Genomic DNA, 144,179 nt, shown 5'->3' with positions numbered 1-144,179 from the left:
CGTGGTTTAAAGAATAATAGGCTTTACTTGACTACTTTGTTGGGTAGCTCACACTAAGGTTGATAATTTATGATGTCACTCAGTCCCATAAAGTTACGGCGACCATTGTTCTAAACCATTTCTCCAATCTAAGACATAGTTTTATGGAACCTTTCTAGTCTTACAAGTACGAAAGGAGTTGAGACAAGTGCTTATAGGTACCTTCAAGGACCCCAACTTCAGTAATTTGTGCTTCTACAAGAACATAATAGAAGAATTCCTGTCAAGGAAGAAAATTTAGGCTGTGGAAGGGGAGAGGGAATTTTCATCAAAACTCAGAAACAAGGAAGTTACATGAACATTATAGGAAATAATGTAGAATTTATGAATTTAACGTCGACGACATTTGATAATAATTGACTATACGATAATTATTGAAGTGACGAAAAGGCGAACTTTACGTCCAGGGAAACTCACCCATAGTCAAATCTATTATTTACAGTGTGTTCATAGCAACCTATTAACAGAAAACTTATTGAAATTCTTTTATCACAAAATATCAAATTCCTTTTTCAACAGCGAAAAACGACTTGGTCTAGAGGGTAACTTCTAAGTTCATGCCAACGTATTTTGAACTTGAAATACATTAAAAATTACTTGTACAGATTTCAAATATTTGAGAACGAATGGAATTGAATATATGATACTACTACATGTACTTTCATATGCATTTTATTTATGTATATCTAGATCATTACACGCCACTCAACCAACTTAAATCCATTTCTGAAAAACAAATCAAATACTTTTTGTTCGTTCAGCAATATTGGGGCAGCCAACATTTTGAGGTATTTATCCTTATTTTCGCAATTCATCTGGGTTTTGGAATTTAAATAACAATGTTAAGAGTCAGTCTGTTGCTGTAACACTAATCATTAAATTTGGCCAAGGTAGAACTAAATTTTTAGAACAACATTCAAGGAGTTGCTTTTTTGCTACTTTTGTCCAGTACTTATATTTTGCCGATATATAGTAAGTTATGTTCAATAACTGTATTTTACAGCACTAATTATAGACTAAAGCTTGTCACCATACGTAATCGGCAGTCCCAAAATAAAAGTCTGTAGGTTATTTAGTAGATTTGGTCACTCTCCCATTGATTTGATTGAATATTTGAGAGAAGAGGCTGAGTTTGATGGTAAATCAGAAGCATCGCTATAACATTCCTATATTAAAGTCCATAAGGCCTGTTTTATTATTTATTATTTTTCATCTCAGAGGCACATCCAATGTTTTCTTTTTCCTAGAGACAATTCATATGAAAGAGGTGGTCGTGTAAACTTCAGAGGAGGCTCATTCGATTGGAAACCAGAAGTTCGAGTGCCCTTTTTAAGATTTAAAAGTGATCAGAGGGCAACTAGCTCACCCTTGGCCTTTTTCTCCAAAGGCATGCGATAGAAATCTTGAGATAGCTATTTTTCCAACATATTCCAAAGATTATGTAACAATGCTTTCGGCGTTGACACAACCCCCCAGAGCGGGGGGGTAAGGATTGAAAGTTATAATCGGGGGCATATCAAGCTTCTATGGAAGGGTTGGTCGTATAAACTTAGGAGGAGGCTCATTTGATTGAAAATTGAAAGTTTTAGGAACCTTTTTAAGCTTAAAAAGCCATCAGAAAGCATCTATCCCCCCTCCCACGTTCTCTTTTCCCCAATGTATTCCACAAAAAATAAAAATACCAGGGACTATCATGCTCATTTGTTCATTAAATAAATTTTCATTATTAGTAGGCTGCCAGGTCCAATCCATAAGGAACATCATTTATCACAATAGCGCACGAAATCAAAACCTAAGAGGAATGATTAAAGAAGTCTTTGTGGGGATGGGACCTGGAACTTGGGAACTGTGTTTTCAACACAGTATGAATAGGAATGTCTCAAGATAACTACTGGCAATGTAGCAAGTCTTTATCGTTTGTTTTAATTGCACCCAGAATGTCAATATTTGAATACACGATACGAGACTAGAATATCATTAAAAACTAGAGAAAGAAATAATCCCTACCTTCTGATTTATCTGAGGTTAAATCTGTCCATACATACAAAATCTGCACTGTTGAACCTTTATATGTTGAGTCCATTATGAAGCAAACCGCAATATTTACATTAATGGACGTATTTAATTCACAATTTGCTACGTCTATATTTTAGTTTTGATTGATTGAATTTTCCTACTCTTTTAATTTTGCTTTTCGTGATTACCTTTCTCAAATTTCTCCCTTGCATCAACATAGATTTTCTCTTTGTAAAGTAGAGCTGCCTCAGCCAGAGTTTTATAGCCAGTTACACCACATGTTTCTATTGCTTCCTTAATAGCCTGAAAAAATCATAAATTAAACAAAACACCCGACAAATCAAGGATAATGTCGGTCTTCACAAAATCAGTGATACTATGGTACTAAATTTCTGTAAATTTTTCTATTTATCACTCAAAGAAGATATATTGGCTGTGGGGCCGGATAACTGCCGAATATATTGGACACTTACAGATTTTAGTCCATCTTCAATTTGAAAGTGGTGCCTGCCTGCTTGCCTGCTAGAACGGAGCTTTCCACTCGAAAGAAGAAACATGGTTTGATGAAACGAAAGCTTGGCTGCACAACTTCAGATACTCCTCTCTGACATAGGCTATATAACTCCACTTCACTTCGCACACCATGGGCTCTGGCTCGTGAACAAGCAAAAACCATCCTTTTTGGCCCCAGGCAAGAGTTCTGCAGAGCTTTCCAAAATGTAATGTCATATTCATCAGTCCGGCCTGAGGTCCACACTTTCCGTAGAAACTGCACAGGTTAAACCCTTACCAGTTTCCAGGAATAAGCTGAGAGCGGCGGCATAAGAAAAAAAAAGGGGACAAAACCAAAGTTTTGCTCTCGCAACACATTTAAACAGTCATAGCAAACAAACATACTACAGGTACAACTATAAATAAATAAACAAATCTTAAAACGAGTAAAGCTTAAATTGAATATGCAAATGTAGCTTAAAACAAACGAAAATTATGGCAAACAAGAGTTTGGCTACTGTCCCCTTCCTTAACTGTAGAAGTATAAAGCCTATCGCGTCGTTGGCGCTATAGTATCTGAAATCAACTTGATCACAGCCGAAGAAGCTGATGCTGATGTACAATCGTTAGAGAAAATGGAGGGTCCAGGACCATTCGCGCATAAGAGCATCAGAGAAAATGTAAACTGCACCATAATTAACAATAGTATTTGGCATAATAATTTGCATAATTGACAACAATTAATATATTACACTTACATCTACGGGAGATAGGATTAGAGATTGAGTCTACGAAAACAGAATTCCTAGTGGTAATAATAATAATCATTCAATTAGGGTGGGATCACTGAATATTTTTAATAAAGATTCCATTAATTACCTTGGATTGCCTGTTGGTCCGTCAATTAAAGCTACGCGGGAGTTGGTGTTATTGTCTGTATTGGGAAAAGTTATGGCCTGCTAGCCAGGGTGAAAGGTCGTTTTGACAAGCAAAAACTTGCTATAATTTATAATTCAATGTTTGCACCTCATGTATCTTTCATTATTCCATTTTTGAAGTTTTTAAGTAAAAGTGATAAAAAGTGTATCCGCGTGTGCTTTTTCCAGTTTTATAAATATTTTCTTGGAATTCCACTATGGTTCGAAAATAGGTATATTATACGAAAATTCGAAGTATTTGATATTACTGTTAAAATGGATCAACAATACAATCGATTTCTTAGACGATCTAGAGAAAATAGAATAAATTTTCCCCTTGTTTAATGGAAAAATAGTTTTGTCACCATAGCTTTAATATAACAGCTATTTATGTGTTATGTATTATGAGTGTTTATGCGTTATGTTTCATGAGGGTTTTTAGTGATATGTACTAATGAGCCATGATAAGCTATTAATTATATATTTATGAGTTATTATGAGCTATTTATTGTCGTCCTTTTCGTTAGAAGAGTAATTTCATATTTTTCAGTTTTCTTTTCATTAATTTCCTATACTCCTCTGTGTACGTCCATATATATATAGAGGGCATAAATAAATTATTATTATCATTATTATTAATATCGTTCTTTACTAGATTCCAATCAAGAAAAGGCCGACAGTTTTTTCCTTTGTAAAATTAAAAACATGGACCATCCAAGGAGAGGATCTTCACAAAGGCTTACGTACAACCTGATGACAAAAAATGAGCATCTCAATATAAGTTGGGATTAAGGTATATGGATATTCAAGGGGGTCTACATGGGAGGGGGGCAGAATGGCTTCTGCCCTATTGAAGATCGAAAATCCCATAGATTTTCAGTTCATATAATTAATAATCCTCTTCCTGTGCACCACAAATGCAAAAAGAGATATGGCATTGCAAATAATTTTCCTTAGTACAGAGCGACTTGACCTTGAATCTGTCTTCTCCCGGTAAGATTACCATATCTGTTATTCTGTATTAATTGACGATTAACAATATATTATTATATTTGCCATTATGATATATCAAACCGTTCGTGGTAATATTAACCGAAATTATAAAAAAAAAACGTATCAAGTGGAAGTCCACCAAAAGTAGCAAGTGGTCTCAATAAAAATCACAATATTAGATTCAGCATATACAGAAAAAAGTGTTGTAGAGGTTTCAAGCTCTTATCTACAAAAACCTAGAGTTTTGAAAAGAAAAAAAATACAGAAGAAAGATCATGGATGCTTTTTTTCGAAGGGCGATCATAGCGAAGTTACATATGGTTAGAGACAAGTTAAAAATAAAGAAGGACATGGCTTCTAAATAAAAAAAAATACATGTTTTAAATAAAGGGCAAAGGTTTCTTTAATCCCTTTTTTAATGATTTTTTTAATGATTAAATTCATTATTAATCATTTTTTTAATATCATTAATTCATTTTTAATCATTTTTTAGTAATCATTAAAAAATTAATGATTAAAAATCATTAAATTATAATGATTTATTTTTTTAATGATTAAAGGTTTCTTTTAATGGTTTTCATCTTTTTTTTGAAAGCAGTGACATTTAAACTGAACAGTAATAAAATGTGTTCCATATATGATTATCATGGAAAAAATAGACAAGTCTTACATTTGTGTTACAATCATACAATCATACAAGATGATAAAGGACACACGGATTCTAAGTATGAAAAACATGTAATTAAAGAAAAATCTAGAACTCGTAAAAAAAAAAATAGAAGCAGTAATGTTAATGAAACGAAAAGCTTAGCATAAAATTAAGAAGAATCGGGGAGGCACAAAAGCAAACAAAGATATGGCATTACAAATAATCACAATTACTACAGAGCGACTTGAGATCAAATCCGTCTTCTCCAGAGAGGAGTCCCGGATGCAGCGCACAGTAGTAACTAATGATAAAGGATGCCTTATTATGTTTGATGTAGCAATGTATCAAACAGATCGTGGTAACAAACTGTAACTAAGGAGCGACTCCGGTATAGTACCAAAACTCCAAAAAATAAATTTTGATAACAATAAATATATCAAAAGAATTGTGTTTTTATACTAATTCCGAATATATAGAATTCGTTAAGTTCAAATTCAAGCTACCAATCAAAACCTACAAACCTGATACAATTCCATGATTTGCAAAAAAGGAAAGAAAAAACCCCAAAAAGGCGATTAATCTTGATGAAGATCATACCTTTAAATTTCGAACATTGGAGAAACTTATTATAGAGCTATTATATATAAAAATGCGGAATACATTCATTCCAAGAGGAGAGATCACAGATGCTCGTTTATTTGTTTTTGCTGTTGTTTTTTTCCCATGGGTAATCGTATCGAATCATTAGTGCAATAAGAACAGAAGAGGGCTCATTGGAACGGAAATTATAAGCTCTAGCGCCTTTTTTAAGCAACCAAAAATGTACCACGGAAAAATGGTGTTTTCTGCCACTTTGTGGCTTTAAATTATGAATTTCTCCCAAAGAGGACCGAGTTTCTATCGACGGAAAATTCTGAGGTACTAAATCAATATAAAACTGTCAAATTCCAATTAAAATTTGCAAAAATTTTCTTAAATCTACATTACATATTCCCTCGGTTTATTAGTTTGTGGCTCTCTTTGATAATTAGAAATATTTCATAATTGTAAGAACGAAGAAACTGTATCTAGATCAACAGCGAAGTGGACAACAGCTGGTATAGCGTCACAAAATCAAAGAATGAAACTTAGAGAGAAAGAAAGATATGAAAGTCTAGCCATACAAGCACCTGACAAAAAAAACACTATGTGGAAAGCCAGAACGCTGTCAAATAGGGTGTAAAAAAAGACAGAAGCAAACAGCAGGATGAGAAGGCGGCACCGCCTAATAAATGTCAGGTTTTATATACTCATTCAAGAGCTGTAAGTAGTCGCCCCTTACTTACACCTAAGCTTTTTCTTGTGTGTGATATATTAATACTTTAGAAAGGGGCTTGGCCCACAGTGGTGGTAACGTGTTTTTTTTTTTTTTTTTTTTTTACTAAGGTTCTTTCTATTGCCACATACCATGGATAAATTAATAAAAAAGTGTATTTTTTCAAGCCATGACATGGATTTTCCTTGAACTTTACGTGGCTTTTTGGAGGAGACATAAATTTCTTCTATTTTTTTTTTTGTACAGACCTAATGCTTTTTCAATAAGAAGATGACGTAGTAGTGCCGAACTAAATACCTTTTCGTCTAATTGCAAACTAAGATTCCAAGCAGCGTCTTCGAGAAACAATCGACAAATATACATGTTCTTCCATGAAAAGTCTTCTGTGTCAATCAACAATAATTCGTGGAGTTCACACCACATATGATTCTTCTCAAGAATCTTACAATAAGACGAACGAATTGAAGGGTCAACTATGCACTCACCAGCCATGAAACTTTTATGTATCTAGAAAAAAAAAACTATATTGGCACTACTACAAAAACATATGATTCAACAAGTGTACAGTCAGTCCTTTAGTAACCAGATCCAGTAAATTTTGGCCTATAGTCGGGGCAAAATCTTGGATACCAATTGCTAATTTCGATGCTCAGGAATATCCATGAAGCAGTAAAAAACATAAAACATAGGTAGTAAAAGTAAAAAACATAGATGGAACTGTTGGAACAACATTATATTCAACCTGGCATTAAATCTTTATTAGTGCGCCATCCTCCTCCCCAAGAACCGAAAATCTTAATGCACAAGAATTAAAAATTTAATCGATAGTAGCTAATACTACTATCTGATAGTAGCTATTAACTACTCTACCTTATACACAAGAGGGTAGTATCTTGCCATCTATTTTGACAATGAGTTTTTCTAGACTACGGGCATTAGCAAGATACTAACACAACTTTAGATACCTTTGGGACCAAGAGCGTAACTTGTTATGGGACAGGGGGGAGGGCAACTGCCCGTTCCAGACCTCAGTTTGCCCTCCCTCCTTGACATAAATTTGAAACATGCAAAATGAGAAAAAAATCATACACTCACAATTTCTAAAATTTTTAGTTACGACCTATAGCAAAATAGGGTCAAACATGCAGTCCAAGAAACAATTGCCTTACCAGTTCTTTTTCTTTTTTCGAGTCTTTGTGTCCAAGCAACGATGTACATAGTAATCTATAAGTTTCTTTTAAGCTATCTTGATTCTCATTCTCTCCGAGCAGTTGTATCCTCTTCAACGCAGTTGGTATGGCATCAGTAAATTTCTCTAGTTTTACTAGAACCTTTAACAGTCTTCCAAGAAAATCTGCAGCCTTCGATTCGTCCCTTTGAAGAAACAAAAGTGTTAGCCAAATTGTGTATAAAGTTAATGTATATTTTAGATTAATTGTTCGAAGAATGGTCACCCATTTACTTAACACCTAAATAAATAAGACAACAAGCTTTTCTTTAGCAAATTACTGGTTTCCAAAAATAAAAAAAAAATGCGCTTTATAGATCCGCCCTTAGATTTTCATTGTCAATTGCGCCAAAAATAAAAATTGAAAAACGTAAGGATGTCCTAATTTGTGACCTTTTTAGGTAAGTTGTATGTTTTATAGTAGTTAGGCCTCAATGATTTTAAACCTGCCCATACTATTGGGTGTACTATCAGAGCTACTGACCTCTAAAGACGTTATTACGCACACCTGGATCTTATGCAACACTATAGTGCACTTGTTTGTTATGTAATGGTATAGTAAACCTGAGAATTACGCAATAGGGGATTGTTTGTTTACTTATGCAAATATTTTCTCCAAGATTTCTTTGGTTGTTATGTTTAAAACTCGCGACAGCCAGGAAAAAGCTTCAGAGCCCCTTAAATCATGATTTACTTGGTTGTTACATAATAGCGGCTTGTTTGTTTACTTATGGAAATGTTTTCTTAAAGATTTTTGGTTGTTACGTAATAGGAATTGTTAGAGTTCAGGATCCGCTAGTCAGGATTCAGGATCCGTTTTTCTGATGTTCCAATGTCAATTTTTGTCTTTCGTGTTTCTCTACTTTCTTGGTTTCTACTTATTTCTATTATTATAATTACTACCAGGTTGTTAATAGTATTAATAAAATGATTGATTGAATAAGGAATAATAATATCAATAGAATATTGAAGAAATAGTTCAGTTTTAGCGTCCGTGGTATTGATGTAAGATAATGCCAATTTCCATAATTGCCGAGTTCAATTGATATTTAATATATAAAGATAAAAATATATTCCTATTTTTAGGTTCCCAAATTGTAATATATGAAGTCACTTCACATATATGTCACATGTTATTACAAAAAAATACGGAATAACTTATCATAGACACAAGCCGAAACTTAAGCAAGCGCAGAAGCAATACTGAATTTGCACGTTGATTGGCCGAGAAAATGTTTAGTTCTTCTGACTAAGCATGTGTGCTGGTCGGTTCGGTTCTGTTCTTTTCTGTTTGTTTTTTTTTTTTTTTTTTTTTTTTTTAAGAAATAAAAAGCGAAATAGGGCTTGAATGAAGCAGAAACAGAACAGGTCAACAAAAATCAGAGACCTCCTTTTGTTTTCTTTTTTTGGTAAAAATAGAAAACTGCTGATTTTGTTAAGAAAAATAGCTGGTCCCATTGCACAGGGTAGCACCTTTTTTTAAAGCTGCTTTTTTTTAGAACTAGCATTTTTAAGAAAACATAGTACTAATACTGCCCTTTTCTCTCAAGAAAGAACAGTTTCTCTAATAAAGGGAAAAACACTTTTTATGCACACAAACAATGCCATCCTTTTTTCTCTTTGTAGCTATTATCTGCCATTTCCTTACCTCCCTCTCCCCCCCCCCCAGAAAATGTGAAATCACACTTATACGCGACTGTTGGAAATACACACCCTACTAGGTATTTGATGCATTTTGACAATGCATAATTTATGTCATCAATTTATACAGTCAGTTGAAAACAAATTATAAAGTATTTATAATAAATAGTATTTGTATACTATTTATAACAAATAGTATTTAAGCAGTGGCCTTAGTTGCATTGTGGGAATAGGGCTGCCCTTCTACCATACCAAGATTTTCCCCTTCCTCCCCCCTCCAGATGTTCTGACGCAATTTTAAGCAAAGACAAAGAGCTTTTCGGAACTCACGTTTGGTTGCCTTAACAATTGAAAAAATAACACCCGAGCGAGGACGATCACAGTCGGCCCAAATCCGAAATCAAAACTTATGACGGTGCTTGTTTCTTGCAATTCATCCATTTCTTTCCATCCATGTTTCTGTATCCCTACATTGACCCTCGTCGAAGGTACAGATACAGAAGAGGCGACCTGAAGAGCATGCGTCAACTCAGCTAGAGAGCAATCAAGGTCCAGTGAGTTCCCTTTCAGTGAAGTAGACAGAAGGTGGAAAGGGATTTTAATTTTCATCAGCGAAGAATCAAGCGTGGACTGAAAAGACGATATATCTGTGTGATCCCATGATACTTTGTGTAAACCAACAGGGTCTTGTTTTATTTTAGGAAGGGGACATGTAAATGTTGAACTAAAGGTGTAGATGGTCACTTGAAAGGATGTCATCTGAAACGGTAATAGAGGTAGATTGAAGTCCTGGGTGATCAGACAGGACAAAATCGAGTTGTGTGGCTGATCCAGAGTTATGAACATAAGAGAAAGGTTTAGGTTTAGGTGGGAAAGACATAGCAAGCGAAAGTGACGACTGAAACATTTGTGTGAGCGGTAGTGAATGGTCATTTAGATTCATGTTGAAATCACCAAAGATGATAAGCCACCTGTTGGTAGCTTGAATTTTATTGAAAATCTTTGATAGTGACGCACAAGCTAATGCAAACTTCTTATCAGAAGTATAGTTACGGTAATTATTCGGCATTTGTTTACACAACAGTACAAAACATCCTAGCTCAACAGCAATATAAATGTCACTTGAATCTAATAAAGAAGCGGCAAACTTTTTATTTATCGCAATAACAAGTGACAAACCTGAAATGAAACACCTTAGAACTCCTCATGGTAAAGCATTTGTGAATTATTTAACAGATAATTTTGAAAAATTAAATCTACTGAAAAAACCACTTCAAGGATCAAATAAAACTCTTGTGGATGCAAAGACCAAGATTTGTTATATTTATTGAGGCATGTCAAAAACAATTCCCTCAGAAAAACCTTGATCAGTTTATATGGCTAAGAAAATGTAAGGTGACTGATGCTGCTGTACTTGTCATTATGGATCATTTGAATATCATCACCTCTGATTTTAAGGAGAGATTCTCTGGTTAAAAAAAAATGATTTTCCATCATCGGATAACGCTGCCAATGCTAGTGAACTCTGGAAAATTCAAAATTTTGTTCAGGTCGATTAAAACTTTGTTCAATATAAGAAGAGTGATGGCATGGATGTGTGATGAAACAGAAACTAAACACCCATAATCAACCAAGTCTGCCAGAAAATTGTTGTTACCTTTCCCATCCTTATATTCGGCTAAATGTGGCTTTAGTGCTGTCAATGATTTGTTATCAAAGAAAAGAAATTAACTTGATATTACTAAACGAGGAGACTTGAGACTTAAGCTGACTAAATTGGAGCCGGATATAAAATCTCTCTGTCGCAGACATGGCGCATCAGGATATCACTGACAAAAATTTAAAGACAAGTCCATTTTTATTATTATTACTTGTTAAATAATGAAAACGATCAGAGTATTCAGAACAATTTTTCATTCAAATATTTGCGTATTTCAGTATTTCAGATCTCTATTATACATTTGGAAACTTTATTTTTTTTTAGCTTTTTTTCTACTTTTATGGATGAGTTATTTCTTGGAAGTTCTTTAGATCCCAATTTAATGACCTTTTAAGCTTTTATCAGGTGAATACACATAAAATTGTGAATACAAAAATTTGAACATCACAAGGAGGGCATCAGGATTTTAGAAATGTCAAAGTGGAGCCTGACTTCAAACTGGTTGGGAACCACTGCTTTAGACTTTGCATAAATAGCCCTGAAAGTATGATAAAATGGATTGAAACAAGAGACCCCTCTTTGTAGTCCCAGACTTGTAATAGCGAATCTTATACTTTCCTTTCCTTGTTTGAAATGACCTTCATTGAAACTTAAATTTTCAGTCCATCAAATCAAACGAATCCTTTTTAAGCAGATTACAAAATCTTCAAAGGAAAAACCAGTATGCAAAGAAGAACGCAGGAAGTACATCCGGAGTGTGTGCTTCCTACGCATTTGGGGATTGATCATACACATACAAACTCCGAGAACAGGCCTTCCTAAAATCTCCAGACTTGTGCAACTGTTACATATTTATGACAAGTCACATCTACAGAGTCATGTCGATCAAACTGGAGGTAGCAGGAAGTCGGCCGTAACTGGTAGAAAAGAGAATTCTGGAACTCTTGCTCTAGGACTAAGGAAAATAATTTTACAAACTATTCTGCAAATTTGCATCTTTGAGGGAGGAGTTTCCCTGCTCCCTTTTTTTATTTTTATTTACAATTGGGTTACAATTGGTTTACACTTAAAATCAGTTACCGTTGCTGAATGCATGAAAAAAATTGTAAAAAACTGATATAGTCAAGAGGCACAGCCCACTTCCGCACAAGAAACAATTAAATTTACCGAAAAAAATAGCAAAATGCAGCCCTTTTAGAGGAGTTAAAGTCCTTTATTTGTAGTCTTCCTAAGTATACCACTGATGAAAGCGAACTCAATCCAACTAGTCCATTAATTTTTTTTGCCATTAGCTTTCAAGCCTCTAATTCGAAAAAAGTAATTTTTGATACATCGTCACATCAAATATAACATCAAATGCAACTGCCACATCAGAAATACTTTTAATACAAAATTGATTAGGTAATATGACTATCTAAATCTTATATTTGTTATCGGTACTATAAAAAGCAAAGTATTCTTTGAATCTAGAATGGTATCAGAATCGAGACATCAAGGTGGAATCAGGACTAGAATTGGAATCGAGAATGATCCTAGCCTCGTCTTATCTTTAATATATGCGGTAGGCTATATAAAAAAAAATATATAAAAATTAAGCCTCTGAATGTTAAAGCTGAAACAGAGGACTTGAGCGCCTCTTGCAACATAATTACTAACTCTTTAAAAATGAAAGCTTTTAGTTGTATTTTTGACATTATTATGGTCTATGACTTTTCTTTAGCAGCTTAAATATCACCAGTTTATTTTCCCATGAGACAACAACGGTAGTAATTTGGTTTCGAATTAAGAATCACTCAAGTTGTGTTTTTTTTGTGAGCAACTATACGCATCTATATTATAGCCCCCCTAGAAACTACCTACACCACGCTTTTGGACAACTTTCAGAATTCTACTATCATATTCAACTATCTAGTGGAATTGTATTCTACAATTCTACTATCGTTTTTATACTATAGATGTTACCGTGAATATCTGAAATCTGGTTAATTTCAACATTCAACGGTGAATGTCTAAAATTCCTTTTTCTCTGCTTGGGTTCAATTAGCTATGCGAGTCAGCTTTGTCAGTCTTTTGCAAGATATGATGGTAAAATCTGAAGTTATGCCAGGTTAGACTGTATTAGTTTAGGTTAGATTAGATTAAATTTGGTTATAAGTATCAGAAACTGGTTGAAAACCTAAGCTAACCAAACCTAATCTAACCTAACCTGTCATCATCAAACCTTGTACTAAATTGAAAAAGTTGACTAGCAACGCTGACTAAATCCAAGGAGAAAAAAAAAGTATTTCGGAGATTCACCGGTGAATGTCAACATTCACGAATATCGAACATTGACGGTAGCATAGATCTAAATAATGACGAAGACCACACTGCCTTTCCATAATACAACAACAAAAGAGAGAATAATGAGGACCTTTTTTCCCAAGACAGTGAACCAACAAAACCTATTTGAATATTTCGGCCCTATATCTAAGGGCCGTCTTCAGCAAAGAAAAAATAAAAACAATAAAACACTTATTATTGTCTTGTACAATTATTATTATTGATAATACTTATAGTATTATCTTGTAAAATGTTAGCTTTTATCAGACAGTCTTAGCTGAACTTTTCGTTAAGAAGTAATGATGCCAAGGCTATTTTAAAAAAAATGGATTTTTAACTGAGAACTTTTCTTGTAAGTGTTTTATTGTTTTTATTTTTTCTTTGCTGAAGACGGCCCTTAGATATAGGGCAAAAATATTCAAATAGGTTTTGTTGGTTCACTGTCTTGGGAAAAAAGTCCTCATTATTCTCTCTTTTGTTGTTGTAGCATAGATCTAAATATGAAACAGTTATCCAGTTAAATTTCAGAACAATAAAACACATCAAAATCTGCATTTACATTTTGGTTTCACACAAGAACGGCAAAATCAAATCAACAACAAAATTTGGCTCTACTTCAAAGAATTAAAAATGATCATAGCTCGATCAAAAAAATAAATAGATTTTTTTAACTGAAATTCAGGAGGAACATAAAATCTTAAAACAAACAGAAATTATACCGCATAGGAGGGGGTTTGCTCACTCCTCAATCCATTGCTCTTCACACTTAAGTTTTCTAGTACTTTAAAAAAAAACTTCTTCTAATCAAACGGCCCTTGTGTTTTGGGAGTCTTACTTAAAGAATTGGGATAAAAAATCAAACTTTAGCGTAAAGAGCGAAGTATTGAGAAGAGGGCAACCCCCCATCCACCTCATATATGGAATAGTGCTTCTTCAATTGAAAGAAACTGTTTTTTTCTGATTGTTTTTCAGAGAATGCCGCGAAATCCATCTCTCCTCCCATGAATAATACCCTGCCTCCATGAAAAATTCTTTCCTTCATTGAAAGACCCCCATGTATATACTCTCCGGACAATTCCGTCCTCACAAAAATCCCCCCGGAGTCTTTTTCACTTGGAAAATAGATTAATTTCTGATCGTTTTTTTTTCAAATCGTGCAGCCCCCCTCCATGGACAAATTTTTCAAGAAAGTCCCCCCAGTGGAAAACAGTTCCAGTGAAAAATTTTCCCACGAATAATATCTCCCGCGAAAAATTTCCCTCACGAAAAATCCTCCAGAAAATTCTATATCCGCCAAAAGCTTCCCCCGGAAAATTCCCCAGAAACATCTCCACATATAAAATTGAGTCGGCAAAAGAAAGTAAGACATAAAAGGAATTTCGTACAGGAATTCTGGCAAATTTCCACAGGGCAAAATTTCTCCTGAAAAGTTCTCTCCGTGGAATATCCCCCTACCCCTTCCTAATAGCAAATACTATACGCAAACAATGGGTAAATTTCATTACTTACAGCCCTTTCTCAAGAGGACGACTTTGGGGAAAAGGGGGCTGGGAGAGGACTAGTTGCCCTCCAGTCTTTTTGTCAACTTAAAGAGGACACTAGAATTTTTAATATCCGTTCGAATAAGCCCTCTCCCGGTATTCTAGGACCCATGGTGTGATACGGTCACCTCTGAAAAAAAATCTCCTTTTTCGAAAATCAGACAAATTTTCTTAGGCTTGTAGCTTTTAATGGGTAACGTTAAATTTCATCTTATATATTTAGAATCAGCATAAAAAGTCAAATTTTGCATATACCTATTGATATAAAAGTTACGTTTTTTAGATTTTCGGCACAGGATAAGTTGTGGAATGCTGCTATTTTCACCCATTTCTTTAAAGGAGTATTCTTACTTTTTTTAATATATAGTTTACCTCAGATAAATGTATAGCCTTAAATTAAAATATTTTACAAAGTTACATTTACGTGTAATATCCAAGCCAGGATTTACGTTTAGGCCTAGTAGGCCTAGGGGCGTACAATGCCGGGGGCGCAAAAAAAAACACAGAGCGATTTTTTTTTTCTTAACAAAAGCTAGACTGACGTGATTTATCGTCAAAGTGCCGGGTGCACTTTGCTGCTGCACTGCCTATTTACAGAAAAGTGATTTTAAAACAACATAGGAATTCCGTAGAACCTTATGTCTTATATTAGATGTCCGTAGAATCTTATAAACTATCAGACGTCTTAACATCTGATATCAGATGTTATAAACTATCAGATGTCCCAAAAATGGCAGCTGAGAGCTTGGTATCACCTCTCTGTAGTATTACTTTTGGCTCATTACTCTTCAGTTGCCTTCTGTTCAGGGTGCTTTTTACTATCCCCAGATTTTCGGAGACCTCCCTATAAATCTCTGCCTCCCCGAAAAAAAATGCTTGAGCCAATAGGCGCTATAGATTTAAATCCGGCCCTGGTAATATCTGCTTTATGCTAATTGCAAACCCATTGCTAACGTTAGTTACGTTGGTAATTGCATCCAACATATCCATGGAAAAAAATTTTATACCCCACTAGTAAAGCAATTTCACCAATCATAAAACAGCTCACCAACTTACATCAATACTGCATAATATCATTAAATCGTTGGAAATGTGAACAGTAGGCATTCAACGATTTTAGCATAAACTCATATTCTTGGTTGTTAATTTTTTATGTTTTTACAGAGTTATGTATCTTGAAGCTCCACGATGGGCAATTGCATTGGCTGACGGTTATGCTAGGTTGACAATTGTACTTGTATCGATTTGACTGCTTGTATAACAATACAGGCTGATATTCACATTTACAAGACTAGCAAAGAGTTAAACAAGTCAACTTTGCAGATTATAATATAGGCCTACAAACACTTATATTTATCCATGTTTTTTTAAACAAACTTCTACTAGCTTATGCTAGTAGACGACTGGACCAAGTCTTGTGATAACCTTACACTTACAAAATGTTCACTTCCAATATTACAGAAATTACCAGGATCAAAAAAAATATAGGCTACTTACTCCTTAGAGCCTTTTAGAAGATTCGTGTAAATGTTTTCAAGCTTTTCTAAATTTGCGCGTTCTTCGCTACCTTGGAGAAGTGAAGCCAGGCCCTAAAAACGTATAGACAAGAAAATTAACCACGCAATCCTTACTAGCTTCGACGAAAAAAAACTGTCAAATTAGCGTTCATACTGCAGATCCTCAACTTCAACTTTATTAATATAAAATGATCAAAACATGCATCTCTTTTAACATCCCCACAAAAGGCTCCATGGCCAGTGAACGTAGGGAAAAACATTACAATCATATCTATCAAGATTCATAATACAAGATAAGGGAAATAAACACAAAGAGGAAAAAACTAACAAAAATAAAAACAAAAAATGCAAATGATTAGATCAAACCTTTTTTTATACTCAGTTGAACTGGACAATATCTATTACTATTATTATCACTAATATAAAAAAAGAGAAAAGAATAAGAAGAAAAATTAACCCAAAGGACTTTTCGTTAATCTTTTGAAGACCATTTTTTATTCCAGTAAAGTGGTTTCATAGTTACTTCACACACAGGAAAGACTTTGTTTTACAACAATCTATGCAGTAAAATTTGTCAAAAGCGTAGTTATAAAAGTCAGGTTCAAAAGTTGAAAAACTTCGCCCTTTTGCTCCTATTATTTCCCACGGCGCCTTTGACCACTCGGCCATCCTGGCGTTATACTCCTATTACAAGTAAAAAAAAACTTTAAACAAATTTTATTCTATATTCTCTCTATTCTTTATTCTTTTCTTTTATAAAAGAAACGGTCTTTCCTCTATTCTTTTCTTTAATATTTTCAAATATTCCGAAAATCTATGAAGCACTTTCAATTCAGGCTAATATCTAACATATTGCAATGTTTTAATAATTCAATAATATCCAATATTCTAATCATATCCAATAATTTCAACATTGGATATTAAAATATTCAATCCTTTTAATTGTCCAAACATGTAGATCATTAGACTATCTTAGTCTATAATAAATTTTCTGTTGGTTGTACACATATGTATGTAACATAAAGGATTCTTGAAACCAAAACATTAGGGAATAATATAAAAAGTAAAAATTTGACCCAAATTTTTTTATTCTGTGGTGTCAAAGTATATTTGGACTCCTATTCTCGCCTTTTCGTTCAATGCAATGATACTACGCAAATTCTATAAACATCAGATTAATTCAAATACTTAGAGAAGTTTTTAAATTAAAAATTAAACTTTTTAACTTGTCATTAAATAAAATACATCCCAAAAAACATCAAAATGAAAATATTAACCTAAAAAAAGATAAAGCCTCATATGAAATGTTTCACCTGCCAAGCAGTTTGATTTTCTGGCTGTAGTTTAACCACATGCTCCAGTTTAATAACAGCTTCTTCCGGTTTCTGAAGATTCTTCAGGGCACTGGCACATAGGATAAGTCCAGTAACATTATCGGGATTGATTTCCAAAATAGCCTAAAATAATACAGATTTCAATGCATGATCTCACTTTCTGACTATTATTTTCTGTAATAATTATCTTTCACAATAAAATCATCAATATCGCTGTATAAGAATACTGGCATTAAAGTGCACGTGTTATATAATCCACAAAGGTGTTCGTCACTCAAGTTTAGTAATAACCTTAAATAGACAAATTACCCCGGCATGCCTAAATTCCTGCTTTCGGCTTATTCTCAGACAACAAGTAAACCCTATGGATACTTCGTACTCGATCTGAATTTCGTTTCGTCAGTGCTGACTTTCTCGTATTGATTCGAGTGTTCAATATCAGCGTATAAAGTTTGTTACGTGAATTGTGGTATGAGTTCAGTTGCCTTTGTTTAGTCATTATATTATTTTTGATTTTTTGTGTACATGGCCTCTTTGGCTTTCAATACACTTTATCTTATAGACACCTATAACGATTAATTATTTTGTGTATTCTGTTTTCATAGCTCAATAAACTATGTACTTTATTCTTTGAATGGAAATTCCTTTGAATCCATTATTATGAGTTAAGATCATTTTGGTTAGTTTTGAAGAGTTTTATAGCCAAAGCAAGTTTGGGGAACTGAGAGGAGGTGCTAAACAAGCTTTGAAATATATATCCACATGAAAGAATCATTTATAAAAATCCCCTCTTATAGTTAGATATTACCGGCAAATGACAGTATACCAAGACCTGTTTCCAATTCTATTGATAATACAATGTTAACAAGATAAGTGTGACTCGGGTATTCAAAGATGCAATTTTTGTCGAAAATTTCATGAAATTACAAAAGACACTTGATATAGCAATTTCCTTTCAAATGGGCACTTAGACATCCCTCTACGAGATATTGCAGTGCCCAACTAAAACAGAACGGTGACAGATTTTCTTTGTTGCTCCAGATGAGGACTGAAATTTTCCCAAATCGGTTTTTTAGCTATCGTGATTCCAATGGTACAGTTTTCATATCAATTTATAACTATTTTGTGGGTTTTCAGGCATACTTTAAAAATTTCCACAAAAGTATTTCTGGAACAAACTTCTTTCGAAGCGGATTTTTAATGAATTTTCATGGAATGGAGTCGGAGTAAAAGGAATTATGTAAGACCCTCTGGAATCAGAGTTGTGAAAATACATAAAGGCTGGAGTCAAGCCGAAAACTCCTAATACTTACATACTACTACTAACACTATTAAATATTACTAAAAAGTGGCGACAACGAACAAAAGTAATATTATAGATATTTATTTTAGCCCACCAATAATGCAAAATATGGCGGAGAACAAAAAGAAAGAAAGAACAGCACAAAAAACCCTACTTCAAGAAACAACGATTAGACTATTGTAGCCAAATTATAGTGAATAGGATTTTTTGCACTATAATACTACAGTACTACAACAAAATCAATTTATTCCATTATTTTGTATCACTATTGAAAAATATACATATAACATTTGCAAACACATTACATATAAAATGCAGAAAAATAGACAAATGCTTTACAGGTTGACAGAGATACCTTTTAGCACTGTGCAGTAATTCTGGCAATGCAGAATATAAAATTTATAAGATAAATATTAGCTATTAACAGGGTCATTAAAATTATGTTTAGAAAAGAATTTGATAAAACTACATATTTTTGCGAATAGGAAGAAAAGAGGTCTTTACAAAAAAGGAAGTACTTGGAACTGAACTTGGAGCAATCATATTCAAAATTTGGCGATCGGAGTCAACGTTAGAGTCGGTATATTGAAAATGTCTGGAATCGGAGTCGGTATAACTTATAACCGACTCCTAAGGTCCTACATAGTATAAAATAATAGTATCCATTCGTGAAACAGCTTCAAATGGGGATTATTTATCACTTGAGTTTCCTTTTTTAACGCGTTTTTGAATGGGCTAGAGTTGATTCTTGAATAGCTTGCCTCTAAGGGGGCAACTATGACACCCTTGAATTGTGACGCTTAAAAAGACTGCTTTAATGGTAAAAAATGCCCTTTCACCACTATTGTTAACAAGTCTACAAGTTGATCAACTATTCGACTTCTAGGATTGATGTATTGTTTAGGTATCTTTTGAATGCAAAAACAAGTCGACGGTTACAATAAATATTAACAAACAGGAGAATATTTCATTAATCATTATTAATAAATAGTATCTTCATTCTTCTGGTTCTTGTAATTATCATTGACATAAAAGTATGTTCATATACTAAAGTAATATACTTTGGTTTCTAGTTTAGGCTCAATACCAGATTGGCATGTTTAAATACCAAAGATTTGTTTCTGGCCTCCTCTTCTTTTCAGTCCTCAAAGGACTGATGGCTCATTTGGAAGTATTCAAACTATTGCATCTATGAGACGCCTAAAAAATCAATATACAACCAAACCTGGAGCTCAGGCCAAGACATATTTTCTCAAACTTGTATGTCTAATCACCATCAAGTTTAATATATTTCTAGCAGACCAAAATTGCGTATACATGGATGCAGTAAAACCCTTTAGAGTGTTATATGGAGGGTCACCCCTCCCTCTTTAAGGAATATTTTCAGAAGAGACTCTATCTTCCCTTACACCCTACCTCATCTCCCCATACGTTAGTACCTATGGTCCAGGTTGAGACAAAGCAGGAAGTTCATTAGAGTTTGAACAGTTAAATGAAAAATGGGATATAAAATATTAGGAGGGCTGACCTATTTAGTGCATTCATCTTTATTTCTTTGTTGGGCCCTCAGATGACTTTTTCCTTTTGGCAGAAGCCACATTTCAAACTAAGAGGCGTTTTTTTCATCTGGGTCATATTCCTTACTCAGTCCTAGTGCACTCGACAATTATTTATGTGCACCTTTTTGGCCCTTTCAGTACCATGCAGAACAATTTTTGTCTAATTGCAATGAACTTACAGTTACCAAGAGAAGCTTCCAATCACCATGTGTTTAAGCGCTGAATTTTCATAAGAAACAAAGTATTGTCTACTCGGAGATATTGAGATAAGTTAAGCACTAGCATTTGTTGTGGCAAATTTTCAAAAGAAAAGAATGGTGTTTTCTTGAATAGCTGAAGGATGATAGTAGTACTGAGTAAATGTGAAAAAGATTATTGGCCCTTAGGAAGTGGGATCAGAGGATATTTCACTGGGAAAGGGTGAAAAAATTGCGCACATTAATAACGATCATATTTTGAAATTAACAGTATTTGAAAAATTAGATTAGAAATGTTAACTTCCAAATTACCAACTCAATGGCATCCAATTAGAGTATTTGTGTTCAGGTAAATCTAATTTCATTCAACGTGGAAAGTATTCCAGAGATTAAGATGGGCTTGTTTTTAAGATCAGGCCTAAAACTGAGTTTGCAAGAAAAGTGATGATTATATTCAGAAAGAACATGCAAATGGCATCTAGTGGTATGTTCAATTTATCTGTAGGTCAATAATATAAACTGAACAATATTTACCAAAGAGGGACCAGGGAATAAAGAATTTCAATTTTTCCTAGGATGGTTTGGCTGCTCAGCTTTAAGTCTCCTCTATGTTTCCATTTGTTTTATAGGAAATGTTAGCATTAACACATGCTTGTTAATTGTGTCTAAGAATTACTGAGATCTAGGGTTTGAAAAATGGAAAAGGTTAAACGCACCTTAGATTCAGCAAGCGCACTTTCAAAGTTATTGTTTTTCAAAGCTTCCTTTGCCAGTTTTACTTTCTTCTTTTCCTGAGTACTCGAGCTCATCTGAAACAACACTTTGAATTAACAAAAACAGTCAACTCTATAAATAGATTCGACAACATCTTTTATTTATCACATATGACCCATTTAGAAACCAAATTGTCTAAGTCAACAAAAATAGCAGCAAAAAAAAATACCAAAAGAGGACAAGTAATTGATTTTCCTTTTAATGTAGCAACAATTAGCTGGGGAAAATATCCAGTATATTTATTCATTCAGCCTAATAGTTAAACAGGGTTGCGTCCTATCCCTATTTATATGAATCACTTTGATCGACTTTGTCCTACAGAGCACAGTAAAGGCAATGGGAGAGCACAGAAACAATTGGAGAAGAAAAGCTCTCCTATACTTAGATTATGCTGATGATTCAAGCGTCCTAGATGACAATATTTGCAAAATCAATTAATTTTTAGAGGTTTTGCGAGTTCAGGGTGCAAGAAAGTGTTTGAAAATTAATGTTAAGAAGACTAAGTAACTAAGACTAGGAATAAGTGCAGGTGAAGAAGTGACGATGGGTAACGAGAAGATCAATCTAATCGACAGGTTCATTTACGTAGGAAGTATTATTAGTAAAAACGACAGGTGCAATGAAGACGTTAAAAGTAAAATAGCCAGGGCCCAGGATTTTTTCACAATTGAAAAAAGTTTGGAAGAATAGGAAGATATGTCTGCGAACCAAGATTAGAATACTGGAAGCTTCAGTGATGACAGTGGTGAAGCATGGTTCTGAAGCGTGGGCGCTCAGAAAAACAGATGAGGATTTGCTAGATGTTATCCAAAGATTTTGCCTATGGAATGACCTATTGAAAATTATATGTGCCTTAAACAGTTATTGGAAAGAACTAAGAAAAAAAACTGAATTTTTTATACATAATGATATTAATTTCTGAAAGCTCATCAGTTCAAGATTTAATTTTACCGTATTCAGTAAATAGGAATCTCTTTTCTGTAAAGTGCCAATGACGCAATAGGCTTAACAGTTTTACAGTGAATAAGGGGGCAGTAGCCAAACTCGAGTTTGTAGTGATTTTTGTTCGTTTTAAGTTTTATTTGGATATTCAATTTGAGTTTTAATCGTTTAAAGATGTATTTATTCATTTATAACTGTTGTGTATTTATTTATTTTACCCGTTGTTTGTATATTTGCTATAGTTGTTTGTTTAATTTCTGTTTGTTTTGAGTTTGATTTATTCTTTAATTGCAATATCTGATCGTTTGGAGTTTGTATTATTATAGGAATTTATTTCTGCTGGTCTTAAGTTTAATATGACTTTCTACTTTTCTTTGAAAAATATATTTGTCTGAAAATTTTTTAACTAATTCTTAGATGAAGCTGTAAGCAGAACACTAAGTTTTGTTTTTCAAACTAGTATTATAAAGAAGCTGTTGATGAAAAAAAGTTGTAAAAAAAATTGCAAACCAACAAAGTCAGCAAACTAAGTGTTTAGTGCATGGCTACGACCAGTCATTAGGGCATGGCCTGGTGTGGGAGGGGGAGGTATGCAGTTAAACTAGAATATACCCAAAAAGTCTAACAAATGGAAATGTTCTAAATATACTAAAGTAAGACTTTTATTTTCAAATGCGTTTAAGTCAGACTTAGCTAATCAGATGTATTAGATTAGATTCAGATTAGTTTAGATTCGATCACCAAAACTGAAATGATTTCCACACAGTAATCAAAGGCAACGCAAAAGCGCTGCCTAAGTAAAGAGTGATGTGGGCACAATGTCTTTCTTTTTTTTGTATAGACCTGAGTACTTCGTGTTGAAGGAGTCGTCATAGAAACTTCGAAAAGGGCTCAATCGATTGGAAATTGAAAGGGCTAGTGCCTTTTTAATAGTCGAAAGAGATTGGAGGGCAATTAACACCCCTCCCACACCCACCATTTCCCCAACCACATCCAATCAAAATTTTGATATAGCCATTTTGTTCAACGTATTTGAAAGGTCCAGAATTTTTGTCTTTGAGGATGACACTTCCCCCTTCCCGACAACCCCCAGGACAAGGGTTGTAAGTTATGCCATGGGGGCATATAAGGTTTATATAGAAAAATTGATTGCATAAACTTCGGAGGGGGTTCATTGGATTGGAAATCAGAGGTTCTAGTGCGTTTTATAAGATTTAGAGTAATCAGAAGGTGGGTACCCCCCCACCACCCCCAAACCTCATATTTTCCCGAAATGAATCTGATATAAATTTTGACATGACCATTTTGTTGTCTTAGAAACTTCGAAAAGAGTTCATTTGATTGGAAATTGAAAAGACCAGTCGAAATTGAAAAGACCAGTGCCCTTTCAAATAGTCGAAAGTGATTGGAGGGTAACTAACCCCCCTCCCATGCCCACCATTTCCCCAAACACATCCAATCAACATTTCTATTTAACGTAATGGTCCGGAAATTATGTCTTTGAGGATGACAAAACCCCAGAGCCCTCAGGGCAATAGTTGTAAGTTATGCCCTGGAGGCATATAAGGTATATATAGAAAGAGTGATCATATAAACCTTGGAGGGGTCTCATTGGATTGGTAAGTAAAAGTTCTAACACCCATTTGAAGATTCAAAGAGATCAGGGAGTGGATACCTTCCCCCCACCCACACCTCGCATTTTCCCAAAATGCATCTGATAGAAATTTTGAGATGGTCATTTGTTGTCGAAAAAACTTCAAAAAACAGCTCATTCAATTGGAAATTGAAAGAGCCAGTTCCCTTTTTAAATAGTTGAAAGTGATTGGAGGGAAACCAACCCCCCTCCCACGCCCACTCTTTCCCCAAACACATCCAATAAGAATTTTGAGACAGGCATTTTTTTCAACGCAATTGAAAGGTCCCGAAATTACGTCTTTGAGGATGACTAATCCTCACAGTCCTTAGGGCATGGGATGTAAGTTATGCCCTGGGGGCATATAAGGTTTACATAGAAAGGGTGATCGTATAAACTTTGGAGAGGATTAGACTGGTAATCAGAAGTTCTAGCGCCTTTTTTAAGATTCAGAGTGATCCAAGGGTGGATACTCCCCTCCCACACCTCGTATTTTCCTGAAATGCATCTGATAGAAATTTTGAGATGGTCATTTGTTGTCGAAAAAAACTTCAAAAACAGCTCATTCGATTGGAAATTGAAAGAGCCCATTCTCTTTTTAATAGTTGAAAGCGACTGGAGGGCAACCAGCCCACCTCCCACGCCCACTCTTTCCCCAAACACATCCAGTAAACATTTTGAGACAGCCATTTTTTTCAACGTAATTGAAAGGTCCGGAAATCATGTCTTCGAGGATGACAGCCCCACAACCCTCAGGGCAAGATATGTACGCTACGTCCTGGGGGCATATAAGGTATAAATAGAAAGAGTAATCGTATAAACTTCGGAGGGAGCTCATTGGATTCGTAATCAGAAGTTTTAGTGCCCTTCTTAAAATTCAGAGTGATCGGAGAGTGGATACCTCCCCCCCCCCACACTTCGTATTTTCCCAAAATGCATCTGATAGAATTTTTGAGATGGCCATTTGTTGCCGTAGAAACTTCTAAAACGACCCATTAAATTAGAAATTGAAAAGGTCAGTGCCCTTTTTTATAGTTGAAAGTGATTGAACGGCAACTAACCCTTCACCCACGCCCACCGTTTCCCCAAACACATCCAAACAAAATTTTGAGATAGCCATTATGTTCAACATAATCAGAAGGACTGGAAATTATGACTTTGAGGATGACAACCCCCAGCCTCGGGGCAAGTGTTGTAAGTTATGCCCAGGGGGCAAAATTAGGTATATATAGAGAGAGCGTAGAAACTTGGGAGGGGGATGTTGGATTGGTAATCAGAATTTCTAGTCCCCTTTTTAAGATTCAGAGTGATCGGTGGTTGGATAACACCTCCCTCCAAAACTCGTATTTTCCGGATATGCATCTGATAGGAATTTGAGATGGCCATTTGCTGTCGTAGAGACTTGGAAAAAGGCTCGTTAGATTAGAAATTGAAAGGGCTAGTGCTCTTTTTATTAGTCAAAGGTGATTGGAGGGCAACAAGCTCCCCCCTCCCTCGCCCATCAATTTCCAAAAAACGTCTAATCTAAATTGTGATACATCCATTTTGTTCAGTGTAGTTGAAAGATATGGATATTATGTCTTTAACCATCCCCAAACCTTCTCAAGACCAAAACAGAACTTGCATCCGGAAAAAAAAATATTGTGGATTGTCACTTTAATATACATATACTGACATATATTCCTTAAAGTTTCGATAATTTTTAATTTATTAAAGATAAAAAAGTTAAACATTCTAAACATATTTTTTAAATTTAAATAATACAATAAATAACGGAGTCAAACTCGAAATGAGTAAAAATTGACACAAGTAGGGCTGGAAACCCCCATGCATTCTCAAAAACAGTACACAATTTTTCCGTTACTGTAAACAAATACATTTAAAATGTTTTCACTTTGTTTTCCATGTTTAAAATGTTTTTACTAGATATTTGAAAGGGGAAGTCCTCCCCCCTGCACACCAATTACAGTGCAAGTATCTGGTGCCTTATGTACAGTAACAAGAGATTGGCACTTCTCTAAAGCTCATTCATTTTCTAAACACATTAAGTCAAAATTTTGAGACAGCCATTTTGTTCAGCATAGTAGAATGGTCCAGCAACTATGTCTTAAGAGATATTAGGTATGTCAACCCCCCCACAAACGTGCAATTGGTCTATTATGCTTTAAAACTAAATGGTGCTTAAAAATAAATCAAAAGGCATTGCGTTTATGGTTGCCAATATGACACCTCAGCAATATATTGAGAACAACTGGTGGTACTAAGTTGATTTTTTTTTTTTTTTTAGATACTAGTATTGCTACTTCTGCTCTAATAATTTAAATAAATAAAAAGAGTGTAAGTGTATCCAGGTTGTCAAAGAGTATAGATAGAATCTTTTTGGAATGATATTAAGTTTTATTTTTCAGGTCAACTTCAGAAGCTATAAAATCAAATTAAACGAGAGCTAAGAGCTCATATGGCACTTGTGACGAGGTCGAAAAAGCCAAGAGATCATTTGGCATGAGCTCTAGCAAACTTCTAAGAATCAATAGATTGATCAAAAAGGAAAATCAGAGGCTTAATGCTGGTCGAGATTTAAAATAAGAGCCCTGAGACACAAGGTCCTTCTAAATATGAAAATTCATTAAGATACGATCACACACTCCTAAGTTAAAAATCCCTGATTTTTTCTAATTTTTCCTCTCCTTTCAGCTCCTAGATGGTCAAATTGGAGAAAACAGCTTTATCAAGTCAATTTGTGCAGGTCTCTGACATGCCTACCAATTTTCATCGTCCTAGCACATCCAGAAGCACCAAACTCGCCAAAGCACTAGAACCCCCCGCCCCCTAACTTCCCCAAAGAGAGCGGATCCAGTCCAGTTAGGTCAATCACGTGTCTACGACATTTGCTTATTCTACCCACCAAATTTTATCCCGATCTCTCCACTCTCAGTGTTTTCCAAGATTTCTGATTTCCCCCTCCAACTCCCCCAATATTACCAGATATGGTCGGGATTTAAAATAAGAGCTCTGAGACATGAGTTCCTTCTAAATATCCAATTTCATTAAGATCCGGTCACCTGTTCTAAAGTCAAAAATACCTCAATTTTTCTAATTTTTCCGAATTAACACACTCCCAACTCCCCCAAAGAGAACAGATCAATTCCAATTATGTCAATCACGTATCTATAACTTGTGCTTATTCTTCCCATCAAGTTTCATCCCGATCTCTCCACTCTGAGTGTTTACTAAGATTTCTGTTCCCCCCCTCCAACCCTCTATGTCCCCGGATCCGATTCGAATTAAAAATAGAGCATCTGAGACATAAGATTCTTCTATATATCAAGTTTCATTAAGATCCAATCACCCATTCGTAAGATACCTAGATGTTCACGTTTTCCAAGAATTCCGGTTTCCCCCTCCTACTCCCTTGAATGTCACCGGATCTGGTCGAGATTTAAAATGACAGTTCTAAAGCATAAGATCCTTCTAAATATCAATTTTCATTTAGATCTGATCACCCGTTCGTAAGTTATAAATACCTCATTTTTTCTAATTTTTCCGAATTACTCCCCCCCCCCCCCCCAACTTAACCAAAGAGAGCGGATACGGTCCAGTTATGTCAATCACGTATCTTGAACTTGTGCTCATTCTTGCCACCAAGTTTCATCCTGACCTCTTTGCTTTAAGCGTTTTCCGAGATTCCCCCCCCCCCTCAATGACACTGGATTTGGTCGGGATTTAAAATAAAAGATTAATAAATAATGAATAGACTAAATAAGAAATAAATATGGGTTACGAGGTCCTTTTAAATATGAAGTCTCATTAAGATCCGATCACTCCTTCGTAACCTAAAAGTACCTCATTTTTTCTAATTTTTCAGAATTAACCATCCCCCCCAACTCTCCCAAAGAGATCGGATCCGTTCCGGTGCTGTCAATCACTTATCTAGGACTTGTGCTTATTTTTCCCACCAAGTTTCATCCCAATCCCTCCACTCTAAGCGTTTTCCAAGATTTTAGGTTTCCCCACCCCAACTTCCCCCAATGTCACCGGATCCGGTCGGGATTGCTATATGTCACTTGGTAAATTAAATATAAAAAAAACAAGTTTTTTTAACGGTAAGTAAGGAGCGACATTAAAATTTAAAACGAACAGAAATTACTTTGAATGTGAAAGGGGCTGCTTCCTCATCAACGCCCCGCTCTTTACGTTAAAGCTTGACTCTTTCTCTTAACTCTGCTTTTTAAAACAGTAAAAAACTTTAGCGTAAGTAACCCTCCAATTTTTTGGTCACTGAAAAAGGGCACTAGAACTTTTCATTTCCGTTAGAATGAGCCCTCTCGCAAGATTCTAGGACCACTGGGTCGATACGATCACCCCAGGGGAAAAAAACAAAAAGACAAACAAATAAACACGCATCCGTGATCTGCCTTTTGGCAAAAAATACAAAATTCCACATTTTTATAGATAGGAGCTTAAAACTTCTACAATAGGGTTCTCTTATACGCTGGATCTGAGGGTGTAAGTTTCGTTAAGATTCTATGATTTTTAGGGGGTGTTTTTTTCCTATTTTCTAAAATAACGCAAATTTTCTCAGGCTTTTAACTTTTGATGGGTAAGACTAAACTTAATGAAACTTATATATTTAAAATCAGCATTAAAATGCAATTCTGTTGATGTAACTATTGTTATAAAAATTCCGTTTTTTTAGAGTTTTGGTTACTATTGAGCCATGTCACTCCTTACTACAGTTCGTTACCACGAACTGTTTGATACCAAGTGCCATAAAAATACTGTTTGTTTCAGGAATGAAAATTGTTGAAAAATTTTCTCCAACATTAATTTTAACCCTATATTATGGATTTTTACAGAAGAAAACTGAAAAGATACACAATATTATTTTTTCCATGAAAAAGAGTATGTATAAAAAAAAAAACAAAAAAAAAAACAGAAACTAATTTAATTTTTTTTTCCATACGACAAGTTTTTTCAACAAGTTTTTCAATGAAAATTAAAGAGCTCCATTAAGCCAAGAATGAACAAAATTAAAGTCAAATAATCTTCCAAGCATAAGACTACCATTAATCACTATCAATAAATAAATGAAACTGGAAATGAACAAAAATTGAAATAAATGGCTGAGTCAAACTCAAAACGAGCAATAATTAACATGTATAGGGCTGATAACCTCTATGCCGTCTCAAGACCAGAGCACAATTTGCGCTTTACTGAAAACAAAATGTGTTTGAGATGTTTTCACCTTTCTTACTTTCATAAATGACAAATTATCAGAACCTTAAGGAAGAAATGTATAAATATATATGTCAATTAAACCGACAATCCACAGTCATTTGTTCGCTTTTTGTTGTTTTTTTTTTTAGTAAAGCGCAGATTGTGTTCTAGTCTTGAGAAGGCATAGGGGTTATCATCCTTAGTTATGTCAATTTTTGCTCGTTTTGAGTTTGGCTCGTCTATATATTGTAATTTCTGTTCGTTTTGAGTTTCATTTATTTATTGATAGTGATTTATGGTAGTTTTATGCTTGGAAGATTATTTGACTTTTTTTGCTAATACTTGGCTTAATGGAGCTCTTTACTTTCCTTTGAAAAATTTGTCTTGTGGGAATTTTTTTTAAATTAATTATCAATAGCTGATGACAAAAATATGACAATGTGATAGTGCTGGTAAAATATATCTTACTATTCTGCTGAGAAGTTTTTAAACAGATTCTAACTACTTTTCTTAAGCATGCAAATGAGTTTGATTAACTATTAAAGAGAGCAGGGTAACTGTTAAGGCCCTTCTTTGAACTAAACACTACAATAGCAAAGGTGTCACTTTATCTCATTCACAGAATTTATATTTAGAAGAATATCAGAGCTACTTCAAGTTTGTATGTATCCCAGTCCCCCCCCCCTCTTCTAACCCTTGGATAGCCAATGGTCCATAAATTTGATGGGTTTTTTTTGTTGTTGTTTTTTTTCTTGAATTGGTATTACTTGCTGTTATGAACTAACTATCAACAAAAAATAATGCAAACCAACAGAGCCAGCAAGCTTTTACATATGCCCAAGAGTTATTTAAAGGCATTAGGGCAGAGAGGGGGGGAATAGATGCAATTAGACTGAAAGAGACTGATAATATAACAAATTGAAATTTTTGAAAAATGACGAAGCAAAAACTTTGTAAAGTTATAGATGGTTTACATTTTTCAAACTCAAAAAAATAGCTGCATTAGGACAATAAAGCTTTCAAGAGCAAATTAAAAGGTCGAATTATGCCAAAGGAAACGTTTTTAAAACTCCTACCTTCACTACTGCTTTATTTCTAAGGCTTGGAAAACTACAGACAAAACAGGTCTGTTTTGAAAAAAGTTTTCTTTGGGCTAATTTTAGTTTGAGTCTTTTGACTCTAGGCTTTGAAAACACTGTTCTAATGATTTGAGTGACATTTTAAGCCTTATCAAGATTTTTTTTTTAGTCAAGACATATTTTTGAAGATTCTTGAAAACCATAGGCTTAAAGATTAGGATTTAGCAAAGTTATGAGGATGAAATAAAAACATCTCTTGAATCTTGCATGTGCTGTAGATCTACTTTTGAATTTCTTATAACACAAAGGTTGTGCAAGTTCATCAAGGGTCAGTGCCCTTTCATGGGGGAAGGGGTGAAGATAGCTACTTCAAAAGACCTTCTTACAGCATTTTGTATGCACTGAAAACATTCTTGAAAGTCCCATTCATCTAACTCAACTAATTTTCATAATAGCAAAAAGCTTTTGATTTTTCTACTTTGTATTATTTTTCTACTTTTTTCTCATCTGCAGGTGGCTCATCACACTAAAAAAAAAAACAATATTAGCGAACTTTTTGTACATAGCCTAGGGCTAAGGTAACTTGATTGGCTAAGGTGTCTAACTTGATCACTATCTAACAGGCACTCTCTAATCAGTATTCTATACAATGAAGCATCTTTTTTGGCCATTTTTCCAATCTAAAGAGAAGTAGTAATTATGTGTTCAATCTTAACCCATTTGAGAGCTTTAAGGTCCTCAGGACCTGCAGTATGGTATGTAGAAACATACCATGCCATTCAATTCAAAATCTATATGCATGGATACATTAAAACTAAATCTGACAAACTTATTAGTTTATAAATATTTTCACAGGTGGGTATTCATAGCATGAATGAGACTAATTATAACTAGTTATTGATTAATAAAATTAGTCAGAAACAAGTCAAATTACATGTGGTGTTTCTGAAAAGAATCAGAAAATAAACAAAATTTATAAAATTAATTCAATGCCTTTTTCAAATTATAATTATTAGCACTGTCACAATTTTACCACAGTCACCCCTCCCCCCCCCCCTCTAAACAGGGCTACATATAGTATAGGCTATACATGAGTGTTTGATAATTTTGTAGGTTTGCATTATTTTTCTGCTTAATTCTCCTTAACAGCTGGTCCATAAAGCATTGAATTAGTTTGCTCATTTCACTTAGTAAATAAGAAACAAGTTTTTCCAACTGAAAGTAAGGAGTAACATTAAAACTTAAAACGAATAGAAATTATTTTTCTGCATGAGGGAGGTTGCCCCATCCTCAATACCTTGCTCTTTACACAAAAGTTTGACTTTTTGTTCCAATTATTTAAGAATGACTCTTGAAACATGAAGGTCGCTTAATTAGAATAATAAGCTTTTTTAATAGTTATAAAAGAAACTCTAGTATAAAGAGGAAGGTGTTGAGGAGGGGACAATCCCTCTCATATACATAATCATTTCTGTTTCTTTTTAATTTTAATGTTATTCTTTACTTTCAGTTGAAAAAACTTGTTTATTTTTATTAGAGATCTGATCATTTTTAAATTAAGCCAAGAAATCCAGCTCCCCCTCCATGGAAAGATCCTCCCACATAACCCCCTCCAACTATCACCAGAAAAGTCCCCAAAAAGGTCCTTGTACCGCCCCCATCCCCAGATTATGTAGCCTAAAACCAGAACTGTTTTTCTGCTTTTGAAGTTTCATTTATTTTATAGTTAAAAATAAAAGCACTAAATTTCATCACCCAAGATCCCAAAACATTTTCTAAACCCTTTACTTCTGTCTTGTTCAAGGGTCAAATTAAATTTAAAACATTATAACTCTATGTCAAAATATGCCAAAAGCTGGCCAAATCCAGTTCCTGTAAATTGATATATTGTCTCTTTGTTAAATTGCAATTGCCAACATAGCCTTAGAATTGAAATGAAACTAGAGATCGTTTGTGTATGCCTATGGTATCTGCATTTCATAAACCTAAGTTATAATACTTTCTGAAATTACAATTAAAAGAAGATAAAGATTATAAATTCACTGTAATAGAGGTAAACTAACTTAATGTTTAGTCTTATGAATTGATACTTGGGTATGATTAGGCTATATTTATCTTTCAAGTTTGGAGCTGTGGGTTATGGGTGCTAAATTAATCATAAATTTGGGTGATAGGCTTTAAAGTACTGTTGGTCTCTACAGAAGGAGATTTTTTGCATTGCTAATTTTACACATTTGTTATGGTTAAAGTTGTATTTGTGACAACAGAGCCTAAAAATTGAAATTAAACTAGAGATCCTTTGTGTATATCTATAGTACCTCCATTTTACAAACCTAAGTTATAATATCCCCCCCCCTAATATGAAAATATATACCCTGAATTGGTACATATAGGGGTAGGGGTGAAGTTCATTTCTGATGATAATGTATGTTAAATTTATATTCAGGATGCAATACTGACCATAGAGGTAAGTTTATTTCTTAGCTACCTGAAGAGTCCATTAATATAAACATTACCAAGAAATTCTTACTTTGTGATGCATGGTATTTTTTTATAAATAAGATTATAACATTTCTTTCCATTATTATTTATATTCTTAGCTCATTTAAAATAGTTTTTTTCTAATATCAAATCAGGCATTTAGACTAAACTGTATATCTTTGAGTCTACATGACAGATACCCATTTTATGGCCAATCAAAGAATGGAAACAACAAAATATTGTGACTATTAGTAGTATGACTATTTACTAGTCCATCAGGGTAGAGGGGGTGCATTGTCAGGGTAATAGTTATTATGTTGATAAGTAGTATTCAATAAGGAATTTAATAGTAATTCTTTTTACTTTATATTTGATATTTGAAAAAATTGTGGTAGAATTCTAGTTCAGCTACTTTTTGTTATCTTAGAGAGGGGTTAGGTTAGTAAAATGAAACTTTTGGGGATAGATCTACAGACTGAAGCATGCGTTAATTTATAGCAAAACATATTATTGGCTTTTGTAGAAATTGAATATACCACTCAATGTCTTTTTTTATGCTCTTTACAAATATAATAATTGCTTCTACTGGATATTCAGATTTAAGCACTTTTTAACCTCTTAAAAATGGCCTAAATATGGGGTATAAAAAAGGCTTAAAACATTGGCTCAGACTTTAAAATATTGGATTCAAACTTACTGTTTCATTATAAATCCATTTTTTTAATGGTATATTATCCACAAGCATCGATTTTCCATGATTAAATTGGATAAATAAATTTTATCCATGTTATGGCATTTTCTTCTTCCTTAACATCAAATTTTAAATAAAAGCATGCATTTTTGGTCAAAAATATGAAAGCTGGCTATTATGAATGCCAGTTATACTGTTTGCTATAAATTTAACAATGTTAAATTCAGCAATGGTTAGTTTACATATTTAATATATGCTATGCTTTACCCCCACTGCCCCAATGTGCAAATATATAGCCCAAATTTGTTTCTAAACTATTACAGATTTGCAATTTCAAACATCCTATTATTTTGTAAAAAATGACCAAAAACACATGCTTTAATTGAAATTTCGGTGACAAGGAAGAAGAAAATGCCATAATATTGATAAAATTTATTTATCCAATTTAATTGTGAAAAAGCAGTGCTTGTGGATGATATGACATTAAAAAAATGGATTTATAATGAAATGGTAAGATTGAGTCCAATGTTTTAAAGTCTGAGACCAATGTTTAAAGGCTTTTTATACCCCATATTTAGGTCATTTTTAAGAGGTCAAAAAGTGCTTAAATCTGAATTTCTGGTGGAAGCAATTATTATATCTGTAAAGAGCATAAAAAAGGCATTGAGTGGTATATTCACTTTATACAAAAGCCAGTAATATTGTTTGCTGTAAATTTACCAAAGCATTTCCTGGGAAGGTATTTTGAAGTACCTACTACCTCTACTCCTCCTTTCTCTAGAGGGCCCTGACCTTTGATAAACATTAAAAATCTTATATGTATGTAAAAATAAATTCTGCTTAAATGAAGTAGCCTATAGCAAAACTTGTTTCAGCTTCAGAACTAAAGTCAATCCAAATTTATTAGGCTCAAAGATCTGCAAATACATTTCCTAAATTTAGAAAAAAGCTACTGATATGGCTTAAAATTCTACTCAAATACCAGGAATTGCATTTTCAGAGCTAAAGCCAAAACAAAAAAGAGACTGATAGCTGAAAAATAAGGTAAAATATTGTTTTGTCAAAATTTGAATAAGTAATAATTCTAGTTAATTGACTTCTTGCTATCTTGGAAAGGGTTTAGGTTAGGAAAATGAAACTTTCAGGAATGGGTCTACAGGCTAAAGTCCTATCTATAGGTAAAGACCTATCTAGAAGGCAAATTTGTAAGAATTAGATATCAGAAGGGTGTTATCATGGAATCATGGTAATACCTTCCCAAAGTAGGCCTATGTTTTTGGCTCTGGAAACATTACTGAAAGTTGCGTTTTCCTGACCCGGCCCCCTTCTCAAGATAGCAAAAAGTAACTAGAATTTTACCAAAACTGTTAACATTTTGACTAACTTTGGAAAGCACTTCTCTCAAAATGTATCTATCTTTTTGTCTTCAAAACTGCCAAGTCTTAGATTTAAAATTGAAACATACACCGAAATTTCAAGACTTGTTCTTTTTACTGCCATCTACAATGGGAGAAACAGATAATGTTTATAGGTAATACGCATAGACGTAAAAATAATAAGTAGACGTATTTTAAAATTATAAATCTATGGTAATAGGCTAGCATTGAAAACGACAAGTATATTTCTGAGGTCTAAGGCAGAGGTCTATAAGTCAAACTAAATTTAGGAACAGGTAATCAAATGAAAATTTTCATGAACTACGATTGAACTTTCAAGCCTGTTTTTTTTTTTAAATCATGCTATGAAGCTCATAAAAAAACCTTAAAGGTTTTTTTAGTCATTGGTTCTAGAAAAAATGATTTAGGAATTTGAAAGAGTCAGGAGATGAAAATTCTCTTGGATTTTAGGGAAAGCCTTTTATGAATCAATAATTTTAAATTTAGCACTGGTGCTCAAAGATGTCTGAAGAAAAAAATTCAAATAGAATACATCATAATGAGAATTAAAATCTATTTGTACGCATCAGAGCTAATAATATAGAACCTAGTATATTGTCATGATAAACTAGCTTTATTTTTAGAAAACAATCACCGCTTCAAAAAAAATAATAATGAAAATAGAATAGGAAGAAAAAATGTACGTAAACAAAATCTTGGAGTAATTGTGATTAATTTTGCATTATACCTTAGCTAAAATAATTTTTCTTTTTATTGATAGAATTTTATATTTTGCACGCCTTATAACTTTTTTTGAAAAGAGGGGTGGAAATTACCTGGTTTTTGCCAAATCGACAGTGACTAATTTTGGAAATTATTCCTTAATTCAGTCTTCAAAATTCTGTTAAATCCTATTATTTTCGATTATCCTCTTTGACAGAAAAAAAATTATTTTATGCTAGTTCATTTGTTTTGTGCTTAGTCCTTAGTGAAAATTTTTGAATGTGTTGCTCTGTCTCATACATGATTCTCAATTTTCTTAGTGGCTCTATGTTTCTCCGGATTAAATAAAAAAAAAATCGGAAAAAGGAATGTACATAGTTATATTGAACTCAAGACGAGCAGAAAATGAAAGCCGGATAATGAATTCAAGCTTTAAATAACCAGAAATTACCACTAAGGAATATATGAATCCCAAAACAAACATAAATAAAAATGAACAGTCAAATCAACTGTAATGATAAACAATATTAAACATAAATTAAAATCCTAAACGAGTAAAAAATAAAACGAGCACACAAACCAAACTTAAAACGAACAGGAATTACAACAAACAAAAAAATTTTCTACTCCCTTTCCCAAACTGTACATATTTAAAAAATTATTGCTTTATTTGCTTTTTATTGAAAACTATAAGCATTCTGAACAGTGTACTAACATTTTCCAAACATTGAAGATGTTTGATTCATTAAAGTAATCAAGACGACTGGAAAGACCTACTGAGAATAAACAGAATGTCTATTAAATACCAATATTAATTCCTGGAACTCTAAGCAGTTAAATTTTATGCTTAAAAGTATTTTGTTATTTTTCAACGTTATTATAACGCAAAGAAAATGTTTAAAATGTATTTATTTTTCAGTATAGCAAAAACGATATGAAATACAATAGAATAACTACAGTTATAGGAGAAAAAGGCAGTAGCCAAAGTCCTGAGGCTATTTTGGACAAAACAGCTCACTCAAATTTTGATCAGTGTTGAAGGGAGGGGTGCATAAAATTGGCGTGAGGAGGCTGTTTGCTATGTGATCAATTTTTAACATTCCCCTAAACATATTCTGAAATTTTCAACTTAATACCCTCGGTCGTGCCTGAGATAAAAATTAAATAAATAAAGAGTGTTTTTTAAGTCAAAGTAAGGAGCATCAGTGAATATTAAAACGAACAGATGCTATTCCGTACACGAAAGGAGCTGGAGGCTCAATACCTCTATATTCAAACTGAAGTTTTTAGTACTTTCATAAGACATCTTATTCTATTTAAACGGTCATTGTGTTTCAGGAATCGTTCTGGGGGAATTGGGACAAAAGGTCAAACTTTAGCAAAAATGGAAAGCCATTGAGGAGAGGAATCAATTTTGTTTGTTTTAATGCTGCTCCCTACGTTCAGCTGATAAATAACACTTTATATTGTTATTTAAAAATAAAATTATCTGACTAAAGAAGCGTCAATGGTAAGCCTCAAATCTAAATCTTTCAATCTGAAGACAACTCGTGTAAACCCCTGGACAAGGTCTATGAACACGAACAAACTGTTTAAGATCAGCTTATGGAATGTTAGAACCATGTCAACAGTGTCAAAAACCGAACAAGGCCTCTGCGAATGCGAGACGTTTAAACTTGACATAGTTGGTGCCTCAGAAGCAAGATGGAAAGACTGTGGCAAGAAGAAAATCAGAGCTGACCACACGATGTTTAAAGTATTATATAGCGGAAATTCTGAGAGTCACATCGGCGAAGATGCAGCAATATTGAGTCCAAAAGATACTAAAGCCCTGTTCTCATGGAAACTGGTTAATAGAAGAATTTTGTGTGCAAGATTTGCTTCTATCCGCCCTAAATTGTCGTTGACCTTATGCTATGCACCCACAAATGATGTAGATGACGCCGTTATAGGTGGGTTCCACAATAACCTTCAATCAGTGACAAACTTTGCTGCATAAATGAAAATGGTGCTCAACTTCTCTGATTTGCCATTTGGGAACGATTTGTTGATCGGTGATACGTTCTTTCAACATAAAACATACATTAATACGCTTGGACATCCCCAAACAGAACCACCAAAAATCAAATCGACCATTTCCTGATTCACCAGAGATGGTGGACGGTCTTAAAAGATGTTCAAAGTTTTAGAAGTGCAGACGTAGGTTCAGATCACAAACTGGTCGTCACCCCACTGAAACTTCAGTCAAATAATTGAAAACGTGCATACTCAGAAACTTTTACGTAGACAAGCTAAGTGAGCAAGGGGTCTAATTTTCGTTTGGTATGAAACTGTCCAATAAATTTGGAGCCCTCGATGACTTTCCAGAAGACGTCCAGAAAGTCCAAAAATATCAGGTCCAACAAACGGCAATATATGAATGGAAAAGCTTGGCAAGCAGAAAATGCAACAGGCCACGGAAATGCACAAACTGTGTGCCCCCTTACGAAAGAAATAGAAGACAAATCAAGTTTACACAAATGCCCTGTAAAGAATAAGGGAGGTAGGCTCCTGACAGACGTGGAAGAACAAAAGGAAGGAAGGACTAGTTACTTAGAATATCTACTAAATAGCCCCGAGCCCGCATTTCCGCCTTATATAACAGACAAATATATTTTCAATCTCAGCATCAGTGATGATATGACGACGAGATACTTTCAGCAGGTATAAAACTGAAAAAATGGGAAGGTTCCTGGTACAGACCGCATTTCAGCAAAAATAATCAAGTCCAGCTTTCGACGAACTTTGGCCATCTGGCTATCCTTTTTCACAGAATGGAGAACAGAAACTATTGTCAAATTCTTCAAGAAAGGAGATGCAAAAACAATGCAAGGACTTGAGAGGCATCAACCATCTCCCAATCTCGGCGAAGCTTTTCTGGAACATAATACTAGGAAGACTCCAAGCCACCTTTGATCTCAACTTGCGTAAAGAAAAACATAGACTCTGGCCAAAACGATCATGTGCTGACTTTATATTTACCCTAGACACGATGCTGGAGGAATCTAATGAATGGGGACAACGTTTGTATGAACTCTTTATAGACTTCAAGAAAGCGTTTGATCAACGTAATCTGTCGACAGTCTTACGGTTCTACGGCATTCCGGAGAAGCTAGTCCCTCTAATATTTGCTATGTACAAAAAGAAGGAATGCGGTGTTAAAACCTCTAACGGTAATATGCGCTACTTCAAAGTCATGACTGCCGTCAAGCAAGGCTGTGTCCTGTTATCCTTTCTCTTCGTCCTAGTTGTAGATTACATCTTTAGACAGATAAATGGACATGGAATAGGAATTTCAGAGACTTCTACCGATCTGGGAATCCACAGTATACCCACAGAAGCTGAAACCCAGACTGTTCCTAGGCAATGTCTTATCTGTTCTGAGTTACTTTATAGAATGTTTAAAGCTAATTTTGAAATAGGAGAAACGTCTTATCGCCTTTGAAAATAAGTGTCTTCACCGTAATTTAAGTATCAGCTGGAGAGGCGATGTCAGAAACGATGAGATCCCCACTCGCACTTGCCGACCAGACATCACCTCCGATTTGAGGCAACGGAAATGGCAATACCTCGAACATATCCTCTGTATGCCAAATCATGAACATCCTAAAATGCTCCTCCACTGGCACCGGAAGGAACCCGTCACTGAAGAAGACCAAAGAACACGCTCTGTAGAACGTGCGAATGTGACAAAAGAGTTCTCCAGACAAGTCCCGTCCCAGAATGGAAAAGCATCTACACAGAGATCCCTTGAGGGAAGATCGGAGATTACTTAATGCCTCTGCACATCTGGAAGAACTAAGTTAGGTCTAAGGTATATTTAATTTCTGATTGTTTTTCAAATAATGTCAGGAGATCTGCATCCCTCTCCATGGAAATGCCCCCCACGAAAATTCCCTCTGTGGAAAGTTGCGTTTGTGTAAATATTCTCCCACCGGTCAATTCCATTTTCGCTAAGAATTCCCTCGTAAAATTTCCTGCGGGTGATTCTACCTGGAAAAATCTCCTTAGTTTACTTTCATTTGAAAATAAAATTGTTTATTATCCAGTTTTTGATCGTTTTAAAATCATGCTGGAAAGCTCCCCCCAAAGGAAATTTTCTCCCATATGAAATTCCCTATGAATAATTTCTCCCGGGAACCCTCCCCCCTTCCGTCATGGAAAAAAACAGACAATTCTAACCCTGCTAAAAGTTACCCCCAGAAAATTCCCCAGGAACATATGTAACATTGAGTTGCCAAAGAGAATAAATGTCTGCATACTTCACAATAACAAACACTATATGTAAACAATAACAAACACTATATGGCAAATTTCATAGCTTACAGTCCTTTCCCCAGGGGCTGTGGGGGAGGGAGGTCATGTCATCCCCATAGGATGACTTATCGCACCTTTCAATTATGCTGGATCCAAATGGCTATCTCAAAATTTTGATCGGATGACTCTGGGTCAAAAAATTAAGGGGGAAAGGGGGCCAGGGGCTTTCCAATCCTTAGAACTTTTAATTTCGGTTTGAATGAGTCCTTTCCCGATCTTCTAGGACTATTAGTTCGAAACGATCATCCCCGAAAGAAAAAAAATAAACAGGCATCCGTGATCTTTCTTATGGCCAAAAAAAAAATCACATTTTTTCGGATGGGAGCTTAAAATGTGTATAGTATGTTTGTCTGATATGCTGAATCTGATGATGGGATTTATAAGGATTCTTTGACTTTTTGGGAGTGTTTCCTCCTTTTTTAAAAATCCCGCAAATTTTCTCAGGTTCGTATGTTTCGATTGGCAACATTAAAGTTGATGAGTTTTACATATTTAGAATCAGCATAAAATGTCAATTCTATTGATATACCTATTGTTATCAAAATGTATCTATATCAGAAATGTATCAAATGTATAAAAAAATGTATTTATTGTTATCTGTTTTTATAGTTTCGGTTACTATTGCGCCGAGTCTCTCTTTACTTATAGATTGTTACCATGAACTGTTTGATACTCATATGTTTTTTAGACAACCAGAATGTGTTCTATTGTGTTCTAATTTTGTTCAATATCCCCCTCATTATATCTTGAAAGTTGTATTTTGATACCCTAAGCCTTTCTGGAGACCCAAGATCAAAGATGGGTTCCAATAATACTACATCAAACCAACAGGCTTGTGTTACTTACAGTCATTGTCCCAGGGGCTCAAGGGGAGTATGTCATCCCTGGAGACAGAGCTATTTGACCTTTAGACTATTTTGAGCAAAACGCCTCACCCCAAATTTTGATCGGATGTCTTGGGGAGGGGGAACTAATAGGGGTGCTGGCTACCCTCTAATCCATTTTGAATCGAAATTGAACACTAAAACTCTTAATTTTCAATTGAACGAGCTCTCTTCGAAGTTTCTACGATTATCCCCAGAGTCATATGAAATGACTCTGTGAAAAAAAGTAATAGCTAATACATTGACACTTTATGGCTCTTTACTATATATATATATATATATATATATATATATATATATATATATATATATATATATATATATATATATATATATATATATATATATATATATATATATATATATATATAAACGCAATTCACAAGATTATGTAACTTTAGCCTTTCATCTTCAATAAAATATATGGCTAGAAAAATCTCAACTAGAATTGCAAAAGAAGATAAAATGACCTTGACTTTAGTTTTTGTGTCTTCTGTTTGTAGAAGACAGATAAGCTTTTTTTCCTAGATAAATCCGACGAAAAAAGCTCTAAATTAGCCTAGTGAGATTCAGTGCAGTATATTGGATGCCATGATATTTTCTATTGTATTTGCAGCTTCAGTTGTGCTATCCGAACTGGGTAGTACAACTGCAGACTTAAAAGTCGTTAGTCCTTATCACGATTTAGCTGTACGTTTTGCCCCGAGAATACGCTTTGATCAACAGACCGGTACTGACATTGGCAAATGTCTTCCCAGTAATGCAGAGGATTACTACAAACTCAGGAAAGGAGGCTTCACAGGAAGGGCAAGTATAGTGTTTCTTTTTTTCTGTCTTTCTGGTGACAAAGACTGAAAGAAACGTCATTTCAGCTAGAAAACAATTGCATATAGTTAAACAAATTGAGAAATCAGTTGAGTATTTGTTTTTCCAATTTTAAAGGAAAAAGAGAGAAATGAATTTTATAGGAATAGAAATATGGTCTACGCAACTTTAAGAATCCTTTGTAGTGAAATGTGTCTGCTCTTTTTTGCGAAGAGAATAAGCATCGGTTTAAAAATTGTATTTTCAATTAAAAAAGGTATTACAAAATTATCAATGACAATACCTTCGATTTTGACTCCCGAAGATAAAATCATGTAACTGTTAGCTGCGGAGGCTGTTACAAACTTTAAAGCAGGGAAAAATGTTAACAGGGATTTGTAAATTCGCTGACCAATTAGGTGATGTTTCTTCTGATCTTTTTATATTTTTGCTGAAACTGATTACAGGCTTCAGTTTGCACAACGAGCTCAGTCAAAGAGATATAAAGCATATGGATTACTTACCTTTATCTTCAATCAAGAGTGACTGGGTACTTATATGTGAAATTCATCGATTTGGTGAGTTGGATTTACCAATCGGCCAAGAAGCCACGTTGCCCAAGATTTACTGAAAGTTAATCAGCTTTAGTACAGAGATGGTCAATTAAACATGTTTATTAAGATTTGTTATATTACCTAACGTAAAAACAACTCATAGTTAACACGCGCAGCTATAGATCAATGGCCCTCTTACATCAAATTGCCGACTATATTACAAAGTGCCTTATTCACTACGTAACATTAACGCGTGGGCAATACATATAGATCTTAGCTCTGACAAAAGATGATACGCCCCCGCCCTCCATCAATTAGCTACATGCAAGATATTTCTATAAATATATTTAATTATTGCCTTTTGAAATATAGTTTGCTGGCTTTCTGTTAATTGTGGAAAAAATAATTATCGTCTTCACAAAGCCTCTTGATATTTTTTTTCATTTTTAATTAGTTATATTTTTAATTACATCACTCTTTCATCTCCCATCTGTTGGTCACGTCTCGTTTTTACAAATGAAATAACACAAAAAACATTGCCGGCTCTCTGCTCCATCTGTGAATAGTTTTTTAATTAGTGCGTCTTATGCTTTGGTATTTGCCACACAAAACCAAGTTTTATGTCTTATAATTGGCCATTACTGCTTCAACAAGGCCCATAGAAGTAGCTTCACAAAACTAAATATAACTGTAAAGACGCACTCACAAGAAGGTCGACTAGGCTGTTAGTTTGGAAAGATAGGACGATTAGTTGGCTGTGCCGTCACCGCACATTCTCCGAGATAAATTAGACATGAATCGTTCTTTATTCCTTAGTAAACCCTATAGCATTGGAAAATAGTTAGAATTTTAGCCATGTAAATGTTACCTTTTATCTAAGAATTAAAGCGTTTTGGTCGGTTATAAATAATTTGAAACATTTGAGTCGTTAATTCATTGGTCGTTCTGAAGACTCCCAATTTATTAATTTTGATACATGGAAAAATGTAATTTCGCCTAGCAATTGAAAAATCAAAGGTTATAATTGAAATATTATCAAATTTATCTCCAAGCATGTAAAAGCGTACATTAACTTCCTGTTTATTTTAGAAATTTAGCGAACAAACGAAGCTTCCTACAATGTGGAGAAATATATTCTCAGGAAAAAAATATACAAAGTAGCATACATATGTACAATTGTTTCTGCTCTGCAAAAAAATTACATGTTACTTGGGATAGATTGCTTACTTCAGAATTAGATGAGAATGAATGTATATATGAAAATGTAATGTTCGTCTGTCTGTCACGAAGTATGACGTCAATATATAAAAAAAACTAACTAAAAAAAAACTTAAAAGAATTAAAAACTATCTTCTATAAAAAAAAATGAAAAAAGAAAAAAAAAACTAAAAGAAAACTAAAAAAGGAAAAAAAACTAAAAAGGAAAATAAAATAATAAAAAACCTAACAAACTAAAAAAAGGAAACAACTAAAAAAGAAAAGAAAAGAAGAAACTAAAAAAAAACTAAAAACGAAAAAAAAACTGAAAATAAGGAAAGATTAAAAAAATAAAAACTAAAAAAAAGACAGACAAAAACTAAAGAAAAAAACGAAAAAAACTAAAAAAAATGAAAAAGACCAAAAGAGAAAAAAAAGAAATAAAACTAAAAAAAGAAAAAATAAAAAAATAAAATAGATAAAAAACTAAAAACAAAAAAATAAACTAAAAAAGAAAAAAAAATTAAAAAAAGATTAAACTAAAAAAATGAAAAAACTAAAAAAGAAAAAAAACAAAAAGAAAAAAAACTAAAAAAGAAAAAAACTAAAAAAAGGAAAAGCTAAAAAAAAATAAAAAAAGGAAAGACTAAAAAAGAAAAAAAAACTAGAAAAAAGAACAACTAAAATAAAAGGTCCTTGCAAAGGCCCTTGCTGCTAACCACCCCTCGTGGAGAAGGCCGACGACACTCTCAACGCCATCTCACTATGAGGGTTGAGTAAGTCAAATCAAGTCCTCTAATAAATTAGTATTCATGGATTGTTCAAGTTGAAAGGCAAATCCAAGAGAATTTTTTTTTTTTTATCTGATTACTCAACGAAAAAAGAGAGTGAAAAAAAAGAAACACAAAAAGGAAAAGTATGCCTATCTTTAAGAGTAACATTTTCACAATTGAAAACCTTCAAAACCTCGCGTCCAGTTCCAATAAAAAAATTCACAACATGCCTTATAATATCAACAAATCTAGAAACGAGATTATGCAACAGCTGGTTATCTTTCCTGGGAATTACATCTAACAACTAATAAGACATATGACTACCTTACTGCGGTTATTGGCCCCTATTTAAAAGTTCTAACAAAGCGAACACAAAATTTAAGGAAACTAAAAATAACAGCTATTTTAAGTTAATGCTTAACGATTGTTTTCCTTATACTGTTTCAAATGCATCATCCTTTTATATTTCTTTATTTCTAGATATGTAACATGGATTATATAAGTGTTCTTGAAAATCGCATTCCCACCTACTATTTTGCTGAACAATGTGGAGAAAATTATTATTTTTCGTATTGGCTATTCTATGGTTACAAAGATGATTGTCCTCTCGGAGAATCGGGAGGAGACGTAAGCTGGGTACAATTCAACGTCAAGGTAATCATAGTGGAATATGGAAACTAGAATGAACAGAAAGTGTTTTCACACTATAAAAAGAAATTTCTTTTGCAATTATAGTATGTCTACTTATCATGCTCAAAAACAAACTCGCTTATGTCTCCCGGTTGTCTCAAAACTGAGCAAAACTCTACTTTCTGGTAATTATTTTTGGAAAAAAGTAGCCATCACCTTTGTGATAGTTGTGAGCGTCATTGATAATTGTCACACAATTTCAAAAGTGATCATGTATTAAATTCTCCTACCATCAAAACCATATAAAAATTACTTATAGCTTCACGTTTTTATGCGATATCTAAGCCCTAAAGCTAAAGAATTTGCATATACACTTTCAAATTAGAAGAAAAATGTGAGAAAATACGTTTCTGCAATACTGAATTTTTCAGAATCAATATCTAAGGGATACAAAAAGGCATATATACAGTCCAACAGTTTAGGCTGCTAATTAGGATAATTTTGAAACGAGAGGATAATTTTCAAAAAATCAAAATAAAATAAAAATTATCCTAATTACGATAATTTTGAAATGATCATGAAATTGATCTTTGTGTCTATCACTTGATAGTACGAGATAAAAAGTGACATTTTACCAGGCATAAATGAATCGTCGCTAGCTTGCTAAAATCACACATTATTTAAACAGCTTTAGCTTGGTTACCTTTTTGGTCAACTGATTGTTGGTCTAGTCTAAATTCCAAGAGAAAATTTCCAACATGGCCTCTGCAATGGTGGAAAAACTAGCACAAGAGTTGGGACTGCACCTTCATGTATCAGACGAAGTTTAGACGAAAGCTATGTGTTTATATTTATAAAAAAAATTCTTCAATCTGCTATACGTGTACCATCAGAAATAATCTATAAAGGCTATCAACTATTTATCATGATAAAAACGTAACTGCGAAGATCTTCGTTACTACTGCTACCACCAATCTAAAGGTATATTGAAGTTTTTTATCCATAGTAATGGCAGTAAGGCCAATTTCTGAAAACGTAGGGGGCGGGAAATCTAGGAGGGGATATTTTGTAGCTATTTGACGATTTTCAAATAAAAACGCCAAAAAAGGCATTTTTCAACGAAAATACCAAAAAGGGCACTTTTCAAGATCTACAGGGAGGGGTAGCGAGGTCAATCCACGGCAAAGTAGGGTCAACGGTAAAATATTTATTCTCAAATTTAAAGCATGGGATAGTTTTATTTTCAAAGAAACACCGAAAAAGCCATTTTCGATGAAAAATACCTCGAAATCATGTTTTCAATATATAGGGGACGGGAAGGGGTAAAAATGCTGTCATGAGTGATCTGTAAAAACCCTGCCGACTGTTGAAGCAACTGGGGGTGTCAAAAATCTAATGGGAGCAAATGACCTTATCCCCTCCCTATTATAGCCCTTAGGTAATAGCAGACTTTGCAATTTTACATTGCTATTAGCAAAATGCCTCAATTCAAGATATAATTTTCATAATGGATTTAGTTGGTTTGTCTTTACGACAAAGTGCATTTCCTGAGAGTATACAGTTCGTCGTAAAGAATTGTAAGTAAGGACCGATCAGGGTTATTAGGCTGAGAAGCTCTAAAAAAGCAGTTTTGATAACAATCAAACAGTTCGTGGTAACGAACTGTAGTAAGGAGGGACCCGGCTGAATAGTAACCAAAATTCTTAAAAAACGGAATTTTGATGCTAATAGTCACATCAAAAGAATTGCATCTTAATGCTGATTTCAAATATATAAGTTTCATCAAATTTATTTATGCCCATCAAAAGTTACGAGACTGAGAAAATTTACCTTACTTTAGAAAATAAGGGGAAACACCCCTCAAAAGTCATAGAATAAAAATCACAAAAATCACACAAAAAAATCACAAAAATCACTTGACAAAAATCACACCATCAGATTCAGCGTACCAGAGAACCGTATAGTAGAAGTTCTAAGCTCCTACCTAGAAAAATGTGAAATTTTGTATTTTTTTCACAAGACAGATCACGGATTCGTGTTTATTTGTTTTTTTCCCAGGGGTGCTCTCATGGACCCACTAGTCCTAAAATTTCACAGGAGGGCTTAATTTAACAGAAATTAAAATTTCTATGCCCTTTTAAAGTGACCAAAAAATTGGATCCCAAGCTCATTTTTCCCAAAGTCACCGGATCAAAATTCTGAGATAGCCGTTTTATTAAGCATAGTCGAAACACCTAACAACTATGTCCTTAGGGACGACTTACTCACCCACAGTCCCCATGGGAGGGGCTGTAAGTTACAAACTGTGACCAGTGTTGACATATAGTAATGGTTATTGGGAAGTGTACAGACGTTTTCAAGAGGATTGTTTTGGTTGGGGGGATGAGAGGTTGAGGGAGTGGGTTATGTGGGGGGAACTTTACATGGAGGAATTTGTCATGCGGGAAGAGAATTTCCATTAAGGGGGTTCAGGATTTTCTAGTATTTAAAAAAAAGAACAGTGAAAAAATAAATATGAAAAAGTTTTTTCAACTGAAAGTAAGGAGATGCATTAAAACTTAAAACAAAAGAAATTATTGCGCATATGAGGGGTTCACCTCCTCTAAATACCTCGCTCTTTACGCTAAAGTATTTCTTAGTAAATTTCAACTATTTATTCTACAGCCTTTGTGATTCAGGGGCCATTCTTAAGGAATTGGGACAAAATTTTAGCTTTAGTGTGAAGAGCGAGGTATTGACGAGAGGGCGAATCCCCTCATATACGTAATAAAAACATAAGAATATAGAATGTCGTTACGTAAGTTGATTCGTAAGTTATGCATATTTTTACTAATAAAAACATTCGTAAGAAATTTAAAGCTCTAATTGCCCTTTTAAGCAGCCAAAGGATTGGAGGGTAACTAGGTCTCCTCCCCTATTCCTGTTTTGCTCAAAATCATCCGATCAAAATTATGAGAAAGCCATTTAGCCAAAAAAAAATAAATTAATATTCAAATTTCGTTTTAATTATTCATGAAAATCAAAACACGCATTAGTTCAAAAACGTTCAGAAATTAAATTAAAAAAAAGTTTTTTACTGTTTTAAAAATAAGAGTTGAGAGAAAGAGTCAAACTTTAGCGTAAAGAGTGGGGCGTTGAAGAGGGAACAGCCCCTTTCATATACCGAGTAGTTTCTGTTCGTTTTAAGTTTGAATGTCGCTCCTTACTTTCAGTTGAAAAACTTTTCTTTTTTATTTAATATATACACAAAAAGTAATTGATTTCAATCGTGATTTTAAATATAGAAAATATAAAGTTTAAAGTTACGCATCAAAAGCTATTATTCGATTTTCGATATGTAGATTTTCGAAAAAGGGAAAATGCCCCAAAGGTTAAATTATCTTAATGAACATCATCGAATTCTGCAAATCAGAGAACCGTGTTGTAGGGGTTTCCTGTTCCCATCTACAAAAATGTGCAACAGAGCATCTTTTAATTTCTTTAAGGACAAATCATGGATGTGTTGTTTGGTATTTAACCAGGGATTATTGCATTGAATCAATTGTACAGGATAACTAGGAGACAGCTTACCCGAATGAATATTAAAAGTTCTAGTGCGCTATTTAAGTAGCCAAAACATTATGCGTCAACAAACACCCGTGGCATTTTCTGCCATTTTGTCGCACCAAACTCCAGAGGTGACCCAAAAAGAGCAAATTTGTTACTGAATAAAAATTCTAAGATAGTCATCACTTTAAAATTATTGATCGTTGTAGGCTATATTGAGCTTCTCAGTTTGAGCGACAATAATGCAGCAAGGTGGGATATTCGCTCCTAAAAAGTAAAGAAGCCAATAAAAAATAAAATGTCAAAATAGCCGTTTATTTTAAAGCTTCATTTAACCAAGTTTATTCACTGCATGTTTGACAGCAGGACGTATAGTGATGTATAATTTCGCATGAGCTATAGTGGAGTAAGGCCGGTGGGTCACTGTGTAGGTACTGGATCTAGTGCAACATCTTGGGGGAGGCCCAATGTGACAAGGGTCAAAATGAGTGAAATCCTGGGGGAATCCAATGTGACAAAGATGCCAATAATTGACCAAACTAACAAATTTATTCTAAAACAAGAGCCAAGAGCTCATATGGCACTTGTGACGAGGTCGAAGAGCCAAGAGCTTCTTCCAACCAAGTTACCTTACGATCTCTCCACTCTCAGCGTTTCCTAAGATTTCTGGTCCCCCCAACTCCCCCAATGTAAGCGGATCTGGTCTGGATTTAAGATAAGAGCTCTGAGACACGAGGTCTTTCTAAATATCGAATTTCATTAAGATCTGATAACCCGTTCGTAAGTTAAAAACACCTCAAATTTTCCGAATTAACCGTCGTTCCACTTCCCTCATATGGTCGAATCGGGGAAACGACTATTTCTAATTTAATCCGGTCAGGTCCCTGATACGCCTGCCAACTTTCAGCGATCTCTATATTGATCACGTATCTAGTTTCAGATCTTCTTCAAGTAAAAATTGGGGTGGTTCGGGATTCGAGCCTGAGACTTCTCGCAGCCTAAGCGAGAAACATACCCCTAGACCACAAACCACACTTAAGAAGAACAATCATTTGTTTTATCGGCAAATAAAATTCTTCTCAACTATCTTGTTCGCTCGCTCCCTCCCAGATCGTCGAATCGGGGAAGAAACTATTTCAAATTTAATTTCGTCAGGTCCCTGATACGCCCGCCAACTTTCCTCGTCCTAGCTAATCTGGAAGTGCCCAAACTAGCAAAAGCGGGGCCGACCGACAGACAGACCGACAGAAATTGCGATCACTATATGTCACTTGGTAAATACCAAGTGCCATAAAAAGAGTAAAAATAAAAAAAAAACATGATAAGATGGCGCCAGAAAAAATCTTGGGGGATGCAGGGTCCCCCACCCCCCTGTATCCACCAGTGGTGGGTAGGAGAGTGAAAGGTTGAGGAAGGGGCAGTTCCCCGTATGCGGAATAAGTTCTGCTCATTTTAGGTTTAAACGTGATTCCTTACTTTTATTTGGGAAAAAAACGTTTTTTTTATCTATTTTTCAAACATTTCATATCTCGATTAATCTAAGATATATGTTTAAGGCAACAAATAATGGAACAACACTTGACCGTGTCGTATTTTATCAACACAGTGGCTGGTATACAAGAAACCCGGGCCATTACAAGTTGGTAGATGAAACTCATCCTGTTGCATTTGCTGGTAAGATTCGCCACGGACACTACCACGATGATGGCGGATCTGGTACATGCTGTTATTTTGAAGACTACCGGAACACGGGTAAGAAAGTAATTCAGTTACAATAAAATAAAATCAAATGCTTCCTTTTTATGGCACTTGGTATTAACCAAGTGACATATAGCAATCGCAAATTCTGTCGCTCTGTCGGTCCCTGTTTTCCTACTTTAGGCACATCCAGGTAAGCTAGGACGATGAAATTTGACAGGCGTATCAGGGACCAGACCAGACTAAATCAGAACAGTCGTTTTCCCGATTTGACCATCTGGATCTGGTGATATTGGGGGGGGGGGAGTTGGGAGGGGGAAACCTAGAATCTTGGAAAACACTTAGAGTGGAGGGATTGGGATAAAACTTGGTGGGAAAAATAAGCACAAGTCCTAGATACCTGATTGCTATAACCAGAACGGATCCGCTCTCTTTGGGGTAGTTGGGGGGGGGGGGGTAATTCTGAAAAATTAAAAAAATGAGGTATTTTTAACTTACGAACGGGTGATTGGATCTCAATGAAATTTGATATTTAGAAGAATGTCGTGTTTCAGAGCTCTTATTTTAAATCCCGACCAGATCTGGTGATAATGGGGGGGAGCTGGGAAGGGGAAACCTAAAACTTGGAAAACACTTAGAGTGGATGGTTCGGGATGAAACTTGGTGGGAAAAATAAGCAAAAGGCCTAGATACATGATTGACATAACCGAAACGGATCCGCTCTCTTTGGGGTAGTTGGGGAGGGGGGTTAATTCTGAAAAATTAAAAAAATGAGGTATTTCTAACTTACGAACGGGTGATCGGATCTCAAGAAAATTTGATATTTAGAAGGATATCGTGTCTCAAAGGTCTTATTTTAAGTCCCGACCGGATCTGGGGACATTGGGGGACTTTGGGGTGGGGTAACCTAAAATGATGGAAAACGCTTAGATTTGAGGGATCGGGATGAAACTTGGTGGGAAAAATAAGCAGAAGTCTTAGATACGTGATTTACATAATTGGAACGGATCATCTCTATTGGGGGGGGGGGGGGGTTAATTCTGAAAAATTAGAAAAAATGACGTATTTTTAACTTACGAAGAAGTGATTGGACCTTCATGGAACTTCATATTTAGAAGGACCTCGTAACTCAGATCTCGTATTTTAAATCTCAACCGGATCCAGCGTAATTGTGGGGGGTTAGTTGGGGGGAACCGGAAACCTTAGAAAATACTGAAAGCGGTGAAATCAGGATGAAACTGGATGGGAAGAATAAAAACTTGTCTAAGATACGTGACTGCCATAACCGGACCGGATCTGCCCTCTTTGGGGTAGTTGGGGGGGGGGGGGTTAATTGTGAAAAACTAAAAAAAATCAGGGATTTTTAACTTACGAACAGGTGATCGGATCTCAATGAAATTTGATATTTAGAAGGATATCGTGTCTCAAAGCTCTTATTTTAAGTCCCGACCGGATCTCGTGACATTGGAGGAAGTTTGGGGTGGGGGAACCTAAAATGATGGAAAACGCTTAGATTGGAGGAATCAGGATGAAACTTGGTGGGAAAAATAAGCAGAAGTCTTAGATACGTGATTTACATAATTGGAACGGATCCGCTCCATTGGGGGGGGGGGATAATTCTGAGAAATTAGAAAAAATGATGTAGTTTTAACTTACGAAGGAGTGATCGGATCTTCATGAAACTTCATATTTAGAAAGACCTCGTAACTCAGATCTCTTATTTTAAATCACAACTGGATCCAGCGTAATTGGGAGGGGGGCAATTGGGGGAACCGGAAATCTTAGAAAATACTTAAAGCGGTGAGATCAGGATGAAAATGGATGGTAAGAATAAAAACCTGTCTAAGGTACGTGACTGACATAACTGGACCGGTTCTGCTCTCTTTAGGGTAGTTGGGGGAGGGTTAATTCTGAAAAAACTAAAAAAAATGAGGTATTTTTAACTTACAAACGGGTGATCGGATCTCAATGAAATTTTATATTTAGAACGAAATCGTGTCTCAGAGCTCTTATTTTAAATCCCGACCGGATCTGGTGACATTGGGGAGGGGATTTGGGAAGGGGAACCTAAAACTTGGAAAACACTTAGAGAGGAGGGATCGGGATGAAACTTGGTGGGAAAAACAAGCACAAGTCCTAGATACATGATTGACATAACTGGAACGGATACGTTCTCTTTGGGGTAGTTGGGGGGGGGGTTAATTCTGAAAAATTAGAAAAAATGAGGTATTTTTAACTTACGAACGGGTAATCGGATCTCAAGAAAATTTGATATTTAGAAGGATATCGTGTCTCAAAGCTCTTATTTTAAGTCGCGACTGGATCTGGTAACATTGGGGGAAGTTTGGGGTGGGGAACCTAAAATGATGGAAAACACTTAGATTGGAGGGACGGGATGAAACTTAGTGAGAAAACTAAGCAGAAGTCTTAGATACGTGATTTACATATTTGGAAAGGATCCGCTCTATTGGGGGGGGGGGGTTAATTCTGAAAAATGTGAAAAAATGACGTATTTTCATCTTACAAAGGAGTGATCGGATCTTAATGAAATTTCATATTTAGAAGGACCTCGTAACTCAGATCTCTTATTTTAAATCTCAACCGGATCCAGCATAATTGGGGGGGGGGGCAGTTGGGGGGGGGGTACTGGAAATCTTTGAAAATACTTAAAGCGGTGAGATCAGGATGAAACTGGATGGGAAGAATAAAGACTTGTCTAAGATACGTGACTGACATAACCGGACCGGATATGCTCTCTTTGGTGGAGTTGGGGGGGGGGAGGGTAATTTTGAAAATTGAGGTATTTGTAACTTACGAAAGGGTGACCAGATCTTAATGAAATTTGATATTTAGAAGGATCTTGTGCTTTAAAGCTCTAATTTTAAATTCCGACCAGATCCTGTGACGGATCTTAATGAAATTTGATATTTAGAAGGAATTCATGTCTCAGAGCTCTTATTTCAAATCCCGACCAGATCTTTTGACATTGAGGGGAGTTGGAGGGGAAAAACTTGGATAACACTTTGAGTGGAGGAATCGGGATGAAGCTTGGTGGATAGAATATGCAAATGTCCTTGATACGTGACTGATGGAACCGTACTGGATTCGCTCTCTTTGGAGGAGTTGGAGGGAGGGGTTCAGTGATTTGGCGAGTTTGGTGCTTCTGGACGTGCTAGGACGATGAAAATTGGTAGGCGTGTCGGGGAGCTGCACAAATTGACTTGATAAAGTCGTTTTCCCAGATTCGACCATCTGGGGGGCTAAAGGGAGAGGAAAAATTAGAAAAAATTAGGTATTTATAACATACGAGTGGGTGATCGGATCTTAATGAATTTTGATATTTAGAAGGACATCGTGACTCAGAGCTCTTGTTTTAAATCCTGACCGGCATTAAGCCTCTTATTTTCCTTTTAAATCAATCTATTGATTCACAGAATTTTGTTAGAGCTCATACCATACGATCTCTTGGCTCTTAGCTCTTCATGCCTCGTCACAAGTGCCATATGAGCTCTTAGCTCTTGTTGTTTTTTACCTACCGCTTAAAACACCTTGTACTTTCTCATACCCTAAAATGGATTCTAATTTATTTTATTGTGACAAAAAGATATCTTCTTTGTGCTTAGGTATTACTTTTCTATTTTGCGGTAATGAAAAGACTATTTCTTGTTTAATGCATTTCCATTTTCCAGTTGCTGGTGAAAAAACAATATTTGAAGTGTAACTAAGCAAAAATATTGTCACATTTTGATAATTTTTGTCCAAAGGTCCATTTTATGATTAAATTCTCGGAGTACAAAATATTTGACTCTGCTGGATTTTTATGGCGCTTGGTATTAACCAAGTGACATATAGCAATCGCAAATTCTGTCGGTCTGTCGGTCCCGGTTTTGCTACTTTAGGCACATCCAGGTAAGCTAGGACGATGAAATTTGGCAGGCGTATCAGGGACCAGGCCAGATTAAATTATAAATAATCGTCTTCCTGATTTGACCATCAGGGGGGAGTGGTGGCCCGTAAATTCGGAAAAAATAGAAAAATTGAAGTATTTTTAACTTACGAACGGTTGATCAGATCTTAATGAAATTTGATGTTTGGAAGGATATCGTGTCTCAGAGCTGTTATTTTAAATCCCGACTGGATCTGGTGATACTGGGGGGGGGAGTTGGGAGGGGGAAACCTAAAATCTTGGAAAACACTTAGAGCGGAGGCATCGGGATGAAACTTAATGGGAAAAATAAGCATTAGTCCTAGATACATGATTGCTATAGCCGGAGCGGATCCGCTCTCATTTGGGGTATTGGGGGGGGGGGGTAATTCTGAAAAATTAGAAAAATGAGGTATTTTTAACTTACGAACGGGTAATCGGATCTCAATGAAATTTGATATTTAGAAGGATATCGTGTCTCAGAGATCTTATTTTAAATCTCGACCAGATCTGGTGACATTGGGGAGGGTGAGTTGTGAGGGGGAAACCTAAAACTTGGAAAACACTTAGAGTGGATGGATCGGGATGAAACTTGGTGGGAAAAATAAGCACAAGTCCTATATACATGATTGACATAATCGGAACAGATACGCTCTCTTTGGGGTAGTTGGGGGGAGGTTTAATTCTGAAAAATTAGAAAAAATGAGGTATTTTTAACTTATGAAAGGGTGATCGGATCTCAATGAAATTTGATATTTAGAAGGATATCGTGTCTCAATGCTCTTATTTTAAGTCCCGACCGGATCTGGTAACACTGGGGGGAATTTGGGGTGGGGGAACCTAAAATGATGGAAAACGCTTAGATTGGAGGGATCGGGATGCAACTTGGTGGGAAAAATAAGCAGAAGTCTTAGATACGTGATTTACATAATTGGAACAGATCCGCTCTATTGGGGGGGGGGGGGTAATTCTGAAGAATTAGAAAAAATGACATATTTTCAACTTGCGAAGGAGTGATCGGATCCTAATGAAATTTCATATTTAGAAGGACCTCGTAACTCAGATCTCTTATTTTAAATCTCAACCGGATCCAGCGTAATTGGGGGGGGGCAGTTGGGGGGTACCGGAAATCTTTGAAAGTACTTAAAGCGGTGAGATCAGGATGAAAATGGATGGGAAGAATAAAAACCTGTCTAAGATACGTGACTGATGTAACCGGACGGATCTGCTCTCTTTGGTTGAGTTTGGGGGGGGGGGTAATTTTTGAAAATTGAGGTACTTGTAACTTACGAAAGGGTGACCATATCTTAATGAAATTTAATATTTAGAAGGATCTTGTGCTTTAAAGCTATAATTTTAAGTTCCGACCAGATCCTGTGACATTTGGGGGATTGGAGAGGGAAACCGGAATTCTTTGAAAACGTGAAAAATGGGGCATTTTTATCTTACGAATAGGTGATTGGATCTTAATGAAATTTGACATTTAGAAGGAATTCATGTCTCAGAGCTCTTATTTCAAATCCCGACCAGATCTTTTGACATTGGGGGGAGTTGGAGGGGGAAATCTTGGAAAACACTTTGAGTGGAGGAATCGGGATGAAGCTTGGTGGATAGAAGAAGTCCGTGGTGGATAGAATGATACATAAATGTTCTTGATACGTGATTGAAGGAACCGTACTGGAATCAGATCTCTTATTTTAAATCTCAACTGGATCCAGCGTAATTGGGGGGGGGGGCAGTTGGGGGGTACCGGAAATCTTTGAAAATACTTCAAACGGTGAGATCAGGATGAAACTGGATGGGAAGAATAAAAACCTGTCTAAGATACGTGACTGACATAACCGGACCGGATCTGCTCTCTTTGGTGGAGCTGGGGGGGGGGTAATTTTGAAAATTGAGGTATTTGTAACTTACGAAAGGGTGACCAGATCTTAATGAAATTTGATATTTAGAAGGATCTTGTGCTTTAAAGCTCAATTTTTAAATTTTGACCAGATCCTGTGACATTGGGGGGATTGGAGGGGGAAACCGGAATTCTTGGAAAACGTGAAAATTGGGGTATTTTTATCTTACGAATAACTGATCGGATCTTAACGAAATTTGATATTTAGAAGGAATTCAATTCCTTCTAAAAAGTCCTTGATACGCAAATGTCCTTGATACGTGATTGAAGGAACCGTACTGGAATCGCTCTCTTTGAGGGGAGTTGGGGACGTGCTAGGACGATGAAAATTGGTAGGCGTGTCAGGGAGCTGCACAAATTGACTTGATAAAGTCGTTAGCTCTTAAAGTCTTAGCTCTTGTTTTCTTAATTTCCGAATAAATTAAAAAAAGAGCATGTAATTCTTTTAACAGGTCACCTATGATAACTGTCAAAATTCGAGTGATGCATAGGTTTGAACTTCTCGTATTAAAATTGACAAAAAAATGTTAATAAATGAATATACAACTTAAATTGGTAAAGGAAAACCTTCATAATATTATTTTGAAGTATAAAAATAAAAATAATATTTGTCGTGTGTTTTGTTATCTCTAAGTTTTTTTTAACTCCGTCATTCCTGAGTGTTTGTATAGCGGTATATAAATCATTATTTTTATCATACCTGTGCATAAAAAAAAGATCATTTAGTGACACCATCCAAAAATACGAGGTTTCGTGCTTGATTATTATTTTCATTTTACATTATTGTGAAAAGAGCTTCGAAAACACACCTTTTTGAGTTTGAACGGCTATTTAATATCAATAAAAAATTTGCCATAAATTAATATTTTCTTGTTTGGCAACTTGAAAAAAAGCAGAATTTTCCAAATTCTTACGATTTTCCTTCTTTAATTTATTTTGCGTCAGCTTCTTCAAAAAATAATGTCTTTAAAAAGAATTGTTCTATGCACCTTTGGTCCACAAAGGTTTAATCCTTACGAGGAGTGGGAGAGTAAAGACATGAAACACAAGCGACCAATCGTTTTGATTTCTTGGGAAGATTCTTTGAATCAATCCGGAGTAGGATAGACATCTCCCTGTGTAAAGGTATACTATACACACATTTGGGTTTTGTGCACCTCAAGCAAATCGTAAATATGGCTTAAAAAAGGGGACGTGAAGCACTTTCGCAACAGCACAGAGGTATGCATACACACAGACAAGCACTGAAACATCCGAACAGAATGACTGAATCCCGTTAATTCGGAAAAAAAAAATAGAAAAATTGAAGTATTTTTAACTTGCGAACGGTTGATCAGATCTTAATGAAATTCGATGTTTGGAAGGATATGGTGTCTCAGAGCTGTTATTTTAAATCCCGACCGGATCTGGTGATATTGGGGGGAGAGTTGGGAGGGGGAAACCTAAAATCTTGGAAAACACTTAGAGTGGAGGTATCGGGATGAAACTTGGTGGGAAAAATAAGCACAAGTCCTAGATACATGATTGACATAACCGAAACGGATCCGCTTTCTTTGGGGTGTTTTTTTTTTTTGGGGGGGGGGGGGGGGTAATTCTGAAACATTAAAAAAATGAGGTATTTTTAGCTTACGAACGGGTGATCGGATCTCAATGAAATTTGATATTTAGAAGGATATCGTGTCTCAGAGCTCTTATTTTAGATCCGACCAGATCTGGCGACATTGGGGGTTGGGAGGGGAAACCTAAAACTTGGAAAACGCTTAGAGTGGAGGGATCGGGATGAAACTTGGTGGGAAAAACAAGAACAAGTCTTAGGTACATGATTTACATAACCGGAACGGATCCGATCTCTTTGGGGTAGTTGGGGGGGGGGGTTAATTCTGAAAAATTAAAAAAATGAGTTATTTTAAACTTACGAACGGGTGATCAGATCTCAATGAAATTTGATATTTAGAAGGATATCGTGTTTTAAAGCTCTTATTTTAAGTCCCGACCGGATCTGGTGACATTGGGGGAAGTTTGGGGTGGGGGAACCTAAAGTGATGGAAAACGCTTAGATTGGAGTAATCGGGATGAAACTTGGTTGTAAAAATAACCAGAAGTCTTAGATGCGTGATTTATGTAATTGGAACGGATCCGCTCTATGGGGGGGGGGGGGGTAATTCTGAAAAATTAGAAAAAATGACGTATTTTTAACTTACGAAGGAGTGATCGGATCTTCATGAAACTTCATATTTAGAAGGACCTCGTAATTCAGATCTCTTATTTTAAATATCAACCGGATCCAGCGTAATTGGGGGGGGGGGTGGCAGTTGGGGGGAATGGGAAATCTTAGAAAATACTTAAAGCGGTGAGATCAGGATGAAACTGGATTGGAAGAATAAAAACCTGTCTAAGATATGTTACTCACATAACCGGACCGGATCTGCTCTCTTTGGGGTAGTTGGGGAGGGGGAAAGATATCGTGTCTCAGAGCTCGTATTTTAAATCCCGACCGGATCTGGTAACATGGGGGGAGTTGGGAGGGGGAAGCCTAAAACTTGGAAAACACTTAAAGTGGAGGGATCGGGATGAAACTTGGTTGGAAAAATAAGCACAAGTCCTACATACATGATTGACATAACTGGAATGGATCCGCTCTCTTTGGGGTAGTTGGGGGAGGGATTAATTCTGAAAAAATAGAAAAAATGAGGTATTTTTAACTTACGAACGGGTGATCGGACCTCAATAAAATTTGATATTTAGAAGGATATCGTGTCTCAAAGCTCTTATTTTAAGTCGCAACCGGATCTGGTAAGATTGTGGGGGAGTTTGGGGTGGGGGAACCTAAAATGATGGAAAACGCTAAGGAGGGGGGGGGGGGTTAATTCTGAAAAATTTGAAAAAATGACGTATTTTCAACTTACGAAGGAGTGATCGGATCTTAATGAAATTTTATATTTAGAAGGACCTCGTAAATCAGATTTCTTATTTTAAATCTCAACCGGATCCAGCGTAATATGGGGAGGGGGCAGTGGGGGGGGGGGGTACCGAAAATCTTTGAAAATACTTAAAGCGGTGAGATCAGGATGAAACTGGATGGGAAGAATAAAAACCTGTGTAAGATGCGTGACTGACATAACCGGACCGGATCTACTCCCCTTGGTGGAGCTGGGGGGGGGGGGGGTAATTTTGAAATTTGAGGTATTTGTAACTTACGAAAGGGTGACCAGATCTTAATGAAATTTGATATTTAGAAGGATCTTGTGTTTTAAAGCTCAATTTTTTAAATTTTGACCAGATCCTGTGACATGGGGGGGGATTGGAGGGGGAAACTGGAATTCTTGGAAAACGTGAAAATTGGGGTATTTTATCTTACGAATAACTGATCGGATCTTAATGAAATTTGATATTTAGAAGGAATTCATGTCTTAGAGCTCTTATTTCAAATCCCGACCAGATCTTTTGACATTGGGGGGGGAGTTGGAGGGGAAAATCTTGGAAAACACTTTGAGTGGAGGAATCGGGATGAAGCTTGGTGGATAGAATATGCAAATGTCCTTGATACGTGATTGACGGAACCGTACTGGATTCACTCTCTTTGGGAGAGTTGGGGAGAGGGGTTCAGTGATTTGGCGAGTTTGGTGCTTCTGGACGTGCTAGGACGATGAAAATTGGTAGGTGTGTCAGGGGGCTGCACAAATTGACTTGATAAAGTCGTTTTCCCAGATTCAACCATCTGGGGGGATAAAGGGAGAGGAAAAATTAGAAAAAATTAGGTATTTATAACATACGAGTGGGTGATCGGATCTTAATGAATTTTGATATTTAGAAGGACATCGTGACTCAGAGCTCTTATTTTATATCCTGACCGGCATTAAGCCTCTTATTTTCCTTTTAAATCAATCTATTGATTCATAGAATTTTGTTAGAGCTCATACCATATGATCTCTTGGCTCTTAGCTCTTCATGCCTCGTCACAAGTGCCATATCAGCTCTTAGCTCTTGTTAAGAGTGAAAACATTTTCAGTTGTCAATTTCACTTTAGGTAGTGCGAACAAGGCAATTGATACATGGCAAAATTTGGTATGGCTTCGGACAGACGAAACAGCCCTTGAATGGATGATGGACAACACCGAGTATATCTGGAATGGAGTAAACCTTCCCACATTTAGGAACATAGACTTGTGCAACTTGAAAGGCTGTAAAGGCTCTTATTTACAGGTTTGTCAGAATCATTTTGTTATCAATACGGATCAGTCAGAAAGGGACCCAAGGACAGTGAAAACAAAACGTAGCTTTCGAAGTATAGAATCCAAAATCAAAAGGCTGACATTGAATTGCTTGCTATCGTTTTTAAGAACAGGGACCTATTATTATACCCATTTTTGAGAACAAGTATATATTTATGATAGGAACTGAAGGCCACTAAAGGCACATTCACGATTGGATTTTATCAATATCGAAATTTAGCTAGCGCTAATTTGAGCCCAATCAGTTTCTTTGTAGGATGTTTTGATTGGCTAAGAAATCCTCATTAGTTCAAATTAGTACAAGCTGATTCTCGGTATTAGTAAAATCTTATTGTGACTAGCCCTTAATCAACGCAAAGCGATTGTCTCGGTCGATTCATGGATTAATAGCAGCTCAATAACTAGACTGAAAAAATAACTGCCTTAAATGTTAACTTATGCAAAAAATAATCAGAGCTGGTTTGAATTTTAAGAAAAAGGAGAAATAATATTATTTAAGGCTGATTATTCTATCTAATGACCGTTTAGGTTCTTTCATATCCACTAAAAAGATTTTCTCGCAATAGTACCAAACAGTTTGAACTGTTGTAAGGACCCGGCTCAATAGTAACCAAAACTCTAAAAAAGGAATTTTGATACCAATATATCCATCAGAATAATCATATTTTATGCTGATTTTAAATATCCAAGTTTCACTAAGCTTAGCTTTACTTATCAAAAGTTAAGAGCCTGAGAAAATGCTCCTTATTTTTGGAAAAAGGGAGGTATTGACGAAGGGGTGAACCCCCTTACATAAGTAATAACAATGTACGAATATAGAAGTTCGTTGCGTAAGTTAATTTGTAAGTTATGTTTATTTATTAATATTAAAAACATTCGTAAATAAAATTAAAAGTTCTAGTGGCCTTTTTAAGTAACAAAAAACTGAAGAGCAACTAGGCCCTCTCTCCACCCCCTTTTTCTCAAAATCGTTCGATCAAAACTCTGAGAGAGCCGTTTAGCCACAAAAAAGTAAAATTAATATGCAAATTTCGTTTTATTTATTATGTACGGTGAGTCAAAATCAAAACCAGCATTAATTCAAAAACGATCAGAAATAACAAAAACAAGTTTTTTTTTAACGGAAAGTAAGGAGTAACATTAAAACTTAAAGCGAACAGAAATTATTCCGTATATAAAAGGGGCTGTCCCTTCCTCAACGCCCCGCTCTTTACGCTAAAGTTTGACTCTTTTTCATATCTCTACTTTTTAAAAAAATATAAAACTTGCGTAAAGAGCGGAGTGTTGAGGAGGGGGCAGCCCCCTTCATACACGGAATAATTTCTGTTCGGTTAAGTTTTAATGTCGCTCCTTACTTTCAGTTAAAAACAAAAAAAAATTTTATTTAATTAAAATAATGATCCATAGTGAGGTGGACTCGTCTGAAAGCGTAGATTTACATTATCACATTTAAAGAAAATACTTTAAAAATCACGTTTTTTAGCATCTTTTTATATTTTCCCATGTACAAAGTGTTTACTAACCAGCCAAAAATACTAGCCCTTGCTCGGAAAGGTTTATTAGCTTATTATATACTTATGGTACGTAATTTGCTTCTGACATCTGAAACTTCCATACACCTATAACATCTGTAATTTTTCTATTGCTTCATGATAGAAAAAAAAACAAGTTTTTTTTAACTGAAAATAAGGAGCTACATTAACATTTAAAAGGAATAGAAATTACTCCGTATGTGAAAGGGGTTATCCCCTCCTCAACTCCTCGCTCTTTACAATGATGTGTGACTCTTTATCACAATCCTACTTTTTAAAACAATAAAGAACTTAAGCGTAAAGAGCAAGGCGCTAAGTAGGGGATGTCGCTCCTAACTTTCAGTAAAAAAAAAAACTTGTTTTTTTTTTATTTCTATCATGAAGCAATAAAAAAATTACAGATGTCATAGGTGTATGGAAGTTTCAGATGCCAGAAACAAATTACGTAACATTCTGCAATTTCTGTTCGTTAAGTTTTATTGTCACTCCTTACTTTCAGTTAAAAAATCTTGTTTTTTATTTAATTTCTGAACTTTTTTTAATTAACGCATGTTTTGATTTTAACTCTCCGCACATGAATAATTAAAAAGAAATTTTCGTATTATTTTTTTTTCGGCTAAATGGCTTTCTCATAGTTTTGATTGGACGATTTTGAAAAAAAAGGACCGGGGAGGAGGCTTAGTTGCCCAACATTTTTTTTGCTACTTAAAAAAGGCAACTAGAACATTTTATTTTTACGAACATTTTTATTAGTAAAAAATATACGTAACTTACGAATTAACTTACGTAACAAACTTCTATATTCGTATACTTTTATTACGTACATGAAGGGGTTCGTCCCCTCGTTAATATCTTTTGCTCTTTACACTAAAGCTTAAATTAAACCATTACTACATGTATACACTGGTTGAAGTTTGTAAATTACAGCCCCTTCCACGGGACTGTGGGGTAGTAAGTCCTTCCCACAAACATAGTAATTAGGTTTTTCGACTATGCTGAATAAAATGGCTATCTCAGAATTTCGATCCGGTGTCTTTGGGGAAAATGAGCGTGAGAGGGGGCCTAGGTGCCTTCCAATTTTTTTGGCCGCTTAAAAAGAGAACTAGAACTCTTAATTTCCGCTAGAACGAGCCCTCTTGCGGTATTCTACGACCACGGGGTCGATACAATCACCCCTGGAAAAAAAATCAAAGAAAAAACAAAGAAAGAAACAAACAAATAAACACGCATCCGTGACGTGTCTTCTGGCAAAAAATACAAAATCCCACATTTTGTAGATATGAGCTTTAAACTATTACAGTAGGGTTCTCTGATACACTGAATCTGATGGTGTGATTTTCGTTAAGATTTTTTAAATTTTAGGGGGTGTTTTCACCTATTTTCTAAAATGAGGCAAATTTTCTCAGGCTCGTAACTTTTGATGGGTAAGGTTAAACTTGATGAAACCTATATATTCAAAATCAGCATTAAAATGAGATTCTTTTAATGTGACTATTGGTATCAAAATTTCGTTTTTTTTAGTGTTTCGTTTACTATTGAGCCGGGTCGCTCTTTACTGCAGTTCGTTACCACGAACTGTTTGATTATACTTAATGTGAATCTTGATATTTAAGGGGAGACGATACAGTTACGACATATTAGCTATGCTGAAGAGATACAATTCTAAGAACACATAGGTGGTTGAATGAAGACTAACAAGCAGATTTTCTATTTGTTACGTGAATTTCAAAAGACGAAATCGCAGATAAGGCAGGAAGTGGGTGCTTATGAAAAACTTTATTCTGCTTTCATCATTAGCCTTCAGTCAGGTGGAGGGAGGAGTAAACTAAAACAAAAATAATTAAGATACAGATAATTCCTAGCAGATTGACCGCGACAAGAAAGCATTCAATTTCTTTTAGAAAACTAATTATAAAAACTTTCCCCACAAATAAGGTTTTTCAAAGAAAAGCAGAGAGCTACATTTAACCAAAAGAAAGCACAAATAGAGTCAAATAAAAATTCAAGCTTAAAACGAATATAAGCCACAATTAAAAAAGCCGAAAAACCGGGAACAAATAAATATCATAAAAGGGCAAAAAGGCCTCAATGTATTTTTTTTTTCAGAGCAACTTCACATGGAAGGGATGGTCGCAGAAACTTCGGAGGGGTTCATTCAATTGGAAATTAAAAGTTTTAGTATCCTTTTTAAGAATCAAAGAGGTCAGAGGGCGACTAGCTCCTTCCCCTCCGCACCCGATTTCAGCCGCCCTCCTTTCAAGGACATGCGATCAAAATTTTTGAATATTATTTATGTTCTAAATAGTCTAAAGGTCAAATAACTATGCCTCTGGGGATGCCATAGCCTAATACATCCTGAGACAAGGGCTGTAAATTATAAAAGTTACCCATTGTGTTTGATTGGGTGTTAGCCTCTCCCCAAGGACATCGGATCAAAATCTCAAGATAGCCCCTTTCTTAAAAATAGTCTAAAGGTTAAATAATTATGCTTCTGGGGTAACATGACCCGGAACAGACTCTGAGGTAAGGGCTATAAGTTATACAAGTTGTCTATGGTTTACATAAAAGATTTGTTATTGCGGAAAGTGGAATATCTGATTTTGGCTCTCCAAAAAGGCTCGAGGTATTATTAAGGTACAAGTGAGGGGAATGTTAAAAAAAATGTTGAAAAATTGATGAAAATAATGAAAATTTCGCATTTATGCGAAAGTTCAGTTAATAAAGAAAGGTATGTTTAAATAAATCAAAAGACACTCTGTGCATCCAGCTTACAAAAAGGCGTATCTGCCAAATTTCAAGAAGATCTAAGGGTATTAACTTGAGCTTTAAGGGTCACTACTAATGTTACTACTACAACAGCTGCAACTGCGACTAATATCGAATATGACTGCGACTACTTGCGGCTACGACTACTTATGACCACGTTTCCTCGTGACTATGAATGCATCTGCTGACGACTACGACTACTTCAAATTGCGATTACTTCCAGGCAATTTTTAAGGAGATATTGACCAACATCAAAAAGGATATATGCATGCTGGTCGTCAAAAGGGTGTATCAGCGATGTCTCAGGAACGACTGGGGGTTTAAAGTTGAAACTTTCATGTAGATGAGTCATCGGAGGGTGGCCAGCAGCCTTATCCTTTTTAGATGCCCCTCTCCATCCACACTGATCCAAATCGCAAGAAAAGCGATTTTATTCAAAATAGCCCAAAGGTCTATAATTCTGCCTCTGGGGTGCAATACCCCCCAAAGCCCTTGGAGAGAGTATTGTAAATTACAATCTGCCTATTCCTTACATACAGGATTTATAGTTGAGACCCTAGGCTTGTCCAAGAAGTGTAAGAGTATTAATATAAAACTTTGGTGAATGTTCAGGGGTAAGTTGAACTAAATCAAAAGACACTATTTGCATTCAGGGTATGAAAAAGGCGTATATACATTATCTTAGGAGCACGTTAGGGTAATAACTTAAAATTTTCAGGGCTACCAATACTCCTAATACTACTACGACTGCAATCACATGCAACTTCGATTACTTCTACTTGCGACTACTTTCAGGAAATTTTGAAGGGGATATTAAAAAACATCAAAAACACATTATGTGCATGCAGTTGTCAAAAGGGTGTATTAGCAATTTCTCAGGAACGGCAGATGGTATTAAGTTGAAACTTTTAGGTTTTGCTGAAGGGGGAAGTCAGAAAGTGGTTGGGAGGGGAAAGAAGACATATTTAAATGCCTGCCTAAAGACTAATGAAATTTTGATAACACCACTTCGTTAAAACAGTCTAAATCTGATAACTATGCCTCTGGGGATGCCCTGTCCCGAAAACCCCTGGGGAAAGGATTAAAAATTATGCAATTTGCCTATTGTCTATATGTAGGATTCAAAAATAACAAACGGAGGATTGTTTAATACTGAGTGGGTCCGAAAAGCCTAAGGGTATAAGGTGGAGCTTCAAGATATGTTGAGGGATATATTAAACTAAATCAAAAGACATAATGCGTATCCAAGTGTCCAAATAGCGTATCTACAACATCTTAGAAGTAACTAAGGTTATTAACTTGAAACTTTTAGGGCCACTAGTACTCCGACTGTAACTGTGACTACTTGTGTTTGGGACTACAACTACTTGTAACTGCGACTACTTCGGACTGTAACTGCAGCTTCTTGAGATATTGACTACTTTCAATTGAGACTACTGTCAGAAAATGTTGAGGCTGATGTTAAACAAAACCAAAACACACCATGTGCATGCTGGATCTCACCAAGTGCGAAATTAATCATTCAACGATTTTTTTTATCTGATACTGAACTGCGAGCATTAGTTATAACGTTCATTTTTGGTTTTCCGCAGTAGGTTCTTCCTTAAATGGTGTTTCATTCGAGTTGAGTAAATGTTGTGGAAGCGTTTTTTGTCTAAGATTCTTGTTTATTTGCTTTAATTTTTCCCTTTGTTTCTGCAGAGTAGTTCAGCTAAATTCTCTTTTATTCTGCTTCTTTTCCATGTACCACAAAGTACTTTTGCAAACTACCAATGCCATCCATTTTTTCGTGCTGCGTTTCTTTCATGTGGCTCAAAATCTTTGACTGGAATCTACTAACTGGAACTGGATCACTGGCATCTTATTATCTCGAGGATTATTATACCCGCATTTATGTACCGCCTGTTGAAGCTAGATATTCAATCGTCACGAGTCTCCAGTATAAAACTGACGGTAACAAAGTGCAGTATCCAAACTAGATTTATGAAAGTCTTTTCTTGGAGGTAATTGGGAAAAAAACATATAAGGCGAACTATTCTTCTCAAAGCCCTCTGAAAGTCCATGTTAAAACTATTAGACATTTATGTACCGTATTGTTTAAACAAATTGAAATAGAATTTGCACGAAAACTATAATTTAGAAAGCCCAGTAAAAAAAGAAAGAAAAGAAGCCAACATAGGTTTTAGTACTTGATCAGGGCAATAAATAGAAAGCGAAAATCAATGCCCTTACACATCTGCGGTTGCCACAGAAACTAAAAATATTTACCATGGTAGAGATACCCTGGTGTTTTGCTATTTCGTTCCGCCTTAACATAGATAAAGATGTGTATTATTTTTTTTTGTATTATTTATGGTTTTAGACCAGTGCACTTCGTATCGAAGGAGTTATTGTAGAAACTTCGAAAAGGGCTTATTCAATTGGAAATTGGAAGGGTTAGTACCCTTTTCAATAGTCGGAAGTGATTGGAGGGCAACTAACACCATTCCCACGCCCACTATTTCCCCAAACACATCCAATCAAAATTTTGAGATAACCGTTTTGTTCAACGTAGTTGAAAGGTACAGAAATTATGCCTTTGAGGATGATCCCCCCCCCCACATCCCTCAGGGAAAAGGTTGTAAGTTATGCTCTGGGGGAATATAATGTTTATATAGAAAGGGTGATCATATAAACATCGAAGGGGGTTCATTAGATTGGTAATCAGAAGTTCTACTACCCTTTTTAAGATTCAGAGTGATCAAAAGTGGATAGCCCCCCCCCCCAAACTTTGTATTTTCCCGAATGCAACATAGAGAAATTTTGAGATGGCCCTTTGTTGTCGTTGAAACTTCTCTTTCGATTGGAAATTGAAGGGGCTAATGTCCCTGTTAATAGTCATCAAAACTGAATGGAAGGGAACTAACTCCCCCCATACAGCCACAATTTCTCCAGACACATCCATTCAAAATTTTGAGATAGCCATTTTGTTCAGCGTAGTTGAAAGGTTCAGAAATCATATCTTTGAGGATGACAACCCCCCTCCCTGTCGCCCTTTGGGCAAGGGTTGTAAGTTATGTCCTGGGGCCATACAAGGTTTTTACAGAAAGGGTGGGTCGTATAAACCCTGCCTGAATTAAAAAAAAAATTCTGCTCCGTTTGATCAAAATAGAGAATTTACGTTTCCAAATGATAGAAGTTTCTCTAGAACTAAATATATCCATCTCTGGCACAAAACAAGAGAAGTTACAAGGATTTTTCTAGATTTCAGGGAAAGTAGATGCCGGGTTTTAGTTTTCTTCCGTTTACTTGGATCGCTTATCCATACTCTACAAGTTACGGCAAGACCACCCAATCAAGTTTGGCCATACAAACTAAAAGAGTTTATAATGGACGAGATGGGTTGATTGTTTATGGTATTGAATCCCCTTAAGAAAAAAAGGAGGCAACATTTTTCTGGGGGGACGTTTTATTTTGACCTACAGTCAGGAATTTAGCTAGAGCAAAGGGCTTGGATTAAAGAAATCTAACGGTTAAAAACAACAATTCACTAGAATTAATTGTGTTGCGAGAGCAACACTTTGGTTTTGTCGTGTTTTTTTTTTTTTTTTTTTTTTCTAGCACCCCGATTTCAGCTTATTCCTAGAAAGTGGTAAGGGTCTAACCTCTGCGGTTTTTACGGAAAGTGTGGGCCTTAGGCCGGATTGATGAATATGACTTTACATTTTGGAAAGCTTCGTAGAACTCTTGCCTGGGGCCAAAAAGGATGGTTTTTGCTTGTCCTTGAGCCAGAGCCTATAGTGTGTGAAGTGAAGAGGAGTTGTATAGCCTATGTCAGAGAGGACTATCTGAAGTTATGCAGCCAAGCTTTCGTTTCATCAAACCATGTTTCTGCTTTCGAGTGGAAAGCTCCGTTCTAGCAGGCAAGCAGGCAGGCACCAGTTTCAAATTGAAGATGGACTAAAATCTATAAGTGTTAAATATATGCGACAGTTACCCTGCCCCACAGCCAATATATCTTCTTTGAGTGATAAATAGAAAAATTTAGAGAAGCAAAAAAGCGGATTTTCCCACGGGTCCGAAAGTGCTGCCATCTATTGTTTCTACCCATTTCTGTTCGTGATTTCAGCTGAGTTTATCATTCGGTTTTTAGCACTTGGGATTGCGGTAGAGAAATGGTATCAGATGTGCCTCTTAAACTTTAAAAGTTCTCTCATTGCTAAAGAAATTAGAGTTTATCCTTTGCTCCTTTCTAAGTGATGACGTTAGAATGGCCTACGGCAAAAAAGTCAATTTTTGAACTAAGACAGATAGATTTTTTTTCGACGGCAGTCGATAGCTTTTGATGAGCGATCAAAGTATATGTCATCCATTTTTTTGTACAAAAATTCCTTCATGAGATATACCAGTTTGAAAGTTTAAAGGGGTTGACAACTTCAGTAGTAAGGTACATACTGAAACCAAAAATAGGCCGATACCAATTGTGAGACATATAGGGGAGTTGTAAGCAACAGTCGGCTGTTAGCTCATAATCATCCTCGGAAATTAGGGGTTCACAACTCTTACTAGTTGGTGTACCTATTTTTTGTTTCCGTTGTATTTGATGGTAAGACCAATTTGGTTCCAGTGGTAAGACATGTAGGGGACTTGTAATTAATAATCGGCTGTTACGCTACAATCATCTTCAGCGTTGAGGGGTTTGCAACTTTTGCTAGTTGCAATGAGGGGTTTGCAACTTTTGCGAGTTGCTGTACCTATTATTTGTTTCCGGTGTATTTGATGATAAGACCAATTTGGTTCCAGTGTTGGTAAGTAAGACATGTAGGGGACTTGTAAGTAATAATCGGCTGTTAAGCTACAATCATCTTCAGTGATGAGGGGTTTGAAACTTTTGCTAGTTGGTGTACCCATTTATTTGTTTCCGGTGAAATTGATGTCTTATCACGGGAGAAGGACTTGTAAGTAAGAATCGGTTCACTTTGGGCTAGAAATTTGTGCAAATTGGTGCACATTGTATTCGATCTCTGTAAATCTGACGGCAAGAAAGTTTGTATCGATGGTCTATCACTCACTTACGCAACGGGTGCAAACGATACAATGAGGTAGTTTCGTAATAATTAATAGAGTATCATCTATGGTATTTTGATCCTGTAAAGTTACGGATAGCTTTATAATACCAACTAGATTATATAAGATATTGTTCCAAGTTTTCATCCATCACGATGTCTACGATTGAAAAGGATAAAGGTCATCCAATGGTCATGAACAGTTACGGACAGCTTCATAATACCCAATAGGTCGTATAAGATAATGTCCCAAGTTTTCGTAATAATTAATAGAGTATCATCTATGGTATTTTGATCCTGTAAAGTTACGGATAGCTTTATAATACCAACTAGATTATATAAGATATTGTTCCAAGTTTTCATCCATCACGATGTCTACGATTGAAAAGGATAAAGGTCATCCAATGGTCATGAACAGTTACGGACAGCTTCATAATACCCAATAGGTTGTATAAGATGTCGCAATTTTTCACCAGTCCCAATGTCTACGATTGAAAAGGATAAAGTTCAACCGTCTGCAAAGTCAATTTAGTCCCTGTTTTCGATGTTCTGTATTTCTTTAAAACCTGACTTAACATATAGCCATGTGATTACGGATTGTGTCATCAGCTCAGGAAAAAACTCTTTTTGGAACATATCATTTTCAGAACCTAGGTGGGTTGACAAGTTCAGCGTGTAACAGATAGCGAAGTAACAAAACCAAAGTGTTACTCTGTGATGAAGGGTTAGCAGATTTTGGTAGTTGGTATACCTATTATTTTTTGCCAGTGTATTTCATGGTCGAAACGATATGGTACCATGTCTATCGGAGGGAAATGGACTTGTAAGTAGTTATTTCCTTCACGAGATACATTTTGAAAGTTTAGATGGGTTGACAACTTCAGTAGTAAGGTAGACACTGAAACCCAAAATAGGCCGATTGCAATTGTGAGACATGTAAAACACTTGTAAGCAACAATAGACTGTTAGACCATAGTCGTGTTCGGCAATGAGGGGTTAGCGATTTTGGCTACTTGGTGTACCTATAGTTCTTTTCAAAAATCAACTTTTGAACTAATAGATAGAATTTTGTTTGTCAACGGCGATCGATAGGCCTTGATAACGATACGGTACCATGTCCATCACGGGGAGATGGACTTGTAAGTAAGATTCGGCTAAAATGTAAAAGGGGTATTCCTGTTATAAATTTTCCCTGTTTATATTATACAGATTTTAAAGTCAACTGCAGTATTTGCTACTGGAACTATTTTTATCTCGACGGAGATAAGATTAATATCAAATAGGGATAAGATGAATCCCAGTAGCAAATACTGCAGTTGACTTTAATCCTTATTTGGAGAACCAACTATTTACGCAACCAATACAGATGGAAACAATTCAGTAGAGTCGCAGCTATGTTTTCTTCACTCTACAAACTCACGTATAACTTTATGATGCAGGTGTCTATAGTATTTATTTTAAGATCCTTACAGATTAACAACTTCAGCGTTTAATCGAAGCGAGGAAACAAAACCAAAGTGTTGCTCTCGCAACACTTTACTCGGCGAAGCCGAACAAACGTTGCCGCAACACCTCACGTTGCCCATGCAACGTAGATCTAGTTTTTTCTAAAACTGACTAAAGGTGCTTCATATACAGCTAGTACATGATTGTCAGCTCTGCAAGTTTGTTTGTTTCACTGTCACTTATTTTTTTTTAGGTTTGCTCAACATGTGGATGTGCAAAAACTGATGTCGACGATGACAAAATAGTCTAAGGATTCTGAAAATAATTCCAGAAAACTACATGAAATAATACTAAGATCACTAGCTTAAAACGCTAATAAAGCATATCATTCACAAATTTTTTCTGTCTGGGCACCTTTTTTCTTATTTACAGAGCAAGCTATTACATGGATATGTTAATACGGTGACCGTAAACGAATATGGAAAATCAACAGTTTTCTGCAGAAAAAAAACTGTGCAAACATACCAGGCTAGAGGAAACGGGGGGACACCTTGAGGAGACCCAAGGAAATTTTTTTAAAATAGTTGTTTGAAACTAACTTTTCAATGCATCCGACTTAACTTTTCAATTCTACACTTAAAGGTAATACTTTTCAGTTACTTGTACCTTCGTACCCTTGTTTACCTTTTGGTTACTGGTATTCTCACCTTCGGACACCGCACGGGTTAATCATTGCCAACTAGGATCCTGACAACAGTTTCTTGCTTGCTCGGCTAAATGCACTACACCAACCCTTATCTGGTCACTCTAACTCTCTTTTGTAACTATCTTCAGGACACTGAACGAAGCTCACTCTACAGGTATGCTAAGCTCATTTTATGTCTCCGCATGTGGCACAGAATCAGCATTATATTGAAGAAGTACTGTATCCCAGATCCTTTCCAAGGTGCTAAAGAAGACTAAACGAAATTAAAACTGATGTAATCAAATGGGGTTTAGCCTACTACTGAGGTTTCATACCTATGTGGTTTCATAGTGACAATTTTTCTTCCACTTTTCTTTTTTTTATACACTCTGTCTTTGCAAATTTCTAATTTTGATGGGCAACAAATCAAAAATAATAATTGCTTCCTCGACAACTTTTTTTGAGAATTTTAAGAAAGTAGCAGAGCAAAACAAATAAAACTTTTGAAAATCATCCCATATTCAGGACAGCATTCTTTATATTAAAAAATCCACCCTCAACCTCAACCTAAAAAAAAAAAAAAATAATCAAATTTGTGAAAGAGCTAGAGCAGCAAACTTTTCGGACTTAGAATTAGCACATATTTTTTAGTTGGATAGTGAAAGAATCATTTGTATAGCAATTTGTTTGAGGTTGATCCCTTTTTTTTCACAATTTTCCTAGAAACTCTCCCTCAACCTCATTCTCTCTCGAAGCTTTAAGCCCCAAATAATTCTTTTGGCTTTTGACATTTAGTTTCATGTTCATCAGCAAAAAAAATGGGAATAGAAATGACATATCTAATCCCACTTGCTGGTATTTACTCAGTCGACATATTTTGCCTCAACCTCAAATTCAACCTAAAAAAAAAAAAATCAAATTAGTAATAAAGATAGGGTGGTAAACTTTTCGGATTCAAAATCCAGACATATTTTTTAGTCGGATAGTGAAAGAATCATTTGTATAGCAATTTGTTTGAGCTCAAACCACATTTTTACTAGACTATATGTCAGTTCTTCTAAGTTTTATTAACATAAAAACTTACCATATGTCATTATGGGTAATAAAGAACATTCATTCATTCAATTAAAAGCGCAAAAAGCTATTAAACAATTTTGAAGGAAGTTTTGATTTAATTTCTCTTGTTTTTTTTTTTTTTTTTGGGGGGGGGGGGTTGTTTTATATATATGGGGGTTTATATAACCCCCCCCCCCCCAAAAAAAAAAAACAAGAAAAATCAAATCAAAACTTCCTTCAAAATTGTTTAATAGCTTTTTGCGCTTTTAATTGAATGAATGGATGTTCTTTATTACCCATAATGACATATGGTAAGTTTTTATGTCAATAAAGCTTAGAAGAACTGACATATAGTCTAGTACTGACATGTTTGTTTTGGTTTCCTTTCTTTTATTGTACTTCAACAAGCCACTTTGTTTTTCAAGCCGACATATTTTCTTTGTTGTTCAAGCCAAGAGACTGTAAGTTTCCTATATAGGTGCTTCTGACAAGTGGTTCTAATAGTGTACATTGTGTTTCGATTTGACACTATTTTTAGGAGTTATGGGTTATTGTATTTCTTAGTATGGGACGTGATCGTCTCTTACTAGGGTGCTAGCTACTGCTGCAACCTGGATGACCAATAGGCTAACATACGATCGAGGTTCAATGGAATATCCATGCCTCGGATCCTAAAGCGAAAAAAAGTCCAATTACGCATATTTGAGTTACCAAGCCCTACCCCCCCCCCCCCCTACCGAAATATTCAAGTTACAAAAGTAAAAGAAGAAATTAGTAACAATTTGATCTTCTTTATTTTTCACACATGTTACCTAGAACCATGTCGAACTAAATGTTTATATTCAACATTGTCATGAGATACAAGAAAAACAAGAGCTGAACTCGGATGAATTGCATAGCAATATTACCAAATTATACCAATTACTCTTAGTAAAACCCTTCTGCCATTTAACATTCTTGTGCAAATTGCAAAGTTAACATAGAAACACAATGAAGAGTTATGAAATTTTCCTACGTTAATAATTAAGAAAGATAAGCACCTGAACAAGACCTGGACCCTACTCACCCATCCAATCACCTAGGACAAATAGTACAGGTAAACACAATCAACCAACAAGAAGGGTCCATGGACATGCAACATTGCCATTAGTAAATGTAAGCCATCATCAAATCGAAAGTAAAACACCTCAAATCTAATGAGTTATCCCCAAGGTATAACTTTCTACCAGAGCTTCTCAGAGGATACACACTTGCCTATATGGGTTTCGGTGCTTTAAATTCCTGCTCGAGGCAAGTGACCCGCCTATCATAAGTTCTTTGTGATATTCCTGTGATACATGAAGCTTGTGAAATACATGCATATTAGGGTCATCAAAAACACGTACAAAATGAGATTAGATCTGTCCTTGCTAGAAGAATTCAAAAAGCAATTTTAGAACAGTCCTATGTCCCAGAAATCCCAAGTAGCTAATAAGATAAACAGCTTTATTGGTCTCTGGGAACCATTATAATTTAACAACCTTCAAGCTGGCACGGATTCGAATCGAAGTATTCTTAATCGAAGACCCAATCGGGAGACCTAAATATGTTAGTACTATGGTGGGTGCCACCTAACTATCACCTAAACAGACACTATCGGGCATATAACTACCGTGTAAATTAAAGAAGAGGACTTGGGACTTCGCAGCATTCATACTTAGTCCTATTTGTAGATATCTATCAGATAGGTTATCAAAACTCCGTTGAAGACTAGCTATTGACCAGCACGGATTTAACAGATCGTCCGCACAACAAAGCACTGATGTATCCATCCCTTTTGAAATGCAACTAATAGGTAGGCCAATCTGCGCAGGAAGAGACGCGTTGTTGAAGATAATCGGTGATGTGATGGCTCCTTGCTTTATTCCGACGTAAACAGGGAGCTCACTATCTGAAAGTACATTTCCCAACTTCAAACGAACTTTTAGATGCCTATACATATAACATAATGGGAAAATTACATCAAGACTAACACCAAGGCTGTGCAACTCCAACATGGCCTGCGAGTGGAAAAGAGAACCAAAGCATTCATAACATTGTATGCCAGAGTGCTCCTAGACCCTTCATTATCTCTCAGTATATTACAGAGACTTTTAAGGGCCTGGAAGCAATCTAAACCAAACTGGAATGGTGGCATAATATACTTTTCTTTTAAGTGGTCAACAATCAGAAGCTCAAATATCTTCGCAAAAACACTTGACACAGTCCCTGGCCTATATGATGAACATGATAATTTTTTTTTCTTTTTCTGAATTGGCCTATTCACTCCAATGCATAAGCTGTCCAGAACGACACCAACGTTAAAAAACATTTGAAAAAGTAATGCAAGATGATTATAGAGGAGGTCACTTGCAGCAATAAAATACTCAGCACAAATACTGTCAGCGCCAGCCGAGAATTTCTTTTTTCTAAGCTTCAACACAGCCTCCTTAAAAGCAGATGGTGTTATCACAACAGAATTTGGTTTTTGACAGGAATCAAGCAACGAGGCCATCTCACTATCGAAAGAAATTTCTACACTGCTGTTGGGTTTTACAAACTGACTTATGAAATGGGCAACCCACTCAAACTCTGGAATGCTATCGGGGCCCTCATGGTTCTGCTTCTCAGAAAGAGGGCGAGATTCCCAAAGGTAATTAGGGTCATTTATAATTTTCTGGAAAGTAATCGACTTGACCGCCGCTAGATGATCCTGCAGAGCATTCCTAAATATTCTCTTAGAATAAATCCGGACCGCATTTACAACCCCGGTCCTTGGCCTCTCGCACTTGTCCCAGAGCTGCAACCACCACTTCGCCGTAACACAGGCCGATACTAGAACTGGGTTACTAGATCACCTGTATTTCTCACTCTTGCAACATATCCGCCTCACTGGAATTGCAGCCATATCAGAACATTTCAGTGCACATATTATTTGCTCACAGTACAGGTTTAATTTTAACCTTAATTCATTTTCACTTAGGTTGAGATTTGGCTGTAACAGATGGTATGGAACCTTCAGTTTCACTAGGATACCGTCGCAGACTCACGACATTCTGGTACACATAAGTTACTCCATATCTTCTTCAAGAACCACTTGGGCTGAGTCATCAGCTTTGGTACCCACGACGGGTATCAAGACACATATAGGGATATGGTCGCTGGTGGCCTGATCGTCCATTACTGTCACACATTGGACTTGGCTGCCTGAATACAGTACATGGTCCAGATATGACGTAGTGCTAGTCTGTGATATGTATGCAATTCTAAGTAATGAGAATGAGGGAGGCAGCATACTTGTAATAGTTTCAGAACGTGGGCGTTCAGAATGGGTTAGATCACAATTAAAATCACCTAAAACATCTATGAAAAGAACGGAGGGTTTTCTTAGCAAACTTTGCTAGCTTCTGACAAGCAGAGGCGAAACGAGCCTCAAAAGCTTAGTCACCATAGTTAGTAGGTAAGTACACATGTATGACAGCAAGATCATTAAAAGCTACGGCGACACAGCATTCACTAACTTATAGGGTTTAGAGTTGATACTTGCTTAGAATTGCGAGGCCTCCGCTGGGGCGATCTCGGTTCTGCTGGCAAAATGCTGCTGAAGACACTGTGGCAAGAGCGGTAGGTAAGTCTATAAGGAGCAACCGGTCACAGGAAAGAAAATGTTCTTGGGGGCATACGATACCGAATTGCTCTACCAGCGACTCTAGAAGAGGAAGCTTTTCACAAACTTCGCCGTTAATGTTCCAGGATACAACTGAAATGTTCCTATTACTGTCCATTTCTTGCAGAGTTAGCTACACTGTTATGCATTTTCTCAGAAAACAATTTCTTATTTTCAGGGCAGCGGAGTGAATAGCAGTTCATTACATAGAAAATTAAATAATTCGAATTGCCCAGTTATTTAATTCACGGAAAAACTTATCAAGATCAGTCTTTGGCGTAAAATTTGACGTATATTTTTGAAGTCCGTATATTACTGTAAATACTTGCATATTTAAATAATTGTGAGTAAAAGGGTGAGCATGTGATGGGAACAGAAAAATTAATTACTTCAACATCGAAATCATCCACTATATTTATATATTTAAAAACTAATTTATTGTTGTCAGAAACATTAATATTTAAATCTAAAAAGTGGTTTGAAAAGTAAAAAGTAAAAATAATTTGATCGATATCAGCTTAACCAGGGTTCCACAGATAAAATTTCAACGCTGAGAGATCTGTTCCATTTGTTTATCACATTCGGTACTATACATTTTAAGAGCGTAAATTACGTTATTTTCCTCTCCTGCAGTGGTCGTATTGTTTTTAAGTATCTATGACACATTCAAACTTATCGAACACTCACAAGATTAGCGAATCTAGAAAACGTCTATATATAGAAAATTACTATTCTAGCTTAAAATTTTCAATTAATATATCTTACGTAATTCAAAAATTTTAAATATCAAACCAAATACGATATAAGATAGTGAGATAACAGCACGTTGTTTTTGTTGATAGGACAAACAGGAATCGATAATCTTATTAGTTTGAATTATCCTTGATAGAGGATAATTCAAAGAAGCCTATTAGCATTTATGATAGTCTACTTTGAATATTATCCTCATCCTTAAATTGTAGATTGTAAATTTTATCCTTTCTATGCTCAAAGTATATAAAAGGTGTTAACATATTGTCCTGCACATGCAATTCAAAAAATTGTTCGTTTTTCTTTTTAATATCTAGTCCTTAGGAACCTAAACAATTATAAATAATTCATTTCCATTAATAATAACTGACTTCTGGAATGCACCCTAAAATTTTGACACATATTTACTTCCTTCCTTTGGTTAATCATTTTATTTTGATTGGAACATGTATGTGAAACAATGTAGAGGACAATGCACAGAAGAGGCTACAGGAAAATCAACAGCATAGTCTGAAAATTTTTGTTTAGCTTTTAATATTCCTCTATTTAAAGATACTTACAAATACAAAGAGCACGCATCCTTATAGAACACCTTACTTTTTTTTATATACAATTCTCCAACCCGTGACTATGGTCAATACATTCTTTGTCACTGTTAAAAACAGTTCCACATTTCTTGCACAAATATTGACTGTGCACAATGATATGGTTACTCCAGCTATTATAATCACCACAATTTACAGAGCATAATAAACAAGAAAAACTAGTTTTGTGAAGAAAATAGTGAAAAGCCCGTGCTTCAGCGCTTGCAAAATTGGAACCACAAAATTCACACGTATGGAATCGTTTCAAGTGCAAAGATAAACTCCGAGCAACATTAAAAGCTTTGCTGCAAAGAGTACAGATATAAGGTTTTTCTCCTCTATGATTCCTCTCGTGAGCCAATAAGTCGTTTTTATTGGCATATGAACGCCCACACATATCACACAAATAAGGTCTTAAATTATCATGTCGTCGCATATGATCCTTCAAATTATCACTACGAAAGAAACGAGCTCCACAATGACACATGAATGCATCACCTTCTTTATGCACATCAACTTTGTGTCTCTTCAATCGCGGACGTGTATGAAATCTTTGGTCACAGGTTTCACATACAAATGCGGGAATTCCTGTGTGCACTCGAGCTATGTGCATCAACAGGGAGTCCATGCCTCTATAGGTTGCGCTGCAAACTTTGCACGAAAAACGTTTGTTTGAAACACGGTCAGTTTCTACATTTATACACAACTCCTCGTCATCTTCAGATTTTTGGTTTAACTGCAAAATAAAATGAGAGCAATGGCACAAAGAACTGAGAGTAACATATTGTATTTCAAATATTAGACTGACTAATGATAACACCTTTGAACGAATTGAAAATCATTTGTTTCTGATATCTAAATAGGATCAAATTTCTAGAGGAAAGCAATTTTTTGGGATTATATTCGAAATTTTCGATTTTTCTTTTCTCCAGAATTCTAGGTAATCTGCTTTTAACAGTTAAATACTGAAATTTGTTTTCACACTCTTGATACAACGTTTTATGCTAGCTTAAACCATATAATCGTAATATTATTTTTTCTGAAATAATTTTTTTTGCTAAGATGACTTGAAAGATAGAATCCGAGAGCACAACTTTTTGTAATACTTCCATTACATAGCCTTTTCGAAAAGAATACACTACAATTTAAGCCATTTTACAACGTTTTGAAAATTGTACCTCCTAAGGGTGGCACTGGATGTCCTCCTAAAATTCAACTCCTTCGAAAGGAATTGGCAAGTAAACAGTTCGTGGTAACGAACTGTAGTAAGGAGCGACCCGGGTCCATAGTAACCAAAACTCTAAAAAATGGAATTTTGATACCAATAGCTACATCAAAAGAATCGCATTTTAATGCTGTCTTTAAATATATAAGTTTCATCAAGTTTAGTCTTACCCATCAAAAGTTACGAGCCTGAAAAAATTTGCCAAATTTTAGAGAAGTCGTAGAATCTTAACGAAAATCACACCATCAGATTCAACGTATCAGAGAACCCTATTGTAGAAGTTTCAAGCTTCTATCTACAAAAATGTGGAATTTTGTATTTTTTGCCAGAAGGCAGATCACGGATCCGTGTTTATTTGTTTGTTTTTTGTTGGTGTTTTTTTTTCTCCAGGGGTGATCGTATGGACCCAGTGGTCCTATAAGCTTGCAAGAGGGCTCATTCTAACGGAAATGAAAAGTTCTAGTGCCCTTTTTAAGTGACCCAAAAAATTGGAGGGCACCTAGGCCCCCTCCCACGCTAATTGTTTTCCCAAAGTCAACGGATCAAAATTCTGAGATAGCCACTTTATTCAGCGTAGTCGAAAAACCTTATAACTATGTCTTTGGGGACGACTTGCTCCCCCACAGTCCCCGTAGGAGGGGCTACAAGTTACAAACTTTGACCAGTGCTTACATATAGTAATGCTTATTGGGAAGTGTACAGACGTTTTCAAGGGGATTTTCTGGTTGGGGGAGGGGTTGACAAGAGGGGGATATGTTGGAGGAACTTTCCATCGAGGAATTTGTCAAGGGGGAAGAAAATTTCCATAGAGGGAGCGCAGGATTTTCTAGCATTATTTAAAAAAAAACAATGAAAAAATAAATATGAAAAGTTTTTTCAACTGGAAGTAAGGAGCAGCATTAAAACTTAAAACGAACAGAAATTATTATGCATATGAGGGGCTCACCTCCTCCTAATACCTCGCTCTTTACGCTAAAGTATTTTTAGTAATTTCAACTATTTATTCTACGGCTTTTGTGATTCAGGGGTCACTCTTAATGAATTGGACAAAATTTAATCTTTAGTTTAAAGAGCGAGGTACTGATGAGAGGGTGAGCCCCTCATATATGTAATAAAAACATGAGATTACAAAAGTTCGCTACGTAAGCTAATTTATAAGTTACGTTTATCTTTTACTAGTAAAAACATTCGTAAAAAATTAAAAGTTCTAGTTGCCTTTTTAAGTAACCAAAAAATCGTAGGGCAACTAGGCTTCCTCCACCGTTCCTTTTTTTTCTCAAAATCATTCGATCAAAACTATGAGAAAGCCGTTTAGCCAAAAAAATAATCTTGCAAATTTCGTGTTAATTATTCCTCTGCGGAGAGCCAAAATCAAAACATACATTGATTCAAAAACGTTCAGAAATTAAATAAAAAAACAAGTTTTTTTTAGCTGAAAGTAAGGAGCGACATTAAAACTTAAAAGGAACAGAAATTACTTTGTATATGAAAGGGGCTGCTTCCTCATCAACGCCCCGCTCTTTACGCTAAAGTTTTTACTGTTTTAAAAAGCAGAGTTGAGAGAAAGTTAAATTTTGTTAAGTGATTATCAAAAACTGGACAAATTCAGCGTTTTCAAGTACAAAATTTAAGAGAGAAAAACGGGTATAAATTAAATAAACAGTGGGGAAAAGGGTAAATTAAATTAAATGCAACATATGAAGAAAAAATAAAATATAAATCACATCTTAATAACCTTCAAAATGCTGCAATCATTATAAAAGCCTGAATAAGCACACAGAAATGACAAAGGATAGTCTCTTGTGTTTTTCTGATTGTCTCTGAAAAGACAAATCCTTCGTCATTTCTGTGTGCTTATTTAGGATTTTACAGTAATTGCAGTATTTTGGAGGTTATAAAGATGTGAATTTTATTCCTTTGTTTTTTTTTTTTTGTCTTTTCTTTATATGTTGCGTTTAATTTAACTTAACTTTAATTTTTTTTTTCGTTGATAAAGGCTCCCGGACGTGGAGTCGAAATGTTCGGATGTTCACTTTTTAAAGTTTTTTTTATTTCCACCGTTTTATTCAAATTATACCCGTTTTCCTCTCTCTTAAATTCTATAAATGGAAAAGCAGTGTGGTCTAAGCAATTATTTAGCGCTTTCAATATACAAAAAGTTACGAAATAAGTTATTAAAGTCTAACCTGACATTCCGATTGACTTAACAACAATTAGAACAAATACTCAAAGGACCAAGGACTCTTTCTACACAGATCTAGCAGATCACGATTAAATCAAACAGTTTCTGAATGGAATGTTGATATTTCGTTTCTTTTCACATTAAATTAAAGAAAAGCTTCAGACCCCGGATAAAGTGAAACATCGAGTGGGGATTTAACATTTTTAAAATTATTTTTCTCATGAAAGTGAAGAACAACTTTAAAACTGAACTGAAAGCACCTGCATATGAGTTGGTCTGCCACCACCACTTTTGACACTGAAGTTTGAATTCCTACCACAATAGTTCGAGGTTGAAACGGTGCTCATTTAGACGTATATGGCCAATAGCATTTTTAGACGCAATATTTTGAAACGCAATAGGGAGGAGACCACCGAGGCCATTGTCGACTGGTAGCTCAATAAAGTACAAGCTAGATCCTAGCCCGAAGAGCACTAGTTTATGCATGAGAGCTCTCCTCATATTTATGATAATTTCAATTTGGTTTCAGTTTCAACACTGGGCTTCGCTTTCATGTGAAATCAAGTACCTTTTGTTATATTTAATTTATCTCTGGTCCTGTAGTTCCTATGGATTTAATAATTGATTAACTGATTTTTAGGGTGTTCCGCCTTCCCATCTTGCTGCAGGTAAGAATACGAATGGAATATTTCATTAAGAAAACAAATTTTTTCCTTGACATGGAGTGGGGGTGAACCAACCCTAAGCAACAATGTTTACCTCTTATTTTAAAAATGATTCTGTTTTATACACCTTTATAGATTATAAACAAATATAGTTTTTGTTTTTTCACCTTTGCAATCAATTTGAGTAAGTAAGAATAAAAAGAAATGACAAGCTAGCGTAGCGTATGAAAGTTCACAGGAGAAAAATATTCCGAAAAACAAGTCATACCCCTTCCTCCTGTGAGCATTTGTCTACGGAAGGAAGGGGTACAAACTTCCTATCGTTCTTTTCACCTTCCAAATCATATCCTTCCTGGTATTCCTGCCCTTCAAAAGTCTGTCCATCAAATCCTTCCTCTGGCATTCCTGAAAAATAAAACAAATATCAAGGATATCTGCATACGCCAACCAACATAACAACAAGTCATAAATACACAATCTATATGTTAAAAGCTTATAGTAATGATGGGGTAAAGTGTTTTCACAAGTATAGATATCCCAGATGCTATTTCATTTCATAAGATGTTTCTTTTTTTATATATTTTACTGTTTTGGGAATAAAAAAGAAGTAATTCCACTGCTTGTTTTTTTTTCATTCTGTTAAATAATTTCAAAAGCACTCAGTCATTAACATTGATTACAAAATTCACTTTTCTATTTTACTGCACCAATTCCTGGACTAAGTTTGGACTAAGGTCAAGTCTACTTCATCGCATGACTCATCTTTTGTTATAATAGTGGATAAATTTTAGGGCATAGCTGTTCATATTTACCTCCTTCCCCCAAGACTATTAAAATTAATAAATCGTAAGCGAAAAGCCAAACTAGTACAGAGCAGGATAGCCTGCCACACCTTGATATTGTCTCAGAGACAGAAATTTTTAGTCCCGAGTCCCGAGGATCTTACGATTAAACCACCGACCTTAAAGTACGATTAAATATTCCGCTCTAATTTTTCGGCTCAGAATTTTAGAAACAATTTCAAAACTAATATTTTGTTATATAATATTTAATAATTCCAAAAATATGATATTATTTTTTTTGTACATCTAGTGGATCTTTTAGTAGATCTTTTTATATATAGTTTTTTTTTTCTTGGCCGAAAGTGATTTGGACTTGAAATAGTTTTTAAACCCTCATTTAAATTTTTTTTTAAGGTCCTGGTAAAAATTCTGATTAATGCGTACATCATGGACACCTCTCTCAGGAATCGTTGGAAAGGAAGACCCAAATAAAAAGATAATCTGATTGAGCGTTAGATTCAAACGACAACATATGATTAAACTAATTACTTGAATACACTCATTTTCAAATAACCTTACAAAAAAGAAACAAGAAAGGTGAATAGGAAATTAACATTTTGCCATTAAGTAAAGCAACAGAAATTTACCAGTGTAAGCTAGCCCTGTATCATCAGCGCTTCCGTAAATATTGCCCCCATCTGCTTGATCCTCGGTAGGAGCATATGAAACTGTGCCATCTTCTTCAATCCTCAAAACCGCTTGATTCCCTTCTCCATTGCCAGAAAGTCCTATAATTAAACACAGCCTGAACGATTTATGAATTTGGTCAGTTCTTTTAACAGAGCAAATTCACAAAAATAAGTAAAAATGCACCAAATCACAAGACAGTAGTATTTCAGTAGACAGTAAAATTTCATATCAGTGCTCTTGTTAAAGCAGTTACAACAATGCACGCTCAAAGGTCCAAGTGACTTTTGTTGATCGAAAAAAAGCATTATCAAAATTACTGAGATAATTACTAATATCCAGGGTTTTAATTTGTACTTCAAAAAATAAAGGAAACAAACTAGAGTAAAATCTGTAAAGACGAAATAGCTTCCTCAACGAAATTTTGAACGCTTTCAACTCGAAGCGGGTTCGAAGTCGTTAACCGCGTCATTGACAATGTGATAATGAGTGCGACTACCGAACTGAAATTAAGTCTGAGGTCCAGTCATAGATTTTTCTGTGAGGCTAACTGCTGTCGACAGGCAAAACGGGACTCAACATTACCTAGAGCAAAAAACAAAAATCAAGTTTGGTGATACATAATCACCTCAACCATACTTCACTCGAAGTATATCAGAACTAAGGAGCAATTGTGAAAGATCTCACATACCTGGGCTCCACTCTGTCTAACGACCCATCAATCGAGGGTGAAGTCAACGCAGGAGCCACCAATGCATCTGCCATCCCAGAGAGAAGCCTTACCCTAAAAATACGGGCTCCATTTTGCCTGTAAGTAGTACAGTGTACGCAGAGGTGGCACGGTCATCTTCTCCGAATGCCAGAAGAAACCTTCTATCACACTACCTATGGTTTCAATGTTGGTAAATCCCTTGGCCACTAGGTGGGGACGACTACGAGATCGTCCAAAAATGAAACCGTCCGATACTCTATATCACATCCTTTTTTTTTATCGATATTGATCAATTTCAGGGGATATTCACAAAGTTAGTCAAAGATGTGATGGTTTCTTGCTTTATTCCGATGAATACAGGGAGCTCACTATCCGAAAGTACATTTCCCAACTTCAAACGAACTTTTAGATATCTATACACATAATATAATGAGAAAATTGCATCAATATGACCAAGCAAGCAAGATGGTCTACCAAACCATCTCCTACAGCTTGGATGAACGATCATGTGGTAGTGTCCTAGTGAGTCTAAAAGTTTTCAAATACTTTTCCCTATCTGTATCTGAGGGTTCTAAAACCACCCATTGACGTTTCCGACGAGCAAGTTTCCAGATTGTTAAAATAAAATATGCTAAAATGACTTTCGTAATTATCGTTCCTTATCAGTGATGACTGTTGTTTCTCGTCTTACGACAAATATATTGGAGCCAACTTAACAAGTTGTTTCTACAGATCTAGTTTGTTAAATAGCAATGCGTTTGGTTTTCGATGAAGGTGTAAGACTGAAGATGCACTGATCTATCTAACTAGTGTAATTAACTTAGCCCTTGAACAATGGTTTTATGGTTGGTGCTATATATCTAGGTTTTATGGTTGGTGCTATATATCTAGATTTAATTAAGGAAAGATGTGAAAAGCGGGATTTCTGGTAAGTCTCATAGTACCATATAACTAGCAATCGTTTATAGAAAAAATTCCGTCAAACCTAGACTGCATCCAATGGTATTAAGTGCTATAACGTCAGACTTTAAATTCTGTTTTTTTTCCCGTAGTTACATTGGGAATTTGTATTAACAAAAACCTGTCTTTCAGGCCCCTGTGTGATATATTTGTAAAACAATGTCATATAGCCTTGGCATGACGAGAAAACTAAACCCTTTCCCCCTCTTTTTATCGTAGATCTTTATTTTTTCCTTACTCGCCCATGCATAATTTATTGATATAGCGTTTATCTCGGGATTCTTACTTCCATTCTCGTTCTGTGCGCGTTTTGAAAAACAACGCTGTTCGGTTGTTCCATACTTTACTCTGGAAGAGTTGGACTCTTGGGGGTAGAATTACAATGCACCCATGTTATTGCTTATTTGTAACGTTTGTGGGGCTCAACCAGAAACGTGACCTGCCTGGTTGTAATGCTTTTACTGTAGCCTTGTATGGAATTTACAATCCCCTCGGACATGTTTTTACTTCTCATGGTGATCACCAAGCAGAATAAGGTAAGTGCTGGTAAGTTTGGTTACAATAAATTGTTCTTTCTCTCTTTCGAAGGAATCTTAGAACTTTCAGAACAGGAAGAATTTTAGAACAGGAACAACAGATTAAAGATCCGGAACACATTCAAAATAAGTCAATAGCAAAGTCAAAGTAAAAAGGCCGGAAAATTAAAAATGAACTAAGGACACTACTGACAAAAATTTTGCATTTACAAAAAAAAAGGAAAGTCGCCAAATATTGCTTTTCGTGATCTAAAAAAATAAAGAGGTTCCGAAGCTAACTTATTAAAACCGGTGCAATAAAGAAAGCAACAATATACTAAAATATAAACTATTTATTATATTATTTGGATTTTTCCTTTAGTTATATATTGACTGGCCATACACCACATATTCAATTGTATCCTTTGTCAGCTTATGCAGCTAAAGTGGAATAAATAGATAAAATCTTTAAATACCAACCCCTTAACGCTAGATAAATTAGTCCCACTTCTTTAGTAACAAATCACTTCTAGTCATGAGAGCCCTTTTTCGAAAACTACTACTGCTTTAGTTTTACACTTAAAAGAAAGTAAATTATTTTTCAATCAAGCGGTAATTTTCAAATGTATAAGATGGTTTTCGAAACTTATATATCAGCTTTTGTGATTTATACCATTTTGCATATTTATTCATATATCCAAGGGGACTTTAAAAATTAGATATCAAAAAAGAAGAATAACAAAAAAAGTGTAGAAAGTCCCACAGGACGATTTACCTTGTATGACTTGGTTCAAATCCAGATTTTCCTGATTCTCATCCATGACTAATATGTAGGTGGTTCCATCGGCCCCTTCAGTAGTTATTGGCAAACCTTCAATACTACCACCTAAGAATCACAATAATAAATATATCAAATATCAGGTATCTTGTATAAATATATATATATATATATATATATATATATATATATATATATATATATATATATATATATATATATATATATATATATATATATATATATATATATATATATATATATATAGAAAAAACAGTTAGTACGTTCGTTTATTAATCTTTTTTGTGATTCTTTTTTCTGTGATATATGTAAAAGAAAAAACAGTTAGTACGTTCGTTTATTAATCTTTTTTGTGATTCTTTTTTCTGTGATATATGTAAAAGAAAAAACAGTTAGTACGTTCGTTTATTAATCTTTTTTGTGAGAATTGTGTCGCTGGTGCGACAGCTTGGTTTTGTCCCCTTTTTCTATCCCATTGATTTCAATTTATTACCAGAAAGCGGTAAGGGTATAACCTCCGCATTTTTTACAGTGCGTATGGATCTCAAGTCGGGTTGACGAATATCACATTATACTTTGAAAGATCGCATATAATTCTTGTCTGGCCAAAAAGCATGGGTGCGATTTTTCATAGAATCACAACCAATGAGCAATGAACATAGTTGTACAGTAAGTAAATCCCAAAAATCAATCCAGAGAACTGAACTAGGAATAAGGTTGTGCAAGGTTGTCACTTGTAAGGATCCATAGCCCACGTAAAAGACTATATTAAGCAATGGAAAGCAGGGATGCAACAAGAAGCCTTCAATGAAGCTGGATTTTTTGTATAAAAAGGACTAAGCAGCATCTATTTGAGTGTGAGAAAGCCCCCTTGAAAGGCAGTGATCAGAAACATAAGTAGCGCCTTGAGAAGTTTGGGACCATGAGGAACCTCAATGCAGCCAGTAAAAACAGTCCAGGTACCTTTGAAAGTCCAAAAAAGCGTACATAAGTTGGTTGAGATGGTAAGAGATTTATTCAAGTACCGTTAAAAATGTTGTTCTCGAGCTGAATCAGTTTCTTAATATAGCCTATGATTCTTGCAAACGAGTTCTATTATTAGCAATTACTGTGATATTCTAGTTCAGCTAAAAAGGATAAACTCTCATAGGTTAAACCTTTCAAAGGTTGGCTACGAGATCTTTTAAGGACAAGCCTAGTCTCAAGACTGTTCTTGAGTGGGCACTGAATAAACCTTAACAAGCTCCCCATTATCCCGTATTTATTCTTTGGGGCCGTCTAAAGAGTAAATTATACACGGGGAGTTTCAAGCCATATTACTAGAATCAAGTTAGCGATTATGAAGCATAATACGTTTTTTCGGTTGTTTTGTAAGAGTTGTAGTTAGCTTTGTTTTGCAAAAAAAAAAAATAAAAAATAAAACGCGGAGTTAAATTGGGATGCAGTCGAACATCTACTGTGACGTCAACAAGATAAGCTGAAATGTTAGCAAATTCTGACAATAACTAAGACATATTGAACTACCAATAACAAATATTTAGTTCAACTTTGAATCGAAACGAAGAAATGGAGAGCATCGTTCATTTAAAAAAAAATATGTAAATGCATATATGGAAGCAAAATCAAGTTTCTTTTATGTCAGTGTTTGCTGAAAAACAAAGGCTAAAAGCGTCAAGCTTTTACGTCTAAAAGCGTCAAAGGCTAAAAGCGTCAAAGGCTAAAAGCGTCATATTCGTATTTGAACCAGGTGTTCTTGGACACTAAAATAGATAAGCATAGCCTCGCTGCAAAAACGAAACTAGAAAACTCGATTTAGAGTGACGTCTAGGGAGGGCCATTTGTGAGAACAGAAGGCTCAAGTAAGAAATAATTCCCTCTGAAAGCATAATATGGAAAACAAATTTAGAAATTGATCAACCAGGGAAAACTATTACCTGGAATTATAGTGCCATCTTCTAGCATATAGGCCCCTTCTTGTTGTTGGTATTCTTCTGCCTTATGCATTTTCTCTTCTGGCAGTGGGTCTGGATCCAGGCTAGGCATTGACATTCCTCCACCTTGATGATCAGTATTCAACAGACTATTCAACATCGATTCAGGATATGTACCTTCAAAAAATTTAGATAATTCTCCTCATTAGTTATATAAAAGCTTTACCGAAACTACGTCACTTGCAAAAGATACTTGAGACATATCGTGAAATTGTCATTTCAAGTGAAAAGAAGTCGCGTTTTGTTAAGATGTGAACACACAAATTCTGTCTTCACAGAATCAATTAAATTTTTAAAGTAGAAACATAGCGGAGGTTGGAACTCACAATAAAGCCATTTTTCATTACTTATCCATTAGATTTACCGGCAATATGTCAATTATAAAGAGAATTCAGCCAGACGGTAGAAACATTGTGAAATTTTCTGATCTTATTAAAAGAAGTTTGGTGTTATTAAAACATAGAGATGCCTTGCACAAGTTTTAGGTAGAGAAGGGGTAGAGGTCATCGGAAATTCAAAATACCTTAAATTTGGATATAAACAAACATAGGATTTACCTCGTAAAAAAAAAGAAGAAAAAAGCGGTATAAGTGAAACACGAAAGATTATCCCAAAATAGGTAAACAAATACTAGAAGAGCAAAATTCTCAAAGGCTAATTTATTATTTCACTTTTTCTTTTTTAAATCAATCCGAGAATTATGAGATTACTTCAGTAGGTTTCTATCTATTAACATATATTTACTTGTCCGTTAGATACAGTTTGGTATCTACCAGACAATTTTTCAATTAGCTCTTTCAGAATTAACAGGAAGCCAATACTTTAAAGGACGACTAAAAACAAAAGGAAGGTAAATTTCGTAGAAAACGTAAAAATACTGAATGAAAAAATATCCAATTTTGCATTTTAAAATGTCATATTAAAATTTACCTCTCAAAAAAGTTTCAAACCAAACATATACAAAAAAAATTATGTTTCTGTTTTGGATGCATCTACAAGTTGTGGTAGCCAATTTACAACATAACCACCTTACTTATTGTTTTATTTTGACGGATCTTTAAGGATCTGTTTAGATAGATAACTGTGTAATAACAATCAAAGAGCACTGTACTGTTTTTAAATCCATCGACATCTATCACGATTGACATCCGAAAAGGTACAATTTTAATGTTTATCGTCCTTTCCCTTTCATGCCAGAATTCTCCATCGAATCAAAAAAGAATATCCAGACTTAGTCTGGTTTATTTTATACAAACAAACTATCATTGTTACGTTCTTTAAATATGAAAAACATATCTTAGAAAAAACATCAACCAAAACTTTGTGAATATTACCCGAAATTGATCAATATCAATGAAAAAAAAATATTGAGAAAAACTCTCAAGCAATAATACGGTTAGACTACAGGTTTTATGCTCATAAACTTGACGCTCTAGGGATGAATTTCCTAGCCATTAATTTTTGAACAGGCAAAATTATAAATTCAGTTTCCATGGAATTTTGTACTAAATAATTAGTAACAACCGACTGGTTAACCCAACTAATAGATATAATCATTTTTTAAGCAATGCGTATGAATCTTTTTCTTTAACACATACATCAGTATCATCCGCTTAGCTATTTCAAAGATGATTATTTCCCTGAAAATACATAAAAAAATATAAGAAAAAAAAAAATAAAATGGATTCAACATTAAGCCCTGAGGAACTTGAATACCTAGAGAAATATCCAACAACATCCATCAGGATTAACGTAGGAAAAGGTATGATTTTGATGTTTTAGTCCCTTCTCTTCCATACAAGAAAAGGATAGGAAAATTAATAGAAGAATCATCAGTTTTGACAGTAACAATAGTTGCAGAAAATTGTCAAAAAAAGAGAAGTTAATTCAAACTCCTTTAATCTTTATGACGGAGTTCCATAACATCACATACTACTCCTTAATCAACAGAAACCACACCATTCAAAACTGACACCTGATAGAATACAGCGCATTACAACAAGTTGAAAAGATTAATAGATATCCTGAAAACCAACCTTCTTGGTAGCTGGTTTCTTGATAAGCATCCAATTCCCCCATGACTTGGTCTTGCTGTTGTTGTCCACCTAAGGATGTTAATGCAAGTGCAGCGTTCACGTCATCAGTTTTACCACCTTCTTCGTCTAAACGCTGGATGACAACTTTTCGGGGCTTGTTCCTATTTTAAAGAAAGTAGACAATAGTCAGTCACAACTCAAAGTCTTCTCAAGTGCCAATATAAAACGAGAAAAAAGAAAGAAAAAAGGACAATTTTAAACCACCCCTTGACATTTACCTAAGGGAAATCGGTGGTAGAATCTCTTTATGGAATTGTCAGAGCCCCTAGGATTTTTCGATCTTTTTAAGTTGCGAAACGAGAAGAAGTCAAAAAAAATGCGCCCAACGCTTTTAGCAGTGCTATAAAAATTTACTAAAGACGGTTCAATTTTAGATCCATAATCTTACTTAAAGAAACTGTGTCAAGTTTAATTTTAGTTCAAGTGTAGGAAGCAAAATAAAGTAAAGATATTTAACAGATAAAAAAATTGCAACTTTGCTAAGAAATCTATTGAAGCATATTTTAAAAATGTCTTTTTATGAAGATGACCCGTCACTTGCAAATAAAACTTTTACAACTGATTGAAGGGCAAGATTAATGTTAGAATTTAGCAAAAACCCGCGAAATATTTCTGTATCTTAGAAGTCAGTATTTATTCACACATTCAATTGTATAATAACAGCAATAAGAAAATTAAAATGCTAAAAAGAATAATAAGTACTTTTACATACTACTAACAGCGCAAGAATCACAAAACATAAAAATTTTATTATCCGATGTTTAATCGAATACACTATGCAAATCCTTCACCAGAAATATGGGGCATGGGGTTGGAGCTTTAGAGCAAGATAAAGTTCGCTTATACTCACTATGTTCTACTGATAATGAGATTATTCTCTACTAGTAATATTTTTATCATATTGTTTTCGCAGTCAATGCTTAATCAAAATTCTATGCAAATATTAGGGATTTTTACTTAAAGCGCTCTGGTCAATTTGTCTTTTTTTTTACACTAGTTAATAAGTGGTCCAGGAAGTGGAATGGAAACATTTTAAGCCAGTTAATATAAAGTCTGCTTATAATTATTTTTAGAGGGATTTTTTGGGTATCCGATTTTCTATTATTTTTTCATCAAATTCTATCTTCGAAATAGAAGATAAGGAAAAAATACCAAGAAAAAAGAAACAGAAATTATTACCTGTCGAAAGGTTCTTTTAATTTTATCACAAGTTTCTGAGGTTTTTCCGACTTGACATCGATTTTCCTGCCGACAGCTCTTTTCCTCGGCTGAACGGCTTCTTGATTTGTAATTTGACGTAACCAACAGCCTCCCACCTTTCTGTCTGGGACAAAGTTAAAATCTTCTATTTGTCGAACTGCAGTAGTCAAAGGGTCCTAAACCGAGTCAAAAATAATTTTAATACTCTTTCTCTTTGGTTTAGATACATTCATTTTCATTCCTAATGGAGAGACAACTATACGCTCGGCTTTCGCCCTGTGTACGTAAGGACGACTGAGCTAGCAGCCACATCACTGACTCCTGCCCGAAGCCAAAGTATTCGCTACGCTAGGACTCAAAACCTCGTTCCAAGGAGCATGTAACACTCGCGTGTCATCTACTCGGCTAGGTGGTCCTTCCCTCACTGCTTCTCAAGCTCGTCATAACCTTTTGATTAGCGTCACAATAAGCATCACAATAAGCCATCATGTTTGTTCCGTTTCCTACTTAATTCAATCTTATTTCTCTGCTATTAGTACGGCACGGTAATTAGAACACAATTGTATTACTTGGATTAAGGAGCTTGTCTTCAAAATTTCAACTTGATTAGGTAGCTGTTTCTCTATTATTAATGAAAAAAAAGAAATTCTGGCAGAAGTAGAGCAAAATTGAAACTTAAAACGAACAGAAACTATAACTTCTCATCCTAGGCAACATACATATACAAAACCAGTAAATAAACAACACAAAACCCAGTCATAAAAAAAAACAAACAAACAAACAAGATTGTTGTTTTAGGAGCCAAAAAATTATTCCTAAGGGTGCAGAACATATGGAACGAACGCGACTTCAGAATACAACTTAAGTTACTGTAAAAACGCAAAAAAGCGATACTGTTTTACTGTCTCATACAAAAGGAAAACAAAAATAAAACGATGATTTATCAAGCAACTCATTGATCTCACCAGCCGAATTATCATAGCTCCAACAGAAAAACTTTAAACTGTCGAAACACACCTTAGAACCACTCAAAGTCAAAAACCGTAATAGCAATCTGGTTATTTCTGAATATAGAACGGGAAATTTCAAGTGAGGGTGAGACTTCTGGTGTTAGTTTATAGTCCCAAGACACTCAGGACAGCTTCACTTCAGACTTATCTCGCCATAAAATTTAAATGCTGAAAATTTAGCCATTCACGGGAATAGACTCGATTTCCAGAAGTAAAACCAAATTAAGGGAATTTAAATCAATTAAACATCGTAAGTGCTTAATTTTATACCATAATAGCATAGTAAAACCTTTAATTTTTCCGTTACTGCATAGAAATTCTTAGATTTTTTTTTCAGCAAGATGCTGTTTTAGCATGGTGCTAGTAAACATAAAGAAATATTGTACGTGGGTTTATTTGCACTAATTTTAAAGACATGTGTAGCAGTTAAAAAAATAAAATAAATTCGACTCCTTTAAGTTTCAATTTTGCCCTTTTCTTCCGACAGAAAATTTCCTTGTTGTTACAATTCTATCTTTCCACAAAAACACCGGGTCAGCCATTGTAAGCGCCTAAAACAATCAGGCTTCAATGACAACTCAAGTATTGAATTTTAAAATAAAACAGTCTTCTTTCAAACGAAAGTAAAGAGCGATGTCAAAACTTAGAAGGAACAGAAATCATTCCGCATATAAGGGGACTGTCTTACGCTAAAGTTTTATATTGCTTCAAAACTACTTCTTATTCCAACTTATTGCTTGAGCAGTCGTTTTTAAAGAAATTGAAACAAAGAGTAAAACTTTAGAATAGAAGGCCAGGAACTAAGGAGGGAGCAGTCCATTAGCATAATTTCCAACAAGATCGCATCCTTTTTGGGAAACTTTCATTCTTATTATTATTAAATAATAAAAAAACAAGTTTTTAAATGAAAGTAAGGAGCGACATTAAAACTTAAAACGAACAGAAATTACTCCGTATATGAAAGGGGCTTTTCCTTCTCAACACCCCGCTCTTTACGCTAAAGTTTGACTCTTTCTCTTAACTCTACATTTTAAAACAGTAAAAAACTTTAGCGTAAAGAGCGGGGCGTTGAGAAAGAAAAGCCCCTTTCATATACGGAGTAATTTCCGTTCGTTTTAAGTTTTAATGTCGCTCCTTACTTTCATTTAAAAAACTTGTTTTTTTTTATTTAATTTCTGAACGTTTCTGACTCAATGCATGTTTTGATTTTGGCTCTCCGCAGAGGAATAATTAAACGAAATTTGTATATTTATTTTTTTTGGCTAAATGGCTTTCTCATAATTTTGATCGAATGATTTTGAGAAAAAAAGAGCGGGGGAGGAAGCCTAGTTGCCTTCCGATTTTTGGTTATTTAAAAAGGCAACTAGAACTTTTAACTTTTTACGAATCTTTTTATAAGTAAAAGATATACGTAACTTATAAATTAGCTTACGTAAAGAACTTTTGTATTTTCATGTTTTTATTACATATATGAGGGGGTTCGCCCCCTCGCCAGTACCTCGCTCTTTACACTAAAGCTTAAATTTTGTCCCAATTCATTAAGAATGACCTCTGAATCACAAAAGCCGCGGAATAAATAGTTGAAATTACTAAAAATACTTTAGCGTAAAGAGCGAGGTATTAGAAGGAGGTGAGCCCCTCATATGGGTAATAATTTCTGTTCGTTTTAAGTTTTAATGCTACTGCTTACTTCCAGCTGAAAAAGAAAACTTTTTCATATTCATTTTTTCATTGTTTTTTTTTTAAGTTATGCTAGTAAATCCTGCGCTCCCTTCGTGGAAGTTTTCTTCCCCCATGACAAATTCCTCGATGGAAAGATCCCCCAGCATATCCCCCTCTTCTCAACCCCTGCCTCCAACCAAAAAATCCTCCTGAAAACGCCTGTACACTTCACAATAACCATTACTATATGTAAGCACTGGTCAAAGTTTTGAACTTGTAACCCCTCCCACGGGGACTGTGGGGGAGTAAGTCGTCCCCAAAGACATAGTTATAAGGTTTTTAGACTACGCTGAAGAAAATGGCTATCTCAGAATTTTGATCCGTTGACTTTGGGAAAATAATTAGCGTGGGAGGGGGCCTAGGTGCCCTCCAATTTTTTGGTCACTTAAAAAGGGCACTAGAACTTTTCATTTCCGTTAGAATGAGCCCTCTCGCAACATTCTAGGACAAATGGGTCGATACGATCACCCCTGGGGAAAAAAACAACAACAAAAAACAAACAAAAAAACAAACAAACAAATAAACACGCATCCGTGATCTGCCTTCTGGCAAAAAATATAAAATTCTACATTTTTGTAGATAGGAGCTTGAAACTTCTACAGTAGGGTTCTCTGATACGCTGAATCTGATGGTGTGATTTTCGTTAAGATTCTATGACTTTTAGGGGGCGTTTCCCCCTATTTTCTAAAATAACGCAAATTTTCTCAGGCTCGTAAACTTTGATGGGTAAGACTAAACTTGATGAAACTTATATATTTAAAATCAGCATTAACATGAGATTCTTTTGATGTAGCTATTGGTACCAAAATTCCATTTTTTAGAGTTTTGTTTACTATTGAGCCGGGTCGCTCCGGGTTCGTTACCACGAACTGTTTTGAAAATTATATAAGATCATGTGCTAAAAGAGTTTAGTGAGGAACTTTAAAATTCGTAAAGTCGCATTTATTGCAATCAGACTTCTTTTTTTAGAGTTTCTGTAAACAATGATCGCCCTTTACTTCAGGTTGTCACTAAGAGCTATTTGATCCAAGGTTTTCTTAAGTCTGGAGGAGAGTCACCACTCCCTTTTTTAACCTGCATTTTTTGTGCCCTCTCCTTAGTGCCAGTAGGCATGAAAATGTAATCTTTACGTTGCATAGAAAAAAATTCTGCAATAAGAGGAGCTCTATCCCCCCTCCTAATACACAAAACCAATAGTACAACCTCAGTCAAAAAAAAATCTGGAGAAGCAAGAAAGAACTCAGAATTATCCCTCTAACAAATAAAAACAAGGCTCATTTTACATTTATCTGAGGATTCATCGGGAATTAGGATATTTGGCCATACATCGAGTTTCCATATTTTTTTAGACTTAAAGCACACTCCCCACCTACCAAAGGATTTCCCACCCTCAATAACGCCTTGTATGAAATTATACACTACTCTAGATAATTTTATCAAGCCTTAGATGAAGAAGCTTCGTTAAATGAAGCTTTAAAATAAATGTGGATATGAAAAATTTAACCTCGTATTAACCTATTATTTTGCATGAACTACGCTTATCTTTGGCAAGTACGTAAGCAGGGGGGGGGGGGGGGCTTTGGACCCGCCCTTATCCCTAAAATCTCACTAAAAAAATTTCTCGCATAATTTTCTGATACTTAGAATAAGGGATAGTGGCTAAATATTGATCTAGACATAGTATGCTAACCGTTTTCGAAAATTTTTCGGCCTGTAATTGCCCGAGTGGGTCACTAGCAGAATATTAATCCATTTCCTGTCCAACTTCTCACCCTCTGTCAAGCAATCTTTTGAGCTATCTGTTATTTTTTAAAGATCATCTTTTCGTGGGTGATTCTTCTCTAGGGGACGAAGCGGTCATTCTTACAATGAAACCTAGGCCTTTTCAGTGGACAGTCTAAAACCAAGTGTTGCTAAAGATAGGTTAAGTATGAAAATTTCGAAAAAAAACAACAGTTTTTCCCAGCTTTGGGGTAAAAACGACAAATTAGTGAGGTTGACTTGGAAAAAAGTGGCAACAGTGATCAGCTGAACATTGCCGTTGCGACTGAACCTTCAACTTCAGCCCAAGAATCAATACCAAATGCTGAGGTGGTAGCAGACAAACATGATCAAGTAAACATGTTGAGCTTGACACTAAAACCTTTTTTGAAAGAAGAGGTTCGGTTTTCGATGAAACAATGTATAATTTACTGAAAAGGCATTTTAAACCAAACAAGAACTATCCTTTCCCAGTTCATGTCACAGGCTCAAAAACAAGGAAGTTCCAAGTTAGCTGGATGGATAAGTACACTTGGCTAGTATTTTCTTCATTGAAAAAAGGGTTTTTCCGCAAATATTGTGCTTTGTTTGCTTGTAATCAAGCCAGAAGGGGGTTTCACCAAACATTAGGGCAGCTTGTCATAGAGCCTCACGTGAATTCGAAAAACACCATGGAAGACTTTTCTAAACATCAGACAAACTCCTATTATAAAGACACTAATGGTTGGGGGGAAAGTTTTTTGATAACAATGATCAGGCAAGTGTCCTGAATAGTACCTTTTTTTTAGGAACTAAGGACGGAGCAGTCCATTAGCATAATTTCCAACAAGATCGCATCCTTTTTGGGAAACTTTCATTCTTATTATTATTAAATAAAAAAAAACAAGTTTTTAAATGAAAGTAAGGAGCGACATTAAAACTTAAAACGAACAGAAATTACTCCGTATATGAAAGGGGCTTTTCCTTCTCAATACCCCGCTCTTTACGCTAAAGTTTGACTCTTTCTCTTAACTCTACATTTTAAAACAGTAAAAAACTTTAGCGTAAAGAGCGGGGCGTTGAGAAAGAAAAGCCCTTTCATATACGGAGTAATTTCTGTTCGTTTTAAGTTTTAATGTCGCTCCTTACTTTCATTTAAAAAACTTGTTGTTTTTTTTATTTAATTTCTGAACGTTTCTGACTCAATGCATGCTTTGATTTTGGCTCTCCGCAGAGGAATAATTAAACGAAATTTGTATATTTATTTTTTTTTTGGCTAAATGGCTTTCTCATAATTTTGATCGAATGATTTTGAGAAAAAAAGAGCGGGAGAGGAAGCCTAGTTGCCTTCCGATTTTTGGTTATTTAAAAAGGTAACTAGAACTTTTAACTTTTTACGAATCTTTTTATAAGTAAAAGATATACGTAACTTATAAATTAGCTTACGTAAAGAACTTTTGTATTTTCATGTTTTTATTACATATATGAGGGGGTTCGCCCCCTCGCCAGATCCTCGCTCTTTACACTAAAGCTTAAATTTTGTCCCAATTCATTAAGAATGACCCCTGAATCACAAAAGCTGCGGAATAAATAGTTGAAATTACTAAAAATACTTTAGCGTAAAGAGCGAGGTATTAGAAGGAGGTGAGCCCCTCATATGGGTAATAATTTTTGTTCGTTTTAAGTTTTAATGCTGCTCCTTACTTCCAGCTGAAAAAGAAAACTTTTTCATATTTATTTTTTCATTGTTTTTTTTAAGTTATGCTAGTAAATCCTGCGCTCCCTTCATGGAAGTTTTCTTCCCCCATGACAAATTCCTCGATGGAAAGTTCCCCCAGCATATCCCCCTCTTCTCAACCCCTGCCTCCAACCGACAAATCCTCCTGAAAACGCCTGTACACTTCACAATAACCATTACTATATGTAAGCACTGGTCAAAGTTTTGAACTGGTAACCCCTCCCACGGGGACTGTGGGGGAGTAAGTCATCCCCAAAGACATAGTTATAAGGTTTTTAGACTACGCTGAAGAAAATGGCTATCTCAGAATTTTGATCCGTTGACTTTGGGAAAATAATTAGCGTGGGAGGGGGCCTAGGTGCCCTCCAATTTTTTGGTCACTTAAAAAGGGCACTAGAACTTTTCATTTCCGTTAGAATGAGCCCTCTCGCAACATTCTAGGACAACTGGGTCGATACGATCACCCCTGGGGAAAAAAAACAACAACAAAAAAAAAAAAAAAAAAAAAAACAAATAAACACGCATCCGTGATCTGCCTTCTGGCAAAAAATATAAAATTCTACATTTTTGTAGATAGGAGCTTGAAACTTCTACAGTAGGGTTCTCTGATACGCTGAATCTGATGGTGTGATTTTCGTTAAGATTCTATGACTTTTAGGGGGTGTTTCCCCCTATTTTCTAAAATAACGCAAATTTTCTCAGGCTCGTAAACTTTGATGGGTAAGACTAAACTTGATGAAACTTATATATTTAAAATCAGCATTAAAATGAGATTCTTTTGATGTAACTATTGGTACCAAAATTCCATTTTTTAGAGTTTTGGTTACTATTGAGCCGGGTCGCTCCGGGTTCGTTACCACGAACTGTTTTGAAAATTATATAAGATCATGTGCTAAAAGAGTTTAGTGAGGAACTTTAAAATTCGTAAAGTCGCATTTATTGCAATCAGACTTCTTTTTTTAGAGTTTCTGTAAACAATGATCGCCCTTTACTTCAGGTTGTCACTAAGAGCTATTTGATCCAAGGTTTTCTTAAGTCTGGAGGAGAGTCACCACTCCCTTTTTTAACCTGCATTTTTTGTGCCCTCTCCTTAGTGCCAGTAGGCATGAAAATGTAATCTTTACGTTGCATAGAAAAAAATTTCTGCAATAAGAGGAGCTCTATCCCCCCTCCTAATACACAAAACCAATAGTACAACCTCAGTCAAAAAAAAATCTGGAGAAGCAAGAAAGAACTCAGAATTATCCCTCTAACAAATAAAAACAAGGCTCCTTTTACATTTATCTGAGGATTCATTGAGAATTAGGATATTTGGCCATACATCGAGTTTCCATATTTTTTTAGACTTAAAGCACATTCCCCACCTACAAAAGGATTTCCCACCCTCAATAACGCCTTGTATGAAATTATACACTACTCTAGATAATTTTATCAAGCCTTAGATGAAGAAGCTTCGTTAAATGAAGCTTTAAAATAAATGTATATATGAAAAATTTAACCTCGTATTAACCTATTATTTTGCATGAACTACGCTTATCTTTGGCAAGTACGTAAGCAGGGGGGGGGGGCTTTGGACCCGCCCTTATCCCTAAAATCTCACTAAAGTTTTTTCTCGCATAATTTTCTGATACTTCTCACAGAATAAGGGATAGTGGCTAATTATTGATCTAGACATAGTATGCTAACCGTTTTCGATAATTTTTCGGCCTGTAATTGCCCGAGTGGGTCACTAGCAGAGTATTAATCCATTTCCTGTCCAACTTCTCACCCTCTGTCAAGCAATCTTTTGAGCTATCTGTTAGTTTTTAAAGATCATCTTTTCGTGGGTGAATCTTCTCTAGGGGACGAAGCGGTCATTCTTACAATGAAACCTAGGCCTTTTCAGTTGACAGTCTAAAACCAAGTGTTGCTAAAGATAGGACAAGTATGAAAATTTCGAAAAAAACAACAGTTTTTCCCAGCTTTGGGGTAAAAACGACAAATTAGTGAGGTTGACTTGGAAAAAAGTGGCAACAGTGATCAGCTGAACATTGCCGTTGCGACTGAACCTTCAACTTCAGCCCAAGAATCAATACCAAATCCTGAGGTGGTAGCAGACAAACATGATCAAGTAAACATGTTGAGCTTGACACTAAAACCTTTTTTGAAAGAAGAGGTTCGGTTTTCGATGAAACAATGTACAATTTACTGAAAATGCATTTTAAACCAAACAAGAACTATCCTTTCCCAGTTCATGTCACAGGCTCAAAAACAAGGAAGTTCCAAGTTAGCTGGATGGATAAGTACACTTGGCTAGTATTTTCTTCATTGAAAAAAGGGTTTTTCCGCAAATATTGTGCTTTGTTTGCTTGTAATCAAGCCAGAAGGGGGTTTCACCAAACATTAGGGCAGCTTGTCATAGAGCCTCACGTGAATTCGAAAAACACCATGGAAGACTTTTCTAAACATCAGACAAACTCCTATTATAAAGACACTAATGGTTGGGGGGAAAGTTTTTTGATAACAATGATCAGGCAAGTGTCCTGAATAGTGGAAGTCTTGAATACTCAGAAAAGAGATGAAATAGAAATAAACAGAAAACTGCTTTGTCTCATCAACGAAAATAATACTGTTGTGTGGACGGCAAGGACTTGCACTGCGCGGGGACGACGATTCGGGGAAATTAACCTTTGTAAAGCCTGTAAAAACGAGGGAAATTTTAGGACCTTGCAACACTACCGGACACTATCGGATAACACTATTGCTCCTAGAAGTTTCACTTACTACCTCAATTAACTTCTTCAAAATATAATTGTGATGGAAAATTATACGCGTACAACTATAAAACTTATACAGGCTTGTCCGTGTCCACTGATTCACATTCTTACAAGAAGACACGTCGTTCTTCAGAAAGTACCCTCAAATAGGACAATTTTATTCAACTACAACGTTTGGTTTAAAAAGACTATAGACAAACAAAATAATGTCTGAAATAATATGGTAGATAACAATCGTAAAAGGCCTACTGAAAATTAATGACAGAGATCAAAGTCAAGGACCCAAAAATTACATTACTGTCACCGCTACAGCTTCAGTTTCTTCTTTAATTACGTCAATAAGCACTTACAGGATCACATTATAAGCGCACAGGTTGGCATACAGAGTGGTGTCCTACATACCAGTTAGGTCAGCTTTTACCGGGTCAAGACAGTTAGACATGACCTTCTTAGTCATTATTTCCGATGTCTCCTGTAACAGTTAAAACTAAATCTGGAATTTCGACAAAGAAACTACAAAAGTCTTTCATCAGAACCTCACCAACCCAATCTCCAATCGCACAATCACAAAATAGCCCAATCACAACAACAAAATAACAAAAAATTACTCCAATCACAAAATAGCCAAAGGCTTTTACTTAAATCGTTTGAAGAACTTGCAATCTATCAATTTTGTCAAGTAAAAGCATTAGCATTGCTAACTGACGACCCTTGTAAACCATTTGGGAGGTTCTAACGTCCAAATAATTATTTCCTCCAACTTGGCACAGTGTTTCAGTATTTGAAACATGGAATGACTTCACACATATGGATTAGTATAAAGTATATATTCCCAACTTCCCTCAAAATAGATGGCGTTGACATGTACTAGACGAGTTTAACTGCTACAAAGACTTTGGAGGATGGCTTATTTGACTAAACCCTGTCAGCTCTTCAACCCATTTCTTAATATAAAGCCTTGCAGAACCGTAACTTGAATCTTTCCTTTCAAATACCGCCTCGAGATATTTTTCAACAAGAAAGGAAAATTGTTCCAGAATCTTGTAGTTCTCTTCAATAAAACATCTATTGCCTATTTTTACCTCTTTTTTGCCTTTAAGAGCAGTTAGTTAAACAACAAATATAGAAACGGTCAATTTCGAATCAGGATATTTCTTTGGTCTTATATTCGTGCATAATCAAGTTTATTCATTGGAAGCTTAATAAAGTCATTATGCTATAAGTCATTATGATGAAGAGCTGATGTATCTGCGTAGGTGGGCGTTCTTCTATACCCAAATTTCCTAATTCTCCAACAAACCTTCAGATGAATATAGAAGATTTGAGGGAGGGAGGAGGGGAAACAATATCCTCAAGTCCCTCTTGATTCCCAGGAGTATTTTTAGGATTACGCCAGCAATGTTGGTGAAGGGGGGTAATAAAACTCCTCTTATGACAGAAAATCTTCTCTATGTAACAAAAAATTACATTCATATACCTACCGGCAGAATCGTAGACCTTGGGGGGGGGGGATGGTCATGAGTGCCATCAGGAAATTTTACGTGGCGGAGAAGTGTTTTCGGAAGGCTTTTCCGGAGGGAATTTCATTTATCAAAAAAAGGATCTAAGTAACCTTTACGTGTTTGATGTATTCGCTTGACTTTTACAAACTAAGAGAGAATAAAACGCAAATTAGAGAATGGAACGGACGCATTGATAAACCGACTCTAACGCTGAACCTATGTAAGCATGATAAACACATTTGATGTTCAATTGATAGTCACAAGAAAATGAAGGAAACAACTGAATTACACGAAAAGATACAGAATTTATTCTTAGCCATTTTAAAGTGTGTATAAAAGTGTACAGATAGAAGCTTCATAGGGCATAGAAAGTAAGTTGTAACCATCTAGCCTCGCATTCAGTTTCGTAAGTTTTTTTCATAAAACAATGCCAATAAATAGTATCATAGAGTGCAGAAAATTCTTCATTGCTATTTATAAGCTTTTCCACCCAATGAAAATTCGAGAACTAAGCGTGGAGGCTGCTGCCATCTACTGCCTTCCGTCTCTTCTCTTTCTTAGTTTTTGACAAGTCAACTTCCTTATACTCGTTGTGAAAACAAAACATTTTAATAATGATTTAACTTTTAATCCAGGGATGCGGAGGAATTGTATAAACTCTTTTTGCTTGACAATATACCCCCTAACCCCCAAAATCAATTTAAATAATAATCCCAATCAAATAAAAAACGTTCACCAAGATCGAATTGACGCAGTAAATACCCCAAAATTAAGCAAACAAAACTCAACAAAAAATGCAAATCTCGATGGAGCGACCAGATAAATAAAAAAGAATAAAAAGAAGAAATAAATTGAACTAAAAAAAAACAGACTATACCTCAAAGTGTGCTTTCATTCCAGGCCCTTTTTGAAGAGGTCGAGCCTGTCCTACTGGTTTAAGACCACTAGGCGCTAAAGGAGTCGTACTTTGACCCCGCCCACCTATTCGACCTTCTTGAACAGCACTTACTGGTCGAGGAGTCGGTCTAGCAAAACTTCTCACCGGAGCTTTACCTGGAACCAATAAATATACTTTACTTTTTCAATTGACAGATCCAGCAAATTAAGAAGTAAATGAAGGGGATAGTTGGTAAGGAATTAATAACTTTAATGCTTTCTTAGAAAGCAATGAAGACTGAAACCTTGAAAACTATCTCTATAGAGAATGAATTTGAGCACACAACTCTTATCAGCCTATTTTGAACTCAATGAACTATTATGGCTGTTCTCATGTTACTTCAAATATGCCTACTGCCATTTTTGGCAATATGGCAGATAGTTTCAAAATAAATTTTTGACAATATATAATAATATATATATATATATATATATATATATATATATATATATATATATATATATATATATATATATATATACATATATATATATATATATTATATACACCATCATTATTATACACCGATATACAAAAACCAATATATATATATATATATATATATATATATATATATATATATATATATATATATATATATATATATATATATATATTATATATTTCCTAACGAAGAAAGGTCAGGGATTAAATTCGTAATCATCTGAGCATTAACTCTATTTATATGAAACACCTCGCACAGAAAGTTTGAGAATACGGGACCAAACCACTTCTTTGAAGCCTTAGGTATATCCCTCCTAATAAAAGAGACCGTCAGCCCTAATAGGTGGTGTGCAACTCTGCAAGGCTCTAAAGCCATTAGATTTATTGGACCGACGGTGTATAATAATGATTTCTTTTTTTTACGGACAGCATGTGTGTTTAAGGAAAAATGGTAGGCTACACCGCACGCCAGTTAGACCTCTGAGGCTGGTAGGCTTTTTAAATACCTTTTTAATAGTTCTCATAATATTTCCCTGCTAGCATTTTGGTGCTATGTCTGCCAAAATTGCTGCTTTAAGGACCAAAATTCTTGAATCTCTTTTACTTGAAAAGGAATCAGTATCAACAAGTATCAACTATTATTGCATAATAGAAAATTCGTTTTGTTGAGTTTGGTTTCTCTTGAAAAGTGTAGCTCTTTCTTTACAATTTGTTGCTACTGACTGTAAGATCGAAAGCTTTCGCGGCCACCACTCCCTCCTTTAACCACATTTTTTCTTTTCCATTTCAACCATGTGTCAAAAATGACAACGTTCCCTAAAATCCTTCAGATACCCTAAGGAGGAAAGGAAGGGACATCACGAGATGTCTGTAACATCAATAATAAATTTTGAGGTCTTCATTTCCAAATTTTTCAAGTGGGCTGTTCAGATAAAAAATTTTACATGGATAGATCCCATGAATGCCGGCAGGGACGATATTTTTTATGTCATTTTAAAATATCATGCTCCATATTCTCAAGTCCCATTAAAATATAGTCCCGTATTCTCAAACTTTCTATGCGAAGTGTTTCATATAAATAGGTTTTTTACGTCATACTTAAAATATATCTGCAATAGGAAAAGTTTTCACACCTGAGCACCAATATTAAGGGCTTAGTCCAAGAATATTAACGCGAAAAAAGAGGAATTTTGAATACTCGAAGCGCAACTATACACCATTTTATATAAATTTATGAAACCTTAATGAAAAAAAAACAACTTTAAGAATGATTGTTTATAGTAGCGTGAATCTTTAGGAAAGGATACACCAACGCGCGGGATCACTGCCTCTAGAACTAAAAAGCTGAATATATAGTTTGTCGATAATTCTACATCGATTCTTTATCTCAAAATTCTCACTCTATAGCATTTTTGTCCTCTTTTGGCCAAAATTGTTGTATAGTACCGCAAAATGGAATAAGACGTCACTTTGCGTGGATGATATCTCTTTTGTAACTTCAAAGGAACAATAGAACTTTCAATTTCCGTTCGAACAAGTTCCCAGCTGATATTCTACGATCAGTGGATCGATACAATTACCCCAAGAAAAAGAAACAAATAAAACGGATCTTCAATGACGCTACTCAAAAATAAAAGAAATTTTAAAGAAAAAAAGTGTTTGTGAAATTGATACTTTTTTCCATCTATACTATACTTTCAAAATCCAAACACCCTAAGTAACTTCTCCTAGTTGTTCTTTTAAGTTTCAACAACATGAAATCTTCATTTTTCAAAACAAAAGTGGAAACTCGTGAATAAAGAGGGGAAAATATTAGCTACTAACATCTAGAATCATGCTGCAACCTACCAAATAGCAAATAATCACAAAGCGCCGTAAGCTGATGAGAAACTTCTAAAATTGTATTAAGTAGGAAGATTATTAAAGTAAAAAATTCAAATGAAACTCCCCTCCATAGATAATGCTAAATCTAGTAAATATCAAGTGAAGATACTTTATTTAACAGCAAAATACTAGCCGTGGCAACACTGTGTTAAATACCAAATACTATACAGCATGTTCTGAATGTCTCCGAGGGCATCTAGAATTGAATATGGCATAAGAACCAGTGTTTTTCTCTGAGACAAGTAGTTCTCTTGAAGGTAGATATTGATTGAGACAATGATAAAGACTCCTTTTCTCTCTTGTTTTGGTAAAACTTGATAGGGCCAACAACTGTGAAACTGGTTGTTTACAACAGCTAAGTGGAAACTTACACATACATACACACAAAAAAGAGAAACAATCGTTAATTCAATTTCTAATAATTCAATTCTTTACATGCATATTCAGGAACAAGAGCGCAGCCCATGCATATGGGTGCCAAATTAAAGAAAAAGGAACATGAGCGAAAAACATTGAGAAACATTAAGCTAGCTGAAAACTAGCTTAAAACATAGGGCACCAAACAGCTGCCCTTACTTTGAAAGTGTACTTGTCTTTAAGAATCGACAGATTGTTAATATTTCATTTTTTATTAAGGACAAAAAGCATCGTCAAATTTGATTATTTACATTTTTTTTCATGGTTCAACGTAGCAACACTGAAGAAAATGAAGTACTGCCCTGAAACCTTCATAACTTTGAAATAACCAAAGATAAATCCTAGAAAATTGCAGTTACCAGGTAAAAAAAATGCTGTTTTTTTTATATCCTTGGTACTTTAATTAGGATTGATTCAGCAACGACTTAAAATATTTCAAATTGGGATCTAACAACATTCTACAGGAAAACATCCCACAGAGTGAATAAAAACTTAATCCAAGAACTTGGATCTACTTTAGGTTTTTATAAAGAAGTTTAGCTTACTCCTGCTCAAGCCAAAACAAAACATATCAAAGCTTAACTCCTGTCCTTCAAATGGCATAGACTAGTGTTGTAAACGATAAAATTGGTCACAGTAAAATTGGATATTTTACGGTAATTTTACGGACCCACGTAAAATTGATATTCTAACTATTTACTACTTCACCGGTATTTTACATATTTTACTGACATATTTACAGACCAAGTCAGAGAAATACCTCAATGTTTTCTTGGGAGAAAAAAAAATGCACAACAAAATTCCTGTTGACTTCAAGAAAAAGCCTTTGCCCAACCGACTAGATAGGCATTTTCCATGGGGGTTGGGGGGAGGGGAATATCAGAGATGTCGAGATACAAACACTTTCACTACAATAAATTCGTCACTGTAATAGAAATGTAAGCAACAAATAAAGTTATAAACGTAGTTCTGGTATAGCTAAGCTAACAGGTAGATATGAATCCTGATCTTAGAGACAATGGGACAACCTTTAAAATGGGGTTACTCCCTCCTGTGTGTAGGTTTTGAAGCCAAGTAAGCTAACATTTTTTTAATCCTGATCCCTTTTTATCATTTAATATAATTAATAGATGAGGACATATTTCATAACGAAAAACAAACTTGGTTCAAAAGTAAAAATAAATCAAACAAATAGAAAAAATAAGAGAAAAGTATAACATACTTTTTCGAATTGTATACACTGGGGGCGTGAATCCAAGTAGAGACATTAAATGGAGAATAACATTTAGTCTATCTTCTGGAACAACAGATTCTCCACAGTAAATATAATCAATGAGCATAGCTAAGTCCTCGTAGGGGGTGTCAGGAATTATAATGGTTGCATCACCTTGCTGCTCTGCTAGTACTGCCTAAACATAAAATGAAGTGTATCAAACGAAAAAAATCACTACAAAACCTTCTATAAAAAAGATTACATTGAGATTCCAAGAAAATTATGGTAAATTTGGAGTTTTTTTATTACTTAACTAGGTACAAGGTGAAAACACCACCGGGTGTCTTTTTATGTTCTTTTCAAATATACTGATCTCTTCCTTCACAATTTTTTTAGACACAGAAGGGACCCTTAAAATCACTCCTTATCAGAACATCTTTGCCATAAATTCTATAACTACCTTAAACAATCAAAAATACAATACAGAACAATCCAATAAATACATTGTATACAATAAATACAATACAATCAAAAATATCTCATTCCTAAAAATACATAGCTTCATTTTATTAATTAGCTTCATTATTCATATATAAATTAGGCAGTAGGTTTATCCATCACGAGGGTGGGGGGGGTTGAAGGAATCAATGCACTTTTATTATTGGTAAAAGTAAGAGTTCATGATTGTTGTAAAGTTTATTTTAAAATTCTTGGTAACCATTTTCTACTGGTAAATAATGAAGAGCAATGTGTCACCTTAAGGGTCACTCTAAGGGCCCAAAATAAAGAATTGTCAAGGGAGCAATTAGTATTAGAAAGAACAAAAAGACTCGTCAATTAGTGTGTTCACACTCTACCAAGCTAATTAAGGGGAAAAAAAATCCAAGTTTGACAAAATTTAAGAGTTTGCTATATTCGCAATAATTATGGTCAGTCGTAGCTTGACAAGGGTGTCATAAATAATATTCAATTCGGTTTTCTGCAAAAAAAAGGTTCATGGGTCCAAGGGACCTCCTTTCTTTAACTAGGAGTCATGAATAAACTATGTGCAGCTTGTACAGAAGTAATTGTCAAAATAAAATCTCCTTGGACCAACTATATCGATAACAAGTATTCAAACTGTAAAAAATAATCACCAACAAATCTTTTTCTTTTGCTACAGGTTATGATAAAATAGCCACATCATAAAAAAAATTGATTGTACAATAATTTACACTCTAGTGGAAAGGGTTGATCAATGGTCAAATAATTCCTGGTAAGGAACTGTAAGGAGCGACTCGGCTCAATAGTAACCGAAACTCTATAAATAGAATTTGAAATCAATAGATAAGTCAAAAGAATCAGCTTTTTATGTTGATTCCGAATATATAAGATTGGTCAAATTTTGTGTTACCCATCAGAAGTTATGAGCCTGAGAAAATTTGCCAAATTTTCAAAAGAAGGGAAACACCCCGTAAAAGCCAAGAAATCTTAATAAAAATCACACCATCTGATTCAGCGTATCAAAGAACCCTACTCTAGAAGTTTCAAGTTCCCATATAAACAAATTTGGAAATTTCCAGAAGGTGAATTTTCTAGGGGAAATTTTACACCGGGGGGATTTGACAGAAGTCCTATATAAAATTATTTTCAATTGTCGTATTTTCTCTTTGCCAACTCAATTTTGCATTTTGAGATGTTTCGAAGGAATTATCCGGGAGCTATTTTCAGTGCGTTTGGATTTCGAGGATAAAATTTCTATGGAAGGGGGGGGGGATTTCCGGAGTGATCGACAAAACGATTAGAAATTAAGTCTTTTTCAAATGAAACTGTACTAAGGAGAATTTTTCAGGCTGAATTGTCCACAAAAAATTTCTCGGGAGGGGGGGGGGGGGTTCAGCGAGTATGCAACTGTCTGGAAGGAATTTTACAGGGGATGGGGTATTATAACTCAGGAGGAAATTTTCACAGAAGAGTTTCCTGAGAGATGAGATATTGTATGGAGGGTGAGCCATATTTACCGGCATTATTCGAAAACGATCAGAAATTCAATACAAAAAAAAAAGTTTTTTAATCTGAAAATAAGTAGCAATATTAAAACTCAAAACAAACAGAAATTATTCCGTATATGAAGGGGTTGCCCCCCCCTCCTCAATACCTTGCTCTTTACGCTAAAATTTTACTGTTTGTCCCAATTTTTTTTTAAGAAAGGCAACTGAAACATAGGGGCCGTTTAATTAGAATAGGAAGCTTTTTTAAAAGCGCTAAAAGCTTTAGCATAAAGAGCAAGGTATTGAGGAGGGGGACAACCCCTTCATACACGGAATAATTTCTATTCATTTTGAATTTTAATATTGCTCCTTACTTTCAGTTAAGAAAAACAAAAGCAAATTTATTTACAGTAATTATGAAAAGGCACAGCTTCACGTTGATTTAATTTTGTAAGAGCAAGTCACTGCTGTTATTCTTGTAATAACAAGTATAACAATTACTACGTACTGGTAGTGAGTAGTCACTTGCAATGCAAGAGACTTTTTACGAAATAATAAACCAGATGGAATACAGATTATCCATTTCCCAACAAATTGGATAGCGCCATTTCACGAAACTTTCTAAAGAATGAGAGAACAAAAACTAACGAACCTTAAGGAATGGGCTACAAGCGGCAAGCACTAATCTATGGACATTGATTTTCTGTCCTCCAGCAATCATTGTTGTGTCCGTGTGCATTCCAGACTGTGACATTTCTCTCATAACCTCCGATATAAGTTGCTTGTGCTGTCGCATCTGAAGAAATTCGGGCTTTTGTCCTAAAATAATTAGGTATTTTAAATTCCCAAATAAAAATGTTTCGATGACGATCATAGCAATACAAGCCATTTCCACTTTTTATATTTTATCACTAGATTTGTTTGAACTGCACCAATGTATCCCTTTATGAAGTGAGACTCGAGTTGTTTTCAGTCAAACCTCTTGAAACGTGCATTCTTTAACGCTAAATTCGCGAACTACATATCACATTATGTTTTTCTTCGTGCCTTGTTACATAAAAATCATAGTCAGTACAACCAAATACATTTGGGGTTGCATTTGACTCAAATTCTATCAACACACAGAATACCAATGGGCATATCAGATATCACATGAACGTGAAAACAAAATGAATAAGGTATATTTTTTTTTCGATTTAATTGTTGAACAGACTTGTTTTCATGAATCTGTAAACATTACAGTGCCTTTGAAACCTGTGCTTCTCAGTTGGAAAATACACAAAATTCTGTCACGTAGTTTCTGTGTTCCGGAAAATGTTTGTCCCACTCATCATTAGTCGTCCATATCTTTTACAAAGCAAATACATTCACAGGTTTTATACACAATACTTACACATACTCACTGTCACTCTCATACTTACTCACACATACTCAGTGGATACAAAAACCAGAACACTTTCAGCAACAAAACAAACTATTTTTGGGAAACGCAGACTACATTCAAACTATACTTGATTTAACAAAAGTTGAAGGGTTTAATAATGGTGTTACTGACAGCAATAATTATCGTTATTCGTATTATAATAAGAAAAACCTAATCCAGCTTCTTTTCTGACTGAAAACATTATAACGAGCTTCAAGGCAACTAAATAGAATATGTCAATAGTGATTTAGAGAAACCATTCATTTTGAGACCTCGTTTTCTTTTCTTTTTTGAGGCAGGGGGTAAATAAAATAAAAGCACGCTGACAGATGATAAGCGGAGCAGATAATTTATTAGGAAAGCTATTGTAAGTTTCTAGTTTGCATCAAGGAAAGCGATCCAACAGATAATAGCTGATCAGTTTTACAAAAAAAAATGATTTTTTTGCGCGTTTTCTTTACTTCACGGCATGAACTTGGGCGAGGTGGACATGTGTCAGTCTCGGAACGACAGTTTTATTTATCATATGTTCTGGCACAGTTTCACCAACGCCTCTCTCTTATTCCCTGATTTCACATGCCCAGCCAAAGGGTTATGTTGAAAGTCAACACGTTGTTCAGCATTGTAAGTTAGCAAGTTTATTTTCCTGAACACAAAAGGATACCTTTTGACCAGGATTTCGCGATAAGCCAAATCGAAAGGCTTAAAAGAAATTCTAGAATACATCTAGAGTTTTTAAAATAGATTGAAGTGCGTTTTAAAGAAATAATTAATACTTTTACAAGGAATTACAGAATTGAATATAATATGCAAACATCCTCACCGTAGACAGGGACTGGTACTAAATTAATACGTTTGCCCAATTAAAGGAGGACCAAATCTGGTAGGATCCAGGGTTCCAAAAAAAAACGAGTATTCAGAAGGTGAGTGTATGATCAAGTTTTTTTGCAAAGGAAACTTAAAGGTGGACACCAACAATAAAAGCCAAACTGTTGGCACTAAAAGTCTGCTCCTAATGTTAAGAATCCTAATAATCTGTAAACTTCACCTGAGAGTGTTGATCACCTGAAAGCAGTGCCTGACATCCTAACAAGGGTGACTCCACTGAACTTCGACAGAATGATTATAGCTTTAGCACAAAATGAACAGCTGTGGGAAACAATTGCTGCAAGGTCTCTCTTAGGAATAATTCCAATGTAGCTCGACCTAGTCCTCTCCCTTGTTCTATTTTAAACTTCAGTAGCTTTGTTTAGGAATCATTCCTAACATGTCCAACCTACTCAACATCTATTTTATATAATCAGGAGTTGGTACTGGGGCTGTTAAGTTGTGTTTTGGTTAGCTTCATTCCTTCAAAAATAAGGTTAACCAGGAACGAGGAGGAATGAATTTGAATTGCATTTCCTTAGTTGAACGTTGATATGACAGCGTGCCTTGTACTATTTTGAGGAAAGCACAGCCCAACAATGGAAAAATAGCCATTATATAACCAAAAGAAAAATAAATAACAAACTCAGATTCCGTCAGGGCAGTCAGTGACTACCACCAACTGATTTAGCATTAACTATTTTTCATAACAATAAAATCGAGTTTTTTAAGCATAAAAAGTAAAACTGGTCTTCACAACAAGTAAGCGATAAGAAAACTGTAATTCACCAGGACGATTCACATTATAATATTTATTTAGACGAATCAAAAATCTGGTTTCAGAGATCTCTCAACATTCATTATAAAATACATACCTGACTTTGTGGGGTAGGTGGTAGTGTAAGGACGACTTCGTTTCAAGGCGGGTGGCTGAGAGACAGGCGATACTTTTTCTATAAAAAGAAAAAGAAAAGAATAAAAGGCGATATCCTCATCACACTAAGAAATTTCTTGTAATAATGGTAAAACATGAAAATTCATTTTTGTTCCCAATTGTTCAGAAACAATTTTTAAAATACATAGCTACTATTTTCTGACAAAATTGTCTCCTGAACAGGAAAATAATTAAGAATGACAAATTATTAATTATGGATGTAGTCTCTTTCCCTCTTGTCATGTCAGCTTCTTTTAATTTTGAAATTTCATATTACAACTTCAGCTATTTCACAAACTGGGATAATTGTTTCTCAATAAAGCACTCGACTATTGCAGCAATCAAAATACTTATAAGTCTTAAGTAGTTCATCTCGGAGAGGAACACAGAAAGTATCGGATGATTTGCCCCCAACCACGCATTGCACTCCCAGGCGAAGCCAGACAATCAGGAGATCGGTACCTGTGCTACCCAGATCATAGGTCAGCATATCAAGAAGTTTTTTTTAGTCTGAGTTAGTTCAAATATGCATCTAGTTTTAAATAGACTCATTTTGACAACCAGAAATAGGAGAAAGGTTACAACAACCTGAGAAAAAATTTATCGAACTGCAAGAAAACTCACTATAAAAACAACGCGATCAAAGATTTAAAAGTTTGGTTTCTTGCAGAATTGAATAATTCCATTGCTGTGACGCGCTATTAGTGTCCAAAGTTACAAAGGGTGTTTAAAATTCTTGATCTATAAATGATGTAGACAAAGTTTTAGGAGAAGGACAGTGTGGTTTTAAGAAGAGAAAGGGTTGCATTTACCTAATTTTCACTCTTTTAGCCTGTTCATATGCATGGGGAAACACTCAAAACCGATCGGTACCATGGGAAACCGACCGGTTTTTCCCACAATACCGATCAGTTTTGGGGTTAGGAATTTTTGCTAGTTTCCCTATGGTATCGATCGGTTTTTCGCGAGTCTTCGAGCAAAAATGAGCAAGTATTTTTGAAAGTGGAAAGTAGGTCAACTATTAAGCACACAAAAGTCCGAGATTTGGTAGTTCTTATCCAAAACCCTCAGTTTTATCCAATACAAGTAATGCTTTGTATAAAACAAACACGAAAGAGGAAGATAGGTCTACTTGGCAAGAACTACACTTGGCGCGTACAACTGCATATTATCTGTGGTTTTTAGGGAAAATTTTGCACCTATCGTTTGGACACTTTCTCCTCCTTACCAATCAGTTTTTTCTTTGGTTTTCTCATGCGTCTGAATGGACCATTAGATTACTAATTGAAAAGTGCCTAGATTATCAGATCCCTAAAATCCTCGCTTTAATAGATTATGAATAGGCGCTTGATTCAGCCGATCGAAATGCTTTAGCGAAGGTCCTATCCTTGCATCATTTACCAGATAAATTCACATAATTGATTAGTGTTATGTACGAGAACAATATTGCTAAGGTTAAGTTAGGAGAAGAGGTTAATATCCGGCTTGGTATTGAATCAGGAGTTAAAACATGGTTGTGTTATATCTTCATTTCTATGGATCGTTTTGATGAACTTTTTCCTAAGAACATGATAAAGACTTGGGGAGATGGTGGAATCAAATGGGAAGATAAAACTCTCCTGGAGTTAAGCTATGCAGATGGTTTGAGTGTCCTATATAAAAATTATTGAAAAATGGATTTTTGGAGGTTTTGAAAGTTCAGGTTGCAAAAAATAGGTTTGAAAATTAAAGCCAAGAAGACTAAGCAGCTTTCAATAGGAATAAACGAAGAAGTGATCTTAGGAAGCGAGATGACCAACCAAATGGATAGTTTCACTTACATGGCCAAAATTATTAACAAAGATGGTGAATTCAATGAAGATGTAAAAAATAGCGTAGTCAAGGTCCAGGGTGTGTTTTCACTATTGAAAACCAATACTATAATACTGGAAACTATGTTAGTGGTCAAGTAAAATTATACTAGTAAAACTATAAACTATGTTACTGGTCAAATATAGATCTGAAGTGTGAACGCTTTGGAAGACGGAGGAGGATTTGTTAGATATTTTCCAGAGTAATTGCCCCACCGTCCCAATTTCTAGGGCTCAATGAGAAAGAGGATAAGATGGCTAGGACACATTTTGCAAATGAAGAATGACAGGTTGCCAAAGATCGTTCTTTCTGGCCATTAATCTTGGACCATATGAAAAGCAGGTCATTCCCGAATGGATAGGTAAGAGGTTGCAAGGACGGACTTGAAGCAGATCAGAACTTCTTGGTAGGGGTAGCGAGTAAAGCTTTGAACATGTTAAAGGTGGAAGAGGAGCACGTAGCTGTGTTGGCTTCAGGCGGCTTGTTGCTGCATGGACTTATTGGTAGTAGAAGTAGTAGTTAGAAGTAGAAATTTTTTTTTGCGGCAATTATGTTTTGAACTGGAAAACTCGCTAAATTTACTTACCAGTCTCGCCAGGCACTTTTCTTTTCACTGGATATACGGTAGGTCTTCCTGTTGTTGGCCCAGGTAAAACATCGATTTTTGACGTATCATTTTCCTTTTCTATTTCCTTTCTAAGATCATTTATAATTGCCTAACAAAGAGAAAATAAATTATTAAATGGTAAAAAAATAAACAAAAAACAATGCACCAAAACTCATACAGGCTGGTGGCATATCTCTGATGAATCCTGGCAGTTAAATGTGATCCTTTTTTGCAGATGTCATAGTCACCTTATAATTAATCAAATCCTTGCATTGCAGCCATATATCCAAGAGACGGAAATTCTTATCAATGTTGCCAGTTAAGATTCTTTAATTGATTGAAGTAACTATTTTCTTAGCAAAAATAAGACATCCACTATATTAAGTTGAGAAAAATGAAAAATAAGAGCTTCTATGACAGTTACAGAGCCATCTTCGGTCGACGTTATTTCGGAATTACAGAAGTAGAAATATTTTTTCGGAAAGGGCAGGGGGTGTACAAAAACAAACAAACCCATTAAATTGATAGTTATACGACCTAACCCAATATACGCATTCGTTAATCTTTAGCTATTGAAGAAGTATTATTAAACTTTGGCTGGCTGCGCTTGTTGCTATGCAAACATGTAAGAATACACCTTACAGAATCAGGTCCATCCTTTTTTTTTACAGAGCCAAAAAGGAAGGGCGTCTTTCTTTTTCTTCTTCTACCTATCAAATGGTTAGAAGCTTTCAAAAATAGTATAATATTTCAAGTTTATGTTCGAATATTCGCTTGCTCAATAACAATTAAAATCGCGTCGTGAATTTTCCGTCGGAATACTTTCTATTGACAGAAAAAAAAAACAGGAACATGTAAAAAAAAAAAAAATCAGAGATTTATGTGGTCATTTGGACTTGATTAAATACAGTCATTCCTAAGCTGACGATGGTTGGATATACATGGAAAGGCTACTAAGACAAAGATTATGGGAATCAACAACGAATGTGGAGAGGATACAGAAAAGAGAAGAAAAAAACAAACAAGCGAATAAGCTAAGTAAAAAAAGAAAGAAGAAACTAGAGTTAATACAGTAGAGTGCAAAATTGGACTTAATAGAATTTATTATGCTTTTACGTATGGAAGTACTGAAACAGATGTTGAGTAGAATTCAAACTGATACCAAATATGAGAAGAAATATAAAAGCTGCGTACATTTAGTTTCTTTATAAATAGCAAATTTTCTTTAGCATAGAAAACCTAAAGCCTAGGTATTAAAAAAACCTAGATATTAAAATAAAAGCAAAGAGTAATAAGCCGGAGAATACCAAAGGAAAGCCTTAATTATCGGGGGCAGTCACAAACCTGAATAGCGATATAAAATGCCGATTTTTCCATAGAAAGAATGAAGTGAATAATTTCAAAATTTAAACAATTGGAAGTCTTGGCTTTTTATACAATTATCCATGGCTTGATGCCCACAACTATTCCATTTTAATTAAAAAATCAACGGACTATCAAAGAGTATGAATTTTCAGCAAAATTCAGAAGTTCTGCCAAGTAAAAAAAAAAATACGATAAACTTTTGCAGGAAAAATCCTATTTTTGAAAATCAGGATCTCCATTTACTATGCAGGCTTATAGCCCAGGGGCAATAGTGTTTAAGATGTGAAGGGTTTGTAATAACCAGCTTTTACCATTCACTATTCATACTATTCACTATAACTATTCAGTTTAAATATATATTCTAAAAAGTCAAGGAGACAGGTTGACAGCTCCTTTTTTGGTCATTAATAGAAAAATTAACTTTCCATTTTCATCAGGTTTATTGCGATATTAATACTCTTTGGTTTTTGTAAGGATTTTGGAGTGTTGTTAAATTATGGCTGGTAGTCCTTGCAGATACAACGAAACGACAATGGAATACACATACGGAACCTTATTCCCACTAGGTGTTATAGCAGCCCTAGTTACACAAGAAAAGAGTTCCTACAGCTGGATAGAACTTTTCTCAAAACTCAGGTAGGCGTTCCGTTCACTTTCCCGAACGATCCTTCGACCCGTTTTTAGACCAACGATTTAACATTTTAACAGATAAACACTTTAACAGCGAAAATTGGCTAGACCAGGACGCGTTGCGCTTCAGACTGAGAGTTGGAATCAAACAGTTCGTGGTAACGAACTATAGTAAGGAGTGACCCGGCTCAATAATAACCAAAACTCTAAAAAACGGAATTTTAATACCAATAGCTACATTAAAAGAATCGCATTTTAATGCTGATTTTAAATATATAATTTTGATCAAGTTTAGTCTTACCCATCAAAAGTTACGAGCCTGAGAAAATTTACCTTACTTTAGAAAATAGGGACAAACATCCCCTAAAAGTCATAGAATCTTAACGAAAATCACACCATCAGATTCAGCGTATCAGAGAACACAACTATAGAAGTTTCAAGCTCCTATCTACAAAAATGTGGAATTTTGTATTTTTTTTTTTTTTTCAAACAGTTCGTGGTAACGAACTGTAGTAAGGAGCGACCCGGCTCAATAGTAACCAAAACTCTAAAAAATGGAATTTTGATACCAATAGCTACATCAAAAGAATCGCATTTTAATGCTGGTTTTAAATATATAAGTTTCATCAAGTTTAGTCTTACCCATCAAAAGTTACGAGCCTGAGAAAATTTGCGTTATTTTAGAAAATAGGGGGAAACGCCCCCTAAAAGTCATAGAATCTTAACGAAAATCACACCATCAGATTCAGCGTATCAGAGAACCCTACTGTAGAAGTTTCGAGCTCCTATCTACAAAAATGTGGAATTTTGCATTTTTTGCCAGAAGGCAGATCACGGATGCGTGTTTATTTGTTTTTTTTTTTTTTTTTTTTTTTCCCAGGGGTGATCGTATCGACCCAGTTGTCCTAGAATGTTGCAAGAGGGCTCATTCTAACGGAAATGAAAAGTTCTAGTGCCCTTTTCAAGTGACCAAAAAAATTGGAGGGCCCCTAGGCCCCCTCCCACGCTAATTATTTTCCCAAAGTCAACGGATCGAAATTCTGAGATAGCCATTTTATTCAGCATAGTCGAAAAACCTTATAACTATGTCTTTGGGGACGACTTACTCCCCCACAGTCCCCGTGGGAGGGGCAACAAGTTACAAACTTTGACCTGTGCTTACATATAGTAATGGTTATTGGGAAGTATACAGGCGTTTTCAAGAGGATTTTTTTGGTTTGGGGGAGGGGTTGAGAAGAGGGGGATATGCTGGGGGAACTTTCCTTCGAGAATTTGTAATGGGAGAAGAAAATTTCCATGAAGGGAGAGCAGGATTTACTAGCATTATTAAAAAAAAACAATTAAAAAATAAAAGTGAAATAGCTTTTTCAGCTGGAAGTAGGGAACAGCAATAAAACTTAAAACAAACAGAAATTATTACCCATATGAGGGGCTCACCTCCTTCTAATACCTCGCTCTTTACGCTAAAGTATTTTCGGTAATTTCAACTACTTATTCTACGGCTTTTGTGATTCAGGGGGTCATTCTTAATGAATTGGGATAAAATTTAAGCTTTAGTGTAAAGAGCGAGGTACTGACGATGGGGCGAATCCCCTCATATATGTAATAAAAACATGAAAATACAAAAGTTCTTTACGTAAGCTAATTTACAAGTTACGTAAATCTTTTACCAATAAAAAGATTCGTAAAAAATTAAAAGTTCTAGTTGCCTTTTTAATTAACCAAAAAATCGGGGGGCAACTAGGCTTCGTCCCCCGCTCTTTTTTTCTCAAAATCATTCGATCAAAATTATGAGAAGGCCATTGAGCCAAAAAAAAAAATATGCAAATTTCGTTTTGATTATTCCTCTGCGGAGAGCCAAAATCAAAACATGCATTGATTCAAAAACGTTCAGAAATTAAATAAAAAAACAAGTTTTTTCAACTGATAGTAAGGAGTGACATCAAAACTTAAAACGCACAGAAATTACTTCGTATATGAAAGAGGCTGCTTCCTCATCAACGCCCCGCTCTTTACGCTAAAGTTTTTTACTGTTTTAGAAAGAAGAATTGAGAGTCAAACTTTAGCGTAAAGAGCGGGGCGTTGATGAGGAAGCAGCCTCTTTCATATACGAAGTAATTTCTGTGCGTTTTAAGTTTTGATGTCACTCCTTACTATCAGTTGAAAAAACTTGTTTTTTTATTTAATTACCAGAAAGCAGATCACGGATGCGTGTTTATTTGTTTTTTTTGTTGTTGTTTTTTGTGTTTCCAGGGGTGATCGTATTGACCCAGTGGTCCTCTGATGTTGCGCGAAGGCTCATTCTAACGAAAATAAAAAGTTCTAGTGCCCTTTTTAAGTGACCAAAAAATAGGCGGGCACCTAGGCCCCCCCCAAAGCTAATTATTTTCCTAAAGTCACAAGATCAAAATTCTGAGATAGCATTTTATTCAGCATAGTCGAAAAACCTTATAACTATGTATTTGGGGACGACATACTTCCCCACAGTCCCCGTGGGAGGGGCTACAAGTTACAAACTTTGACCAGTGCTTACATATAGTAATGGTTATTGGGAAGTGTACAGACGTTTTCAGGGAGATTTTTTTGTTGGGGGGAGGGGTTAAGAAAAAAGGGATATGTTGGGGGAACTTCCCATGGAGGAATTTGTCATGGGGGAAGAAAATTTCCATGAAGGGGACGCAGGATTTTCTAGCATTATTTAAAAAACAATGAAAAAATAAATATGAAAAGTTTTTTTTTTTTAACAGAAAGTAAGAAGCAGCATTAAAACTTAAAACGAATAGAAGTTATTAGGCATATGAGGGATTCACCTCCTCCTAATGCCTCGCTCTTTATGCTAAAGTATTTTTAGTGATTTCAAATATTTATTCTACGGCTTTTGTGATTCAGGGGTCAGTCTTAAGGAATTGGGACAAAATTTAAGCTTTAGTGTAAAGAGCGAGGTACTGACGAGGGGGTGAACCCCCTCATAAACGTAATAAAAACATACGAATACAGTAGTTTTTTACGTAAGGTAATTCGTAAGTTACGTATATCTTTTACTAATAAGAACGTTCGTACAAAATTAAAAGTTCAAGTTGCCTTTTTAAGTAACCAAAAATTGGAGGGTAACAAGGCCTCCTCCCTCACTCCTTTTTTTCTCAAAATCATTCGATCAAAACTGTGAGAAAGCCATTTAGCCAAAAAAAAAAAATATACAAATTTCGTTATAATTATTCATCTGCGGAGAGCCAAAATCAAAACATGCATCAATACAAAAACGTTCAAAAATTAAACAAAAAAACAAGTTTTTTTAACTGAAAGTAAGGGAGCGACATTAAAACTTCAAACAAACAGAAATTACTTCGTATATGAAAGGGGCTGCTCCCTCCTCAACATCCCGCTCTTTACGCTAAAGTTTTTTACTTTTTCAAAAAGTAGAGTTGAGAGAAAGAGTCAAATTTTAGCGTAAAGAGCGGGGCGTTGAGGAGAGAGCAGCCCCTTTCATATATGAAGTAATTTCTGTTCGTTTTAAGTTTTAATGTTGCTCCTTACTTTCAGTTAAAAAAAACTTGTTTTTTTGTTGAATTTTTAATATAAGAAATGAATGCATCATGAATGGCATAGTAGTCTACCCAGATTTGTCCTTGAAAGCAAGATTCACAAAAGAAAAAGGGTGTACTGAAATATATGTTGCTGATGAACTTGTCATAGCCTCAAAAGAGACTGGAAAAGGACATGGTTTTAAGCATTGCAATAACCTTTCAAACATGTGCATAGATGTGTTTTTCATACTTTAAATTCACGGTGCTATGAATTGCAGAAGTACCATTTTGCAGAGACAACCAGCGTAATTAAAAAAAAAATCAAAAGAAAACATAGCGAAAAGTCATGTGATTGATGTTACCAGGAGAAACAAGACGAGGATAAGTTGTTCAACATATAAAGAGAATGTTGGTCACTCAGTTCACGTTCTACATTATGACTCTAGGTGATGATAATTTGTTTAACATTTTTGGATTCTGAAAAAGGGTGCAGATGTTTAGAGAACTACTTACTCGGGGGATTGCCTGTTTAGAATACATAAGAAAAAGATAATCCCAAAATTGAGCAAGTGGCAGGAGCTTTTATCAACATAGAAGAGCATTTGAGACACCGCGTTATGTGCACCCCTGCTAAGCATTGAAGAAGGGACAGTCAACCAAATGTTGATGTGCGGAAAGGAAATCTGCGTAGAAACAGTTTATCCAGCCACCGTTATCTTTTATCCCCTACAGGGGTACTGATTTATCACTATCCTTGCATAGATCTACACATTGTTCTCAACGTCACCGAGCCAACTGCTTCCCCAAAGTTGACATATTCTCGTGTTGAGATCAAACATTTCGTGGTAACGAACTGTAGTAAGGAGCGACCCGGCTCAATAGTAACCGAAACTCTAAAAACGGAATTTTTATAGCAATAGTTACATCAGAAGAATCGCATTTTGATGCTGATTTTAAATATATAAGTTTCGTTAAGTTTAGACTTACCCATCAAAAGTTACGAGCCTGAGAAAATTTGCCTTATTTTGGAAAATTGGGGAAAACGCCCCTAAAAAGTCATAGAATCTTAAAGAAAATCGCACCATCAGATTCAGTGTATCAGAGAACCTTATTTAAGAAGTTTCAAGCTCCTATCTACAAAAATGTTATTTGTTTTTTTTTTTTTTCCAGGAGTGATCGTGTCGACCCATTGGTCCTAGAATGTCGTGTGAGAGCTCACTCTAACGGAAATTAAAAGTTCTAGTGCCCTTTTTAAGTGACAAAAAAATTGGAAGATACCTAAGCCCCCTCCCATGCTCATTTTTTCACAAAGTCACCAAATCAAAATTCTGAGATAGCCATTTTATTCAGCACAGTCTAAAAACCTAATAACTATGTCTTTGGGAACTACTTACTCCTCCACAGTCCCCGTGGGAGGGGCTGCAAGTTACAAACTTTGACTAGTATGTAATAATAGTAATGGTTGTTGGGAAGTGTATATACGCTTTCAGGGGGATTTTTTTGGTTGGGGAGGGGTTGAGGGGAGGCAGTTATGCGGGGAATCTTTCCATGGGGGAATGTGTCATGGCGGAAGAAAATTTTCATGAAGGAGGCGCAGGATTTTTTAGCATTTTTTTAAAGAGCAATGAAAAAATAAATATGAAAAGTTTTTTCAACTGAAAGTAAGGCGTAGCATTAAAACTTAAATAGAACAAAAATTATCACGCATATGAGGGGTTCACCTCCTCCTAATACCTCGCTCTTTTCGCTAAAGTAACTTTATTAATTTCAACTATTTGTTCTACGGCCTCTGTGATTCAGGGGTCATTCTTAAGGAAATGGGACAAAATTTAAGCTTTAGTGTAAAGAGCGAGGTATTGACGAGGTGGTGAACCCCTCATACATGTAATAAAACATGCGAATATAGAAGTTCGTTACCTGAGCTAATTCGTAAGTTCCGTATATTTTTACTAATAAAAACGTTCGTAAAAAATTAAAAGTTCTAGTTGCTTTTTTAAATAACCATAAAATTGGAGGGTAACTATGCCTACTCCCCCGCTCCTTTTTTCTCGAAATCGTCCGATCAAAAATATGAGAAAGCCATTTAGCCATAAAAATAAATTAATATACAAATTTCGTTTCAATTATTCATGTGCGGAGAGCCAAAATCGAAACATGCCTTAATTTAAAAACGTTCAGAAATTAAATAAAAAACAAGTTTTTTTTTAACTGAAAGTAAGGAGCCATATTAAAACTTAAAACGAACAGAAATTACTCCGTATATAAAAGGGGCTGTTCCCTCCTCAATGCCCCGCTCTTTACGCTGAAGTTTTTTACTGTTTTAAAAAGTAGAGTTGCGAGAAAGAGTCAAACTTTAGCGTAAAGAGCGGGACATTGGGGAGGGAACAGCCCCTTTTATATACCGAGTAATTTCTGTTCGTTTTAAGTTTTAATATGGCTCCTTACTTTCACTTCAAAAAACTTGTTTTTTATTTAATATATAGAATGAATGAAGAAACAATTGTTAAGGAGTTGGCCAATTACCAGGCAAAGAAATTGAAACTGTTCTCAAGGGATTTAGTCAGATTCAAATAGGAGAGACAAGTTCTTGTGCTTGGTGGAATGGTATGTTTTAGCAACAATTTTGGCCATGATTGCTTGTTGTATTCTGAGTTTCTCACACTTTCTGTTGTGATGGAAGGATTCTCTGACATCCACTCTAGGGACAGATGAGAGACAGATTCACAACTATGATCTGTTATCTGAAGCACGCAATCTCAAACTACTCAGTCAAAAAGCAGTTTTTCCAAGATGAGGCAGAGACTGCTTTCGAAATTACTACTATGAAAGCAAAACAGAGGAAGAAATTGACTAGGGCCATATCACCATCATTGGACAATGCAATCTAATTGCTTCCCTCTTTCTTTTTCTTCGCTAAAATCAAGATTTATTTAACAATATTATTGAATTTTTTTTTAATGAAATAAAATTGGCACAAGATTTTGTTTATGTAATTTACATAACGTAAGTGAGACTCGCAATCAAAATCTACCATTAATGCAAGCAAACAAAGTTTTACCGATAATTTTATCATTTAGACAACAGTCTAGACCACCCCAAAATCCACGTTTGACAAAATAAAACAAATTTATTTTTACCTTAAAAGATTTTAACTGCGAATTTATTTAGACGATCCGAACATCCGACCTTGAAAATAATTGAACTAGATTAAAAATTTAAATAAAATAAAATTTAAACAAAACTGAAAATTTATTTAAATAGTTCAAAATGTATATAATAAAATCAAGGCCGGACAGTACGATTACCGAAAATTAGCTATGCAGAAGAGAACATACTCTAAGAAAAGGGGGCGGTATCCTTTGGTGAATACAAACGGGTTTAGATGGCGTTCCCTTACTTGACGCAGCAAAATTTGAATGGCAGGGTTTCCAGTTGTAACCTGATTTTAAAAGACAAAGTCACAAAAAAGGTAAAAAGTGGACACATGAAGAATTTTGTTCTGCTTTTAGCATTAGTCTTTAGTCAAGTTGAGGAAGGAGTAAATAAAAAAAAATCAATTAAAGAAAAGACGCGAGGATAATTGATAAGACATTGACAAGAATGTTTACGCTTATTTTGGGTAAATTATTTGACAATTTATAGATTATGCAACTTTTGATTGTTTACACACAGGATTTATCATTGGGAAAGCGAAAAATTTTCAAACCTGGTTGTCCCCCAAAAGAGTAAGGGTATAAATGTGAACATTGAATTTTGAGGGGTAGTTAGAACCAAATCAAAAACCACATTGAAGTCCTGGTTATATGCAAAGATGGGTAAAATTTAGAAAATAATCAATTTAAGAAAAAAGTGAGTTTAAAACAAAGAACACGCTTATTTTGGGACAAATTATTTGGCAATTTAAAAATTATGCAATTTTTGATTGTTTACGCGCATGAATTATCATACAAAAGGGGGGAATATTTTAACCCAGTTGTGTCCCAAAAGAGTAAGGGTGTCAATGTGAAACTTTAGTGAATGCTGAGGGCGGTTTTGAACTAAATCAAGACACTATGTGCATCCTGTTTATAAAGAATGTGCATCTGTAATACCTTAGGAATAGCTAAGGGTTTCAACCGGAAACTTGCAGGCCCCCTACTACTCCTATTTCTACAATGGCTGCGACTTCTTATTAATTTGACTGCAACTACTTACGACTTTGACCAATCCTAATTGTAATTGCTTTCAAGTAATTTTGAATAGGTCATTGGTCAACATCAAAACATATTATTCGCATGCGGGCTGTTAAAAATGTTTATCAGCAATAGCTATGGAACAGCCGAGGGTATTAAGTAAAAACTTTCAAGGCTTGTTGAAAGAGATGTTGGAAAGTGACTGACAGGAAGGGAGTAACACTCCTCCTTGTTCTTTTTATACCCTCCGAACCTGGTCAACATTGATCGGAGTTTTAAAAATGCCAGTTTTTCAAGATAGTCGAAAAATCGACTATCTACTAGCCCTGTAAGCCAATAGCCAAGACGAAAAAAAAATCAGGCATTTACTGGGGTAGTAGTAGCTAAACCATTTTCTACCATCTACTAGGAGTAGCTAAAACTATTTTCGAGCTTGTTTGCTGCATAGGAGTCCACTTAGTGAAGACACTTATGAATTTCACGGTGGTAGAATTTCTCCCCGGAAAATTTCCCCAAGAACATTTTCTCCTACAGAAAATCTATCCCATGAAATTTTTGGGTGGTGGACGTCAACCCCCAAATTTTCTAGCTAATTGGAGAGATGAAATTTAAGTCCCAGCTTTTTTTTACCCCAAATCTTTTAGTTATTTGAGAATCTTATGCTATTTTGAAAACCTAGACACATATTTTTCCTAAGATTAACCTCTGACCTTCCTTTAAAGTCAAAAGCCAGGTTCAATTCCCCCCAAACATTCCCCTTCAATTTCAACTGAATCACGATTCCATATTGTTCCTGAGATAATGAAGATGTGCTATTTTGATAACCTGGGTACACAAGGCCTTTTTTTTAGTCTACATTGCTACTTAGCCAGGAATTGATTTTTTAGATCATCAGGCAACTTATATTGTCTTTTGATTTAAGTAACTATTTAACAATGAATAGAATAGAAGTAATATATAGGCTTGTAGAACAAGAAAGCTTAGGTGAACTTGAGAAAAAATATTTGAGCCCTCCCCCTATCCTCTGTACCCTCCTACAAGTCATAGCTTGAGTTTCATTTGGCAGCCCCAACGCTCCCTTAAAGTTTAAGCTTGCTAATCCAAAGAAATACAAAGATATTTCAGATGCTCTATTTTGATAACCTCGTACCGTATAGTATCTTCTGACTTGCCTTCAAACTTAGATGCGATTAGATTCTAATTGCCAAAGGAATTTATAACATAAGATCGTTGAATTACCAAAGACGACATTTTGAAATTGATCCCCCATTCAAAATTTTAAGTTCCCCTACCCCTCCCACTTCTTTCTTTACCTTTAATTTTTTACTCCATTCGCCAAAATATTCTAAGAATCCTGCAAATTTGGTGTTTGATAGCCAGTATGTGTGAAGCCTTTTTAATTTCCAATTTCTCCAATTTGAAGGTCAACGTACACTTTCCCCCTTCCCCATCCCGCAAAAAAGGTTTCTGAAGGTTTCACCTTGATGCCTGAGACTGGGAAAACTTGCTAGACTTTTGAAAAAGGGGGAAAATAGATCCCATGTGTGATCCCAGGATCGGGACAGCTGGGCTGCTATATACTTTGTAAATTATTAATTCAGAATTAGCGCGTCCGTAGCCTCAACAAAGTAAGATGGTTAAATTTTCGGTTCCTTATCCAGTTCTGTAAAAAACAGCTTTGTCCAGCTCGCAACTTTGACTTGTCTTATGACATTATTAAAAATTATCGTATCAATGTTGTTTGGTTATAACATTCTTTGAAATCTTTGATTATTCAGAGACTTGCTGGAAGTAAGTGGGGATGTCATCCTAAACTTATATTGGATTTCCAAAAATTATACATTCGTTCAGATCTAGAATGATATCCAATTTTTTCTAAGCTCGTCCCCCATCCTCATTTAAAATTCCTGAATCTTAACAAAAGTCTGCTATTTGAATAGCTTTGGGTCTGCATAAGCATACTCCTCTGTCCAAGTTAAAAATATTGTCTGGATTGGTCTCCCTAAGTGAAAGAGCATCTAGTCCAAGGATTTAATATTTCCCGCAAATCCAGGCTTATAGAACCAAGCATGCTTTATATGCTCAGAATTCAGCCTGTCACAATGCCCATTCATCATGGAATCAATTTCAACTGGAGGTCGCAAATTGGAATCCTTGGAAAGAATACTCTCCTTATGCATATCCCTTTACTGAGTCCCCTCCGTGGAAAATGAGTCCATCAGGTTGTCAAGTAGAACTTATCTCAACTAATAAAAGCCTGATTCCTAATTATCAGATCGAAAATATTTTTGCTGAACAGATCTCAAAGACGTAGGATAACCATAGAAAAATATATACAGATGGATATGTCAAGAGTGAAAGGAATGGAGCAGGAGCATTTACCCCATCCCTGAACTTGAGCCTCTATTCTCCTCTCCCCCTTGGATCCTCTATTTTGTCTGCTAAATTATATGACATTCGCCTGGCCCTGGATGAACTTATAAATTATAACATAGAATCTGAAAACATACTCTGTCTCTCTGACTCCCAGCATTACTATAGCTCCAAAATGCTAATAGAATTGCCAATGACAAGGATTTATATAATGTTAGAAGACAGCTTCTTAATCTTAAGACTAAAGGCAATCAAATTTATTTCCAATATGTTCCAAGTCATAAAGGCATCAAATATAATGATACGGCAGATTCTCTAGCAGCAAAGGCTTCTATGTTCAACCATAGTCCTTTTCTCTGACCTCAATTCACGAGATATTTTCTGGCAAAGACCTAATGTTAATTACAGTAAATCTCTTTATCCCCGTTTTATTCTAGGCAAAATACTGTGTTATTTAAACGGTAACCAAACCAAGTCCTGTTTTAGTACGTTTCTTTACCATGTTTCATAAGGTACCAATGAAAAATTGACTAGGCCGAGTTCTTCATTAATTGCATGCTATTCCCGTCATTAACAAGAGCTAAGAGCTCATATGGCACTTGTGACGAGGCGAGAAGAGCTAAGAGCCAAGAGATCATATGGTATGAGCTCTAACAAAATTCTATGAATCAATAGATTGATTTAAAAAGGAAAATAAGAGGCTTAATGCCGGTCAGGATTTAAAATAAGAACTCTGAGTCACGATGTCCTTCTAAATATCAAAATTCATGAAGATCCGATCACCCACTCGTAAGTTATAAATACCTACTTTTTTCTAATTTTTCCTCTCCCTTTAGCCCCCCAGATGGTCGAACCTGGGAAAACGACTTTATCAAGTCAAATTGTGCAGCTCCCTGACACGCCTACCAATTTTCATCGTCCTAGCACGTCCAGAAGCACCAAACTCGCCAAATCACTGAACCCCTCCCCCCAACTACTCCAAAGAGAGCAAATCCAGTACAATTCTGTCAATCACGTATCAAGGACATTTGTTTATTCTATCCACCAAGCTTCATCCTGATTCCTCCACTCCAAGTGTTTTTCCAAGATTTCCCCCTCCAACTCCCCCCAATGTCAAAAGATCTGGTCGAGATTTGAAAAGAGCTCTGAGACATGAATTCCTTCTAAAAATCAAATTTCATTAAGATCCGATCATCTATTCGTAAGATAAAAATACCCCAACTTTCACGTTTTTCAAGAATTCCGGTTTCCCCCTCCAACTACCCCGAATGTCACAGGATCTGGTCGGAATTTAAAATTAGAACTTTAAAGCACAAGATCCTTCTAAATATCAAATTTCATTAAGATCTGGTCACCCTTTCATAAGTAACAAATACCTCAATTTTCAAAATTAACCCCCCTCCCCCAATTCCACCAAGGAGAACAGATCCGGTCCGGTTATGTCAGTCACGTATCTTAGACAGATTTCTATTCTTCCCATCCAGTTTCATCCTGATCTCACCGCTTTAAGTATTTTCTAAGATTTCCGGTCCCCCGAACTGCCCCCCCCCAATTACGCTTGATCCAGTTGAGATTTAAAATAAGAGATCTGAGTTACGAGGTCCTTCTAAATATGAAGTTTCATGAAGATCCGATCACTCGTTCGTAAGTTAAAAATACGTCATTTTTTCTAATTTTTCAGAATTAAATCCCCCCCCCCCCAATAGAGCGGATCCGTTCCAATTATGTAAATCACGTTTGTAAGACTTCTGCTTATTTTTCCCACCAAGTTTCATCCCGATCCCTCCAATCTAATCGTTTTCCATGATTTTAGGTTCCCCACCCCAAACTTCCGGTGAGGATTTAAAATAAGAGCTTTGAGACACGATATCCTTCTAAATATCAAATTTCATTGAGATCCGATCACCCGTTCGTAAGTGAAAAATACCTCATTTTTTCTAATTTTTCAGGATTAACCCCTCCCCCAACTACCCCAAAGAGAGCGGATCCGTTCCGGTTATGTCAATCATGTATCTAGGACTTGTGCTTAGTTTTCCCACCAAGCTTCATCCCGATCCCTCCACTCTAAGTGTTTTCCAAGTTTTAGGTTTCCCCCTCCCAAATCCCCCCCCCAATGTCACCAGATCCGGTCGGGATTTAAAATAAGAGCTCTGAGACACGATATCCTTCTAAATATCAAATTTCATTGAGATCCAATCACCCGTTCGTAAGTTAAAAATACCTCATTTTTTCTAATTTTTCAGAATTACCCCCCCCCCCCCACTACCCCAAAGAGAGCGGATCCGTTCCGATTATGTCAATCATGTATCTGGGACTTGTGCTTATTTTTCCCATCCAGTTTCATCCAGATCCCTCCACTCTAAGTGTTTTCCAAGATTTTGGGGTTTCCCCCCTCCAACTCCCCCCAATGTCATCAGATCCGGTCGGGATTTAAAATAAGAGCTCAGAGACACAATATCATTCCAAACATAAATTTCATTGAGATCCCATTACCCGCTCATAAGTTAAAAATACTTCATTTTTTCTATTTTCTTCCGAATTAACCGGCCCCCCACTCCCCCTCCCCCAGATGGTTAAATCGGGAAAAAGACTATTTCTAATTTAATCTGGTCCGGTCCCTGATATGCTTGCCAAATTTCATCGTCCTAGCTTACCTGGAAGTGCCTAAAGTAGCAAAACCGGGACCGACAGACAGACCGAGAGAATTTGCGATTGCTATGTTACTTGGTTAATACCAAGTGCCATAAAAATCTTTTAACCTTAACCTAACTTGACAGATCACTCCTATTTGCACAATATATTGAAACATTCACTTGCAGCGTCAATTTGAAACACTGACCGTTTATGAAGGGTCATCATACCCCTATTCAAAAATTCAACCGTTGTAAAGTTTCTAATATATAATTGATGGTTAAAAATTGTAGCAGAAAAAAATAAATTGATAAAAATGCATTTTTTAGGTTAATTAGGAAAAAAAAACTTAAAAGTCCAGTCGATATTTTCAAAATCTCTACAAGTCTGCGTTAAAATTATTAAATTTGTATGCACCATTTTTTTAGACAAGTTGAAATAAAATTTTCATAAAAAGCTTAATTCAGAGAGCCCAGAAAACAAGAGCTAAAAGCTCATATAGCACTTGTGACGAGGTAAGAAGAGCTAAGAGCCAAGAGCTCATATGGCATAAGCTCTAGCAAAATTCTAAGAATCAATATTGATTTGAAAGGAAAATCGGAGGCTTAATATCGATCGGAATTTAAAATAAGAGCTCTGAGACACAAGTTCCTTCTAAATATCAAATTTCATTAAGATCGATCACCCATTCGTAAGTTAAAAATACTTCATTTTTTTCAATTTTTCCTCTCCCTCCAGCCCCCCAGATGGTCGAATCGGCGAAACGACTGTTATCAAATCGCGCAGGCCCCTGACACACCTAACAATTTTCTTCGTCCTAGCACGACCAGAAGCACCGAACTCGCCAAAGCGCTGGAACCCCCCCAAACTCCCCCAAAGAGAGCAGACTTGTTCTAATTATGTCAATCACGCATCTAGAACTTGTGCTTATTCTTCCCATCAAGTTTCTTCCCGATCTCTCCACTCTAAGCGTTTTCCAAGATTTATGTTTCCCCCCTCCAGCCCCCTATGCCCCCGGATCCGATTCAAATTTAAAATAGAGCATATCTTTCTATATATCAAGTTTCATTAAGATCCGACCACCCATTCGTAAGATAAAGATACCTCAATTTTCATGTATTCCAAGATTTCCGGTTTCCCCCTCCAACTCCTACCAATGTCACTGGCTCTGGTCGAGATTTAAAACAAAGAGCTTTGAAGCACAAGATCCTTCTAAATATCAAATTTCATTAAGATCTGATCACCCGTTCGTAAGTTACAAATGCCTAATTTTTTCTGATTTATCCGAATTACCCCCCCCCCCCACCAACTCCCCTAAAGAGAGCGGATCTGGTCCGGTTGTGTCAGTCACGGATCTTGGACTGGTAGTCACGTATCTTGGACTTGTACTTATTCTTCCCAACAAGTTTTATCCTGATCTCTCCACTCTGAGCGTTTTCCAAGATTTCCCCCACCCCTCAACTCCCCCTAATGACAATGGATCCGATCAGGATTTAAAATAAGAGATCTGAGTTACGAGGTCCTTCTATATATGAAATTTCATTAAGATCCAATCACTCCTTCGTAACTTAAAAATACCTCATTTTTTCTAATTTTTCCGAATTTACCCTCCCCTCAACTCCCCAAAAGAGAGCGTATCCGTTCCAATTATGTGAATCACGTATCTAGGACTTGTGATTATTTTACCCATCAAGTTTCATCCCAATCCCTCCACTCTAAGTGTTTTCAAAGATTTTAGGTTTCTCCCTCCAACTCCCCCAATATCACCGGATCCGGACGAGATAGAGCTCTGAGACACGATATACTTCTAAATATCAAATTTCATTAAGATCTGGTCTGCTGTTGGTAAGTTAAAAATACCTCATTTTTTCTAATTTTTCCGAATTAACCGCCCCCCCCCCCCCCCAGACGGTCGTATCGGGGAAACGGCTATTTCTTATTTAATCTGGTCTGGTCCCTGGTACACCTTTTAAATTCCATCGTCCTAGCTTACCGTCAAGTGCCTGATCTAGCAAAACCAGGCCCGACAGAGAGACCAACAGAATTTGTAATCGCTATATGCCACTTGGTAAATACCAAGTACCATAAAAAGATAAAAAGTAGTAAACACAAATTATAGTGCTAGATCATTGAAATAGATAAAAACCAAAATCAATGCCCTTAAACATCAGTTGTTTCCAGACATGCTAAAAATATATAACATGAAAGAGATAACAGTGAGGTTTTCTATACCATTCCCCCTTAACAAAATTTTTAGACAAAGCAGACATTTATGTCATCCTTATTTCCAATTAGCATAATAAACGGTCCTTTACTGCAAAAATTAGCATAAATACAAGCAAACAAAGTTCTGCAAATAATAGTGTCATTTAGACAACAGTTCCCGCCATCCCAAAATTAAGCTTTTACATCATCTGAAAATACAACAACCCGTTATTACTGTTACCGATACAAACACTAATTCAAGTCATGTTGCAAGAATGAAACTAGGATTTAAAAGTAAAAGTTTAACTGTAAAATAATAATCATAGGAGATACTTGTGGTCAGTGGAGTGAGGAGAGAGAGAGAGATAGAAAAACTTGATCTTATATACATTTCTTAGCTGTTGTCTGAGACAACCATCACGTTGTACACTTTGTACAAGCAATTAACTCAACCTCGGCATTATAATTTTTCTTTTGTTTATATTGAAACTTTGCATCACTATTACTTGAACCTCCCTGCTAATGGACCCCGCCAGCCTGCTAAGGCTGTAAGTAATAAAAAGGTAACAAAAAATAAGTTTTATCAAGCAAAATAACAAAAGTAAAGAAAAAAAAATCATGAAATTTGGAAAATATTAAAACCAATTTTTAGTTCTGCAATTAAAGAAAAATGCTATTACTAATTTTGCATGCATTTTGCTTTACTCAAAGGAAGATATTGCATACCTGAAGGGCTGGTTTTCTTGGTTGGTTATTCTGACTAGAAATTTTTGGTGCAGTTGGAGGATATTTTTTCGGGGATGGCAAGGGTAAGCTAATCCTAACAGATTTTCCAAATGTCTTTTTAACAGGACTTTGTCTCTGTGCCTCCATCTCTTCTTCTTCTTCATACAAAGAATTGGCTATTGCATTCCTGGAAGTAGGACAGAAGTCAAGACTTTTAAATAATAAGAAAGTATATTAACAATCATACTCTATGTAAAATTATGATTTGGGAAAATAATATGAATTGACTACTTTTTGTAATTTTCATTTAAAAAAGAACTAATTATTTTCATTAAAGAAAAAAAAACAGATTAAAAAACTGACAAAATGAAAGACGAAATTAAGCTTTAAAGACCACAAAAAATCCTACATATGAGTTAAGGCTGCCACCTCCTTAAACCCCAACTCTTTCAGTTAAGAGCAAAATCTGACTATGGCATCTGCTACGGCACTGAGACGAAGAAATTGATATCATCGCTTTTTTGGCTGTCTCTTTTGTTTTTTTGGGTTTGCTTTTTTTAAACAGGGTGGCTTTTACAACATTCTTGTTGTTTAGGGAATTTGTATAATAGAAAGTAAATGTATGAGAAGTGCCAGAAGGTTTGGATTTTGGTGAGCAAATGGTGGCCACTTTACTGCCTATTTTAATCTAATTAAAGCTCTGCATTACATGGCATATCACCTCCTCTGTTCATTCTAAAACATCAAAATAAAGGCCAAACTCTTCAGAACTTTAATAAAGGTTAGTATAAGTATATACTCAAAACTAAGTATGCGAGTCGAAATCCTCTTTCAAAGGTTAGACTAATCATTTAAGAAGAATAGTTTTTCGAAATTTTTTTTTATAAAAGAAGGCATATCATTTGGTTTTTTTTTTTTTTTTTTTTTTATCATGCTGGTATAGATGGATCTCTGAATTCTCAGTTTGAATCATTGGAATGACATCGATTTTTTTTCAAAGATTTACTAATAAAATATTGATAAAAAGTGGAAATTCACACGACTTGAGTTATCCCGGAAACGGAATGCAGCTACAATATTACTTGAGAATTTCTCAACTTCTCCATACCAACAAGTCACAAAAATATAGTTATGCTTTTGTATAGCGGTTGCATATATTTCTCCATAAAATTGTCTAGACTTCTATATATACCGCTGATTATATCTCCACAATTAGTTGTTTATAAATCAAAATTTTTACAGGACGATTCTCTTACTTAATCTGTGTCTAATTTCTAATTTTTGTGCTCAACAGACATATCGAGATTTAAACGTTTGAATTGAATGTCTGGAAATCTCAAGATTAAAATAAATTAATTAGAAATCTACCACAGCTTGAAACCCTGAGAACTAAAATCATCAATCTATACCAATCAAATAGAAAAATAACAAACATATAATCATTTGATTTTTAAAGAGTATTTCAACTCATATACTTAGTTTGAAGCACATACATGCATCTTTATTAGAGTTCATATTTTTCTGTCGATTTCGGTCTTTATTCGAATATTTCAGAATGAATCGAAGAGGAAATAACAACAATGAACTCTAAACTGACAGGACTAGCCATTATAAACATTCATCGAAATATTGAGGTAGACATCGACTGTGTAGTAAATAGATATGGCGGGAGTGGATAGGGAGGAATAGACTTTTCTTGTATAATTGTGAATTCTGTAATTCAAGCAAAATATATTGAACTTTAAAAAGTAGAAAGGTACACTATGTTGTTATGAAAAGAAAAATTTTGATTAGTAAATTTTTTAGATTTTGTCTAAGTTGCCACTGTTTATTAAAACACTATTTTTAAAAAGAAAAAGTGGTTAGTTAATGCTTAATTGCCTGTAGTTAAAAACTTCGTTTTAAATGTCTTCTATGCATTTCTATCTCTTCGTTCTGTTTTTCTTGTTACAAGGCAAAAAATTATGCAGAAAATACTAAATACCATATTTATTTTCATAGATGGTGAACAGCTTTTTATTCATTTTATTTTGTATTTCTCGACAGTTATACCATTTTAATTTCCAACAGATTTATTAGAACTTTAACCCTCACCAGATCTTAGATTGAATTATGACCATTTCCACTACCCACATATGACACATAGTTGTAGATGTTCTCTTTAAATTGCGGGTATTTCTTTGTTCACAAATTTATAGAAGCAAACCTATTGTGCACCACCCCTCAAAGAAAATCCTGGATCCACCCCTGTCCAGTGATGACTATTACCATGCTTACAGATCAGAAGACGCTTCTTGAATTAAAATTTGACACCTCCACCCCTCCCTTAGAATATAACCTGCCTGTACCACAGGCAAATATTATGATTATTAGGATCATAAATAATGTGTTGCCAAGAAAGGCAGAAAACAATTTTTGGGAACCCTTTCTACAGGATGGCCAAGAGCAGGGAAAAAATAAAGTAAAAACTGAAACTTATTACATGGGTAAGTTAAAGCAAAAAAAGAGAAAAAAAATCTCCTTCTATTGATTAACAGTCAAATTCATACCTTTTATCAATTGCACTGACTGGGCCAGGATTAATAAGTTCCCTTTTCTGGAATTCTTTGCTGTTTCTGCTGTTATTACCATTGTGCCTATCTGATTTGTTCTCAAAACCTCCTAAAAGCTTTTCCAGCCTTTCTTCGGGTTCTTCAAATGCAGCAGGAGGTCGAAATGGTTCTGACCTAACATATCCAAAAATTAAGTTATATACATTCAGAAGTTTTAAATTACTAGCCAGGCTAAATTGCAAGAATGGTTTAAAAAGACCTTCTTCTTGACGAGTATGAATGATAGGAGCAAAAGGAAGACTAATATATACTCATATTATAAGAAAGATTAAAAAACCACCAGTCTTAAAAAGCAGGAAGGAATGACATAGAAATACCAATGAATGCAGTGTAGTTTCACTAGATGACAAACAAGCCATGAGTGCAGACACATTGCTGACGCAAAAAAGAAGAGAATTCAAGAAAATGCCAGTCTATCTTAATAATAAATCTGCATATGAAAATTTTTCCAACTGAAAAATAGATTAAAATACATTGTTATAATTTAATGCAGAAGAGCATTAGAAGGGAGTTGGCAAGTAGGAATAAGTCTTGGCTAAAATATTACAGGGAAACAATAGGTTGGTATTTACACCATATTGGTAACTACTAGAATTTAGAGGTGAAGGGTGGTGGGAAGTAAAGTCAGTATTAAATGAAATAAGATACGTACATAAGTGGAAGGCACAAAACAAACTTAACTTAGAAATCATGGGTCAATACATTAAGGAGGACCTGAATAACACTCAGCAGGTATAAAATTATAGAGCAAGAAAAGAGGGATCATTGTCTCTGGATCATTAGAATAATCCAAAGCAGGTATGTGAAGAGAAACCACATTTTGAATTGTGTTTGAAGTCCTGAAATTAAGTTGTAACTAGTATCTAGATCATGTTCCCTTCCCCTTGCTGACAAGATTAAAAATGACATACCTGCAAACAGGTTGAATTTTGGTCATAGAGGATATCAAAACATAGGTCCAAGAGGTTATGGTCAGAATTACAAAATAGGAGCACTTTTAGGCACCTATTTTTTAACTTTCAATAGTAATGGGAGGGTTAGAACTTTTTTGCCCAAGTTCAAAGTATCTATCCCAGATAAGAATGCTTAAGGGTCAATACAGTCATAGGTAAAGATAGGTTCTGTCCCCAATTTTGGAACAAACATAGATAATTTTAGGTTAAAATGACAAAAAAAAAACATTTTGAGCTTACAATTTTCAGGTATTTTGTGCATATTACCTCAAATTACCTTAAATTGCATCTGTCAGCACTTAGACAATCCTGTAATCCCTGGTCAGTCAAGATAGTGTGCTGATAAATCAGGTGAGCCCCAAACTAATCCCAAGGAGGAATCCCTTCTCTCCACCCAAGTATCAGATTACTCTACAGCTATGATAGAACAAGTCCAGTGGTATGGAGATTATTTACTTAAATGTTGCAATATAGTGCATCAATAACGTTGGTCTCAATTAATTGAGTGGTACAGACACCTTGCTGGCATAGGGACAACAGCTAACCTAAGTCAGATGTTGAATGCCAGCAGGTAAAACTATACCTTCAAGTATTTCTCCAACAGCAGAGTATTTCTCCAATGTTGGTATAAATTTTTATTAGACTTTTTTGTTAGGTAAAAGATGAACATAGAAAGTGGCGTACCTAATAATGCTCTTCCAAAAATATTAAATAATAGTATTACAAACACCATTTTTAGCCTTAAAAGAGGTTTAAAGTGCATGAAACAGGATCTATTAATAATATTGAAAAAAAAATCAAATGCAACAAACCCCCCCCCCCCCGCCCTGCAAGACTATGTTTTCTGAAAAAAGAACTAAAAAAAATATACAATTCAATATTCTTTCCAAATATAATAATCACTGTCATAGTAATTGTGCCTTAGTCCCTTCTTTTCTTTAATGGGACCAGCTATAGCCCTAGTCTATACACAATAGTTATGCTGATTTTGCAGATTTAAATTATTTCAAATTAATGGTTTCATAATGTCAAACAAACCCAATTTGAAAAAAAAACAACAAACTTCTATGCATTTCCTAGAGAAACATTCATATAGGAAAGAAAAAAGAAGATATTCACAGTTTTTTTCTAATGGGGTTGATAACACCCTAGTTTCATCCAAGGCAACCAACACCCTCCCTCCCTCCCAAATAAAGCAAGATAGATTCATAAGTTATACCCTTTATAAAGTTGATTTGGTAATTTATAGGTTTACATTAAGAAAATATCTGTAAAATAATCTATTTTTATTTTGTCTAGGTCTATATCATATATATATATATATATATATATATATATATATATATATATATATATATATATATATATATATATATATATATATATTATATATATATATTATATATATATATTATATATATATATATATATATATATATATATATATATATATATATATATATATATATATATATATATATATATATATATATATATATATATATGTGTGTGTGTGTGTGTGTGTGTGTGTGTGTGTGTGTGTGTGTGATTAGCTTGAGTAACTTAGCTATATAAAATGCTAAGTACTTTAGATGCAAAGACAGTCAATAGTGGAACCCAATCACTGACATAAGTGTTGTGAAGCAGAATAGGGTACAATACCCAGTGACTGGACAATCAATTGTCATCATAACAGTTAAACCACTATAAATCTGTATTACAACACCTAAAAATTGGATTGTTTCTCTATTGAATTTGTCTAAGTTTTCTTAAAAAGCATGTGCTTAGCTTGAACATTTTAGTCATCTATCATGCAAGTATTTTAAATACTCAGATGCTCAATAGTAGAGCAGTCATGGACAAACATTTTAAGATTGAGCCTAATCTTGTAAAACAGTGCCTAACTTACACAAAGGATCTCAAAGTTAGAACAAAGCATCTAAACCATAAAAAGACTCAATTTTGGGCAGATTCAATGTACAACAAGTCTTATGAAGCATTCCAAGATGGTAGTCAGCCATTCACAACTATCTAACTATACCATGTATATCCTGTGTCCAAGATTAGGAACATGTTGTCAATATTTATGAAAGATGCATCTTAATTAAACTATTTGTCCAGGGTTAGACACTATCTAAGAACTAGGAATCTTATCCCAAATATATTTAAATGTCTTAGACTGTATACAAAGGACTTTAAAGTTAAAAACTAAGTATCTAAATTTTGGTCCTACATAATTGTGGACAGATTTAATCCATATCATTCATTAGTCTAGTTGGTGAACATTTATTTGAAAACAAATTTGCAGGAAACTTTAAAGAGCTTGAAACCCCTCAAAAGAGGCATCACACCAAAACAAAAAGTACACCACTGGAATCACCATTGTTGAAAACACTGGATAGGAAACTTACAGCCCCCACCTTGAACAACAAGGGAAATCATATTTTTGCATAGGTAGCACTTATGTGCTTTTTTGTTATGTTTTTCTTGGTTGCTAACAGAATGCTGAAATATTGTAGAGTTGTTTGAGGTCTTAGTTAAAAGCTAATTTTTATATTTAATTAGTTTAAAAATTTATATCACAGTTAAAAACTATAGGCTAGATAATAAATTACCTTCTAGGGCCCCATTAAGGGCACAAAATAAAATTCACCCCAGAAGTAACTATTGAATGTGTAAAGAGCATAAAAAAGGCACAAAATGACATATTCATATTCTTGCTAGCTAAATCATGTGAATATGTGTAAGTTTACCAAAAAAACAACCATGATATTTGGAAAGAAGATAAAATCAATAATAGACTGCTACTTTTATTCATTCAGCAAATTTTCTGTGGTGACCAACCACAACATAATAACTGGCAATTCTTTTCAACATAATAAGGGCAACTGTTGCAAGCATACCCCTGGATTCTCTTTGATAAATTTTAAATTAGGGACTTTTTCTATTTTGAAAAGTGGTTGAGTAAGGTGAATTAAACTCTTAGAAATTGAATTCAAAATCCAACTAAAAAATAGACTGCTTTAAAACAGCAATCAATGAGTAATTTTGTGATGCTGGGATTTTTCCCTCTAGAGTTAAAACATGTTTTTAATTCTAGTACACAAGCACAGTTGCTTTAGAACAGTTTCTTATGACTTTTTTAACCTTTCAGGAAATTGTTGTTTTCTTTTAAATATTGGGCTTTAATTTGGTTGAGTTCTGTAATAAAATGGCCTACAATATGTCAAAATGCTCTATTTTAGAGGTTGTTTCATGTGACCCTCATGACTTGATTCACATAAATATGAATAGTACAAAAATAATAAGATCAGGTTTCAAGTGCCCCCTCCCTGCCTATGGGATGACTTTACATCCAATATTTTTTCCTTTTTTACCACCTGATGTTGAATTTGAAAAAAAAATGCTTTTTTGTAGCCAAGATTATGACTTAACAAAATGTAGTAAAACAAATGAATTGCTAAAAATACTTAACCAAATATGATTAAAAATACAGAAAATTGGTGTTAAGTTATCCTATTCTACAGTGCTTTCCAAAATAGCAAGAAGTCCCTCAATTAGAAATTAAGAGTTCCTTCCCCAAATGAAGCCAGATATGGGTCAATCCCTAAATTATATGTAGAAATTTGCTAATTTTGAGGGTTTGCCATTATTTCTTATTAATTGACATTACTAATGTAAAACAAAGCCAATTTGAATAAAAAAAAAAAAACATAATAAAAAACTTTGGAATAAATCTGACTACAGACTTGTTAGGGGAGGGGGAAAAGGGCTGATACATGATTGTAGTAGAAGCAATGATTAGCCTGCTTCTGGGATGAACATTATATGGACAACTTAGGGGGGTAAATATTTTGCAGTTCAATTATTGACTTACTAATAAATTGAAAATACCAAGGGGCCATTTTTAAGCTCTTTCTGAATATAATAATTGCTTTTCTTGCACATCCAATAATTGCTTTTCTTGCACATCCAATTGTAAGCCCTTTTAGGACCCTTAAAAATAATAATTTTATTCTACATTTTTTTGATATAAAAATGGCTTATAACATTTGTTTCAGATTTACTATTAAATTATAAATCCATTTAGTAAAATTTGTATAATTCACAAACAGTGATTTCTCAAGATTGAGAGTTTATTAAGAAACATGGCAGACAGAGAAATAAAGAAATTATTTTGAGTATTTTATCCAACTTGATTGTGATAAAATAATGCTTGTGGATTTTATAACTTTAAAAAATGGATTTATAATTAAATAATAAGTTTGATAAAATTCTAGTTGAGCTATTTTTGTTATCTTAGAAAAAGGCTAGGTTACAAAAATGAAACTTTCAGGGATGGGTCTACAGACTGAAGTGTGTCCCAGGAAGGTATTTTGAATTACCTACCTCAACTCTTCCTCTCTCTAGAAGACCTTGACCTTTCATAAATATTAAAAATCTTATGTGTATGTAGAAATAGATCTTTTGCTTAAATAAAGTATAGCAAAACTGTTTTCAGCTTCACAACTTAGGTCAATCCCAATTTATAAGGTTTCAAAGATCTGCAAATGCACCACCTAAATTCAGAAAATAAAACATTGATGCAGCTGAAAATTCTACTCAAATAACAAGAATTGTATTTTCAGAACTAAAACCATAGAAAAGAAACTAATAAGTGAAAATTAAGGTCAAATGTTTTATTAAGATTTCAATAGGTTATGTTACCTTTCAAATAGGCAAATTTCCAAGATTTAGAAGCAAGAAGAGGATTACCATAGAATCTTGGCAATACCTTCCCAGAATAGGTTATTGGCCCTGAATTCATAACTGAAAGTCTCAGATGTAGCCTACTCAAAAGTAGCCTAGCTAAAACAAATTTTTTTCATAAGTTTGAAATGTATGGTTGAAGCATTTTTTATGCCTAAAATTAGAAATTTTTGGTCATTTTCAAGGGTTCAAAAGGGTTTAAATTAGAATATGTTAGAGATTCTTTCATAATTCAATAATTACTTCAGAGGGAAATTATATTTGAGGGCTTAATGGACAGTGTGTGCTTTCGTACACACTGCCCACACCCTAGGAAGGGTGTGCAAAAGCACAGGATGGCTGGCCCCCAATCCCCCATTGCACTTCCTGGCTGAAGGGCCAAGAAACAGAGATCAGCACCACCAGTACAGACTTTAAAGTCTAATGCTGTATCCTTTACCTTTTTTTTTAATGGGCAGTGGTGTTGTTTGGTAGTGCAGGGGGTCAGATACACCCCAATAATTAGGAGAAAATATTTATTATGTAGCCCATGTTCCTTGAATCTTAAGGTGTAGACCCCTCTTGCTCTCCCCCAATACAGTTCTGGAGCTACACTCCTGTTAATAGGACCCTGAAAGGTAAAACAGTCCATAAAAGCTTAAACAACAGTTTAAAAACATATTTCTGAATAAAACTGGCTAGTGAGAAAAAACTAATAGACCTAATTGTAGATGATTCAGGAATGGTAATTGTTGATTCCTTAGGTAGGCTATATTTCTCTTTCTCATACCAAATTTTCCCAATATGCCTGCAGGCTATTTAAGTCCACCTTTACAAGCCTAGCCTGACTAATGACTCAATATTTTCAATACGATCACCAAATGTTATTTTTGATGAAAAGAATGCATAAAACTATCCTGTACCTTGGAATTTCTTCTGTATCACCCTCCATCAGAGGAAATCCTTCAGAAACACTTTCAGGCAGCAACTGCTGGGTAGATCTCACTGAATCTTGATCCATTAAAGCTAAAGTCTGATATTCACGCAATGAGAATTGTTTAAGCCACCTAAATATAAGGACGTAATATCTCAAAGTTCAACCACATGACCTTGCAAATTAAATTCTAGTCAATGGACCGCCAAAAAGTTGATTAGAAACTGATGAAAGTAGCGTGCTATATTTACAAAATGGCGTCAAACTAAAAAAAATGTAATTGTAGATGACGCTGATTTCAGAAAACAAATGGATTGTAGCCTAGTTTCCAATGACTTTTTGATTCTTGAGAGACAAATATGCCACCAAAAATTTTCCTTGGCTTTCTTATGGTAATTCTATTCTGACAAGTCTTATTCTAGAAATCATAGAAAAGTCAGAGCGACATGAACCGTTTCTTTAACTTTTTTTCTGAACGTAATTTGGGATCTTAGAAATTTTAAGCATATGCCTTTGGTCTTTTTTTAACTGTTTTTACTTTAACAGAATTAGAAATTGAAAGGAAAAGACATGCACGCTTGCAATTTGAAAGCACTGAATATTTTGCATTTATTATTACTCCTCATATGGTGGGTTGAATAAAATGTGTTAACTAAGATTAAAACCTACCATAAGCGTTCTACATTGTGTTTCTTGACTACGTTCTCTAAAGTGTATCAAAATTCCCGAGATGAAAGAAGAGAACAGCACCCTTGAATCTCAAACGTTAAGAATGGACTGTCACTAATGCAGTGGTTTTACATTGGCCTAGCAGGTACACCATACTGGTTTACTTAAGATCCGTAAGAATGTAAATTCTTAACTAAATAGCGAATGACTAAAAACATTCAGATTGATGAAAACATACACTAAGTAGCCTATGTTACGGATTAACAGTATATATGCACTATTAGCCAATTGGCTCACAATATTTTTTAAGCACAAAACAAATAAAAACATATAGTTCTATAATTTGTCTGATAACTGCCTTATTGAGGTCCTTTCTTTCAAGAGTTCAGCAAAACAGACATTTTGTTGCCATGTAGAGCTCCGTCCTAATTATTATTACGACTTTTCTTGATTGGGGAATAATAGTAATCAAAATTGATGGTTTTGGTGCAATAGATCAAAGAAGGTGCATTGTATTAAAAAGACCAAATTTATTCATTTATATTTTATTATAAATCATATTATTAAAGCAAGAGAGTATCCAGTTATGACTCAAAGTGGATGTCGGTTCAAAAAGGAACAAAAGGTGTGGTCTTTTTCAATTTATCGTGTCTGTTAGCAATAAGATAAAGCTGCGCTCCATTCTTATTGCCTTGTAAATAACTTCATTTAAAAAATTCCACAAAATAAGTTTTTGAAAGAAAAGTAAAGAGCAAAAATGAGTAAAAATAAAGTTAAATAACGTTCAAAGCGTAAAATTACTTTATGATATGTATTAAGTGTTTTAACTTTGGTGTATAAAAAATTATTAAGACTTTAAACGAATAAATATCCATACATGTGGATTAAACTGTCAATCCATATTCATTTGTTTTCCAGTAAAGTGCAAATCATATTCTGGTCTTCAGTAGGCATGAGGTTGTCAGCCCTAATAATGTTAATTCCTGCTCGTCTTGAGTTTGATTTGGCTATTAATTGTAATTTCTGCTCGGTTTGTGTTTCTTTTATTAATTGATTTTGATTTGTGGTTTCAGACTTGGAAGATTATATAACTTTATTTCGGTTTATTTTTGGTTTAATGGAACTCTTTTGTTTTCTTTGAAAAATCTGTTTTGTCGGAAAAGTTTTAAAATTAATTTGCATTCGGTTTTTATTGACATAGTCTTTTCATGGAAAAAGAAAATAATATTTGAAATCTTTCAGTTCTTTTTGTATAAGGATCCATAGTTTGGCTTGCAATTTGTATGTAGGGGAAAATTGTTGAAAAAATTTTAACAAAAATATATACATCCTAGAAATAAAAAACATACGAAAGATATACATCCTATTGAAAATTTTGACACAAACAATATGGTTTAATTTATTTTTATATCTTCTCAAGTTAACCTGAAAATGAAGCTTAATACCACTCCCAAAATTGTTTCTATGGTCCTGGACAACCTGGATACATTTAAGCTCTTTTGATTTAGATAAATTGTAAGAGCCAAAGTAGTAATAGTAGCAGCCCCAAAAGTTTCAATTTAATACTCATAGTCGTTTTTTTGGGATATTGCTGAGATGTCTTATTGGCAACCAGGATAGATACAGTGCCTTTTGATTTAGTTTTCAAGAAGCATTTAGTGTTAAAGCGTGATTAAAAATTGCATAGCTCTGGGGGGATGATACACCCAATATCCCTAAAGACAGGTACTGGACCGTTCAACTATACCGAGTAAGATTGGTAGCTCAAAATTTGATTCTTTGTGTTTGGAAAATTAATAGGTTTGAGAAGAGGGCTGCTAGCTCTCCAATCATTTTTGACTCTTAAAAAGGTACTAGAACTTTTATTTCCAGTTTTAGTAGTTCCTTTATAACTTTCTATTTTATTGCTATCTATGATAGCGCTACACTGCCTAATTGCTTATATTATTTTTCGAAAGCCTGCACACATATAGTTCTTTCATTTAAGAAAAATCCCCTTAACGTTCCATAAATTTTCACATTAACAGCCTTAACGTCTTTAGTTACAGCAATTGTACTAGTATTAATAGTATGCACAAATTGCCTTCAGCTCGCTTAAAATCCGCCGCAACTTTCCCTAAATGTCCAACTTATTAAAT

The 144,179-nt window shown here is 35.1% G+C and overlaps 5 protein-coding genes across 7 annotated transcripts in view; 3 read left to right on the top strand and 2 right to left on the bottom strand.

Moving 5' to 3' along the window:
• LOC136041920 (tetratricopeptide repeat protein 37-like) overlaps nucleotides 1-35,039 on the bottom strand; it is a 90,828-nt gene extending 55,789 nt beyond the window's left edge. The window contains exons 1-7 of one of the 2 annotated variants that reach the window (XM_065726720.1): nucleotides 34,925-35,039; nucleotides 21,440-21,532; nucleotides 17,644-17,787; nucleotides 16,311-16,402; nucleotides 7,591-7,795; nucleotides 6,719-6,928; nucleotides 2,244-2,358 (exon numbers count right to left, since the gene is read on the bottom strand). In XM_065726720.1, the coding sequence (XP_065582792.1) occupies nucleotides 2,244-2,358; nucleotides 6,719-6,928; nucleotides 7,591-7,795; nucleotides 16,311-16,402; nucleotides 17,644-17,787; nucleotides 21,440-21,532 (859 nt within the window). In that variant the 5' untranslated portion in view covers nucleotides 34,925-35,039. Of the gene's footprint in view, nucleotides 1-2,243; nucleotides 2,359-6,718; nucleotides 6,929-7,590; nucleotides 7,796-16,310; nucleotides 16,403-17,643; nucleotides 17,788-21,439; nucleotides 21,533-30,746; nucleotides 30,881-34,924 lie in introns of those variants that run through there. The other variant, XM_065726719.1, reaches the window with a different exon arrangement.
• A 2,221-nt stretch (nucleotides 35,040-37,260) lies between these two features.
• LOC136041893 (uncharacterized) lies at nucleotides 37,261-37,638 on the top strand. Its single transcript, XM_065726686.1, has one exon. The coding sequence runs from the start codon at nucleotides 37,261-37,263 to the stop codon at nucleotides 37,636-37,638; it is 378 nt and encodes a 125-aa protein (XP_065582758.1).
• An 855-nt stretch (nucleotides 37,639-38,493) lies between these two features.
• LOC136041892 (uncharacterized) lies at nucleotides 38,494-39,123 on the top strand. The gene has a single exon (XM_065726685.1). It carries the CDS (start codon nucleotides 38,494-38,496, stop codon nucleotides 39,121-39,123), a length of 630 nt encoding a protein of 209 aa, XP_065582757.1.
• Nucleotides 39,124-41,419: 2,296 nt separating this feature from the next.
• On the top strand, nucleotides 41,420-71,326 carry LOC136041922 (uncharacterized). Its single transcript, XM_065726721.1, has 5 exons — nucleotides 41,420-41,686; nucleotides 44,688-44,861; nucleotides 49,940-50,135; nucleotides 59,937-60,112; nucleotides 71,184-71,326. The coding sequence occupies exons 1-5, from the start codon at nucleotides 41,471-41,473 to the stop codon at nucleotides 71,238-71,240; spliced, it is 819 nt and encodes a 272-aa protein (XP_065582793.1). The 5' UTR covers nucleotides 41,420-41,470; the 3' UTR covers nucleotides 71,241-71,326.
• A 6,297-nt stretch (nucleotides 71,327-77,623) lies between these two features.
• LOC136041911 (uncharacterized) lies at nucleotides 77,624-141,609 on the bottom strand. 2 transcript variants are annotated; one of them, XM_065726710.1, is made up of 15 exons: nucleotides 141,362-141,609; nucleotides 134,695-134,871; nucleotides 132,146-132,332; nucleotides 114,499-114,628; nucleotides 112,003-112,080; nucleotides 109,490-109,656; nucleotides 106,877-107,063; nucleotides 102,850-103,025; nucleotides 91,484-91,680; nucleotides 90,245-90,405; nucleotides 88,152-88,325; nucleotides 86,194-86,304; nucleotides 83,192-83,332; nucleotides 82,031-82,167; nucleotides 77,624-78,426 (listed from the first exon to the last, which is right to left on the bottom strand). In XM_065726710.1, exons 1-15 carry the CDS (start codon nucleotides 141,457-141,459, stop codon nucleotides 77,710-77,712), a joined length of 2,838 nt encoding a protein of 945 aa, XP_065582782.1. In that variant the 5' UTR covers nucleotides 141,460-141,609; the 3' UTR covers nucleotides 77,624-77,709. The 2 variants fall into 2 exon arrangements, with proteins under 2 accessions (XP_065582782.1, XP_065582784.1); XM_065726712.1 differs by having other exon boundaries at nucleotides 82,096-82,167; nucleotides 141,362-141,608.
• Between the last annotated feature and the right edge of the window lie 2,570 nt (nucleotides 141,610-144,179).

This window comes from Artemia franciscana, unplaced genomic scaffold (genome assembly GCF_032884065.1).
Source record: "Artemia franciscana unplaced genomic scaffold, ASM3288406v1 PGA_scaffold_49, whole genome shotgun sequence".
Taxonomy (NCBI): domain Eukaryota; kingdom Metazoa; phylum Arthropoda; class Branchiopoda; order Anostraca; family Artemiidae; genus Artemia; species Artemia franciscana.
Note: the sequence above shows the minus strand (reverse complement) of the source record. Positions and strands in the feature narration are given on the sequence as shown.

Excerpts from the sequence above, each read along its gene's own strand:
- LOC136041893 (XM_065726686.1), top strand. The coding sequence starts at position 37,261 with ATGTCAACAGTGTCAAAAACCGAACAAGGCCTCTGCGAATGCGAGACG.
- LOC136041922 (XM_065726721.1), top strand. The coding sequence starts at position 41,471 with ATGATATTTTCTATTGTATTTGCAGCTTCAGTTGTGCTATCCGAACTG. Across the intron at positions 41,687-44,687 it reads AAGGAGGCTTCACAGGAAGG|ATATGTAACATGGATTATAT; the intron begins GCAAGTATAGTG and ends CTTTATTTCTAG. Across the intron at positions 50,136-59,936 it reads TGAAGACTACCGGAACACGG|GTAGTGCGAACAAGGCAATT; the intron begins GTAAGAAAGTAA and ends ATTTCACTTTAG.
- LOC136041911 (XM_065726710.1), bottom strand. The coding sequence starts at position 141,459 with ATGGATCAAGATTCAGTGAGATCTACCCAGCAGTTGCTGCCTGAAAGT. Across the intron at positions 83,333-86,193 it reads TTTGAACCAAGTCATACAAG|GACTTTCTGGCAATGGAGAA; the intron begins GTAAATCGTCCT and ends GTTTAATTATAG. Across the intron at positions 78,427-82,030 it reads AATGCTCACAGGAGGAAGGG|TTAAACCAAAAATCTGAAGA; the intron begins GTATGACTTGTT and ends TTTATTTTGCAG.
- LOC136041892 (XM_065726685.1), top strand. The coding sequence starts at position 38,494 with ATGCAAAAACAATGCAAGGACTTGAGAGGCATCAACCATCTCCCAATC.